General features: G+C 40.8%; 1 protein-coding gene across 3 annotated transcripts; it reads left to right on the plus strand.

The window, feature by feature from the left end:
* Positions 1-12,651: 12,651 nt before the first annotated feature.
* Positions 12,652-94,781, plus strand: LOC100337293 (ankyrin repeat domain-containing protein 26). Of its 3 annotated transcripts, XR_009496798.1 has the most exons (32): positions 12,652-13,071; positions 14,115-14,209; positions 20,229-20,457; positions 23,644-23,689; positions 24,828-27,780; positions 30,315-30,429; positions 30,592-30,765; positions 35,126-35,232; positions 36,769-36,906; positions 39,055-39,122; positions 40,533-40,574; positions 41,623-41,656; positions 42,663-42,732; positions 44,213-44,309; positions 47,160-47,188; positions 47,283-47,355; positions 53,692-53,940; positions 57,551-57,633; positions 60,820-60,968; positions 61,245-61,304; positions 62,415-62,576; positions 64,464-64,497; positions 64,776-64,911; positions 67,947-68,157; positions 68,863-69,046; positions 72,438-73,394; positions 75,001-75,168; positions 78,224-78,393; positions 79,635-79,863; positions 83,342-83,387; positions 83,484-83,610; positions 84,544-84,630. XR_009496798.1 is itself a non-coding variant. In XM_059892801.1 (31 exons), exons 5-31 carry the CDS (start codon positions 27,551-27,553, stop codon positions 94,247-94,249), a joined length of 4,020 nt encoding a protein of 1,339 aa, XP_059748784.1. In that variant the 5' UTR covers positions 12,652-13,071; positions 14,115-14,209; positions 20,229-20,457; positions 23,644-23,689; positions 24,828-27,550; the 3' UTR covers positions 94,250-94,781. The 3 variants fall into 3 exon arrangements, 2 of the variants coding, with proteins under 2 accessions (XP_059748784.1, XP_059748783.1); XM_059892801.1 differs by lacking the exons at positions 83,484-83,610; positions 84,544-84,630 and adding an exon at positions 94,245-94,781; XM_059892800.1 differs by lacking the exon at positions 83,484-83,610 and having other exon boundaries at positions 12,653-13,071; positions 84,544-84,785.
* Positions 94,782-110,156: the final 15,375 nt, after the last annotated feature.

A 110,156-nucleotide genomic window follows, 5' to 3' on the forward strand; every position in this document is an offset into this window, starting at 1 on the left:
CACTAAAGAAAGAGTAAGCCAAACCCTTCCTTTCCAATCAGCCTCTGAAGGGGTTGTGTTAATTCCCTTCCAGCAGTCATTGACAGCTGGGCTTGGTCAGGATGTTTCCTTGGAGCTAAATACAGGTATTTTATCTTAATGCTCATTATGTGGAAGCAGGGCTCCCAGTGCTGAGCCACTATGTATAATTTAAGCTTACGGACAACATCCTTTTAGTGCTGCACTGTAATGAATACAAAAGGGTCTTCCTATTACGGTTGTTCACTTCAGCAGAAGTCAGAGATAGATTTCATAGTGCCATTCGTTGAATAAAATGATGGAGTCAGTAATTCTCCCTAATTTGAGCAAACTCCATGAGATAGTGATGGACAGGAAAGCCTGGTGTGCTACAGTCCATGGGGTTACAAAGAGGTGGACATGACTTAGTGACTGAATGACAACAATGCTCCCTAAAGAGCTCTCTGAAACAGAGCTGGGAGGCCATTAAGGAGTGTGGCATATGCACGTTTCAGCCTAGAGGCAATCTGAGCTTCAGATCATTTCTTTTCCATTTTGGAAGTCCTCCAGAACATCTGCCAGAATTCAAGCTACTTCTTGGACCACGCCTGCCCTGTATACCTTGTGCTTCTGGGAGGCCAAATATTTCCTGACTCACATGAGGGTCAGTCACAGTTCTCATCAGGCAGTTTTTGACAACCTGTGGCTTTTGTCTTCATAAGCCCCCTCGCTCTTTTCTCAGAAGACTTTCAGTTTAACCTGAATCACTCGTTCTTGAATTGTACTTATTTCCCTTTCAGTTACAGATTTAAATATCATATCTGAAATATATCTTCACAAAAACATCTAAACTGATATTTGACCAAACAGCTGGGATCATAAGCTAACCAAATCGACACATAAATGAACCCTCACACTAGACAGTTGTTTTAACTATCAGTTTTAAGGAGAATATTGAAATCGTCTAGTATTTCTCCAGTTCCTGGCTAGGTTTTATGGAGAACCTAGAACACAACCTATACGTTGCCTCCTGTCCTCCTGCAGGAGTTGGATAGATTTTGTTACCCAACCAAACCTGAGTCCATTTGCCCAATGCACAGTCAGACCAATCTGCTGACACCAGATGTGATGAAGGAAATTGTGGTGTTTATTCCAAGGTGCCCATTGCGAGGCCAGGCAAGAACAGAGGGCTCCTTCTCCAAAGACACAAACTCTCTGATGGCTTCCAGGGAAGGGTTTTATTGTTGCTGTTGATGTTGTTTTTAACGTCAGGAAGTTTATTGTTAAAGCAAAGCAAGCTTCAAAATGTTGCACAGCGTATTTCCGGTAGGGAGAAATAGCTAGATATAGACACACATAAACTCACACACAGGAGTAGGTATACAGATAGCAGTGTAGAAATATATGTCCCCACGTTTTATATTAAACCGTTAATGTTTTCTTTCCAAGGAGGGTAGGCTGGTTTATGAGAGAATTAACAAAATCTTAAACCTTTCCGATAGTTAGAATATTTTCAAAAAAATAAATGCACTTCTTGGTAAAGTAGAATGAAGAAAAATATGTGACTTAGGTTTGCTAAGGACAAAACCCATTTTTTCAAAAAACTTATTTTATATTGGAGCAGAGCCGATGAAGAAAAGGGTGATAGTTTCAGGGCACAGACAGTGACTCCACCATATATATACATGTATCTATTCTCCCCCAAATTCAGGGAAGGGTTCTGAAATGCAACGTTTGGGGTCTGGATGTGAGGTGCTGATGGCTGGTGTACCTCTTTCTGGATTGGTTGGTGGTAGCTAACTGGGTGGTTTCAGGAATCAGTATCATCAGCCATGACCAAGTTTCAACTGGTCTGGGGTAAGCATAGGTGTAGACAGCATGCAGTTAACTTCTTCCACCTGGGGCCAGTGTCAGTATCTGCAGAAGAACTCATGGATATGGCTCCGAAAGTTCTCTGCAACTCTTGAGGAAGAGTTAAAGGTCCTTGAGTTTGTTTTGAAGGTTTAACTATTGTTATTTGTCTTGCTCAACTGTTTCATTTGTCTCAGCATCTTCTCACTTCTCTAATTACGTTTGCTCTTTGGGACTCTGGCAAAGCCTTGGAGGCTAAAGCTTTTCTACAAACTAGTGGGAGGGTATATGGGGAGGTCCCCACAGGGTCCAACTCCATTCTCATTAGTTCTTCTTTTTAGTGTGTCCCCCTTTATTTTTAATAGATTCAAGAGGCGGAGGGAAGATTCCTAGTTAGGAGCTTTTCTTTTGTAACTCGCCTAGGCTGAGAAGTCTACAAAAATCTCTCTTCTAAAGGGGGAGGGACAAATTAGGAGTATGGCATTAACAGATTCAAACTACTAGGTATAAAATGATAAGCAATGAGGCTATACTGTATAGTACAGGGAGTTATAGCCATATCTTGTAATAAACTGTATTGGAGTAAAATCTGCAAAAATACTGAATCACTATGCTGGAGAACTGACACTAACACAATATTTTAAACCAACTATAGTTCAATTTTAAAACTTAAGAAAAACATAATTTACATATTGAAAAAAATGTCTTTCTTGAAATAATCTGTGTGTCATATTCCCCCATCTCAGATGTTCAATGCGTATCATGTCCTTCAAAAGTCGCACAACCAAAACCAACCAATTTCAGAGTCTAGTCTCTGTGCTGGATGTTAGAGATGCAAAAACAAACAAAATGTGGCTTCTCCTTTCTTGTTGGTTGTTACTGCTTGTCACTGGGCCATGATCTTAGTTTTTGAATGTTGAAACTTTAAGTCAACTTTTTCACTCTCCTCTTTCATCAAGAGGCTCGTTAGTTCTTCACTTTCTGCCATAAGGGTGCTGTCATCTGCGTATCTGAGGTTACTGATATTTCTCACTGCAATCCGGATTCCAACGTGTGCTTCCTCCAGTCTGGCATTTTGCATGACGTACTCTGCATATAAGTTCAATAAGTAGGGTGACAATATACAGCCTTGATGGACTCCTTTCCCAATTTGGAACATTGAGGTGCTTGCATCTTTTTCAAGTCTGGTTTTCTCTGGATATATGCCTAGGAATGGGATTGCTGAATCATATGGCAAGTCTATATTTAGTTTTTAAAGAAATTTCCATAGAGTTCTCCACAGTGGGTGTACCCTAGTTACATTCCATAAGCTGTGTAGGAGGGTTCCCTTTTCTCCACACTCTCTCCAGCATTTATTATTTGTAGGTTTTTTGATGGTGGCTATTCTGATTGGTGTGAAATGATACCTCATTGTAGTATTTCTGCATTTCTCTAATTATTAGTGATGTGGAGCATCCTTTATGAGCATCCTTTCATGTGCTTTTTGATCATCTGTCAGTATTCTATAGAGAAAAGTCTACCTAGATCTTACATTCATTTATTGATTGGGTTGTTTGTATTTTGATATTTAGCTCCTTGAGCTGTTTGAATATTTTGGAGATTAATCCTTTGTCATTTGCATCATTTCAGAGTATTGTCCCCCCTTCTGTGGGTTTTCTTCTGTCTTGTTTATGATTACCTGTACTGTGCAGAAGCAAAGTTTAATTAGATCCCATTGGTTTATTTTTGTTTTTATTTTCATTATTGTAAGAGGTGGGTGAAAAAACATACTGCTGTGATTTATGTCAGAGAGTACTCTGCCTATGTTCTCCTCTAAGAGTTTTGTGGGGTCTGTTCTTATATTTCAGTTCAGTTCAGTTCTGTTCAGTCACTCAGTCGTGTCTGACTCTTTGCGACCCGATGAATCCCAGCACGCCAGGCCTCCCTGTCCATCCCCAACTCCCGGAGTTCACTCAAACTCATGTCCATCGAGTCCATGATGCCATCCAGCCATCTCATCCTCTGTCGTCCCCTTCTCCTCCTGCCCCCAATCTGTCTCAGCATCAGAGTCTTATCCAATGAGTCAACACTTCGCATGAGGTGGCCAAAGTACTGGAGTTTCAGCTTCAGCATCATTCCTTCCAAAGAAATCCCAGGGCTGATCTCCTTTAGAATGGACTGGTTGAATCTCCTTGCAGTCCAAGGGACTCTCAAGAGTCTTCTCTAACACCACAGTTCAAAAGCATCAATTCTTCAGCACTCAGCTTTCTTCACAGTCCAACTCTCACATCCATACATGACCACTGGGAAAACCATAGCCTTGACTATATGGACCTTTGTTGGCAAAGTAGTGTCTCTGCTTTTGAATATGCTATCTAGGTTGGTCATAACTTTTCTTCCAAGAAGTAAGCATCTTTTAATTTCATGGCTGCAGTCACCATCTGCAGTGATTTTGGAGCCCAAAAAAATAAAGTCTGGCACTGTTTCCACTGTTTCCCCATCTATTTGCCATGAAGTGATGGGACCAGATGCCATGATCTTCATTTTCTGAATGTTGAGCTTTAAGCCAACTTTTTCACTCTCCTCTTTCACTTTCATCAAGAGGCTTTTTAGTTCTTCTTCACTTTCTGCCATAAGGGTGGTGTCATCTGCATATCTGAAGTTATTGATATTTCTCTTGGCAATCTTGATTCCAGCTTGTGTTTCTTCCAGTCCAGCGTTTCTCATGATGTACTCTGCATATAAGGCAAATAAGCAGGGTGACAATATACAGCCTTGACGTACTCCATTTCCTATTTGGAACCAGTCTGTTGTTCCATGTCCAGTTCTAACTGTTGTTTCCTGACCTGCATATAGGTTTTTCTCAAGAGGCAGGTCAGGTGGTCTGGTATTCCCATCTCTTTCAGAATTTTCCACAGTTTATTGTGATCCACACAGTCAAAGGCTTTGGCATAGTCAATAAAGCAGAAATAGATGTTTTTCTGGAACTCTCTTGCTTTTTCGATGATCCACTGGATGTTGGCAATTTGATCTCTGGTTCCTCCGCCTTTTCTAAGGTCTTTAATTTCTTTTGAGATTATTTTTGTGTATGTTAGGGAGTATGGTAATTTCATTCTTATGCTTGTAGCTGTTCATTTTTATCAGCACTACTTATTCAAGAGGCTGTCTTTTCTCCATTGTATAGTCTTGCCTCCTTTGTCGTAGATCACTTGACCGTAGGTGCATTGGTTTCTCTCTGGACTTTGTATTTTGTTCCATTGCTCTATTCAATATATCTCTGTTTCTGTGCCAGAACCAGTGTCTTGATTACTTTAGCTTGTAACTAACACAGCCTTGTCTAACTCAATGAAACTAAGCCATGCCATGTGGGGTCGACAGAGGATGAGATGGCTGGATGGCATTACCGACTCGACGGACACGAGTTTGGGTAAACTCCAGAAGTTGGTGATGGCCAGGGAGGCCTGGCGTGCTGTGACTCATGGGATCGCAAAGAGTTGGACACGACTGAGTGACTGAACTGAATTGACTGGTAGTCTGAAGTCAGGGAACCTGATTCTGTCAGCTCTTGCTTTTCTTTCTCAAGATTGCTTGGCTATTTGGGGTCTTTTTTTCCCCATTCACACTGTAAAATTTTTTGTTCTAGTTCTGTGAAAAACACCATTGGAAAGGTGAGGCATTCAATCTGCAGATTGCTTTGGGTAGTATAGTTATTTTGACAGCAAATTTGTTCAAGGTGGTTCTAGGAAAGGCCAGCATCTTAAAGCATTCAGATGGTCTGCCTGCGACCCTTCCTTTTGCTACATTTTTGTGTGATGTGGGTCAACATGAGAAGCAGACAGGAAAATAGTTGCCTCTCCTGGCATGTGGTAACATTGTGGAATATGAAAATGTGAGTCAAACACAGAGACAGCCCAGTCAAACAGCACCTAAACACAGAGCTGATGTGGGCACTTGTGGGTGTGTACTTGTGCTTCTGAGAAACATTATACAAGTAAGGAATGGAAGTAATGAAACATAGTTCAGAAAAAAATTTAAAGTGAAAATATTGTAGACAAACCTATAAAAGAATAAAAATTTGGAGACAAAAGAGAAAGGAGAGCTCAAGGGAGCAAGAGACCAGGGAACATGGATTAAAGTACTGACAGGGAACTCCAGGAGATAAGATCCTATTCGTCTATTTCTTGTAGTTCTAATAATACTAATTGAATTTCAGATGAATATCATACAAGTAGAGGACAAGAAAAAATACACCAAGTCATCTGGAATCAATTCAATGGAATTCTTTATTGCATGGGACTCTATTTACGTTATATATATTTTACATATCACTTACCTACCATATTTTATATATGTTTATTTTTAATATGTATATATAAATGACAATGTCAAGTGCTAAGTTTTGAATTTTCAGTGATACCAAAGAGAGAGTTGCAGGAATTTAGGAGAAGTTGCATAAATGTGAGCTAGTGTGGTTGGGAGAGAAGGACAGCTCTGGGAGGGGCTGGGACATGGCCTGGGCCCTGACTGATGGGGAGTGAACAGGATATTTGAGGTGAACAGAATTTGCTTCCTATGATAGTTGTTAAGCAAGGAAATTATGAACATCCATAAACCTACAGTAAAGATGCAGAGTGGCAAAGCATGGCCGGCAATTAAAAGAATAATCTTGTTGATAACCTTCAGAGGAGTTATAAAGGATGAGAAGCCTGAAGTTCCAGACTCAGCAATGTCATCTTGTTTTTTCAGTGTTCTGATGCCAATTGTGCCATTTTTTAAAAAGAAAATTAACAAGTTGGTAATTGGTAGGAAAGCTTGACATGACATATTTATTATGTATATAACCTGTTCTCCACAGATCCATATTTATTTCGTCCAGCTGCTTTTAAAAGTTAAAATTGTCTACACATGAAGGGCGTAGAGAGTTATCTTCAGAAGAGGATCAGGTCAATTTGAAACCAAAGGAGGAAGATTAGTCTAATTAAAAGTTAGATTAATAAAGAGAGTTGTATTCCGCAAGTCTAATGCTTTCAGTTCAGTTCAGTCACTCAGTAGTGTCTGACTCTTTGCGACCCCATGAATCATAGCACGCCAGGCCTCCCTGCCCATCACCAACTCCCGAAGTTCACTCAGACTCACGTCCATAGAGTCAGTGATGCCATCCAGCCATCTCATCCTGTAGTCCCCTTCTCCTTCTGCCCCCAATCCCTCCCAGCATCAGAGTCTTTTCCAATGAGTCAACTCTGCGCATGAGCTGGCCAAAGTACTGGGGTTTCAGCTTTAGCATCATTCCTTCCAAAGAAATCCCAGGGCTGATCTGCTTCATAATGGACTGGTTGGATCTCCTTGCACTCCAAGGGACTCTCAAGACTCTTCTCTAACACCACAGTTCAAAAGCATCAATTCTTCAGCACTCAGCTTTCTTCACAGTCCAACTCTCACATCCATACATGACCACTGGGAAAACCATAGCCTTGACTATATGGACCTTTGTTGGCAAAGTAATGTCTCTGCTTTTGAATATGCTATCTAGCTTGGTCATAACTTTCCTTCCAAGGAGTAAGTGTCTTTTAATTTCATGGGTTTAGTCACCATCTGCAGTGTTTGGAGTCCCCCAAAATAAAGTCTGACACTGTTTCCACTGTTTCTGCATCTATTTCCCATGAAGTGGGGACCAGATGCCATGATCTTCGTTTTCTGAATGTTGAGCTTTAAGCCAACTTTTTCACTCTCCTCTTTCTCTTTCATCAAGATGCTTTTTAGTTCCTCTTCACTTTCTGCCATAAGGGTGGTATCATCTGCATATCTGAGGTTATTGATATTTCTCCTGGCAATGTTGATTCTAGCTTGTGCTTCTTCCAGCCCAGCGTTTCTCATGATGTACTCTGCATATGAGGTAAATAAGCAGGGTGACAATATACAGCCTTGATGTACTCCTTTTCCTATTTGGAACCAGTCTGTTGTTCCAAGTCCAGTTCTAACTGTTGCTTCCTGACTTTCATATAGATTTCTCAAGAGGCAGGTCAGGTGGTCTGGTATTCCCATCTCTTTCAGAATTTTCCACAGTTTATTGTGATCCACACAGTCAAAGGCTTTGGCATAGTCAATAAAGCAGAAATAGATGCTTTTCTGGAACTCTCTTGCTTTTTCCATGATCCAGCAGATGTTGGCAACTTGATCTCTGGTTCCTCTGCCTTTTCTAAAACCAGCTTGAACATCTGGAAGTTCATGGTTCACATATTGCTGAAGCCTGGCTTGGAGAATTTTGAGCATTACTTTATTAGCGTGTGAGATGAGTGCAATTGTGTGGTAGTTTGAGCATTTTTTGACATTGCCTTTCTTTGGGATTGGAATGAAAACGGACCTTTTCCAGTCCTGTGGCCACTGCTGAGTTCTCCAAATTTGCTGGCATATTGAGTGCAGCACTTTCACAGCATCATGTTTCAGGATCTGAAAGAGCTCAACTGGAATTCTATCACCTCCACTAGCTTTGTTCGTAGTGATGCTTTCTAAGGCCCACTTGAGTTCATATTCCAGGATGTCTGACTCTAGGTCAGTGATCACATCATCGTGATTATCTGGGTCGTGGGCAGCTGCGACTGGCGCACTTAAGCGCGGGCGGCTGCGACTGGCGCACTTAAGCACGGCCGAGAGGAGCTACCCCACGTCCGAGGTCAGGGGAAGAAGCCGGGAGGACCCCATGCCCAAAGGGCGGCAGCCAAGAGGAGTTACCCCACATCTGAGGTCAGGGGCAGCGGCCGAGAGTGCCAGGCTCTGATGGTGCAGGAACGCCCGAGAAGAGCTACCCAAATCCGAGGTCAGGGGCAGCAGCCAAGAGGAGCTACCCTGCGTCCGAGGTCAGGAGCGGCGGCCGAGAGGAGCTACCCCACGCCCCCACGCCCGAGTCAGGGGCGGCAGCCGAGAGGAACTACCCTACACCCCCACACCCGAGGCCAGAGGTGGCAGCCAGGAGGAGCTATCCCACACCTGAGGCCAGGGGCTGCTGCCAGGAGGAGCAACCCCATGCCCGAGGCCAGGGGTGGCAGCCAGGAGGACCAACCCCACGTCCAAGGAGTGGTGGCTGCACGTGCAGGAGGGCCTAGAGGAGCTATCCCACGTTGAAGGTCAGGAAGGGCAGCAGTGAGGAGATACCCCTCTCCAAGTTAAGGAGCAGCGGCTGCACTTTGCTGGAACAGCTGTGAAGAGATACCCCATGCCCAAGGTAAGAGAAACCCAAGTAAGACGGTAGGTGTTGCAAGAGGGCATCAGAGGGCAGACACACTGAAACCATACTCACAGGAAAGTAGTCAATCTAATCACACTAGGACCACAGCCTTGTCTAATTCAATGAAACTAAGCCATGCCCATGGGGCAACCCAAGATGGGCGGGTCATGGTGGAGAGATCTGACAGAATGTGGTCCACTGGAGAAGGGAATGGCAAACCACTTCAGTATTCTTGCCTTGAGAACTCCATGAACAGTTTGAAAAGTCAAAATGATACGATACTGAAAGAGGAACTCCCCAGGTCAGTAGGTGCCCAATATGCTACTGGAGATCGGTGGAGAAATAACTCCAGAAAGAATGAAGGGATGGAGCCAAAGCAAAAACAATATCCAGCTGTGGATGTGACTGGTGATAGAAGCAAGGTCCAATGCTACAAAGAGCAATATTGCATAGGAACCTGGAATGTCAGGTCCATGAATCAAGGCAAATTGGGAGTGGTTAAACAAGAGATGGCAAGAGTGAATGTCTACATTCTAGGAATCAGTGAACTAAAATGGACTGGAATATGTGAATTTAATTCAGATGACCATTCTATCTACTACAGCGCACAGGAATCCCTCAGAAGAAATGGAGTAGCCATCATGGTCAACAAAAGAGTCTGTAATGCAGTACTTGGATGCAATCTCAAAACGACAGAATGATCTCTGTTCATTTCCAAGGCAAACCATTCAATATCACAGTAATCCAAGTCTATGCCCCAACCAGTAAAGCTAAAGAAGCTGAAGCTGAACAGTTCTATGAAGACCTACAAGACCTTTTAGAACTAACACCCAAAAAAGATGTCCTTTTCATTATAGGGGACTGGAATGCAAAAGAAGGAAGTCAAGAAACACCTGGAGTAACAGGCAAATTTGGCCTTGGAATACGGAATGAAGCAGGGCAAAGACTAATAGAATTTTGCCAAGAAAATGCACTGGTCATAGCAAACACCCTCTTCCAACAACACAAGAGAAGACTCTACACATGGACATCACCAGATGGTCAACACCGAAATCAGATTGATTATTTCTTTGCAGCCAAAAATGGAGATGCTCCATATAGTCAACAAAAACAAGACCAGGAGCTGACTGTGGCTCAGATCATGAACTTCTTATTACCAAATTCAGACTTAAATTGAAGAAAGTAGGGAAAACCTCTAGACCATTCAGGTATGACCTAAATCAAATCCCTTTTCTCATGAGGTGGCCAAAATACTGGAGTTTCAGCTTTAACATTATTCCTTCCAAAGAAATCCCAGGGCAGATCTCCTTCAGAGTGGACTGGTTGGATCTCCTTGCAGTCCAAGGGACTCTCAAGAGTCTTCTCCAACACAATTCAAAAGCAACCATTTTTCGGTGCTCAGCCTTCTTCACAGTCCAACTCTCACATCTATACATGACCACAGGAAAAACCATAGCCTTGACTAGACGAACCTTTGTTGGCAAAGTAATTTCTCTGCTTTTGAATATGCTAAGTTGGTCATAACTTTCCTTCCAAGGAGTAAGCGTCTTTTAATTTCATGGCTGCAGTCACCATCTGTAGTGATTTTGGAGACCAGAAAAATAAAGTCTGACACTGTTTCCACTGTTTCCCCATCTATTTCCCATGAAGTGATGGGACCGGATGCCATGATCTTCGTTTTCTGAATGTTGAGCTTTAAGCCAACTTTTTCACTCTCCTCTTTCACTTTCATCAAGAGGCTTTTGAGTTTGTCTTCACTTTCTGCCATAAGGGTGGTGTCATCTGCACATCTGAGGTTATTGATATTTCTCTTGATTCCAGCTTGTGTTTCTTCCAGTCCAGCGTTTCTCATGATGTACTCTGCATATAAGTTACATAAACAGGGTGACAATATACAGCCTTGACGAACTCCTTTTCCTATTTGGAACCAGTCTGTTGTTCCATGTCCAGTTCTAACTGTTGCTTCCTGACCTGCATATAGATTTCTCAAGAGGCAGATCAGGTGGTCTGTTATTCCCATCTCTTACAGAATTTTCCACAGTTTATTGTGATCCACGCAGTCAAAGGGTTTGGCATAGTCAATAAAGCAGAAATAGATGCTTTTCTGGAACTCTCTTGCTTTTTACATGATCCAGCTGCTGCTGCTGCTGCTGCTAAGTCACTTCAGTCGTGTCCAACTCTGTGTGACCCCATAGACGGAATCCCCGTCCTTGGGATTCTCCAGGCAAGAGCACTTAAGTGGGTTGCCATTTCCTTCTCCAATGCATAAAAGTGAAAAGTGAAAGGGAAAGTCGTGTCCGACTCTTCGCGACCCCACGGACTGCAGCCTACCAGGCTCCTCTGTCCATGGGATTTGCCAGGCAAGAGTACTGGAGTGAGGTGCCATCCAGTGGATGTTGGCAATTTGATCTCTGGTTCCTCTGCCTTTTCTAAAACCAGCTTGAACATCAGGAAGTTCATGGTTCACATATTGCTGAAGCCTGGCTTGGAGAATTTTGAGCATTACTTTACTAACTTGTGAGAATAGTGCAATCGCTAAGGCGCAGGCGGCTGCGACTGGCGCGCTAAAGTGCGGCCTAGAGGAGCCACCCCACGTCCGAGGTCAGGGGCAGTGGCCGAGAGTATCAGACTGCGAAGGCGCAGGAACGGCCAAGAAAAGCTACCCCGCGTCCGAGGTCAGGGGCGGCGACGAGAGGAGTTACCCCGAGTCCGAGGTCAGGGGCGGCGACCAGAGGAGTTACCCCGTGTCCAAATGCTCTAACAGCTATCTAAACACAGAGTAATCCCATGGCTCCTCTGAAATGCCTTGGGAGTGAAGAGCGAACCTCCCGCCCCAGAGCCCCCTTGCCGCCTGCCCTTCCCTGGTGGTGAGGTGAGGGTGTTTGCATGGCCGGCTCCCCGGTGGGGCTACACTCACCGCAGCCCTCAGGGCGCGGCTCTAATGCCCGGGCTACCCGGTCCCCACCTCCCTGGTGTAACTCGCACCTGAGCTCCAGCAGCCCGTCTCCCGGTCTCTCTGCGCGCCACCGGGGCGAGAGGCCCACCGCGCAGCCCGCGCACACAGAGGCTTCGAGGACGCGGGGCGGCGGGGGTCGCTGAGGAAGTGGCGGCGTCCCCGGCGCGCGGGAAGCCGCCGAAACCGACCTGCCCACAGCCACGGAGTGGAACCACAGGCACACCCGCCATCTTGCACGCGGTTGTGCAGCCCCAGAGCAGCGGCCCCGGGAGACGCCCGCCCGCCCCCGCCCTCACGGCGCCCCGCCTCAGGTAGCCTTCCCTCGGCCGCGCGGGGCAGCTCCCGGGCCGGCTCCACGGGCTTCTCGCAGAACACGGCGCGGGCGCCGGGCGGAGAGCTTAGGCCGGGCCTCTTCGAGGGTTGGCGGCGCACAGAGGGCGTGTGAGCAGCCAGCACCACGCCCGTGCCTGGGGGCGGGGTTGTGTGGGCGGCGAGCCGGGCGGGCGCCTGCGCGGGGGGCGTGAGGCCGGGGGGGGGGGGGCGCAGGCCGGCGTCGGGGGTTGTGAGAGCGGGAGCGCCGCACGCCGCACTGGGGTGAGGGCAGCGCGCGAGAGGCGAGCGGGGCCATTGGGGAGCGGGGAGAGGGGTCCGTGTGAGCGGGAAGCATGAACCGAGAGCGTACGAGCGGGGAGCCCGGCCGGCACCGCAGGGGGCGTGTGAGCCGGAAACCGGGCCTTGGTGGGAAAGGCGCGCCGGCGCCCGGGCCCTGTCAGTGGGAAACGCGCACCGGCGCCCCGGAGCCCTGTGACCCGGGAGGGCGGGTAGTCACCCTCTGGCCTGAGGGCCGAGCTGCTGGCGGTTGAAACCGGGCCCCCTCCGCGTGGGGCGGGCGAGGCGCCCGGAGAAAGCTGTGAGGCACCAGCAGTGGGCTTGGCCAGTGCCTGTGTCCGGCCGCCACCGGGCTCCTAATTGTTTTTAATTGGAGGATAATGACAATATCCTGATTTTTTACCCTACACTTTGGGTTTGAAGTGACGTTTATCTAAAAATTGCTGCATTATTCCAGGTCAGTCTATAGCCAAATGTTTGTGTCTCTTCCTTCCGTTCTCCCCTCGATTTTTATTGGAGTACAGTTGATTTACAATATTGTGTTAGTGTCAGGTGTGCAGCAGAGTGAATCAGTTACGTGTATATATCAGCTCTTTTTAAAAGCATTTTTTCCGTATGGGCTCTTACAGAGTGTTGAGTTCCCTGTGCTATACGGTTGGTCCTCATTAGTTATGTATTTCCTACACAATAGTGTGTAGTGTGTATGTGTCAGTCCCAGTCTCCCAACCAAACGTGTGTTTCTTTGGTACATGTGCACGTGTAAAACTGCTAGAGAGCGTCAGAGAGCAACAGGCTGAATTGTTTGTTTGTTTGTTTTTACCACTTTGGCCTTGAAAAGAGAGTTCTTGAAACTTGAAAGTATTACTGCGTTTGAATTGTCAACGTGATCTGCAAGGAACATTTCAAGAGACGCCAAAGTATGGGGGATAGTGATAAATCTGTGGGCTTATGACAACAGCAGTTTGCTTTAGTGATGTTTTAACAAGGGCTTCCCTGATCGCTCAGTTGGTAAAGCATCCGCCTGCAGTGCAGGAGACCCCAGTTCGATTCCTGGGTCGGGAAGATCTGGAGAAGGGAAAGGCTACCCACTCCAGTATTCTGGCCTGGAGAGTTCCATGGACTGTATAGGGAATGGGGTGGCAAAGAGTCAGAGACAACTGAGCGACTTTCACTTTTATGCTAATAATACAAAGCATTTTGGATGTGCAGAGTACCTTTATGGCAGCCATACTTGAAGTAACAGAAAGTAAGGGTGCCCTGTTTGAAGGTGGCACCAACGCAAGGAGCTAGGAAGGGCCTGCTGTCTTCGTTGCAGGCGGCTGCTGCCTGGTGATCCAGCACCGTGCCTGAAGTCAGCATCCTGGTTCTGACACTTAGCAGCTGTGGGATCTTGGCAAAACCTGTCTTACCTGGATTACACGTGGGCAGTTTGTAAAAGTAGGATATTTTCTTAGAAAGGGTTTAGGAAATCTTCATGCAACTCAGTGTTCATTTTAACAGAGTATCTCTGAGAGCCTTCCACAGAAGTATGTGGATCGTTTATCTGGAGCTGCTGGTCAAAGAGGAAAAGAAGACATTAAATGGACAAGTAGAAGGTAAGAACTAGATTTGATAGAAAGGTCATTTGACAGAACGTTGAATTAAAATGGGACTGCTGACGTATTCTAATAGCCAAAGCAAATCACCTGTCGGATGGGTAGTGAGGAAAAAGTCGAGGAGGGATATAGTGTATCTTATCAGGTGTCAGCCACAGATTAAATTGAGAATGCCATTTAAGGAGCTAAATTATGAGTTCCTGGACTTCCTTGGAGGTCTGGTCCAATGGTTAAGACCATGCAGTTAAGACTCTGATGCAGGGGGTGCAGTTTCGATCCCTGGTCAGTGTGATCCATGGCCGAAAGAAAAAAATTACTAGTTGTGTTTCAAGATATTCTACAACCTCAGGAAGGTTGAGAACTAAGAGGAAAGAGGGAATGAAGGATGAGAGAGGCATAGGGTTCAGGGAGGAAATGAAGGAAAAGAAAGCAAGGGTCTATGGGGGAAGGTGGCAAGAAATGTTAGGTCTTTAGAAAAAGGGAGAGTATTTGACATGGGCGATGAATTTGAAGTGAGCTTGTCCGAGAGGAACAGCAGAGTTTTCCTTGTCTTATTGTTTTTCTGGCTGTGAGAAGGCATTCAGGATTGAGGTCCCTGGGCACGCAGAGCTGTGTGTTAACCTCTGTGCAGGAACATGGGCATAGGCGCTCAGCTGTAAATGTGTGCAAATTGATGTCATATGAGATGATGCCTCTTCATAGGATGGTGTCAGCTAGGCCAAAACAAAAGAACTGGAAGGAAGGAGAGAGCAGGGGCCACGATGGGGAGATCAAGGAACCGACAGCCTGCTACAGTGTCCACTGGAAGTTTCCAGCTTCTAATGCAGTTTCAGTTTGGAGGGAAGTGTCTCCAAAGTGAGGGTAGAGTGAAGGTATGTTGCTGCTGCTGCTAAGTCGCATCAGTCATGTCCGACTCTGGGCGACCCCATCAACGGCAGCCCACCAGGCTTCTCCATCCATGGGGTTTCCCAGGCAAGAGTACTGGAGTGGGTTGCCATTGCCTTCTCCTGAGGGTAAGTTGAGGCTAAGATTTTAGAAGAATAAATTAAGTTGAGGTCATGTAGAAGCAGACTCAGTGTAGACCAGAGTTTCTCACATTTGAATTAGTTGCCTGGGGACCTTGTGGGAAGGGTACTTGCTGAGCAGGAGGTCTGAGATTCTGTGTTTCTAACAGGCTTTCTGAGTAGCAAGGGTGTAGCCTTGCCTTTAGAGAAATCTGGAAGAGGAGCATCGGATAGTGCAGGACAGAACAGGATCGAGAAAAAGCATTATTTTGTTTTTCTTTCTGAGCGTGTTTATAGCCAGAGGGAAGCAAAGAGTTGCAGTAGCAATTACAGGTGTAAGATACCATTGCTAAGCAGAGAGGGAAAAAGAAGTGGTGGAGATGATCCATAGAAGGAATGTAAAGGGGGAAGAATTCAGACCGCAGATCCAGAGATTACCCTTTGGAAAGGAGAGATTCTAGTGACAGGAGGAAGGGAGGAAAGTAAGTCCTTAGGGAGGTGAGTTTGGAGTTGATGAGGACACTTAAGAGAATTCCTTCTACATGGCTCCAGTGTATTTCCACTGAAAAGAGAAAAAGTCATTGTTGCTCCAGAGAATACTGGGGGTGGGGGAGAAGGGTGGTGGTGCTAGAACTAGGGGAAACCCCACCCCTCTAAGTAACTCTCAGGCATCAGAGGTATATGTTGTATTGGTATTTATTATTTGAAGTAGACTAATTTGAATATGGAAGGCATTGACTTTTTTTTTTTAAGATAGCTGATTTTTTGGCAGTTGTTTCACAGAAATCCTCTGAAGCATTAGCATGATGTCGCAAACCAAACTAAGTTTTGAAACAAAACAGATTAATAGGGTTCATCCCCTAAATGCTGGAAGTGTTATTTTCAATAAATACTACACTGATTTTGAAACATGCAAGATTTTTAATATCTAATAATTCTGTGGCAATTAAATTATTCACAAAGTTCTTATGGAATACAGAATAGGGAACAAACAGATTGAGTGAATCAATGTAAGTAATACTAGAAAAGTAAAAAGAAAAAATGAGACAAACTAGTTAGTATCTCTTCATAAAGAGACGCTTACAGTGAGTGACGTGTAAGATACAATAAGCTGTGAAGCAGTAGTGAGTTTGAGGGGAGAGGACAACGTGGAAGTGATTCTCTGAAATAAGAGTTTGTAGAAGGTCGTCAGAGTTGTATTCTTCCTCACGTTCTAATAAATGGAGACTTTGTTTTCATATTTTTCAGGTTGGGATTCTACTGGTTTGAGCCTCAGTAGTGAGACTTGTCAAAGAGCCAGGCATTTGCAAGTTGATGATCAGTGTCTGTTGATTTCACAATCAATGACCAAAAATCAGTCAGCATCCACAGAATTGGGACAGATGACCTTGTTAGGTGGTTAGAATAGGAAAAAGGAGTCCAGAATGTCAGTGGCTAAAAGACAAGGAAGGGTAGAGCCCGCAAAGATAGAACAAAGGAAGGTCCGAGGACCGGAGTGAGGACCTCAGGTAGAAAAAAACAGCACTCCTGGCTAGCCCAGTTTACATGGGGCAAGTCCAGGGGGAGGAAAAAAACATGTAAAAAGAGGGGCCAAAGGGCCGGGGGTTTCTCTCCCATGCATGTGCGCTCTGTCTCTCTCCCTCTCTCTCTTTCTCTCTTCTCTCTGCATCTTTTGGGTCAGCATGTCCTCACAACTCATGGATGTATTTTCCAAATAAAACTGAGCTGTAACATGGAGCTGTAACACTACCTGAGAGCTGTGACGCCGAGGGCTTTAACGTCCGTCGCTTCAAATGTTTGCTGTGACAAGACAGAACCGAGGAAATTACACACTCCCCTGACAACCTTAATAGATAAAGAAAAGGTGAATATTGGAGTGGTGTTTCTGGCAGGGACTTACACGCTCTATCAGCTGTGCAGGTCTGAGCTGCCAGAAAACAGAGAAAGCAAACAAGGTAGTGAAGAAGCCCAGAGCTTTCAGCCCTGGGCCACTTGGGCACTGACGTTTCCAAAATTAGATATTGTGGCAAAATCTACCGTGTGCTGACTCCTTTTATGCCACCTACAGGCAAACGGTATTTCTTAGAAAGGTGTTTGCATTCTTCCTCTTACCATAGTACGACCATCATACCTGACAAAGAGAGTTAGGAGAAAGTAAATTCATTTAGGCTAGTATGTAGCATACCTGATAGTGGTAGCAGGTTTATATTTAGAATTTTGCATCTAGTTGGGAGACCTAGGTAGACATCTAGAGATTGCCTTCTCAAAATGTGGCTTCCTAGCTATATTTTTACATAGCTCTGTATTCATAAGTATTTGTTATAAATTATATTCAGTATGACTGCAAGAGCACCTCTGAAGCCAATGCTAAAGTATTTCTTGTGTTTTCTATGACTTTATATATTTTAGAATTGGCTTTCCTAGTGATAATGGGAGTCATGGGAGAACGCACTGGTCATAGCAAACACCCTCTTCCAACAACACAAGAGAAGACTCTACACATGGACATCACCAGATGGTCAACACCAAAATCAGATTGATTATATTCTTTGCAGCCAAAGATGGAAAAGCTATATAGAGTCAGCAAAAACAAGACAGGGAGCTGACTTCGGCTCAGACCATGAACTCCTAATTGCCAAATTCAGACTTAAATTGAAGAAAGTAGGGAAAACCACTAGACCATTCAGGTATGACCTAAATCAAATCCCTTATGATTAAACAGTGGAAGTGAGAGATAGATTTAAGGGACTAGATCTGATAATACAGTGCCTGATGAACTATGGATGGAGGTTCATGACATTGTACAGGAGACAGGGATCCAGACCATCCCCATAGAAAAGAAATGCAAAAAACAAAATGGCCATCTGGGAAGGCCTTACAAATAGCTGTGAAAAGAAGAGAAGCGAAAAGCAAAGGAGAAAAGGAAAGATATAAGCCTCTGAATGCAGAGTTCCAAAGAATAGCAAGAAGAGATAAGAAAGCCTTCCTCAGCGATCAATGCAAAGAAATAGAGGAAAACAACAGAATGGGAAAGACTAGAGATCTCTTCAAGAAAATCCGAGATACCAAAGGAACATTTCATGCAAAGATGGGCTCGATAAAGGACAGAAATGGTATGCAACTAACAGAAGCAGAAGCTATTAAGAAGAGGCGGCAAGAATACACAGAAGAACTATACAAAAAATCTTCAGGACCAAGATAATCATGATGGTGTGATCACTCACCTAGAGCCAAACATCCTGGAATGTGAAGTCAAGTGGGCCTTAGAAAGCATCACTAAGAACAAAGGTAGTGGAGGTGATGGAATTCCAGTTGAGCTATTCCAAATCCTGAAAGATGATGCTGTGAAAGTGCTGCACTCAGTATGCTAGCAAATTTTGAAAACTCAGCAGTGGCCACAGGACTGGAAAAGGTCAGTTTTCATTCCAATCCCACAGAAAGGCAATGCCAAAGAATGCTCAAACTACTGCACAATTGCACTCATCTCACACGTTAATAAAGTAATGCTCAAAATTCTCCAAGCCAGGCTTCAGCAATATGTGAACCGTGAACTTCCTGATGTTCAAGCTGGTTTTAGAAAAGGCAGAGGAACCAGAGATCAAATTGCCAACATCTGCTGGATCATGGAAAAAGCGGAGAGAGTTCCAGAAAAGCATCTATTTCTGCTTTATTGACTATGCCAAAGCCTTTGACTGTGTGGATTACAATAAACTGTGGAAAATTCTGAAAGAGATGGGAATACCAGACCACCTGATCTGCCTCTTGAGATTTGTATGCAGGTCAGGAAGCAGCAGTTAGAACTGGACATGGAACAATAGACTGGTTCCAAATAGGAAAAGGAGTATGTCAAGGCTGTATATTGTCACCCTGCTTATTTAACTTATATGCAGAGTACATCATGAGAAACGCTGGACTGGAAGAAACACAAGCTGGAATCAAGATTGCCGGGAGAAATATCTATAACCTCAGATATGCAGATGACACCACCCTTATGGCAGAGAGTGAAGAAGAACTAAAAAGCCTCTTGATGAAAGTGAAAGTGGAGAGTGAAAAAGTTGGCTTAAAGCTCAACATTCAGAAAATGAAGATCATGGCATCCGGTCCCATCACTTCATGGGATGTAGATGGGGAAACAGTGGAAACAGTGTCAGACTTTATTTTTCTGGGCTCCCAAATCACTACAGATGATGACTGCAGCCATGAAATTAAAAGACGCTTACTCCTTGGAAGGAAAGTTATGACCAACCTAGATAGCATATTCCAAAGCAGAGACATTACTTTGCCAACAAAGGTTCGTCTAGTTAAGGCTATGGTTTTTCCTGTGGTCATGTATGGATCTGAGAGTTGGACTGTGAAGAAGGCTGAGTGCCGAAGAATTGAAGCTTTTGAACTGTGGTGTTGGAGAAGACTCTTGAGAGTCCCTTGGACTGCAAGGAGATCCAACCAGTCCATTCTGAAGCAGATCCGCCCTGGGATTTCTTTGGAAGGAATGATACTAAAGCTGAAACTCCAGTACTTTGGCCACCTCATGCGAAGAGTTGACTCACTGGAAACGACTGATGCTGGGAGGGATTGAGGGCAAGAGGAGATGGGGACGACAGAGGATGAGATGGCTGGATGGCATCACTGACTCGATGGACGTGAGTCTGAGTGAACTCCGGGAGTTGGTGATGAACAGGGAGGCCTGGCGTACTGCGATTCATGGGGTCGCAAAGAGTGGGACACGACTGAGTGACTGATCTGATCTGAACTGTTTCCCGGTGGCAGGTGTGTCCCATAGGCAGCTGGTGTCACTGTGAGACCACCTCCCTTTCTCTCTGATGCCCTTTCTCTCCTCTCCCAATTGTGACTTGTTACTTGAGGAGCCCTAGACACATGTGTACTTCTTTAGAGCAAGGTTTACAGGAGGTCTGCTCCGTGTTTTCAGTGTTCAAGCAGTTTATTGGGAATTCCATATACTATATGGCAACTTTAAAAATGCAAATCATTAAGTTGGTGTTTTCCATCTTCCGCAGGACTCATGAGAGGCTGGCAGTGATCAGCACCAAACTTGAGGTAGAGAAGCAGCAGAACAGATCTTTATTCAACACTGTAAGCACGAGGCCAGTCCTGGAGCCCCCTTGTGTTGGAAATTTCAATAATCCTTTAGTGCTCAATGGAAATCTTACTCCAAGAGCAAACGTACGTTTTTCTACCTCAATTCCACGCCCTTCGAATAACAGCATGGAGACTTACTTGACCAAGGTTAGTTCTATTATCTTTTCTCCACTGGGTTTCAGATTTCTGATATGAATGATCCTTGTTTTTAATTTGGTGAACTTCTGAGTTGTTTGTGTGACTGAATGCACACTAAGTAAAAGTCATAATTAGCTGTGCTAATAAAGGAGACAGAAATTTTATGATTTTTTTTGTCCCAGAGTTCTTGATTTTAAGAGATATGTACTAAATTATTAAATTTCTTGAAAAGCTGCATTTAAATTCTACTTTAGAAATGACATCTTATTGCCTAGTATCCAAAAGTATTCTTTCAGATGTTTCACTTCCTTTCTAATTGATTTCAGTTGGCAATGGTTCATAATCATTTCCACGCTCTGCTGTACCCAATGAAGTTTTTCTGCCTCTAAGCATAAGTGAATCACTGGCATCTAAACACTAACATAGATGCAAAAATCCTTAACAAAATTCTAGCAATCAGAATCCAACAACACATTAAAAAGATCATACCCCATGATCAAGTGGGCTTTATCCCAGGGATGCAAGGATTTTTCAATATCCGCAAATGAATCAATGTAATACACCACATTAACAAATTGATAAATAAAAACCATATGATTATCTCAATAGATGCAGAGAAAGCCTTTGACAAAATTCAACACCCATTTATGATAAAAACTCTCCAGAAAGCAAGAATAGAAGGAACATACCTCAACATAATAAAAGCTATATATGACAAACCCACAGCAAACATTATCCTCAATGGTGAAAAATTGAAAGCCTTTCCTCTAAAGTCAGGAACAAGACAAGGGTGCCCACTTTCACCATTACTATTCAACATAGTTTTGGAAGTTTTGGCCACAGCAATCAGAGCAGAAAAAGAAATAAAAGGAATCCAAATTGGAAAAGAAGAAGTAAAACTCTCACTATTTGCAGATGACATGATCCTCTACATAGAAAACCCTCAAGACTCCACCAGAAAATTACTAGAACTAATCAATGACTATAGTAAAGTTGCAGGATATAAAATCAACACACAGAAATCCCTTGCATTCCTATATACTAATAATGAGAAAACAGAAAGAGAAATTAAGGAAACAATTCCATTCACCATTGCAATGGAAAGAATAAAATACTTAGGAATATATCTACCTAAAGAAACTAAAAAAAAAATAAAAAAAAATAAACACTAACCACATATGGATGCTTTTTGTTTAAAGGAATCCCAGATAAATCCTTTTTATGAATTAAATAAACTTACAATACTAAACCAAAACACTAATTTCTAGTTTTAGCTTAACCTTTTTTGTTATTTTCTTACATAAATTTTGTCATTTCTTACAAAAATGACATTTTTGTTATTTTCTTTAATTGCTATTTTACCTATAGCATTTTTATTTAAAATTAAAAAAAAAACAATCTTGCTGAGCATTTGTAGAATATTTCTAGATTTGTAGTTATTTCAAACATTTAAACATTATAAATGAAGCTCACTTTATCTGTATCTTGACATCACCTGGATGAATGGTATCTAAGATAGCAATGATGGAGAGTCTTTAAATTGCAACCAGTTTTCATTGTTCAATCATTGTAATTAAAATATCCATTTCAGTCCGTGCACACAGGTTTATAGGTTTAATGGTGTTTTCCTGATGTTTGTGATGCACGGAAAAGTAGCCCTTGTTAAATGCAGTCTCAACCTGTTTTCTCATTTGGCTTCTTGCCATTGTAGGAGAGCAATTAAGCTTTCTTTCACAGCACTGCATCTACGTTAGGTCTTAGTACTTCAGAGCTGTGAAACTGGAGGACATGCTTTAGCTGTGTGGTCATAGTGGGCCTCCGAACACTTCATCCCAAGTCAGACACTTCCCCACGCAGGCCTAAGAGGAGGAAGCAAATGCTTGACCCCCGTCCCAGACACAGGCTGCCTACTGCACACCCAAGTTCACAGTGCTGTGGGCACATACATCTTTTCAAAGTAGAGATTTGGAACCAAGCAAGCACTTTGGGAGAAGTTCCTTCTCCAAAACTCACCAGTTAGGTAAATCTCCTCACCTCTCGTAAGGAGGGTAGAAGTGTAACTCCTCACCTTGAAACTTTTCTCCTTCAAATTCCCTGTAGTGTTTTTTTTTTTTTTTTTTTTAAATTAATGCTTTATAAATTAACTATCAACTGCTACATATAGGAGTTTGACAATAATTTATTCTTGTTTAAAATATGATTTAGTTAGAAAGCTATGTCATGTCATGCCGCAAGGATTATTGAATTATATAAGAAAGTTTTACATATTCATTTTCTCTGCATTATAGTTAAAAATATATGTGTTTTTTCTTAATCTGAGGAAGTAGCTGGCATAGGACTCTGGACTCAGTAAGAAAGTCATTGGCTTTGTTACTTCTTTTGTAGAATTATGAACTTTGCCTAAATCATGACTCTCATACCTTAAAAAAAGTTTTTTTTTTTTTCAAAGAAAACAACCTTTCTTTAAAAAAAAAAAAGCAAACTTTTGTGTGGAACCATATTATATAAAACGGAGACAAGTATAAAGCCTTTTAACCAAAGGAGTGGCCAGAGGTCCTGCACTTGTGACTTCTCTGTTCCTCAACCCTGCAGTGACCCCTGTGGGACCTTCCCCTTCTCTGGGACATAGTTCGGAAACTAACAGTTATATGTTAATCCTTCTCACTAAACACCTTTAGAATAAAAACTTGCTGGTACATTGTTTTCTTGTGTATAATTTTCTCACCTTTCTGTGTTTTTGTTAAATGGAAAAGTTTAAAGAAAACTGCAGATGTGTTCTCCTTCATAACATTCAACTCAAACTACTTCCTCCATTTGAACAGGATCCTCACCTAGAAATCAAAGTAAAGGTCTCAGAAGTATGTATTTAAGGCAGGAGCTGTTAGGGAGAGAAGACAGTAATCTTATGGGTCATTCCTAGGATCATGGGTCATTCTCTAATTCTTTGAAATTATGTGTACTCGATAGACTGATATTTGTTGTACTTTTTATCAGATTAAATAACGTTCCATATAAGCAGAATAAGTAGGAATGCATTTTCTTTTATTTATGTGATTATTTTTCTACTTAAGTAATCTTCAAGTTGGGTCTAGTCTCTAAAAGTATTATTTAAATGTCACATTTAGTAAGCTGTATAACATTCCTATGATAATCTCTTGCTTAACTTAAAGATAAATAATATTTGACTTATTTCAGATGTGGCAGGAGTTGGACAGGAGTATAACTAGAGAACTAAGAGAAGGTATGTTGCCAAAATGTATGAATTAAATTTAGACATTGATTTCTGAAATACACTGTAAACAATAAATGGCATCTCTTTCCATTGTTTGTTTGGATAACAGATGCTATGTTAAATATTTTTGTCTTATACATAGCTAATGAGAAATGTGAAAGCATGAGCAGTCATAGTGAAAAATATTCTTCTTCCTCATTTATTCATCATGTTCCATAGTTTAAAAAAAACGTCAAAAGGTCTATGCATTTCTATTTATTTCTGGCTGTATCCTTTCTCTACTACTGCCATCGCTGTGGAACTGTCCATCTGCACCCTGACACCATTTTCAGAAAGCATGGAGTTCATCAGCGTCTCGAGTGTCTGGTAGTGGTCAAGGCTAGAACACCCAGACTCAAGCAGTCATGTTTGCGTAGCTGTCACTTGGTGGGCGACTTAGTAATTTCTGTGTCATTGACTTTGTCACTAGTTTCTCTCTTGCCCTCAGGAAAAGCTCCAAACACCTGCATCAATGTGGGTCCTTCCAAAGTAGTTGGCCTTATCTCTTTACCACCTTACTCTGGCCCTTAGCTGTGCATCTAACCAGCCAGACTGTGTAGGATCCCACAGATTCGTTTCCTCACCTCTGGTCTTTGTATGTGCTTCTCCCCTCTGTCTCTTGTACTTCTTCCTGTCCTTCAGGTAGCTACTTCCATAGCACCTCCACCAAAAAGCTGGCAGCATTGACACAAAGCCGGCTGTCCCTTCTGAATGTTCCTTGTGCCATCTTGTATACCTGTCTTAGTATTTATGACTCTGTATGGAAATTGTCTGTTCATCTATTTTTACAGTTTATGGCATTATCATTTCTCAGGTTGACTGGGTCACCTTCATCTTGTAATTCCAGTGTTTGTCACGGCACCTTAGCAGATAGTTATTGAGTGAATGAATGAAGAATGAGAAAGCCAGAAGCTCTGATACTCAGCCACATGTGGGACCGTAGGCTGATTATATAATTGTAATCTTGTATTTTGTTTTCTGTCATCTATAGATATGTTTCATTTTTCAGAGCACTTAGATATATCTCAGGTTTGTTTTTTTTTTTCCCACTAATACTGAGTTAACTCAAGTATTTTAGATAAAGAATGTAATCCTTTTTTTTTTCCAGCTGCTGCTGAATTTGAATCTGAGTCCTATGGATTGTCTCCTCTAGGAGCTACAGATGGGTCAACTCTGTCTGAGGACCTGCTTTTGAAAACGTCACAAGAATATGTACAGATTTGGAAGAAAAAAAAATATGATCTGAAAGATAAATAGTAAAAATTTCCCTTCTTGACTGTTTTCATGACATTTTAGTTGTTTCTCATTCAACATGATGAGATAATCTTTATTAAAGGGAAATCTTTTTTGTGTGTATGATGAAAATTTATATGGTATTTTAAAAATACTACTTTTAAGTAGTATTAGTACTACTTTTAAACAGTAGTATCCAAGTACTTTTGGTACTAAGTATTTTCTCTGCAGCTAACTTAAGCGATTTAAAAACCAGCACTGTTAAGTTTTCCATATTCAAAGTGAAAGTGTTAGTCACTCAGTCGTGTCTGACTCTGTGACCAATGGACTGCAGCCTGCCAGTCTCCTCTGTCCTCCACTATCTTGTGGGGTTAGCTCAAATTCATGCCTATTGAGTTGGTGATGCTATCCAACCCTCTCGTCCTCTGTCGCCCCCTTTCTCTTTCTGCCTTCCATCTTTCGCAGCATAAGGGTCTTTTCCGATGAGTCGGCTCTTCACATCAAGTGGCTGAAGTATTGGAGCTTCAGCCTCAACATCAGTCCTTCCAGTGAGTATTCAGGATTGATTTCCTTTAGGATTGACTGGTTTAATCTCCTTGCAGTGCGAGGACTCTCGAGAGTCTACTCCCAACACCACAGTTCAAAAGCATGAATTCTTTGGCAGTCAGCCTTCTTTATTGTACAACTCTCATATCCGCACATGACTACTAGAAAATAGTGTATATATGTTAATCCCAATCTCCTAATTTATCCTTCCCCTCATGTTTCCCCTTTCATAACCATAATTTGATTTTGAGATCTTTTTGACTTGGTTTGTATAAATAAGCTTATTTTTATTAAATTCCACATGTAAGTGATGTGATACTTGTTTTTCTCTGAGTTACTTCAGTTAGTATTGTAATTTCGAGATCCATCTGTGTTGCTGCAAATGGCATTATTATTTCTTTTTATGGCCAAGTAATATTCCATTTTTGTTGTGTGTGTGTGTGTGTGTGTGTGTGTACACCGCATCTTCTTTATCCATTCTTCTGTTGATGGACACTTGGGTTGCTTCAATGTCTTGGCTACTGTAAATATTTCTGCAGTGAACATTGGGGTGCATGTACCTTTTTGAATCATGGTTTTCTCCAGATATGTGCCCAAGACCGAGATTGCTGAATCATATGGCAACTCTGTATTTAGTTTTTAAAGAAGCCTTTATAGAGTTTTCTACAGTGGGTGTACCTAATTGCATTCCATAAGCAGTGTAGAAGGGTTCCCTTTTCTCCACACTCTCCAGCATTTGTTGTTTGTATATTTTTTGATGGTGGCTATTCTGACTGGTGTGAAATGATACCTTACTATAGTATTTCTGCATTTCTATAATAATTAGTGATGCAGAGCATCCCTTCTGAGCATCCCTCATGTGCTTTTTGGTCGTCTGTAGGTGTTCCTTACAGAAATGTGTATTTAGATCTTATACTCATTTTTTGATCAGGTTGTTTGTTTTTTGATATTGAGCTCTTTGAGCTGTTTGAATATGTTGGAGATTAATCCCTTGTCAATTGCATCATTTGCAAATATTGCGTCCCATTCTGTGGGTTGTCGTCTGTCTTGTTTACTATTTCCTGCACTGTGCAAAAGCTTCTACGTTTAATTATATACAACTTGCTTATTTCTGTTTTTATTTTCATTACTCTAAGAGGTGGATGAAAAAAGATCCTGCTGTAGTTTATGTCAGAGTGTGTTCTGCCTCTGTTCTCCTCTGAGTTTTACAGGACCTGTCTTCTATTTAGGTGTTTAGTCCATTTTGAGTTTATTTTTGTGTATGATGTTAGGGAGTGTTCTAATTTCCTTCTTATACATGTAGCTGTTGAGTTTTCTCAGCACCACTTATTGAAGGGGCTGTCTTTCCTCCTTTGTATAGTCTTGCCTCCTTTATCCTAGATTAATTGACCCCAGGTACGTAGGTTTCTCTCTGGACTTTCTGTTTTGTTCCATTGATGATTAAATGTATTTCTGTTTTTGTGCTAGTACTGTGTTTTGATTACTGAAGCTTGCAGAGTAGTCTGCAGTCAGGGTACCTGATTCTGTCGGCTCTTGCTTGACTTTCTCAAGATTGCTTTGTCTATTTGGGGTCTTTTGTTCCCATACACACTGTAAAATTTTTTGTTCTAATTGTGTGAAAAATGCCATTGGTAATTTGATAGAAATTGCACTGAATCTGTAGATTGCTTTGGATACTATAGTTATTTTGACAGTTACACAGTTATAATGTCACTTTCATTTCTGTATTTATTTCAGTTTCCTCTCTTTCCTTCTTAGTTTAGGTAAGGGTTTGTTGATATTGTTTGTTTCCTTCAGGACATGAACTTACAGTTCTTGCATATGAGCACTGGGCAGTCTGGCACAACAGGCCTCTGTGCGCACGGGCAATGTGTTTAGAGGTGTCGCTTAGCAACGATCATTCTGGGATGAAAGATTCCAAACCGTTGAGCTTCCCAACTGGGAGGTTGTGGCGGGACAGCTCTGGCTTACCTGTAGTGCTCGTGTTGGGTTTAGGGGACTGTGAAGAGCCGACGGAGCGGTGAGGTGTGTTCGGAGTCCATAGGCTCTGCAATGAAGAAGATTTTTGGCTTCAGGAGTAAGAAGGGCAAGTCGCCCTCAGGCTCCTCCATCAACCCGGTGAGAGACAGCAGTCATGGAATCAACCTCCAGCCCGGGTACTGCATCCGAGACAAAGACCTCAGAAAGATCCACAAAGCTGCCATTGTGGGCAACGTAGCCAAAGTGCAGCATGTTCTGTTGTTTGGAAAAAATGGCCCGAACGACAGGGACAAGACAAACAGGTAAGCGTGGTGGAAGGGCCTGGCAGAGATCCCGCCTGTGAGTTTCCCCTCCAAGGCTCCTGGATACCTTCCTGGGATCCAGCACCCTCGCAGACTTGATAGGCAGCAAAAAGCCTTAGCTGGTTTTGGACCCACTTATAATTCCCCTTATAGAGCTTTACTGATAGTTTTGAAGTCATTTAACTGAATGTTGGTCATCACAGACATGAAATGAAACATGAATAGCATCTGTTTTTCCTTTCTTCCTCCTACTTTTTATTTGCATGGGTTAGCATGATGTACTCATGAGTAAAAGCTCTCAAGTTATATAGCCTTCAAGAAGTCTTGTGAACCTCCTGGCTCTCACATTTTTTCTCATGTGATTTCTGAAAGCACTTCATGGATCGCCTATCGTGGATCATGGCAGTGGACAGATTTCTGATGTTGTCAATATCTTATTTTTTAATATACACAGTTTTTATACCGTAAGGTTATATATTACAGAAAACTGCATCGTGAGCAAAATAATTCCCCTGCCAAGTCAAATTCTGGATTAAAAATTCTTCAGATACAATTCAAGATCCACTTTATATCAGTGTACACTTAGGTATGTGTGTTCTTTGCTGAAGGACCTTAGAAGACAGCTTTGAAGTAGGAAGCTGGCTGTGTCCTTGAATAGGAAGACATGTTCTTAGGATGTATGGTCTTTTCTGTATTTAAACCAAATCAATATTTCATGGTTTTAAAGATTTTGGGTTACATATGCTGTCTTTAATTGTTGTGGTGAAATTAAAAGTTTTGTATAGTAGAGGAAGATTTGCCCTTCTAGATATCAAAATGTGCTATAAGTGCCCACAAAGTGTTCATTTACTGACAACTGAAAAGATGGATAAATGAATGGAACAGAATGCCCAAACACCCAAATGTATGTAAAACTTTAGAACTTGATAATGATGACCTTTTCTTTTAGAAATGATAAACTGTGTGTAGATGGTGGAGAAATAACCTGGTAAAAGAGAAAAGTAACTCAATTTTTATCTTACCAAAAAGTTTCAGATAGAGTATGGATCAAACATTTCAAACATGCACAGTGAGAAAAGTACCAGAATAAAACTCAGATTCCTATTTATACATTTTTAATCTGCTGACAGAGACCTTCTGTTTTTTCTATTTCTGTTTCTTAACCTTAATTTTTTTTTAATTGGAGAATAATTGCTTTACAATGTTGTGTTGTTTTCTACTGTATAACGTGATAAATCAATTGTAAGTATACATATATCCCCTTCCTTGTGAGCCTCCCACCCCAAAGACCTTTCTAAGAATGATTTCAAAGTAAGAATTCTGGAGTTTCATGGATTTCGGCACAAAGAAAAGAAAAGAAATCTGGATGTTGGTTTAACATTTTAACAACACACACAATTTAAAACTCTCAGTAGATCAAGCTGTCTCTGGGCAAGTCGGCTGAGCAGACAGGCTTGTCTTTTTGGCACTAGTAGAAATGTGGCACAGATAAAAATGATTTCTCACTTTCAATTTTTTTTAGAATTTTTTTTGAGGATTGATATTTTCTGACAACTTTCAGCCTTTTCAGAAGTCAAGGGAATCTAGGGAGTTCCTTGGTCGTCCAGTGGTTAAGACTCACTGCTGTGGGCCCAGGGTTCGATACCTGGTGGGGGAACTAAAATCCTGCCAGCTACCAGGATGTATTGTACAACATGGGGAATATAGCAAATATCGTAAAATAACTTTCAATGGAGTATGACCTATAAAAATTGTGAATCACTATGTTGTGTACTGTAATGTATAATAATATGTAATATGCATCATCTATACTTGAATTAAAAAGAAGCAACCTTAGACAAAAAGACCTTATGGTAATTAGATCAACAGGAAAAATAAGAAATGAACAAACAAAAATGCTACAAATTACAGTTGTACAGACATTGTGAATTATAAATTTCATTCCAATGTCAGAGACGTTAAAATGTGAGAAAATGAACGTATTAGAATCATTGAAGTACAGTGTTGTCTCTAATCCTCAAAATGTATCTGCAAAGGAGGTGTGATATCCTTTGACTTCGTTGCGATGTTGTCCTTGTCAAATAGTAGTAATAGTAATAAGTATGATTATATTATCTAACAGTTACTGAGCTGTTAACCTGTGCCAGGAACGGTTCTAAACTCTTTGCATGGATCTCATTTAAGCATCGCAGTGCTGTCCTGTGAGAGAACTACTTCTCTCTCTCCATTTTGTTGATGAGGAAATTGAGGCACAGAGAGGCTGAGCGACAGCTGACAGAGTGAAAGTCAAATTCAAACCCAAGTTGAGCTGAATCTCAAGGTCATGGTCATTCTATTCAAGTAAATTGTTCTTTCATTACTGTGTTAAGCAGAGCTAATGCTAATATATAATGTTCTTTCTCCAGAAGGAAACGAAATATTTGTTTTAGAGCAGTAAGAATATCATGCTATTGAATATCTTCAATCACAGGAACAATTGTTTGTTTTGAAACAGTAACACTACAGTTTCCTGAAAACTCCTCTTGCTTTCATAGGACTGCGCTCCACTTGGCCTGTGCCAATGGCCATTCAGCGGTGGTCACTCTGCTCCTGGAGAGAAAATGCCAGCTTAACCTCTGTGACAATGAAAACAGGACCGCGCTGATGAAGGTATGGGGCAGCGAACCGTGTCCACACGAGGTGGATGTGATCTAACTACTGAGACTCAAAGTGAATTCATCTCATTTAGATATAGCAAACCGGTGAAGCCTGTGGACTGTTTACTTTGAATTCCTAGAATTTACACTCTGTTTCTTGGCACAACACTGACAGGCCGTAGAATGCCAAGAAGAGGAGTGTGTGACTCTTCTGCTGGAGCATGGTGCCGACCCAAATGTCATGGACGTCTGTGGGAACACCGCTCTCCACTATGCTGTCTTTTGCCAGAATCTATCACTCGCAGCAAAGCTGCTTTCCTGTGACGCCAATATAGAAGCCAAGAACAAGGTATATCTCAACTATATTTACAAAATATTTGCGAAGCATTTTTTTAAACTAGAAGTATTTTATTTCTAACTATGTAAACAGGTAAACTGAAGAGTGTCCATCAAGCCCTGTTACCATGGAAACAACTCCAAAACCAATGCAGTGGGTGGGGGAAAATGTTGGAGCCCACAGAGAGGGCAAAGCTCTGTCTCCCAGCCAGCCGTCTACCCCAGAGGAAGATTTCCCATCAGGACGTGCCCGGGAGTGGGTGGTAGGCTCACACCCCACAAATGATGAAGGCCTGGGAAGAGTGAAGTGATGTGACGAGTGGCTGCTTCCAGGGGTTCAGGGAATGGGTGCCCCTGGGGGTGGGTGGGAGGAGGAAAGAGACCCAGTGCCCATGAGGGGAGCCAGGTGAGTGCAAGTGGGCCTGGAGGCAGCAGGCCTGGAGCCCTGAGCCCTCCAGGACCCTGGTTCTGAGATCCGGCCAAGAGGGTCAGGTCATGTTTGACTCCCAGCGAGGGCATTCACTTGTGCTGGTGACCGCTTGGTTTGCGATGTACACCTCGGGGTCTCCCGTGCTCGGCCCCGGGTTGCTGCTCGGTGGGGTTTCAGCTGTGCGTGTGGACCTGGTGATGGCGAAGCTGCCCCTCCTGCTCTTTCTTCAGGACACACGTGACGTCCTGCAGCTGCAGCCCCGCCAGGAACTCCCTCCACTCTCACAGATGAGCTCAGTTTTCCATCTTTGGAAGCTGCAGCCTTCCCTGAGTGAAAGTATTTTGAAAGAAGCAAATTGTCTAAGATTTCACTTTAAATTGTGATGTTTCTAAAGAAGCCTTAGAGAGTAGAGTGTTCTCTTATGTGTTTATGGCAGATACTTGTGGTAACACTGAACTTGTTAAAGGTAGAACTTTTTCCAAATATATTCGCCCACTCAAGTTTTTTTTTTTTTTTCCCTAATTAGTCTAAAATAACACAGTGAAACAAAATTTCCCTCTGAAGTAGACTTTGTCTTAAAATTAAAACATAACAAAAGCATTTTACAACATAATAGAAATCTTGCTGCTGTTCACAAATTCCCATTTTATGAAAAATGATTTATATAAACATGATTTCTCTCTCATAGCCCAAGTCTTAAGAGGGTAAAAAGAAAGGAAAAGGAGCAAGCAAATGAAAAATGCAAGTGAAGTTGGAATTTTGGCAATTGGGAAATACCAAGAAGGGGATTTATTTATTTTAATAATTATTTATTTGGCTGTGCTGGGCTTAGTTTCAGCATGCAGGATCTAGTTTCCTGACCAAAGCTCGAACCCAGGCCCCCTTTCCTGGGAGCACTGAGACCCAGCCACTGCACCACCACGGAATCCCGAGGTTTTAGTTTTTGGTTTTTATTCCCTTCAGTTTATATATTTCTGTAAGGTGCTTTTCACTTTTCAGGGATAATAGTTGTTATTTTAAGAAAGAGAATGAGTGAATTGTAAATTTGCCTAGATACCAGAGTCTTTAGGAAGACTCTGAGGAAATCAGACTGGCAGTGAACAGGTGGCGATTAAGTGGGAAATAAGAGAGAAGAACAAATAATTAACTGACATCTTATCCTATTCTGGCAGAAACAGCCACTTAGATAAGAGTCTAGACTCTGCTCTCCAATCTAGAATGTCTTGATGGAAAGTAAGGGGTTTATAACTAATGAGATCAGGTTGCCTTTTGAGTTTACCAGTCCCTGTTCTAACACTGTTTACTGAGAAAAATTAAAGAATTTGCAGTCTTGATGACTCTTGCCTCTTACACTTTTCTTTTTTTTCAAATCCTCAAGTAATAGAAGGAATTGGCCATGTGGGTAAGAGATGAGACTGGAGTGGTTGCTGCACTTATTCTTGCTAGATTGTGCTGGTGAACTGCAATCACTTGGGAAAACTTATTTAAAAAATTTATAAGCCTAGGCTGTTCTCTGAAGATTTTGGCTGAATAAATCAAGGAAGGCTTGGACGTGTGTATTTAGAATTATTTCCTTGAGATTGTGATACAGTCCTTGATGAAGAACTATGGAGTGAATAAATATAATTTCTAAATGCACCTGCTGCTGCTAAGTTGCTTCAGTCATGTCTGACTCTGTGCGACCCCATAGACGGCAGCCCACCAGGCTCCCCCGTCCCTGGGATTCTCCAGGCAAGAACACTGGAGTGGGTTGCCGTTTCCTTCTCCAATGCATGAAAGTGAAAAGTGAAAGTGAAGTCGCTCAGTCGTGTCTGACTCTTAGCGACCCCATGGACTACAGCCCACCAGGCCCTCCGTCCATGGGATTTTCCAGGCAAGAGTACTGGAGTGGGGTGCCATTGCCTTCTCCGAACTAAATGCACCTATCTGAAAGAAAAGTAATCTCTAGAAGAGTTGGAATTTGATAAATGCTAGGTCCTTCCATCAGCTCCCTCCTTTCCAACAATATTAGCCTTGACTTTTTCTCTGTCCCTGTGATTGAGAAGTTAAAACAATATTATTGCAAATATCTATTGGCTTGAACAATAACTCCTTTTCCTTCCAACCACTAATCATTCAGTGGCATTCCAGAAGTCTTTAGAGATTTGCTCATGGCGAAGTCACTTCATCTGTAGAATCTGACCCTTTAAGGATTTTGCACCTTCTCTTATGATCCAGGTCATTAGGTCAACAGATGTTTGTTAGCAACAGGGCTTTCCTGACTGCAGTAATAATAACTCATGAGCCTTTTTTTGGTGTCATCTGCAGGACAGACTCTTGCAGTGTGTCTGTTTGCTGATCCCTGGCATAAGCAGATGAGAGCTTTAAAACCCATGAAGTTCGTAACAGTACAGATGGGAATTGTTTTAATAATTTAGTTTCAGCAGTCTTAGGACCTCATTATCCATTTGATTAACAATCTAGAAGAATTCTGGAGACAGATTGTAGTTTCAACAGGCAGTGGAAACATTCTTGATGTGTGAGTTCTGAGTCTTTTTAAAAGAATTTATTTTTAATTGAGTTATGAGTCTTAATAGCTGTATTTATTACATATTGGGACCCGTGTTTTTTGTGAAACATATGATACTAAAGAAAGGAAAGGTTTCACATACAAGTATTTGCTTTATATCCACCTGTTTGGAAAAAGTAAACATAAAATCACAAGTGGGCCATAGACCAGACGTGGCCCTTGGATATGTTTCGTTTAGTCGACACACTGAGCCAACATTTAAAGTTTAGGAGACTCATGCAGAAGTCTGCAGGTCAGGCTTCTCCAGGAACCAAATCTGCTCCCCCTTGAGCCCATCCTACTCTTTGGTCAGCATACATAGGCCACCCCTTCGATACGGGGCATGTGTTCTTGGGTTTACTGGCCTTACCTGGCTTTTTCACTTACTCAGTTCACCAGCTTTTCCTCCATAAGCATTTGAGTTTCCAATTTTTGTTTTATAGTTTATTTTGATAAATATTTCAAGGTTTTAAAGACAATCTAAGTAATCATCAATGTCATATTTTGAAAGGATCTCTTAAGAATGGGATTGAATTTTTCGAATTAGAATTTTTAAGTTGATTGTGGTGGTTTCGCACTGAATAATTCTCAGAAACACACAAGATTATAAGAGAGAGCGCAGGGAGAGCTTGCAGAAGAGCAACTGCCCAAGAAAATGCTGAGCATGTTTTTATTGGTAACTTATCTTGTAATCTTTAACTAAGAGCAGTAAAACAAGACAAAGACCAGAACTGTGGGATTGTGGAAGTTTCCTCCTGGAGGTCTGGAGGTAATCATATGAGAGTCATCAAGAAAAGTCTTTGAAGATAAGGTGGGGGAGGGGTCATTTTGCATGCAAATACCATCTGGCTAATGCTGACCTGTCTTAAGGGGGAGTGAGTTGGGGAAGAACAAGCAAGGAGGAGTGAATGAGTAAGATTAAATTCCAGGAGACATTTCTGAGAAAGCAGTAAAACATGTGTTCCCACATTTGGTTTTTTGAAAAAAAAAAAAAAGTTTTCTGTCTGCATGTTCATATAGAGAATAATATTCCCACTGGACTGTCTGTAAACTTTATGAGTTTACTCATGGTCATCCTTGGATAGGTTATGCATGCTACAGATAATATATATTTCTGCCTCAGCATTGTTCCTAAAATAGGCAGTTGATTTAGTAGCTAAACGAAACCCAGACCCCCTGCACTGGGAGCTCAGGTCTTAGCCACTGGACCACCAGGGAAGGCCCAGAGGAGGAGCAGATTAAAGAGAAAGAAGGTGCACAGGGGGATGAGGAGGGGGCTCCCTTTTATTTACCTTCTGAGTTATGTGTTTCAGTTCAGAGAATCTATTGCACGATTTTAATTTCAGTTTAGAAATAGGTTAACTGTGTACATTAGAAATGGTTTTCCATTTACAGGATAACCTCACACCGCTGTTACTTGCTATAATTGAAAGGAGAGCGCAAATGGTGGAGTTTTTAGTAAAGAACGGAGCAAATATACATGCAGTTGATAAATTGAAAAGGTACAGTTGTTCTTTTTCTTTTTAAAAACCTTAGTGTTGTTCTAGGGTGGTAATACCAAGATTAAATGAATAAGAGGATTTGTTTGTGATCAACACATCATCACTTAGGTAGAAAATCAATTTTTCTGACTGGGAATTATGAACAACAATATATAGCAGGAATATACAGCAGGATTCATATTCCTTTATAATATTGACTGATGTCATATGCAACCTATCTTTTTTTGTTTTTTGGTCCATCTTATAGTAGCTGAGGGATTTCACATTAGTTTTATTAGCTTTATAAAATATTGATTCTGCTTTTTAGTTTACCTTATGACAGTATTGAATTTCTTAATTCTTTAAAATAATTCTTTAACCTCTACTTTGTATATACATATATTTTTAAAAGATGCATACTAAACATAAAGGACTTGATTTTCCCTTTTGGATAACTCTTTGCATTAAATTACTTTCTCTGAAGAATGCTGATGTTATTAGTTTGCAAATGAGTCAGATACAACTAAACAACAACAACAACAGCAACGAAAAAGTCATTATTACTCACTGTCACCAGATCCTGTGGGCTCATCAGTTTTTATTCTTTTTCATTTCTAGTACATTTTGATGTTTTCATTTTTAATGCAAGTAGGAGGAAGAAAGACAGCTTTAATTGGATAAACAGTTCCTTTAACAAAGACAAGTCAGAGGTGGATGGTACAGATGAAAATGATGGGCTTTTAGGTTCAGACTGGGTTCAATTCCTAGCTTTCCTGCCTGTTAGGGTTATGACCCTAACATTACTTATCATTGGGCACATTACTTATCATCAGCAAATAAGTTCCCTGATACAAAAGGCGAATAGTAATGCATCTTTCAAAGTTGGCTATGTGTAAGAAAGATTTTATATATAGTTTTTTCATTTAGTGCTTAGCACATGCTTGTCAACATCATTAACTGCCACCATGACTGTTTTTATTCCCATTATTGTTAATATTTTTGTTTTAAACCTGCAAGTAGCCTTTCCTTAACCCAACCTCCAGCTGACTTTGAAGCCTAATATATCAGACTAAGGAGGAAATGGGGAATTCATCCCTTAAATAGTCACCTGCCTCAGATAAGTGACCTAAACATTGTTTTTTGTCCATCAAGGACTTTATTTTTTTATAAACATTTATTTGTTTATTTGGCTGCGTGGGGTCCTAGTTGTGGGGACTCTTAGTTGCAGCATGTGGGATCAAGTTCCCTGACCAGAGATGGAACCTGGGCCCCCTGCATTGGGAACATGGAGTCTTAGCCACTGGACCACCAGGGAAGTCCCCATCAGGGACTTTTGAAATAGTAGCTGCTGCTGCATGCCATCCCAGTGGACAGGAGGCTTCTTTTCCATCCCTTCATTTTAACCTTGGAGGAAATTTACAAAGATGAACACGAGCCTGTAAATGGTCAGTTCTTCATGGAAAGGCAAGATGTTAACTTGATAAAGCATATCAAATTAGTTGTTTAAGTAAGTTAACTCAACTTCCTGAGGCTGAAGTCATCTCTCTATTGTTTTAGAACAGCCCTCATGCTTGCTGTCAATTATGGATCAACAAATGTAGTTGGTCTTCTTCTTCAGCAAGGTGTTGACATCTTTTCTCAAGATGTTTTTGGACAGACTGCAGAAGACTATGCTATTATTAGTGGCTTTAATATGTAAGTGTTCCCATTAAAACGCCAGTTATCACTAAACTGCAGCCAAAAATAATTTTAACTGTTACTGATACCTGACCAGTGAGAGCTCCAGTTTGGTGCAGGCAGTTTGGGAATGGTGGTGAGATGTTCCCCCTCATCAGCTGAAAGCCAAGCAAAGGCCAATTAGTTACATGTGGTCGTGGGTTCGGGATTCTTTATCTCAGGACATGTAGACCTTGATCCTTAGAGAGCCTAACATTAGCCATTTCATTCCCATTGTAACCTCTCTGTATGAAGTACAAATAGTGTCACAGTTGTGATATTTCTAACTAGTTATTTGGGTCGTGAAATATTCAGTTCAGCAGCAAATCCTGTGTTTTCCCTTGAGGACTTGCCTCTCTCTATGCTGCTCCTGCTTGAATTTTCCAAGAACCCCGCGGATTCCCTAAGATCAACGAGACAGTCCTCTTCCACACGTCATTTGGAGGGAAAAAAATAATTCCTTCTCATCATTCTGTTGCTTGTATTGATTCTATTGCTGCAGCACTGCTACTACAACTAGTCTTGACAGGGTCTCCTTGGCAGCTGGATCTGGAGTCTGGATGTTGCTCTATAAAGACCTTTAATAAAATCATTTTAAAAGAAGAAAAAAAAAAAAAAGAAACTCGTCCTGCAGTCAGCTGACAATTGACCTTTACTCCCAGGCTGCCCCTGCGGGTCCAGGTTCCCCAGTCTTCATGGTGATGCACACGTCAACTTCAGAGTCACAGCTTCTTTGTTCTCATATGTATGCTTGTAGCTCAAGTCACTGTTGCAAAGCACCAGCTCTGGCAGCTGGGCCTCCTAGCTTCTCCCCCACACTCAGAAGCCTTACGTGGAGCCCACGTGTAAGCCTAGATCTTCACGATGAGGTGCGGTCGAGGGTCTTATTTATCTTTTCTGCTAGCAGATATCAGTGGGGACCATTTTAGGCTGTCAGAGAGGTTCAAGTCCTCCTGCAGGGATTGAACAGACTTCCTTTTCTCCTTGGTTTCTAGACCTGAACCTCAAGGCAGCTTTCTGTCCTGTGGGGGCACCTTTTCTTAGGTCATAGGTTCCCCGTCATCCTTCCTAGGGTAGTGGCTGCTGGCTCGCCTGAGATTCCAAAATTACGGTTGGCCCCTCATGGGATCTGTTTCCTGTAATAACAAAAATCTTCCAAAGGATTTGTATCTGCCTCCACCTTAAATGTTTTCAGAGTCTGCCTCATAAGGAACCCATTCACCAGATTTAGAAATCCCTAAATCTCAAGTAAGATCGTTGAATTCAGATAGGTAAGCCCTGTCTAGGACTTGCCAGTATCTACTGTAGGAGTAGGAATATGTCTTCCAAGTAAATTGGAGATGATCATGGAGATTAAGCATCATTGTCAGAAAGATCTGCTGGTTCAGAGTCTGAGCAGGTAGAGAAGGAAGAGTAGTGGTCCAGGCCGGGTCTTGATTGTGATTAGCTCTTGGTGTGATTAGCTGCAGTGATGGGGGCTAATTATGTTATCTAATGTGGTGAGTTCATATTTTATAAATAAATTAAGGTACACATTATATAAGAGCTGAGATTCCCTAAATTACAAACCACAAAGAATTAATAACAGTTCGTGCAACCCTTGAATGTTAAATGTATGAAAAAACACAAATTGGGTTTTACTTGGAATTCCAAAGTAGTTCCAGCAATAAAGTTTGAGAACAAATTATTCCAGTCTTTGTTTCTCCAAGCATTTGGGGGGCATATTAGCTCATTAAATTCTCCTTAATCCCCTTGTGAAATAAGGCAGTAAGATCACGGTTGTATAGAGGAAGACTTTGAAGTGAAAAGAAGCAACTTAACCAGGAACAAAAAGCAGCTGGTTACAGAGCTAAGATTTCCAAGTTCGAGAGCGTTTTCATATGCCAGGCTAAGTCTAGTTAATTAACGGAGCTATACTGCCCTCAGTTCATGACTACTTCATCTTCCTTTTCTTTCTCCTTTAAATACATGCTAAATAAAAGTTTATAGAACTTAGAAACTTGAAATGTATGGGACAATTGAAGTTTTGATATTATCTCTGACCTTGTCTGATGATATGATCTAAGAATTTGATGTTGTTTTTCATATTAGTGTTAAAATATTATTTATTACATTTTTAATGCATAGCATTCGCCAACTGATTTCTGCATATAAAGAAGAGAGACCTAAAACTCCTCCTGAAAATAGCAACCCAGGTATGTCATCTGCTAAAGAATTACTCTTGGTGATTCTACCATAGAAAAAGTAGGAGTGAGGAAGTTTCAATAATGAAAGAACTATGAAAAAGTTAGTGTAAATTGCATGTGTATTTTATTTTTTAAATTAATTTCTTAATAGTCTAGTATTCAGAATTGTTGAAGAAGTTAATTGTAGGTAATTTAAAATCAGAGACAGTATTGTCTGAAAAGAAATTCATGTATTTAATATGGCCCTACATTAGATCTTTGTGTAAATAAGAAAAAAAATTTAAGTTAGTATGATATATATTTCATCTATCATCATATTATAGCAGATTGGACTTCTTATGAAAGTGAACTTTAACTTCTACAAATGGTTTACATTTAATGAATGAATAGTTATTAGTTACTGTGTAGTGATTACTCTCACTAAAAAAGTTACCATCATTAAAACTGGGAACCTCAATAATCCCTTCCTGGTAGGCTAAGAAATGATAAACAATAAGAACTGCAAAGCTGAGCCAGTGTGCAGCATACCAGTGAGAGATTATTTTTGAAAGATACTTACCAATAGTACAGAAGGCAGAAAAGCAATGCCTGGTTGAGAACCAGTTATTTTGCCTATTGTACCAACAAGGTCTCTATTACCAACTTCATTCCTTACAGATCCAAAAAGAGTGAGATAGGTTGACTTCATTAGGACCAAATGTTTACTTCTGTATTGGATAATTGTCATGACAGTATAGTTTTGAAAGAACAAGATGTTCTCTTGCCATCAGTTAAAAGATTATCATAATAGATATTCAAATAGATGAACTTGAGACTCTGCAGTTTCTAATAAAAGCACTAAAAATGCTTCACATTAACAAAAACAGTGTTAGGTCCCCTCATTGTGGCATTTAGCACATCGTACAAGCTGTCTGAGGACACCTTTAACTTAGTAAACCTCTGTCTAATCAAAGGGTGGCTCAGTAGTTAGTAAAGAATCTGCCTGCCAATGCAGGAGTTATGGATTCGATCCCTGGGTCGGGAATATCCCCCGGAAAAGGAAATGACAACCCACTGCAGTATTCTTGCCTGGGAAATCCCATGGACAGAAGAGCTTGGTGAGCTGTAGTCCATGGTGGTCACAAGAGTTGGGCACAACTTGGTGACTAAACATACAGTTCCATACAGAACTGTAGGTTGGTTTAATATGTCAGAGGAGATACAGAGATGACCTAGAATCTTGGTTTTCAGTATGCTCAGAATAGAATAGAGTTGTCCCTGGTTACTTTCTGTATTTTTCTAAACAAAATTTTCAAAGAAAACATGCTTATTGTTCATTTGTTCACTAAACAGATAACTGTCAAATGTCTTTTATGTACTAAGCATTGTTCTGATGTCACAGGGTGCAAACATTTAAAAATCACTGCCCCTGCCCTCCAGGCTCGAGCTACCAGGACTCCTCTCCCCCTGAATTCACTGCATGTGAGTCATCCCTCCAGCATCAAATCATGACGACACATGTGAAATGTTGTCCAAGAGCACCGGAGTCCATCACCCCCTCCTTCCTTCCATCCCTCCCCTTGTTCATCAGCTTCGGATCTGATGATGTATGCCTTCCAACCTGAAGAAGCATGATTTCTGTCAACATTTGCCATATAATGGGGAGGATTGATATAATGATATCACTCGCTAGTACACAGGACTGTTTGGACCATCCTGCTCTGTGTGATTCAGATACTCTTGAGCAGTGGAAGGACATAGTCTCAAGAGATTCTTTTTAAATACATTAGTGTATGTGTGTATATATATACACATATATATATTTAAAACTTTTTTTAAAGTTCAGCTTGTGTGTACCCTACTGCCTGCTCACCACAAGTCTAGTCCTCATCCCCACCACCCAGCTGACCCCCTTCACCCATTTGCCCTCCCCCACCTCCCTTTCAAGAGATTATTCTTTCTAAATCTGGAATCACTACATCTTTCATACTTCTCTTGCATCTGGAAAGAGGGCCAGGAAAACTTTGTTTCCTATGTTTTCCCACGCTCTGAAGTTCAGTGCCTGTAGACTAAGCTTCCCTGTGAGAGGGCATTTTCATCCTGAACTGAAGAGCCAGAGAATTTGTGTTGTGTCCCAGCAAGACACCTGTTCCTCTGTTCACTGCTGCAGGCAATGGAAGTCCAGGAACACTGTGCTGTTTAAGCGTGCTCTTGTCAGCTTATCGTACTGATTCTATTAATGGTATAATATAATTTTCTGTCAGTCTTCTACAGTTTGGTTGGGATTATTGTCATTGTAACAGCAGTTCTTTCTTCTTTTTTTTTTGTTTTGCATTTGATGACTATAAAGGAGAGGAGTGATTCTTAGGCATTAATGGCCTGCGAGTATAGTACAATCACTGTTCCCTCTAGTGTGGTCTCCAGGTATGGTCCCAAAGGAATACTTTTAAGCAGAGCATCAGTCTTGAGGTTTTAATATTCTATACTTTTCTTTTGTTGATTTTACATGTCTTGCTTTTTTCTTTAATAGTGGATGAGAGTTCTGAAGAAGACTGTGTATGCAGGTAGGATTTTATGGATGTTTTAAAATTGTATGTTTAAGGGAACACGGGGAAGAGAAACTAATGTTTGTTGAGTGTTCTACTCTGGGTCAGACACTGCTTTATGTGCTTAACATCTGTGACCTCCTAGAGTCATCACAGCAGCTTTGTAAAGTAGCTGTGTCCTACTTTTACTTAATTAGCCAACTGTGGTTCAGGAGGTTGATGAATTGACCCATGATTCCATGGTTAAAGTGAGTTGACCTGTGATTTGACAGCTGGCCTGCCTGTTTCCCATGCCCACTCTTGTGTCCCTCAGCAGAGATTGAGAAGTACCCGTGTAGCATATAATCTAAAGATATAATGTAGTTCTTTGACTTGTGTCCATTTTAAGTTTTAGACATTGCACTCCCTTTAGAGTAAAGGGGAGAAGTGGGACCTTCTCAATAAGTGTTTCCCCTGCTGAAGAACCAAGACTGCCATTTTTGATGGACACAGATTAGTCTCTGAACCAGGGGCAGACAATGGAGAAGGAGCAGCTTATCCTTCCACTTTGTTTTAAGTCATCAGGTTTATTCCAGCTTGGGGAAACAAAAGTTATGTCAGTCGATCAATTGGATTTTTAAGTTCACCTATTAGGACTTGGTGAAAACAAATTATTTTCAGGCTCTGCCAGTATATCGGCTGTCACTCTTTGTTATGGAAACTAAGAATGAGCCTTAACTAGATATTTCATAGATTGGGAAAGATAGAAGCAGAAACAGGTGTAACTAAAGACTGTTTTGGAGACTTCCCTGGGGGTTCAGTGGTTAAAATGCTTAGTAAGACTTCTCCTTCCAATGCAGGTGGTGTGGGTTCAATCCCTGGTTGGGGGAGCTAAGATCCCACATGCCTTGGGGCCAAAAAGCCAAAATATAAAACAGAAGCAACATGGCAACCAATTCAATAAAGACTTTAAAAATGGTCCACATCAAAATATGTTTAAAAAAAATGTTTTCACTCATTGTTGTTGTCTGTTTTTGCTGTAAAGGTTTTCCAGCAAACCTGGTGATGATTTATGGCTTACATCAAATGATGAAGTCTTAGATTTTGAAACCAAGGTAAAGCGTTCTGTTGTGAAATTAGTTTTTGTGCTCTGAATTTAGTTTCCTGTGGCATTTACTCTTAAAATTCAGCAGTGGTGTCCCTCTCACTGTTTTCTGTTTGCAGTGGAAAATTGGTCAGAGCAAACTATTTTATAAACATATGACTAGTTGGTTTTTTTTTTTTACTTTGATAAATATGGAAGGTGGGGGTGAAGGAAAAAATGGGCTGAAAAATACATAGTGACAGAAGAATCGTATCAGAAAAAGCTTTCCCACAGTGGAGGAAATACGAAATTTGGTCAAGGATAAAGAGTCTTTCTGTGAATTTTAAACCATAAGGACATGACTTATGTAATACTCATAATGATATCTTTAGTGGACGTAATTCCTTATTGTAATGATCATGGAATCTTCCTGGAGCCTTTCAGTTCCAAAACTACATAGCCTATATCATCTAGTTTCTGCCCCCAACCCCCCGGACACTTTATTTTGGTTTCTTAGAGTTGTTAAGAGGGTGGTTTTTTAAATTTTTTCTTTCTCTGTTTTGTTTTGGCTCTGCATTAAGACTAAAATAATTGTTGATATGATGGAGATTTAGAAATTAAAATTCTGTTTCTCAAAATCCATATTATAAAGGGATTCCGCTGTGTTTTCTAAAGCATTCTATTAAGAGGATATTCCCAACTCTTCATCTCATTGAAGAATACATGTTTTGCCTAAAATAATAACCAGCTGTAGGAGCAGAGACTTTTAATAACTGTAAGATAAAACGTACAACCTCAGATTTATTTTTCTATTGTAGTTTTTAAAAAACCTACTCAAAGTCCTTGTGTCACATTCTGAAACTTCAGAATTCAGAGATTTTGTATTATTTTCCTTTAAATATTCATCTTATAGACCCTGTATCAGTATAAATGAGTGAAGTTCAGGAAACAGTTGTGCATCTCCTGGAGTGTGTAGCATAGGTCGTGAATGTAAGAGCCATTTTAATAGTTTTTGAATGTGAATTAGTGAAGAGACAAATGGAATTGTATATAATGTTACAGGTAATATAATATACATAATATATCTCTGTTAAATCTGAATTCTTAAAAGATGACTTACTTTTATATTCCCTTTTTCATATTTAGGATGTAGAAGTTGACTTGAGTTATCTGAGGAATGAGGTCCTGCATAGCATGGAAATAAATAAGAAATATGTGATAAGAAAAAGATGACACTGTATTTTTCAGTGTCCTCCAATTGTGAGCTGAGAATTTTAGATTAAAAGTTGTTGACCTTCTTTTTAGCCCCATCTTGTGTTCCATTAAATATTTCTTTTCAAGCCATACATTCTCCTCAGAATTCTGAAGCCAGTTCTGTTACTTAGCAGCTACGGGATCTTGGCAAAACCTGTCTTAACTGGGTTCAAAGTAGGCAGTTTTTAAAAGTCGGGTATTTTCTTCCAAAGGGATTAGGAAATCTTCATGCAACTCATTATTAACATTAATTTTAGCAGAGTATCTCTGAGAGCCTTCCAGAGAAGTCTGTGGATTGTTTGTCTGGAGCTGCTGGTCCAAGAGGAAAAAAGATGTTAAATGGACAAGTAGAAGGTGAGAACTGTGTTTTATAGAAAAGTCATCTGACAAAACGTTGGATTAAAATGGGGTTGCTGATACGTTCTAATCGCCAAAGAAAATCACCGTCAGAGACATAGTGAGGAAAAAGATGAGAAGGGAAATTATGTATCTTATCAGGTTTCAGCCACAGATTACATTGAGAATCCAGTTTAAGGACCTCAGTTATTAGTTCCTAAACTTCCTTCACAGTGCAATGTTTAAGACTCTGTCCGATTAAGACTCTGCAATGCAGGGGGTGCAGGTTCGATCCCTGGTAAGGGAACTAAGATTCCATGTGACACATGACCCCCCAAAAAGTATTAGTTCTGTTTCAAGATACTGTACATCCTAAGGAAGGTCAAGAAATAAGAGGCAAGAGGGAATGAAGGATGAGAGAGGCAGAGGGTACAGGGAGGAAATGAAGGAAAGGAAGCACAGGTCTGTGGGGGAAGGGGGCAATTAGTAATGAAGGTCTTTAGATAAAGGGAGAGTATTTGATATGGACGATGCATTAGAAGTGAGCTTCCAGTACCAAAACTTGTCAGAGAAGAACAGCAAAAATGTCCCCCTCTTCCTGTTTTCCTCATTGTTAGGAAGGCATTCAGGATTGCGGTCCCTGGGCGTGCAGAGCTGTGTGTTATCCTCTGTGGAGGACACGGGCATAGGTGCTCAGCTGTAAATGTTTGCAAACTGGTGTCATAGAAATGTTGCTGCTTGATAGGATGGTGTCACATAGGCCGAAAAAGAGAACTAGAAAGAAGGAGCGAGCAGGGGGCGTGATAGGGAGATCAAGGAACCTACAGCCTGATAGTCCAATGAAAGTTTCCAACTTGTAATGCAGTTTCACTTTGAGGGGGAGTGTTAGAGTGAGGAAGTTGAGGCTAAGATTTCAGGAGAATAAATTAAGTTGATGTCCCTGTTAGCTCAGTTGGTAAAGAATCCGCCTGCAATGCAGGAGACCCCGGTTTGATTCCTAGGTCAGGAAGATCCCCTGGAAAAGGGATAGGCTACCCACTCCAGTATTCTCTGGCTTCCCTTGTGGCTCAGCTGGTAAAGAATCCGCCTGCAATGGAGGAGACCTGGGTTCAATCCCTGGGTTGGGAAGATCCCCTGGAAAAGGGAAAGGCTACCCACTCCAGTATTCTAGCCTAGAGAATTGGACATGACTGAGGGACTTTCACTTTCACTTTTAATGTAGAAGCAGACTCCGTATAGACCAGAGTTTCTCAAATTTTAATTAGTCGCCTTTGGACCTTGTGTGAAGTGCACATGCCGAGCAGGAGGTCTGAGAATCTGTGTTTCTGACAAGCTCTCCGAGAAGCAAGGGTGTAGCCTTGCATTTAGAGAAATCTGGAAGAACGTTGGATAGTGCAGGACATAACAGGATCAAGGAAAAGCATTATTATTTTTTTCTTTCTGAGTGTGTCTATAGCCAGAGGGAAGCAAAAAGTCGAAGTCGCAATTATAGTGTAAGATACCACTGCTAAGCAAAGAGGGAAAAAGAAGTGGTGGGGATGATCCATAGAAAGAATGTAAAGGGGGAAGAATTCAGACCACAGATCCAGAGATTACTACCCTTTGGATGGGAGAGAATCTAGTGAAAGGATGAAGGGAGGAAAGTGGGCCTTAGGGAGGTGAGTTTGGAGTTGAAGAGGAAACTTGACAGAACTCCTAAATGGCTTCAGAGTATTTACCCTGAAAAGAGATAAGATCATTGTTGCTCCAGAGAATACTGGAGGTGGCAGGGGGTGCTAGAAGTGGGGGAAACCACAGCCCCTCTAAGTAACTCTCAGGCATCAAAGACATGTGTAGTATTGGTATTTGTTATTCAAATTAGATTAATTTGAATATGGAGACACTGACTTTTTTCTTTTTAAGATAGCTGATTTTTTGAAAGTTGTTTTACAGAAATCCTTTGAAACATTAACTTGCTGTATCAAACCAAACTAAGTTTTGAAACAAAACAGGTTAATAGGGTTCATTCCCTAAATGCTAGAAATATTTTCAATAAATACTACACTGATTTTAAAACATGCAATATCTAATAATTCTGTGGCAATTAAATGCATTATTTCCTTTTTGATCATTGTATTTCAATATTGAGAATTTAGTATACATTATTTCCTAGATGTGTCTTAAATACCTTCTTCCGTGAGTGGATCGAGAAACTTTAAGATGGCCCAACTAGAGGAGCCAAGACATGTAGACATACCAGTAGCCCACATGGATATGGGAAAAGAATGAATATTTTTATGAGCCATTTTTCTACAAGTGTATATCCAGGCTAATCAGTTTACTACTCTTTCTCCGATGGGAAATGAGCTATACATTCTGGTGAACTGTCATCCCACTGTGCACTTCTTAAATGACTGGGCAGATTGAAGAACATGATAAATACTTGTAGTATAATGGTGGAAATGATAGCTGCTATATTGCATTCAAGATGTACTGGTGCATTTTGCCATCAGCTTTCATGTTTATCTTCTTGGGGTCATGCTTTGCTCCTCTGATTAAGATCACTTTTCTCCTCATCAGTCGACATGTTCACATTGATCTGTGTGCACTTTAATATTTTATAAAGTCATTGAAAACGTAATGTTACTTTTAAAATCTTAACTATGTTTTGTTAAACCTGTATTTCTGTTTTTTCTTCACTATCCATTGTGGATTCCTATGTCTGTTTTGCTGGTGTCCTAACGTACCCCTAAAATCAAGACACTAAAACCGAATGTATTCACTGCCAAGGCTGAGTGCCAGGATTCTGCTGAGTCCTAACTCTGCCTGGATGTACAGCTGGCTTTCATGTTTACATGAAATTACCTCTGTGTCCCTTTTGCCTTTTAGATTCTCCTGGGAAATATCCTAATGTGAAGGTAAAAACATTTATGTTTTTATCTTGAATTATGAACTGTGGATTGTATCATATGTACATTATTTACTAATGAACTTGTTTCCAAACCCATTCAGCCTGCAGTCTTAGTGAAAGACTCTGTTCCTAGTAAAACAGTCGGAATGAAGGATTTACAAACATCCAGTTCAGGTAAATTTTGCAATACACACTTAACTCTGGAAAGAAAGGGAAAGGGAAGTCGCTCAGTCGTGTCCGACTCTTAGCGACCCCATGGACTGCAGCCCACCAGGCTCCTCCATCCATGGGATTTGCCAGGCAAGAGTACTGGAGTGGGGTGCCATTGCCTTCTTCATAACTCTGGAAAGAGGGACACTGAAATATTTGAAATGCTAAGTCTTCATAGTCCTAACTTCTTTTGGCAAATGTAATTGAAGAATTTGACATACATAATCCAAATGTTATTGTTGGTATCCGTGTTTTGGAAAAACAGGTAGGTACAAGCATAAAAACAAGAAATTTTTAAAATGTAAGCTGGAACTCAATATGTTTCCGTGTATGTTTCGATACCCTGAAGTTCTCTGTTTGGAACCTCTGTGCTTCTCAGGAATTCTCAGAGATTAATTATTAGATCGAAGATTTTTCCAGTGCCCAAAAATGCTTACTTGATCTCTGACCTTTACCTAGAGTAAAGCTTCACTTGCTAAATTGTCAGTTGTATTTCGGTTTATAATTATTTCATTTTAGTGTTGTTACACAGATGAATGTAGCCCTATCAGATGTTTTGGTTAGCAGATGGTGTGTGTGTGTGTGTGTGTGTGTGTGTGTGTGAGTTTATGGTGTCTTTGATTATTAAAAGTAGGGGAAGTAATCATACTTCAATGACTATTTGATGACATAATATTTTAAAATAGTGATTCTGAAAGTTTTTGGCTTTAGGATCCTATTATACTTTTAATACTTAAAAATTATTGAGAATTCCAAGGAGCTTTTGTTTTTGTCTATTGATGTTCACTATATTGGAGTTCAGTTCAGTCGCTCAGTCATGTCCGACTCTTTGCGACTCTGTGGACTGCAGTACACCAGGCTTCCCCGTCCATCACCAACACCTGGAGCTTACATAAACTCATATCCGTCGAGTTGGTGATGCCATCCAACCATCTCATCCTCTGTCGTCCCCTTCTCCTCCATCCTTCAATCTTTACCAGCATCAGGGTCTTTTCAAATGAGTTGGTTCTTAACACCAGATGGCCAAAGTATTGGAGTTTCAGCTTTAGCATCAGCCTTTCCAATGAATATTCAGGACTAATTTCCTTTAGAATTGACTGGTTTGATCTTGCAGTCCAAGGGACTCTCAAGAGTCTTCTCCAACACCGTAGTTCAAAAGCATCAATTCTTTGGTGCTCAGCTTTCTTTATAGTCCAACTCTCACATCCATACATGACTACTGGAAAAACCAGAGCTTTAACTAGATGGACCGATATTGGCCAAAAAATGTCTCTGCTTTTTAATATGCTGTCTAGGTTGGTGTTAACTTTTCTTCCAAGGAGCAAGCATCTTTTAATTTCATGGCTGCAGTCACCATCTGCAGTGATTTTGGAGCCCAAGAAAATAAAGTCTGTCACTGTCTCCATTGTTTCCCCATCTTTTTGCCATGAAGTGATGGGATCAGATGCCATGATCTTAGTTTTCTGAATGTTGTGTTTGAAGCCAACTTTTTCACTCTCCTCTTTCACTTTCATCAAGAGGCCCTTTAGTTCTTCTTCACTTTCTACCATAAGGGTGGTGTCATCTGCATATCTGAGGTGATTGATATTTCTCCCGGCAATCTTAATTCCAGCCTGTGCTTCATCCAGCCCAGCATTTCTCATGATTTACTCTGCATACAAGTTAAATAAGCAGGGAGACAATGTACAGCCTTGACGTACTCCTTTCCCTATTTGGAATCATTCTGCTGTTCCATGTCCAGTTCTAATTGTGGCTTCTTGACCTGTATACAGATGTCTCAGGAGGCAGGTCAGGCAGTCTGGTGTTTCCATCTCTTTAAGAATTTTCCAGTTGGTTGTGATCCACACAGTCAAAACCTTTGGCATAGTCAATAAAGCAGAAGAAGATGTTTTTCTGGAACTCTCTTGCTTTTTTGATGATCCAATGCATGTTGGCAGTTTGATCTCTGGTTCCTCTGCCTTTTCTAAATCCAGTGTGAACATTTGGAAGTTCACGGTTCACGTATTGCTGAAGCCTGGCCTGGAGAATTTTGAGCATTACTTTGCCTAGCGCGTGAGATGAGTGCAATTGTACAGTAGTTTGAACATTCTTTGGTATTGCCTTTCTTTGGGATTGGAATGACAACTGATCTTTTCCAGTCCTGTGGCCACTGCTGAGTTTTCCGAATTTTCACAGCATCATCTTTCAGGATTTGAAATAGCTCAACAGGAATTCCATCGCCTCCACTAGCTTTTTTTGTAGTGATGCTTCCTAAGGCCCATTTGACTTCACATTCCATTATATCTTGCTCTAGGAGAGTGATCACACCATGGTGCTTATCTGGGTCATGAAGATCTTTTTTTGTACAGTTCTTCTGTGTATTCTTGCCACCTCTTCTTAATATCGTCTGCTTGTGTTAGGTCCATACCATTTCTATCCTTTATTGTGCTCATCTTTGCATGAAATGGTTCCTTAGTATCTCTAATTTTCTTGAAGAGATTTCTAGTCTTTCCCATTCTATTGTTTTCCTCTATTTCTTTGCATTGATCACCGAGGAAGCCTTTCGTTTCTCTCCTGATATTCTTTGGAACTCTGCATTCAAATGGGTATATCTTTCCTTTTCTCCTTTGCCTTTAGCTTATCTTCTTTTCTCAGCTATTTGTAATGACTCCTCAGGCAACCATTTTGCCTTTTTGCATTTCTTCTTGGGGATCATCTTAGTTACTGCCTCCTGTACAATGTCACGAACCTCCATCTATAGTTCTTCAGGCACTCTGTCTATCAGATCTAATCCCTTGGAGTCTATTTGTCACTTCTATTGTATAATCCTAAGGGATTTGATTTAGGTCATACCTGAATGGTCTAGTGGTTTTCTCTAGTTTCTTCAATTTAAGTCTGAATTTGGCAATAAGGAATTCATGATGTGAGCCACAATCAGCTCCTGTCTTCTTTTTGCTGACTATATAGAGCTTCTCCATCTTTGGCTGCAAAGAATATAATCAATCTGATTTAGATATTGACCATCTGGTGATGTCCATGTGTAGAGTCTTCTTTTGTGCTTGTTGGAAGAGGATCTTTGCTATGGCTAGTGGTTCCTCTTGGCAAAGCTCTGTTAGCCTTTGACCTGCTTCATTTTGTACTGCAAGGCCAAATTTGCCTGTTACTCCAGGTATCTCTTGACTTCCTACTTTTGAGTTCCAGTGCCCTACAATGAAAAGGACATCATTTTTAGGTGTTAGTTCTAGAAGGTTTTGTAGGTCTTCATAGAACTGTTCCACTTCAGCTTCTCCAGCATTAGTAGTCAGGGCATAGACTTGGATTACTGTGATATTGAATGGTTTGCCTTGGAAATGAACAGAGATCATCCTGTTGTTTTTGAGATTGTATCCAAGTACTGCATTTCAGACTCTTTTGTTGAGTGTGATGGCTACTCCATTTCTTTTGAGGGATTCTTGCCCACTGTAGTAGATATAATGGTCATCTGAGTTAAATTCACCCATTCTAGTCCATTTTATTCACTGATTCCTAAAATGTTGATGTTCACTCTTGCCATCTCCTGTTTGACCATTTCCCATTTGCCTTGATTCATGGACCTCTTTCCAGGTTCCTATGCATTATTGCTCTTTACAGCATCAGACTTTACTTCCATCACCAGTCCCATCCACAACTGGGTATTGTTTTTGCTTTGGCTCCGTCTCTTCATTCTTTCTGGAGTTATTTCTCCACCGATCTCCAGTAGCATATTGGGCACCTACTGACCTGGGGAGTTCATCTTTCAGTGTCCTGTCTTTGTGTCTTTTCATACTGTTCATGGGGCTCTCAAGGCAAGAATACTGAAGTGGCTTGCCATTCCCTTCTCCAGTGGACCACATTTTGTCAGAACGCTCCACCATGACCCGTCCATCTTGAGTGGCCATACATGGGTTGGCTCATGGTTTCATTGAGTTAGACAAGGCTGTGGTCGATGTGATCAGTTTGGTTAGTTTTCTGTGATTATGGTTTTCATTCTATCTGCCCTCTGATAGAGAAGGATAAGAGGCTTATGGATGCTCCCAGATGGGAAAGACTGACTGAGGGTCTTGTTCTGATGGGCGGGGCCATGCTCAGTAAATCTTTCACCCAATTTTCTGTTGGTGGGCGGGGCTGTGTTCCCTCCCTGTTTTTTGACCTAGAGGCCAACCTATGGTGGAGATAGTGAAGATAATGGTGACCTCCTTCAAAAGGCCCCATGCTTGCACTGTTGCTCTCAGTGTCCCCGTGAACACTGCAGCAGGCCACTGCCGACCCACGCCTTCATCAGACACTCCTGGAAGATAAAACTAAAACACATAAAGCACGACACACACAATCCTAATGGCTGATTCCATTAGTCATTAGAGTTTTGCTATCACATATGCTGTCTCTGAAGAACTCCACTGTGCACTCAGAACAGAATGAGAATGGAAGTGACGTTTAGTGTTATTGTGAAAATAGTTTTGACCTCTTAGACCCCCTGACCCAGTGGGTCTCTGGACTTCAGGATTCTCAGGGTACGCTTGGGAACCATCATTTGAAACCATTGACGTGGTTGGATGTGAAATGATAAAGGGGCCCTTGTGCTGACACAGGATTTAAAGTTTCACTTTTACACTTCTTGCTTGTTTCTTTGACTTCTCTTAAGAAATTAAGACCCGACAGTTCCTTTTTTTTAAAGCAAATATTTCTGTGTTGCAATCATTTTTGTCCCATGGTGCTCTGTGCTCTTTGGATCCAGTGTGGTCCTAGACTCATCCTATTTTCACGTGGAAACAATTAGTGACCCACAAAGCTATCATTTCCTATATAAGTTTATGATGTTTATTCAAGGCTTAAAAAATCAGTTCTGAAGATACTGATAATTTGAGGAAGACCGTCTCGTTGTAATTAAAGCAGTTGGTGGTGGTGTTCAGTCGCTAATCATGTCCAGCTCTTTGTGACCCCATTGACTGCAGCACACTAGGCCTACCTGTGCCTCACCATCTCCCAGAGTTTGCCCAAGTTCACGTCCATTGAATCAGCGATGCTATCCAACCATCTCATCCTCTGCTTCCCCCTTCTCCTCCTGCTGTCAATCTTTCCAGCATCAGGGTCTTTTCCAGTGAGTCAGCTCTTCACATCAGGTGCCCAAGACATTGGAGCTTCAGTTTCAGCATCGGTCCATCCAATGAGCATTCAGGGTTGATTTCTCTTAGAATTGACTGGTTTGATCTCTTTGCTGCCCAAGGAACTCTCAAGAGTCTTCGCCAGCACCACAATTTGAAAGAATCAGCTCTTGGGTGCTCAGCCTTCTTCATGGTCCCATTCTCACATCCGTACATGATACTAAAAAAAAATATGGCTTTGGCTGTATGGACCTTTGTCGACAAAGTGATGTCTTTGCATGTTGTCTAGGTTTGTACCATTAATTAAAGTAGTTCAGTTCAATTCAGTCGCTCAGTCATGTCTGACTCTTTGCGACCCCATGAATCGCAGCACGCCAGGCCTCCCTGTCCATCACCGACTCCCGGAGTTCACTCAGACTCACGTCCATGGAGTCAGTGATGCCATCCAGCCATCTCATCCTCTGTCGTCCCCTTCTCCTCCTGCTCCCAATCCCTCCCAGCATCAGAGTCTTTTCCAATGAGTCATCTCTTCGCATGAGGTGGCTAAAGTACTGGAGTTTCAGCTTCAGCATCATTCCCTCCAAAGAAATCCCAGGACTGATTTCCTTTAGGATGGACTGGTTGGATCTCCTTACAGTCCAAGGGACTCTCAAGAGTCTTCTCCAACACCACAGTTCAAACGCATCAACTCTTCGGCACTCAGCTTTCTTCACAGTCCGACTCTCACATCCATACATGACCACTGTAAAAACCATGGCCTTGACTAGACGGACCTTGTTGGCAAAATAGTACCATTCATTAAAAGTGTTTTTAAAAACCATGGTCTCTAGAGCATACAGCCTTGTAAGGCATAATTAAATGTAAAATAAATTAGATTTATATATTGTCAATAAAATATTTGTATGTTGAAAACAAATAATTATTAGTAAAGTTCTTATGGAATACAGACTATGTAATAGAAGTTGAGTGAATCAAAGTAAATCATACTAGAAAATTAAAAAACAGAAGAAATGAGATACACTAGTTAACGTCTTTTCATGACTGCGACACGTAAGATACAATAAGCTGGGAAGAACTAGTGAGTCTGAGGGGAGCGGGGGACTTGGAACCGATTCTCTGAAGAAAGACTTTGTACAGTTAGTCAGAGTTGTATTCTTACTCACATTCTAATAAATGGAGACTTTGTTTTCACGTTTTTCAGATTTGGCTTCTACTGCTTTGAGCCTCAGTCTCGAGACTTGTCAGAGAGCTGGGCGTTTGAAAGTTGGTGATCAGTGTCCATCGATGTCACAGTCAATGACCAAAAATCAGTCAGCATCCACAGAATTGGGACAGATGACCGTAACAGATGAAGTAAAGAGGAATATTGCAGTGATGTTTCTGGTAGGGAATTCCACGCTCCATGACCCGTGCCAGTCTCAGCTGCCAGAAAACAGAGAAAGCCAACAAGGTAATGCAGAAGCCCAGAGCACTCAGCCGTGCGCCACCTGGGCACGGCCTTACCATCATGCTGACGCTTTCAAATTAGAGGTTTTGTGGCAAAATCTACCTTGTGTTGACTCCTTTCACACAACCTGCAGCCAATACCAGTAAATACCTCTTAGCAAGATGTTGGCATTCTCCCTCTGACCATAGTAATACAATAAATAATAAAGAGAGTTAGGAGAACGAAAGTTCATTTTGGCTAATATTTAGCATACACCTGAGAGTGAGTAGCAGGATTATATTTAGAACTCTGGGACTAGTTGGGAGACCTAAGTAGACAGAGATTGCTTTCTCAAAACATGACTTTGTAGCAATATTTTTATATAGCTCTAAATTCGTAAGGATTCAGTATAATTGCAAAAGCAGCTCTGAAACCAAATATTAAAATATTTCTTGTGTTTTCTATGACTTCATATATTTTAGAATTGGCTTTCCTGGTGGTAATGGGAGTCATGGGAAATTTGCTACACAGTACCTCCTTCTCAGCTCTGTCCACATAATATCAACTTGTTTTGTTATTTGTAATGAATTAAGAGTTCACAAGGGATATTGGTTTGAAGGAGTGCTGTATCATTTAAAAGCAGTATACAGAAAATCAATTCTGATTCTACTAGGATGCCCAATCTATTGAGTAACCATGTCTAATAATGTGTTGTCCATAAATACTAATTAATTTAGTGCCTTTAATCAGTCATGTGGTCAAGGCTATAGTAAGAAATCATACACTGTTTCTTTTTACACTCCTGTAGTTATTTCGTTTCTATGCTCACCTTTGCATTTACAGAATATTCTCAGTTATCTCCTAGAATAGTGACTACAAGCTCTAAACTCAAAGTGTTTGTCCTTTTCTTTTTTTTTTAATCTATACAACTGAGTCATTTGCTCGTTTCTCCGTGAGCTTGGTAAGTCCAGGAAACACAGATTCAAATAAAACGGCTACACGAGTCCCTCCAACACTGGACGGTGTGAAATAGGAAAACTACAAAATAAATAGAAGCAGCTTCTGTCAGTTCATGTTGATTGTTTCTCTTCTCAGTCGATACCTTTTATAAAATATCAAGCAGAATCTCCTCCTTCAGAGTCCCAGGATTTGTACATCTATTGGTTTCTTAAAGATTGATTCTATACTAGACCCAGAAAGTTTTATATCCTAAATATTTCTGGAAACATCCCACAGTTCAGGTCTGCATCACCTTTTTTTCCCCACCGTTAATGCCTTCAGATTCATCTTCCTCGTTTTATTTGCGTGCTGTTCAGTTTCATCCCTCCGTCAGCGTTTAGTCACCAATCTCAAAAGCACACGTGACCATGAAGCACTCTAAAGCACATTAATGTCTAGACCTCTGAAAGCGCCACTGATGCTTTCATAACCTGACTTCTGCCTGACTCTCCATCTCTCTCTCTTTCTGTCCTTTGCCCTGGAATTCTGAACTGCTGTTGATGTCCCCCTCACCTGTTCCTGTTGTTGTTGTACAGTTGCTCAGTCATGTCTGACTCTCTGTGACCCCATGGACTGCAGCACACCAGGCTTCCTTGTCCTTCACCATCTCCCGGAGCTTGCTCAAACTCGTGTTTATGGAGTCGGTGATGCCATCCAACCATCTCATCCTCTGTCATCCCCTTCTCCTCCTGACTTCAGTCTTTCCCAGCATCAGGGTCTTTTCCAGTGAGTCAGCTCTTCACATCAGGTGGCCAAAGTAGTGGAGCTTTAGTGTCAGCGTCAGTCCTTCCAATGAATATTCAGAACTGATTTCCTTTAGGATTGACTGGTTGGATCTCCTTGCAGTCCAAGGGACTCTCAAGGTCTTCTCCAACACCACAGTTGAAAAGCATCAGTTCTTTGGCATTCAGTCTTCTTTATGGTCCAACTCTCACATTCATACATGACTACTGGAAAAACCGCAGCTTTGACTAGACAAACCTTTGTCAGCAAAGTAATGTGTCTGCTTTTTAATATGTTGTCAATGTTTGTCATATCTTTTCTTCCAAGGAGAAAGTGTCTTTTAATTTTATGGCTGCAGTCACCATCTGCATTGATTTACGAGCCCCCCAAAAATAAAGTCTGTCACCATTCCCATTGTTTCCCCATCTCTTTGCCATGAAGTGGTGGGGCCAGATGCCACGATCTCCGGTAGTCCCTGTCCCTGTACTTTGACAATATCTACCCTGTCGTGCGTGTGCTTCTGTCCCCGTCTTGCTGCACCCTTAAGTGCTCTCCCTTTCCTGCCCTCTGTTCCCTTGAAGTCTCTGCTCAGACGTTATCTCCAGAAGAGCCATCCCTGACACCTTTTATCTACATTTTTCTTTAAACTGTGGTATCTAGTACTGAGCAGAAACCTGAGAAATAATTATTGAATAAAAGAAATAAAGACTATTTATACCAAGGTGATTTTTAAAATTTTATTTCTTTTTTTTTAATTTTATTTTTTAACTTTAAAATATTGCATTGGTTTTGCCATATATCAACATGAATCCGCCACAGGTATACACGTGTTCCCCATCCTGACCCCTCTTCCCTCCTCCCTCCCCGTACCATCCTTCTGGGTCATCCCAGTGCACCAGCCCCAAGCATCCAGCATCGTGCATCGAACCTGGACTGGCGACTCGTTTCATATATGATATTATACATGTTGCAATGCCATTCTCCCAAATCATCCCACCCTCTCCCTCCTTATTGGAGGATAATTGCTTTACAGAATTTTGTTGTTTTCTGTCAAACATCATCATGAATCAGCCATAGGTATACATATATCCCCTCCATTTTGAACCTCCCTCCCATCTCCCTCCCCATCCCAGCCCTCTAGATTGGTAAGAGCCCCTGTTTGAGTTTCCTGAGCTGTACAGCAAATTCCCGTTGGCTGTATATACCAAGGTGATTTTTAAGAGCTTGTCCTCTGCAGTTTAGGAGCCAAGAGGATTGACATGTGAAGAAATAATTTACAGTTCAGATGTGTGTCTATCACTAGGAAAATCTAGAAAGATACACTAGAAAAATCTTTAAAGTACTAAGGTAGCTACAAGGAAAGAGATACCTTTTATCTGGGGAAAGATAGCTGTAATCAAAGACAATTTCACAAAGCAGGTTGAGTCTTAAAAGAGGAAAAGTAACTTGTCAAAAGAGTACAGGGAAGCATTTCAGATTAAGAAACTGACAAAAGCATAAAAAGTAAGAGGAATTTTGTAAACCATGAGTAATGTTGCAGTCGAAGCTTGGCATGTTGTTAAAAAGGTATTGTTATGAAGTAGAGAAGAGAATGTATTGTGACTTTATATGTCTGTCCTGTATTTTGAATTTTTGTTTGGTTTCTGATTGTTTTGTTCACTGATGTTTGGATGAATCTGTGACTGAATCTTTGAGCTGTATGTGTGCCTGTGACCTGGTGACATCTGGCATTTCCCAAAGGATTTGGTTAAAATTTTTAGATCGTTGGAAGTATTTCTTAAAGAAGTAGATATTCAATTGAAGATTAAGATTGACTTAATCTGTCATTTGATACAATGTTTTAGATCTACGTTTTAAATGAAGATTATGTCTTTTATCTAAACATTCTAAGTAATTTTAACTAAACATACAGATTTGTCAGCAGAACTAGACTTGGAAATGATATCAGAGGAAGCACAGGAAAAACCTGATGGAGATGAAAATAACCATTCGCAGGTATGTAAAACTGTAAATTTCAATTTCTGGTTTAATACTGTATGAGAAAATGTGTATCAAACAAGGCAAATTAGAATGGAAAGATAAGTTAAAACCCATCACAAATGAGTTAAAGCAGAAGTTTGGTGAAATACAAAATTACCATTTGTCCTGAGGAAGATTCACTACGTGATAACCCTAAAAAAGGAGTAAACAAAAAGGAAATATCTCCTAATATGACAAATAATATACTTGATTGTGAGGGAAAAGATGCATTTGGAGTATCTATGTCTCTAGTATTCCCAGCATTTCCTGAACAAAAAGAACCCAGTCTTGAAAACTTTTTGCATTGTCTGTAAACTCTGGGTCCCTGGGATATGCTTGTCGGTCATCTTCAAAGCTTTGTTTCACTGAAAATAAAATAGACGTTGAAAATGATCAACTAGACATTGAACACGTGTTTATCAAAATTGAGGAGAGTTTTTATAATGATACAGAAAATAAAAATGGAGCAGACCCAGTAGTTACATTTGAAGTGAAAGAAGAATAAGAGTTTGATATGCAAATGTCACAAAATATGAGACAAAATCCTACTAATTGGAAATTAGACATCCGACAGACACATCAGTCTAGTCTGTGGCTTGTCCGCTCCGGGAAGATGAAACACATTATTCAAATAAAAAGTCACAGTACTCCCGCTGTTGTTACAAATACTGATCAGAAAAGCAAACCAATACAGGACTGGTTCCAGAAGCCACTGCATGCGGATAATTGTAGTGCTAGTAAGGATAAAAGCATGGAACTCGACTTAGAAAATGGGAATTCTTCACCGAAAAGTCACAGAGCATCCAAAGTGTATGTAAATGAAGAATTCCAGAAGGATATGCAGAGATTTAAGAATGAAATAGACATGTTACAAGTAGAGTTGCTGGCTTTGGAAAAAGAAAATTCAACTTTCAAAAGAGGTAGAGGTTCCTTTGCTCTTGCTTTGGTTTTTCTCTTTCTCAATGATCTGGTCTGTTTGATTTTCCACTTATGAATAAAGTGGGGTCATCTAAATAGGTAATTGTGTAGAAATAGATTGTCTGCCATCACAATAATAGGAATGCAGGAAACAATTTTCATGGCTTTTGTCCTTCAATCAATCTAATATCTAATTCTGTCTCTGTCAGTCTTTCATGTGGACTGGGAAACTCATTTAGCTATGTACCACATGATCTTCTGAGCCTGAATAAGCACCAGGGAAATTGCTTAAGAAGTATTATCAGCTAGGGTTTTGCAGTTTTTTTTTTTTTTTCCTTTAACTCTGTCAGATTAAATATGTTGTATTTCCATAGAATGGGAAGAAAGCAGTGACTGAGAGAAGGGACATAAACACGTGTTCCCTCTAATCTCTTCATTGTGGTTGAATGTGTGTGATCTTCTCTGCTTTCCACAGTCACTGGGCTCTTAGATTCCCAGCATGGCTGCTTCAGGATCTTTTCAATAACAAATACATGTGCTCCCACATAGGCTTTAATCACCACTCTCAGATGTTTATTTTGGGACAGACCTTTCCATTAAGTTTTTTACTAAAATGTAGTAAGTTTTGACATGTGTGATTTTGTCACATAGGGGGTGTGTGTGTGTGTGTGAAAGTTGCTCAGTCGTGTCTGACTCTTGGCGAGCCCTTGGACTGTAGCCTGCCAGGTTCCTCTGTCCTTGGTATACCAGAGTGGGTAGCTGTTCCCTTCTCCAGGGGATCTTTCCAACCCACATCTCCCGCATTGAAGGTGGATTCTTTCATATTTGAGCCACCAGGGAAGACCATAGGTAGTATAAAACCACAGCAAAAAAGAAAAAATATTGTCTTTATCTCCAAAGGAGAAAACTGAGTTTTGAGACGCTGAGAGATTTTTCTTTCTTCAGTAATAGGTTTTTAAAATTGTTTGTTTGCTCTTTTGTGTAAGAGGTGCTTTAACTGAATTTGAACAATAGACAAGGGGAAAAAAAATAAAAACCTCTATGTATTTTCCGGTAAAAAAAAAAAAAAAGGAGATGAGCCCTATCCCCAACTGCTGCTGCATCACTTCAGTCGTGTCCGACTCTGTGTGACCCCATAGACGGCAGCCCACCAGGCTCTGCCGTCCCTGGGATTCTCCAGGCAAGAACACTGGAGTGGGTTGCCATTTCCTTCTCCAAAGCACAAAAGTGAAAAGTGAAAGTGAAGTTGCTCGGTCGTGTCTGACTCTTTGCGACCCCATGGACTGCAGCCTACCAGGCTCCTCCGCCCATGTGATTTTCCAGGCAAGAGTACTGGAGTGGGTTGCCATTGCCTTCTCCATATCCCCAACTAAGGCATTTAAAAATACTCTACCAAAGTCACACTTTTAACTTATCTGATTAATCTGATGAATTCATCTGGTAATTTATCACATTCAAGGTTACAGAATTGTATCATTTCTTTTGGTGCCATAAAATGCTAGGAAAAGCCACTTTAGGGGCTTCAAACAAAACCTTGAACTTTTTTGAATTTTATTGCTGTTTTTGGTAAATAGTGGGGCAACAGTATGCAATTATTTCTATACCCTCTAGCTGTAAGGTTTGACAGTTATTGCATGTGGAATTGGGAAGCATTACTTACATTCCAGAATTCCACACTAACAACTCCTCAGTTTCATTCTGCTCCTTGTGTTTTGGTAAACTTAGGTAAACTTTTTCTCATATATTTTAGTGAACACCATCACTTTTTTGCTATCTCCGGGATCCAGGTGAAAAAAAGAATTGTAAAAGGCAGAGGGAAAAGAATAGCTTTAGTGCAGAAAGAAGAATGTTTCCTTTCTGTCTCTGAGGCACTAAGGTGTCACATCCTCTACATCTGGCTGTTTAATGGAAAATCCAGGTGGTAAAGACTGAAGAGGACAGATTTTGTGTCTTTGTCTTTTTATTTCTCTGTCTCTGCCAGTCAGATGGGGAAGACTGAATGTGAATAATTGCATCTTATGAAGAAAGCCATTTTTGAAATTTGGGGAATTTTGTTTCTTTTCCTCAAACAGAAAGGAGCAGATTTTACAAAAATTTCAGTGACTTGTAAGTGGTAAAATAAGCACAAAAATGTTTTTATCACTTAAATTCAGGGCAAACGCTGAAGCAAATAATAAAATTGAAAACAAAGATCTTTATAATAAAGAAGTAGCAATTATTCTTAGTGTCAAACTTTCACTAAAGGTTCAAGAAAAGAAGCACAAAAGTAGTGAAGTGGAAGTATCAGACAACGAATGTGATGCTGCTGCTGAGAGTGGATTGATTCAGCAGAGAAAGAGTGGAAGAAACAGCAGCCAGGAGTTTCCTGCTGCGGAGAATGAAGATTTTGATAGGTAATCCTGTATCAATATTTCACATCAGATCATTTGTTATTTTCCTATAAAATAATTTCTAACTTGAACTAATGTTTGTGATTTACACATTTTATATTTCACTAGGGATATAGTTATTTTGAATACTCTTGTCCTTTAGCCTCAATACTAGAGTTCCTTTGTTAACATACCACCGTGTTACAGTATTAGAGTATTCTGGAGTTGACTGCATACTTGCCTTAACCAGTGTGTTGTAAAGTTAAATTTATGTCACTAATGAGCATCCTTTCATTTCAGTCTGAGGACTTCCTTCAGCGTTTCTCATGAGGCGGGACTAGTGGTGATGAACTCCCTCAGGTTTGCTTTGTCTGGGACAGTTTTTATTTCTCCTTCATTTCTGAAAGACACCTTTTCTGGATAGAGTACTCTTGGTTGGCAGTTTTGTTCTCCTAGCACTTTGAGTATGTCCATGGATGGAGCCAGATTGCTGTTAGTGGCGGGAGAGCCGATGAGGCACCTGTTTTTCAGCCATGATGCTCTTGTCACCCCATCATGTGGGTGGTTTAAAAGTAAACTCCCCCCACTCTGGCCAAATATTTCCTTGATTTCTTCTCTCATGGTACATGTACCTCATGTCATTTAAAATATTATCTAAATTAAGTATGGCTTTTTTCTGTGAATTCTCTTTTTAGTTTATTTTTGGCTGCGCTGGGTCTTTGCTGCTGCAGTGCTTGGGCTTCTCAGTGTGGTGGCTTCTCTTGATGCTGAGCGTGGGCTCTAGGGTGCTGGCTTCAGTAGTCGTGCAGCACGGGTTTCGTTGCCCCGTGGTGTGTGGGATCTCCCCTGACAAGGAATTGAACCGGTGCCCCCTGTATTGGCAGGTGGACTCTGAAGCACTAGACCACCAGGAAAATCCCTAAAGTCACCATGATTATATTTAGAAGCAACACAAAAAATATAGTGTAAATCTAATTATGACTCCCACATCTAAGATTCATTGTGTTTAGGCAGTGGACTCCAGGTTTTCAGTGTAGCCCTTGAGCTTCTTCCAGATGCATCTCTCTACTTTCTTCCATATATTTTGTACTTTTCCTTCCAGGTTCCTAGGAAACAACCTAGATGCCACGTGCTGATGTTTGTGCTCACATTCGAATCTCCAAGTAGAATGGTTTTCTCCCTTTTCTCTTTCTCATGACCTCCTGTCTTCACTTCTCCTATAAATCTTTCCTTATTACACTTATGACTTTCATATGTCAACTCTTACATATCATATTGTATCATAACTGTATATCTGTGTTTGAAGGAAGAATTTGTTTTCTTGCATATGTTTGGTACTTCATAACTGTTTTGAGAGTTAATCAATGACTTAAGATGGGCAAGAGTTGGAATTTTACAAGAATTTGTTTTTTATTCTTTATCAATTGAATTATTAGAAAACATTGGCTTTTTTTGTGAATTTTTTAAAAGTAGCTACCCTGGTGTGCACAGGAAGGAAGTAAAGAAAAAGAACAACGCCAAACGGACACCAGAAGGCTGTGTCATTGCACCGATATTTGAAAAGCCCGATTCACTGACTGGTGGTCTGCTGCACGTGAATGATGAAAACAAAGTGAATCAGGATGATGACAGGTACATTCTACAAATTCTTTGTTTGTAGGATAAGTAATATTAGCCCTGAGTACTTCTTCTGGAAATAGAGCAGCATAATACACTGCACAGGCCAAGACAAGGCATTCCTCAACTCTAGTGGATGAACTATAGTTGAAAGTTGCTGAAAGGTTAAAGTGAGGACCAGTGACTTTGGCTGGAAGTTGTTCCAGTGAAGAGTCCCCTTGGAAGCTGAACTGCAGTGAATACAGTAAACAGCTCCGTAGGGAATATTATTGGGACAGGCCATGAAGAACTGGATGGTAATTGAAGAGGAATGTGGAGTTCAAAGGTGTTTCTTGTTTTAGGTTAAGAAGGGAGCTTTTAGAGTGTGTATGCTGTTGGAAATGAGCCAGCGAAGGATGTGTTTATTTAATCTTGTTTGCATTTCCAGTATTGGAAAGCTTATTGATTGCATGACATTATCTTTAAACTATTGCTGCTAAGTCACTTCAGTCGTGTCCGACTCTGTGCGACCCCATAGACGGCAGCCCACCAGGCCCCTCCGTCCATGGGATTTTCCAGGCAAGAGTACTGGAATGGGGTGCCATTGCCTTCTCCGTTTAAGCTATTACAATAAACTAATGGCACATAATACTTCTGCTCATATATAGTTTTATGGTAAAGGCTTGTTCATTGGTTCTGAAGTGTAATATTCCTATATAATTGAATATGCAGATGACTACTTAAGTTAATTCGATCACACGTAGATTTTCAAAAATTCCATAATTGTGAATTTACAAACACTTAGGCTATCCTGAATAGGATTTGATAATTCCTTGATGATTCTAGTTGATAGTAGCTTTGTGAGTAGCTATGATTTTGTAAGGTACTCTGAAACTTCACATCATATTAACTTCATAGTTGTTTATAGATTGCAGAGAAAAGGGGAAGATTTTGTTTATATAAAATAGAAAAAAATATTAACAATCTTTCACAGATGATTCCTTTTGGATGATAAAGATCTAAATGACAAAAACCATGCTTCCTGTATTAAGAGTGTCATTAACACATACTGTGTGCTCGATAAGTGGATGTCAGATGCATGAAGAAACAGCAGAATGGTTGAATGGATGCCTATTGATGAATTCCTTTACGAAAAACAAATCTTTATTGAAAGTAGATTTCCAGACTTGCCTACATCTGGTTTTTTTATTTTTTGAGAAATACATTTTAAGATTCAGAAATTATTATTTGTAGTTATAGCTAGACATGGAATAATGCTATGGATTCATTCGCCATCATGTTACTTAAGAAGACTTTTCAATATTACTTTCTCAGCATATTTTGGAAGAGCAGTTTTGAAGCCAGATGTCCTGGGTTTGAATTCTGGGTCTGTGGTGATGTGCTGTGTGGGCTTGGGCGAGTTCCTCAGCCTTTCTGTGCTCCATTTCTTCTTATACCTATCTCCCAGAATGACTGTGAGGATGAAAATGCCTTTAAGACATGTCAAGTGCTTATAATAATGCATAGCAGTTGCCTAGGAAGTCCTCGCAAAGCTAATATCATGGTTATTCAAAATGGGTTTCTTTCTTAGAAGGACTTAAGGACTATCTCCCAGATAGGTTTTAGTGCCATAAAAATTAGTTCTTGTTGAAAATGACAGGTGCAAAAACCCTGGTATGCTGCTTTCTATCACATAACACAAGTAACGTTATGTTTTTCCTTTGCCTTGGATCTAAATTTAATGCTTTATTAATATTACTGATATATTTTCTTTGTCCTTTAATGCTCCTCTTACTGATTGTTGCATCCTTTTATAGAAAATTACTTACCAATGCAGAGTTTATCTAAAAAAGAAAAGTTTAGGTATTGTTTGTATTTTTGAGTATTTACTATTAGCCTGAAAAGAATCATTTGTTTTTTTAGGCCTGCGAGAAAAACACCATATGACAAGAAGAAGGTATAGTGAAAAAAAAAAAATGAACTTTAAAAAATATTATCCTAGTAAAAAGTACTTTGTAAAAGGAATAGTGGCAAAATAGAAAATCTTCCTTTGTTGTAGAGAACTTTACTTTGAACACATCATTTAGAAACTGATAAAGTTATCCTTTTGATAAAAATCTGTTCTTTTAAGAAGTGTCTGTTTTTGCTTTGATAAAGAGAGTTATCACCTCTGTACACTTAATATATTTTACACATATTTTAAGGACATTGTGAGACAATATTGTTTATGTGTAGGTCAGAGAACAAATTAATTATGTGAACCACTTGGATGACTTAACTCAGTCTTCTGAGACTGTTTCTGAGGATGACGACGTGCGTTACTCTACAAATTCCATGTTGCAAGTAGAACCACTTGGCTTGGGGCATAAAGGTAGGACCGCAGTGTAAATATTAACAGAAAGCCTCTTTGTGTACAGAGTAGTGATATATGCGCGTCTTATCCAGTACTGCTCTAGAGCCAGGGATGTGTTACAGTGCTGTGCATCTCAGAAGTAGGTTCTGTATTAAAAGAACATGAACGTGAGTGGATACTCTGCGCCACAGGCCTGTGATCATTCTCACTTACTGTACCTTCTGTTGACTCTTCTTTCCTGTGCCTTCACCCAAGGTCATGTTAGCATCGTTTTCCTCCTAGAATAACTGAAATAATCTCAGAACTTCTTTCCCTGCCACTCCACCTTGAGGAACCTTGGTCTGCAGAGCAACTTTAATTATTAACTATTTTTAAAAATTCAGATCTCATCATGTAACCCAAGTGTTGCTTCTCTTTGCTGCGTAGTTAAAGGCCACAACTGTCTAGTTTCATCTGGTTTTATTTTTATTTTTTATTTTTTTTTTAGTTTGAGCTAAGAGAGGTTTTAAAAGATGCCCACTGACACTATCAAGTAGCCTCAGGGTAGAAATGACTCTCAGGCTGCCAAGGCTGTAGAAAATGTGCAGGACAGACCGAGATTACATACAGCTTGTGTTTAAGATTAAGAGGGTAGAAGAGTTAACTGCTAACCCAGCACTACGACTGTACTTGTTTGGGAAAAAAAAAAACTGCTCTGTTTCAGCGATGGTTTCGTCTCTAGTTTCTCTCAGGCGGGTAGGGAGTCTGTTTCCTCGAGTTTCACCCGTTCTTGTTGATAGACCTTGTCTCGTACGTAAGCTGCCATCTGCTAGGATAGCTGTGGGAGTCCTCCGGGGGTCTCTGAAGTGTGTTGTGTACACGTGTGTCTGAGAGCTCACAGAGCTCCCTTCCTTCCAGCATGTGGTCCTTGTTTGCTCTCTGGTTGGATAAAAGTACTTGCGATGTCTCCTTTCCACATTCCCTGCCATCAAACCCAGTCAGGTCCAAAATCCTCAATCAACAGCAGGTTTTAAAACTTGGGAGATGGGAGTAAGGTGTGAGGGGGGGAAAGTTTGTGCACAAGCCTCCCGCTCCTGAGCGGAGACCTGTGCTCTTAGCTTTCCCCACAGGTGTCCACTTTCCTTCCGGTAGCTGACCGTTCAGCTCTGCCCCCGAGGGGAACACGCCACGGGGAGGAGGCACACGCTCCTCTTCCTGCAGTCCTCGCTCCCGGTGTCGGCTGTCCCGCCACAGCCCCTCAGTCTGCCGCGTGTCCTCTTCCATCTGGACTAAGCAGTGCCCTCCGGGAGCTGGCCGTGCTGCTCAGACCCGCCGTGTGCACACCGCTTGGACCCCCGAGCAGAGTGGGGGGCGGGTGGCCGGGGGTCTGGGTGGACGCTAAGGCACTTTCCTCTCCACACAGCGGCAGGCGGCCCCGCCGGCGCTCTCCCGAGCAGACGACCCCAGGCAGGCCGGCTCCCTGTTCAGGCAGCTGGTCGCTGACGAGGAAGACTCGGCCGCACCCTCGCTGTTCAGACTCGGGTGGCTCTCCAGCATGACCAAGTGACGAGGACGCTCCGTCTCTCTAAATAAATACTCTTGCGTTATTTCTCCTAGAAGTGACTCTGCCCCTTTTTTTCTGAGCCACACCAGTCTCTGCGGTGGCCGTGGTGGCACGTGGCCCCCTCGTTCCTGTTGGGGCGGGCATGACATTACACGTAGAGCCAGTGAAGTCCATGCCCCAGAGTTCACAGCAGTCGTGACTCCAGGCCTCAGTTCCTATAGCTTTTACTGCATCAGCCTTCACTGGTGCCTTCTCACACGGCAAGGTGGTGGTTTTATTTTTTACCCTTCTTTCTACATGAATTTTAGAATCAGCGTGTCAGTTTCCTAAAATGTCTGCTGGTCTTAATGTTTTCGTTTTCCTTCAGTTCAAAATACTTTGTAATTCTTCTTTTCATTACCTCTTTGATCCAAGGGTTATTTAGGTCCGTGTGATTTAGTTTCCAAATGTTGAAAGTTTTCCTTCTGTGCTCTTGCTTCTCATGGATGTGTTAGGTGCATCCAGAGGGGGCCTGAGGCTAGGGCTGATTATTTCCTGCCTTGGAGGCCAGACCTTGCTGACTACCCTGTTCATTCTGCTGGTACCTAGGAGTTTTTCCAGCCTGGCTCATGAGAATAGATAGAATTCCTGGGACTGAGTGAGCACCAGTCACAGGTTCCTATGGTCTTTTCAGATGGTTTCTCCCTGGTCTCAGGTGGTTCTCCCAGATGGGCGCTGTTTGTTTCTCTGCTGAATACCCGAGGGGCTCCTCCTCAGATCTCCAGGGTCCTTTTTCTCTCTGTCCCACTCTCTCCTCTCTGCGGTTCTGAGCTGTGATTTCTGCCCACTTTGGTTTCACCAGACTGTCAGCTTCATCACCTCCTGTCAGGGAGTCTGGCTGACTCAGCTTCTGTTCCTTCTCCCCATGTTGGGCCCTGGAAATTCTCTCCAGGCGGTGAGCTGGGGCGTTCCTTAGGCTAACCTGGTGTGTTTCCGGGATCATTGTCCTTCACTCCCTGAAGTCCTTTGTCATGAAATCATTGTTTAATGTATTTTGTCAGCGTTGTTTTTGCTCGCTCCACTCAGGAAGGTAAATCAGTAGCTGTTCACTCTGTCTTGGTTAAAAACATATGGCAGCTGGAGACTGTCTACAGGGTTGTTCTTCCTACTCTACTTACTACTTCCTGCTCATCCTTCATTTCTCAGTGTGACAGCTCTTCCCCAGGGAAATCTTTCCTGGACCCAATCTATCTCAAGTTCTGTTATGTGATCATAGAACTCTCTTTTCTTAGAGTATCTATCTGAGTTCATAATTATTTTATTTGTCTTTCTCTTCTACTAGACTTCAAGCTAAACAAGACCCAGGGACATCTGTTTTATCTGCAGAGCTTAGAATAATGTCTTCCAATTATAGACACTTAATACTTGTTCAGTGCGTGGATGAGTGAACGTGAAAGGCACAGTCCTTTATACTCAAAAATTACTCACATAATTTTTTTTTGTTTCTATCTTTGTTTTCTTCATCATGCAGATTCTGTTAGCTTGTTGAAAATTCAAGATACAATTCTTTCACGTGAAAGATTAGTAGGTTTTCAAAGAAGCCATTGTGAACTACTTAGAGAATTTTACAGAATGAAAAGTAAGGTTCGTGGGCTACAGAAAGAGCTGTCAGAAACCAAAGAAGTAAAGTCACAGTTAGAGCATCAGAAAGTGGAGTGGGAACGAGAGCTCGGCAGCTTGAGGTACTGTACATCTCGCTTTTAAAGAAATACGTGAACTGTTGTTTCCTTTAATACTGCAGAGACGTAGATGTGTTATAAGGACTAACTTATCCTCTAGGATTTTACAGGGGAGAAAGTGTCACTAGTATTGTGGAGTGTGAAATTCTTGGAAATAATATGGCAGGTTCTTAACAGTGAATGCTTCTAATAACTTAATGTATGTTTTTCCAAATCATCATTTTCATGACCATACAGAAGTCCACCATAAGGAAACCCCATTAAATATTTACCAAGTTAACTTTCAGTTGTTTTTCACTGTTCTGTATTCTATTTAATACTGCAAGGAACACCTTTTCTGTAAATTCATTTCTACCTTTCTAATTATTTTGAATACATTATCTTTAATAATATCATATTATTTGGTTAAAGTATGAGAACTTAAAAAAGGTCTGTGATCTATATTTATAAACTATTCTTGGCAAAGTTTATATTACTTTACATTCCCACCTGCAGATGTATAAAGTAGCCATTTTTCTCAAGAGAAAATGAAAACAGTTGTATGCAGTTTTATTCTTAACCCTCTGTCTGAAAACAGTGACCATTATTAAGTGCTTTTCATTGTATTCCCTCCACATTTACTATTTTAAACATTGTAAAGATGGAACAAAAGTTATTGCAGCAGTGAATAATCTCATGATTTTCTAAGAAGAGCTTTAAATTTGGCAGATTCACCTTAAAGCAAAAAGAAGAGAATAGAAGAAATGCCGATATGTTATGTGAAAAAATGAGGGAGCATTTAAGAAGAAAAGAAGACGAATATAGTAAAGAAGTTGAAGTGAAACAGCAACTAGAACTCACTTTCCGAGCAGTAGAAGTGAAACTGAAGGCTGAGAGAAATAATCTGAATCAGGTAGAGTAATCTTTGGTGAAAATTTCAAATTTCTAACACTATTTCATCAATAGTATTTATAATATCCCCTTTTAAAAAAAAAAAAAAATACCATTTAGTGTTGCACCATTTATTTAGTGTCATTTTGTTTAGTGTTATAGGAAATTTTAGGTTAATTGTTAAAAATAAAAGAAATTCAAAATTCCCAAAGTAATAAGGCCAGAAATAAGAATTGTATGATCCTGACATGCTGGGTGCACTTTTTCGAGCAGAGGGAGGAAAAGGTCACGTCAGTAGTTCACACAATAGATCCTGAGAAACCACAGGGTTGAGAATGGTGTAGAAACTGGAGGTTAAGCTCTCAGCCCACCTCGGGCAACAGATCCTTCTGCCTTGAGGGACCATTAGGGACGATCGTGCCTAATTTTACATCAAGTTGCCTCTGGCCTTCAATCTGGCAGGTGGCTGAGGGTCGTGGACCCCCTCCTTCTGTGCCCGTCAGCCCTCTAGGCCACCTGCCCCGTGAACAGCTTAGAGCTGGCTCCAGCTTTCCCAGCTGGGTTCTCCCTCACAGCAGAGTCCTCAAGGACAGGTGTTAACTGGCAGCCTCGAGAGGTGCAGGAATTTTTTTCCAGCAGTTGGTAGAAACCAGACACTCTTGAAGTTGGTTGTCCTTCATTCTGCAGAGTTCTCGAGTGGCATCTCAGAGCAGAGGAATTTGCTCCCACACCTGATATCCCTCTCAAACATGGACTGGGTCCCATCCCTGAGGTCCTAGCAGCAGATCTCCCACAACGAAAAGCTCTCGGGAAGAGCTCGGGAAAGTAGTATTTGTAATTCAAATCCATTTGTCTAGAGCAGTCAGGTAGTGACATAGGATGGCCTCATCCAAGGAGAGGCCTTTAATATTTTCCATAGGAATTGATCTCAAATCCTTTGTGACTATCTCGGAGGAGCCAGGACCCTGATTGTGGTTTAGGCAAGGAAGACTGTGTGTGTTCCCCCATCGACTGTGCTACCCAACCAAGTCCCTCTGCTCTGGAGTGAGCGTGTCGGTCACTCCACGCACGTCGTCACCTTCAGTGTCTGAATCAGAGTCCGTTCTTGGCTCCACTGTCATTTCTTTAATATCCTGTCAACGACCTTTTCACATCATGTACTGGTTTTCATTTTGTAAAAACTGTGACATCAGTTGTAAAAGCACTTTTGAACACTTTAAAAAAGTTGTTTCTTCAGAACAACTTATAAAAGTGCTCCCCTAACCCCCCACACACACCAAGGCGGGGGTGGGGGGGAAACTCTTGCTACTAATAATAGATATTCTGGGTTTTGGTAATGATTTCACTTCCTCGATTGATCATTAGGTTAGTTTCTCACTTCCCTGATGGTAAGGAGGAAACTATAGGCAGTTCAGAGACCACATTTTGTGTGTCATTCTTCTGCTTGTGAGAAAATGAGCACTCTGTTCTGTGAGTGTCCTGTTTCAGTACAAAGAACTTTTGAAAACAGTGATAGATATGCCATAATATATATTTAGCGATAGTTATTAAGTGTTTTTATTGTATTTTCCCCGTCTTACTATTTTAGACGTTATGGAAAGATAATGAAAGTTATTGCTGCAGCAAATAATCTCATAGTTTTCTAAGAGCTTTCTAAATTTTACCTTATTTACCATTAGTGTATGTACCATGAATGAAATAGGAAGCTTATTTTGTATTGATATGTTTGTACTAGAAACATGTGGTTTGATGTAAGAAGACTAGTAGAGTCCAAAGACCTGGTGAAAAGGCTGCAGCTTACTCGTATTTTTAACTTTTTCCTTTCCAGAATCATTATAGCTAATGAGTTAATTAATGTTTGTAGAAGTGCTTAATACAGTTGTCAATAGGTGTAATTCTTGTAATTCCCTATTAAAATGTTAGAAGGTAGCATATTCTCAAGGAAAAACTTTTTGTACAAAATGTAGTCTATTTATACAGAGTTAAGGCTCTTACTGTGAAGTAGATGTATAGGAGGTATCAGATGCAGTGTTTATAAACCTAGCAAGTGGTGCTGTTTATTGAATTATAGTTGATTAATAATATTCTGTTAGTTTCAGGTATACAGCAGAGTGATTCAGATATATATGTACATGTGTGCGTGTATATTATATAAATGGGGCTTCCCTGCTGGCTCAGATTGTAAAGAATCTGCCTACAATGCAGGAGACCTGGGTTCAATCCTTGGGTTGGGAAGATCCCCTGGAGAAGATGGAGAAGGCAATGGCACCCCACTCCAATACTCTTGCCTGGAAAATCCCATGGGTGGAGGAGCCTGGTAGGCTGCAGTCCACGGGGTCACTAAGAGTCGGACACGACTGAGCGACTTCACATTCACTTTTCACTTTCATGCATTGGAGAAGGAAATGGCAACCCACTCCAGTGTTCTTGCCTGGAGAATCCCAGGGACGGGGCAGGCTGGTGGGCTGACGTCTATGGGGTCGCACAGAGTGGGACACAACTGAAGCAACTTAGCAGCAGCAGCAGCAGCCTGGAGAAGGAATGGCTACCGACTCCAGTATTCTTGCCTGGGAAATTCCATGGACAGAGGAGCCTGGCAGGCTATATAGTCTATGGGGTTGCAAAGAGTCAGACATGACTCAGTGACTAATACACATACACACTCACTCACACACACGCTCACACGTACACACATATTCCGTTTCAGATTCTTCTTGCAGAATATTAAGTGTAGTTCCTTATGTTGTACAGTAGGTCTCTGTTGGTTATTTTATATCTACTAGTGTGTATATGCTAATCCCAACATCCTAATTTATCCCTTCCCCTACCCCACTTTCCCCTGTGGTCACCATACGTTTGGTTTCTGTGTCTATGAGTCTCTTTCTGTTGTGTGAATAAGTTCATTTTAGAGTCTACATATAAGCAGTGTGATATAATACTTGGCTTTGTCTGACTTACATCACTTAGGGTGATAAAGTCTAGGTCCATGCCTGTTGCTGCAAATAGCATTATTCCATTCTTTTTTATGGCGTACTAGTTTTCCATTATATAAATATTCCACGTCAGATGCAATTTTTAAGTGTAATCAGGTCTATGAATCTTTTATTTGAAGGCTTCTGGGTTTGTTATAGTTCAGAGAGAAGCCTTTCCAGTTCTGAGCTTGTTGAAAAGTCTCTTGGGATTTCTTTTTGACTTTCATGGATTCGTTGTCTTCCATTAAATTTTTGAACCTTTGGGAATTTATGCTGGTGTAAAGTCTGAGGATTGTGTTGAACCTTATTTGTTCCTGTTGGAGACACACTTGGTGCAGTCTTTTCATTGTATAAACATACAAGTTAGTCTTTCATTTCAGAGGAAATCATGGAATGTCACTTTACTGAGTACTAGCTAAACATCTCCTTTGTTTCACTTAGGTTTCTGATAGTTGTGAAAAAGCAAAAGACCTGTTGTGCAAAAACCACATGCTGCAGGAGGAAATTGCCATGCTAAGACTGGAGAGAGACGCGCTGAAAAATCAGCACCGGGAAAAGGAAGAGAACTATTTTGAGGACATTGAAATTCTCAAAGTAAAGAATGATGACCTTCAAAAGACAATAAAACTGGATGAGGAAATGTTAACAAAGACTATATCCCACTATACAGGCCAGCTTAATGCTCTGACAGCTGAGAATGCAATGCTAAACTCTAAGCTGGAGAAGGAAAAAGAAAGCAAACAAAGACTGGAAACGGAAGTGGAATCCTACCGTTCCAGACTGGCTGCTGCCTTACATGATCATGATCAAAGTCAGACATCAAAAAGAGACCTGGAACTTGCCTTTGGGAGAGCAAGAGACGAGTGGTTATGCTTGCAGGACAAAATGAAGTCCGATGTGGCTAATCTAAAAGATAACAACGAGATGCTTTCCCAGCAACTATCTACAGTGGAAAGTAAATTCAATAAGCTGAAAATCAAGCTGCATCACACGAGAGATGATCTTAGAGAAAAGACTTTGATGTTAGAACATGTCCAGAGAGACCTACACCAAGCAGAGGGTCAAAAGCAGGAAATTGAACACGTGTATCGGAACCAACAAGGCAAAGTGAATACATACCTTGGAAAGCAGGAATCCTTAGAGGAGAGATTATATCAACTCCAGAGTGAAAACATGTTGCTCCGACAGCAACTGAACGATGCGGGAAACAGAGCCGACAGTAGAGAGAAGATGATCATTAGCATCCAAGACCAGTTTCAGCAGATCGTGAGAAAACTTCAGGCCGAACGTGAGAAACAAGGTCTGATGCTGGAGGAACGAAACAAGGAGTTAGTCAAGGAATGTAATCATTTAAAAGAGAGAATGTGTCAGTACGAAAATGAGAAAGCAGAAGGAGAAGTGAGTATCCAGAAGGAGAAGTATCTCAGACTTCCTGAAAGAAAGTTCAAAGTGATTCTTGATTCTGGCTAAATGTTGAATCTAGTTGAATATAAAAAATACACAGGCTGTGAATCTATGGTCTCTAAACCAGCCTAAAAGCACACCTTGTATCCAGCAAATAAAAATTAGACCGAAGAAATCCTTTACTTTGAATAGGGACATTGTGTCATTTGTGAAATGCTAAGAGATTTAGTTCTAAATTGTTAACGTAGACAGGTACTAGTAATCTACTCTTTATTAAGGTAATAATTTTAATCTTTATGTTACCACATTTCAGTATCATGATGAAGCAGATAAATGAAATGCTCAAACCTGAAATGAATATTTTGAAATGAAGCTTCAGTTACCTGGATTATCTTGATAGTCAATTCCAGGTTTCCCAGAGGCTATATTTTGTATACCGTACTTTGGCTTCAGTAGCTTCTCATAGCTTTTTGTTATATTTGTTGGTACAATTTTATTTTTTATTCATGTCAGTTTGAGTTAATACGGGAAACATTTTAGCCTTGAATCATTTGTTCTTAAAGCCTCTCAACTCTTCAAATGCATCTGCTTATCATTAAATCATAATCTGGGACTCAGGTGGTGAACTTTAGCAAAACTATTCTTGATTTAATCTTCCCACTGCTGTTTATGATTTACTTAATATTTTTACAAACAATTTGCTCATAATTCTCATTTTAAGTATCAATTACTATCATTTGAATACAAGCTTGTCCTCTAAAAATGAAGGACGGCAGGATTCGTGAGCAGCAGGAATGGAGTGAGTCAGGGAGAGGGTTGTAGGAGCTGCGGTCTGGAGGCAGGTGGAGGCCAAGTTGTCGAGGCTCCTTGAAGGCCATGGGAGCAACCTCATTTTTTTAATTTCATTTTTCTTTTATATTGGAATATGGTTGATTTACAATTTTGTGTTAGTTTCAGATGTACAGGAAACTGATTCAGTTATACACGTATCCATTCTTTTTCAGTTCCTTTTCCCAGGTAGGTGACTACAGAATACTGAGTAGAGTTCCCTGTGCTCTCCAGTAGGTCCTTACGGTTAGCCAAGGGCAAAGGTGGGGAGGAGGGATAAATTAGGAGTTTGGGATTAACATAGACACCCTACTAGGTATAAAAGAGATAAGCAACAAGGGAATGGCCCCATTTTTCTGCTGAGGTGGGAATCTATTGGAAAGATCTGAGCACTGGTTGGAATCTGTGAAGATCTCTAAGTTAATCAAAGCTTCTAGTAAAAAAGGAAAATGTTTCCACAGTGTGGAATTTTCCACCACTTGTCCCACCTACACGCTCATTTCTTTCTGGACGTGAGGTAGTGACGCTCTGCAGATTTATTGGGAGGGGCAGGGCGTGGACAGTGGGGCCGCATCCTTTGAGTAACTTAACGTCAGGAAGGCTGGAGGGTGGCCCCTTCTGTGTCTGTAACTAGATTCAGTGAGGAGGAAAAAGAAGGTGAGTTGCTGTCTGTGGCGATAGTTTTCAAAGTCCATATGTTGGAGTTATCTGTTATTAACATAACATAATAGTAAAGTGATTTGATAAACTCAGTGACACAGCATCTTATTAGGCAGTGGTGAGACAACTTCAACAAGAACTGGATGACGCTGTAAAAAAGCAGTCTGTGTCGGAGGCTTCACTGAGGCTCACGTCACGTTATTGTCCTAAGTTAGAAGCTGAGGCTCAGGATTTGAAGAACAATTGTAAACTACTACAACCACGTCAAGTCACAAGTCAGGTATGTTTGAAATTGAATGTGTTAACAGTTAATATGCAGGATAAAGTGTTTTAGGACACTCATTTTCATGGTCAGCTTTCTTCTGTAATTTTGTTACAAGTAACTTACTACAATTTTCTTATTATCTTTATAATGCACTCGTTTCTTAAACTCAGACGTTCATCCTGCCATTTGCATTATATTGTTTTTTTCTTGTATTATTTACCCTTAGGAAAGTTGAGAATTGTGCCTCATTATACACACAAGTTGAGAGCCTTTTTTTTCTTTGCAACAATACTTTTTTAAGTGATAACTGTATTACCATGATGAAGCAAGCCAGATTAAAATCAGAGGATAATATTAGCTTAATGGAACGTTCAGAATATTATCATTTCTCATCTTTCCTTTTGTGAATGGCTATAGAGTTCTGTATATATTTATTTCGTGGATTTCAGAATAACTTCTGCAGAAAAGGTATTATATAAGCCAGTTGAAGTTTAGGCATTGCCTTCTTTCCTTTTCATTTTAAGTATATTGTAAAAGCATGGAGGTATTCAGATGGTGTAGAATACGTACATCCAAACTAGAGAATTAAGAAGATTATCTGGGTCCTGCATTGGACTGGATTTTTTTAAAAGCTATTGAGATATAATTGACGTATCATAGAATTCACCCACTCAACATGTGTAGTTCAGTATCTCTTAGAGAGGTGTAACCGGTGACTACAGTCAATTTTAGAGCATTTCCATCACCCCCTAAAAGAAACCCTGCATCCCTTAGCCGCCACCCATGGCCTCCCATCTCCCTCAGCCCCAGGCAACCCCCAGTCTAATATCTGTCTCTCTAGACATGCCTGTCCTCGGTATTTTATATAAATGGAATCATGCAGTATGCTCCTTTGGGATTATCTTTGCTCATTTGATGTCATGTTTTCACAGTTCATCCATGTGATAACAAGTATCAGTTCTTCCGTTTCTGTTGGTTGTCACAGTAAGCTAAGCCATGTATCCATCATCACTAGATGGAGCTTTGGGTTGTTTCCGCTTTGGGGCTATGAATAATGCTGTTGTGGACACTGATTTCCATGATTCTGTGTGCACATGGTTTTATTTCCCTGTGGTTGGATCTTATCCTCAGAGTTAGCTGGCTGATTTCACCTTTTCTTGGCCCTTGCTCAGACTGTCCTTTCTGTCTTTACAGTTTCTTTTCCTCTTAGGTAGTCCTTCATTATTTCAGACCTGGCGCCCAGTCTCTCCTCCTTCATGGAGCTTTCCTGACTATCCAGCTCTTTGAGCCTTTTCACATCAGTGCTTGTTACCTAGGCTCTGAGGAACAGTTTAGCCCCTGATTTTACACTATTGACATTTCTTCCATGAGGGGGAATCTTGGCTAAGTATACATTGGTGTAACAGGGAATATTTATTGATGTGCACAGCACTTGTCTTGCATAAATGGACAGTAACAAAGGATTACAAGAATGAGGCATTTTTTGTTGTTGCTGTTCAGAAAAATGTGTGGATCATCTCTGTAAACTGTTAGGAAATGGGATTTCTTTAACTTTGCAAATAATTCTGTTTGGAATGCAATTCAAATTAGCAAAACGTCTTTGTACTTCAGAAAAAGGCTTATGGGATTAGAATCCATATTTACAAGATTTATTAATTAGAGTCTTATTCTCATAGTCTTCTTTTGGAAGGGATTTATTAACTTAGCCCTGCGAAGTCACTTCAGTCGTGTCCGACTCTGTGCGACCCCATAGACGGCAGCCCACCAGGCTCCACCGTCCCTGGGATTCTCCAGGCAAGAACACTGGAGTGGGTTGCCATTTCCTTCTCCAATGCATGACAGTACAGTATCCCTCAAACTTCTTTAAAATACTGGGACATTAAGATGGGGGGAGGGGTAAGAGACATTCTACTAAGAGGTGACTTGTAGTCATTTTATGGAGGAAAGATAGAAAAATATTATTGTAGAACAATAAAAGAGTGTAAAACCAAGTGCAATTGTTGTGTGACAAAGATGACAGTGAAGAACATATTTTGTGACTCTTGGTGGTGAGAACATCTTTCTTGATTCTCTGAGTAATCCCTGGTCCTACATTCTACAATACAGATACCATCGTATTTATTTCATCCTGGGTTTGAGTTAGGCTGTGCTCAGTCCACTTTCTTCACTAGCAAACACTATCTTTATATTCTTGAAGACTGATGATTTTCCAGCAGAGCTGGAAACTGCATCTTCAAAAGGTCTGTACCTGGATGCAAAAAATCAAGTTTTTCAACAGGAGTTATTATCTATGAAACTAGTGCAAAGAAATGTAAAAAACTAGAGAGGAGAGAAAGAAGTTGGAGCAAGAAGTAGTGACCCTCAGAAGTCATACAGAAGTGAATATGATAGAACACGGTCAAGTAGAGCAATATCAACAAGAGAGTGAAGAAAGAGCGAGACAGGATCTCGTAGAGAAATTAAGAGAAGTCACCATGCTTTGCAGATTACTTTGTTGGTCTGTCCTGTGCTTGAGTTCACTCTCCCTGCACAGTACATTTTGGATGTGTACCGCGCAGGTGTTTCCTCTGCCTCCCTTAGAGCAGTTAGTTTTGTAGATTTCTGGAAGGAAGGGGGGCGCTTGTTTTCCCTTTAAATATTTCCGTTTCCATCACAGTTATCACTAAATTGACCTTTCAGAATGATTCTCACTAGAGAATCCTTTTACTTATAAGACCAATTGGTAAAAAACAAGACCATTAGGAAGAAAAGAAAATATTGTGGTTTAGAACTGGTACCATCCTCTTGAATTATTATCTTGTTCAATTTTTAAAATTTTAAGTTGATCCTCTTATTCTTTGAATTATCAGATTATATAAGTACTACTGTAACAGTGATTCCACTTTAATTTTATAATTCAGATTTAATTCACTTCACATTAACAATAATTGTTTTAAACTTCCGCTCTCTCTCTTTTTTTTTCACCTTTGAAATCGCTCTCTGAATCACTGACTCAAAACTAAAGGGAATAAATGTAATTTTCCAGGTTAGTGGTTATTTTAAAAATGTTATCTTTTTCAATTTGCCTTAGACACAAGCTGGATTTCAACAGATGGAAGTCAGAATTAAAGACTTGGAATCTGAACTCTCCAAAATGAAAAGTTTGCAAGAAGATTCTAATAAAGCAGAGTTGGAAAAATATAAGCAACTCTACCTAGTAGAATGTGAACTTATAAAGTTATTGGAAGATAAACTAGACAAGTAAGTCAAAACACAGAATCACAGAAACGAAATTTAGTTCATTGATTTGTCTCTAAAGCCTAATTTTTATAGAGTGGGGCATGAGATTCGTAGGAAGGGAAAGCTAACTAGATGGCCACTGCTAAGGGGGCGCCCTAAGACCGACTGTTAGCACTGTGTCAAGGCTTCCCACACTATGCACAGGCGTGCTTATGAAACAGGGGAAATGAACACATGGGTTAGAGGCAGGGTAAGTCACAAAGTGGCTAAAAGTAATGTAGTGACCCGACTGAGGGGTGTGGAGGATGGAAAGGGCAGATCCCACCGGCAGTGCCCAGTCCAGGCTTCCCCACTATCTGAAAGCAGAGCGCTCCTAGGAAGCCTTTCAAAAGCCAAAGCAGCATAAAGCAAAGAAGCAGGGACCTGAGGACACATTCTGCTAGTCGATACATAACATGAATATGCACAAGTGAAGCACAGGTGCTCCCAGACGGGGCTTAGGGCTGTGGCGACTTGATGCTGAGATGTGGGGTGTGGCTTCCCGGGAAGGAGCTCAGTGGGGCCAGTCTCCCTGCTTGGGGAGCACGATGCCTCTCACTGTAAAACGTACACTGAACACTGTTTAGAGTTTTGGCTTTTTAAATGAGACCAGAAATTGTCTTCAGATTTTTTTATTTTTTTGATCATCAAAAACAGGTACTGACATAGGCCCTTCGGAGAAGTGAAGTAACATAAAGTGAACTTTGGAAAAGCAGGGGATACTTGTAATTGTTCCTGGGGCTGTTTTAGCTCTTTTCAGCCTTAGCCTTTGACTTTCTCGTCCTCCCTTGAGATTGTGGCTCTAGGTGATTCCTCAGAGCCAAAAGCTGAATTTCTCTGAGGTCATGAGTGAAACATGTATACAAGGGTGGTGAAAGGAAGCACTTGAACGTGGCTTTGTGGCATGGGGTGTTTCTTCATCCCTGAACTGTTTCCTGGAGGCAGGTTTGTCCCAGAGGCAGCAGGTGTCCGTGTGAGGCCACCTCCCTTTCTCTCGGATGCCCTTTCTCTCCTCTCCCAACTGTGCCTTGTTACTTGAGGAGCCCCAGACACATGTGTACTTCTTTAGAGCAAGATTACAACTGTTATTGTTTACAGGAGGTCTGCTCTGTGTTTTCAGTGTTCAAATAATTTAATGGGAATTCCATTTACTATATGGCAACTTAAATATGCAGATAATTTATGAAAACATGAATGAAATTGGTGTTTTCCATCTTACCCAGGACTCATCAGAGGCTGGCAGTGGTCAGCGCCAAACTTCAGGTGGAGAAGCAGCAGAACAGATCTTTCTTCAACACTGTTAGCACGAGGCCAGTCCTGGAGCCCCCTTGTGTTGGAAATTTCAATAATCCTTTAGTGCTCAACGGAAATCTTACTCCAAGAGCAAACTTAAGGTTTTCTACCTCAATTCCACGCCCTTCGAATAATAGCATGGAGACTTACTTGACCAAGGTTAGTTCTATTATCTTTTTTCCACTGGGTTTCAGATTTCTGATATTAATGATCCTTGTTTGTAATTTGGTGAACTTCTGAGTTATTTATTTGACTTATGCACACTAAGTAAAAGCCATCATTAACTGTGCTAATCAAGGAGACATTTAATGATTTTTTTGGTCCTAGATCTCTCGTTTTTAAGAGATACTTTTTAAATTTCTTGAAAAGCTGCATTGAAATTCTACTTTAGAAATGAAATCTTATTGCCTAGTAACTGAAAGTATACTTTAAAATGTTTGACTTTCTAATTGATTTCACTTTGGCAGTGGTTCATAATCATTTCTGAGCTTTGCTGCACCCACCGCAGTTTATCTACCCCTAAGCATAAGTGAAAAGGCAATGGCACCCCACTCCAGTACTCTTGCCTGGAAAATCCCATGGACAGAGGAGCCTGGTAGGCTCCATGGGGTCGCGAAGAGTCAGACATGACTGAGCGACTTCCCTTTCACTTTTCACTTTCATGCATTGGAGAAGGAAATGGCAACCCACACCAGTGTTCTTGCCTGGAGAATCCCAGGGACGGGGGAGCCTGGTGGGCTGCCATCTATGGGGTAGCACAGAGTCGGACACGACTGAAGCGACTTAGCAGCAGCAAACATAAGTGAATCACTGGCATCTAAACACTAACCACATATGGATGTTTTTTTATTTGAAAGAATCCTAGATAAATCCTTTTTATGAATTAAACAAACTTGTAATACTAAATCAAAAGATTAATTTCTGGTTTTAGGTTAACATCTTTTGTTATTTTCTTGTACAAGAGTATGTCTTTAATTGCTATTTTACTTATAGAATTTTGATTTAAATTTCTAAAAACTATCGTGCTGAGCAGTTGTAGAATGATTCTAAATTTGTAGTTAATGCAAACATTTAAAAATTATAAATGAAGCTCACTTTATCTCTATCTTGACATCATCTGGATGGATGGTATCTAGGATAGCAATGATGGGGAGTCTTTAAATTGCAACCAGTTTTCATTGTGTAATCATTGTGGTTAAAATATCCATTTCAGTCAGTGCACACGGGTTTATCGTTTTGATGGTGTTTTCGTGATGTTGGTGATGCAGAGAAAAGTAGCCCTTGTTAAATGCAATCTCAACCTCTTTTCTCATTTGGCTTCTTGCCATCATCGAAGAGCAACCTAAAGTTTCTTCGACAGCACTGCGGCTATGTTGGGTCTTAGTACTTGAGAGCCGTGAAATTGGAGGATGTGCTTTAGCTGTGCAGTCACAGCGGGCCTCTAAACACTTCATCCCAAGTCAGATACTTCCCCACGCAGGCCTAAGGGGAGGAAGCAAATGCTTGACCCCCGTCCCAGACATAGGCAGCCTACTGCACACCCAAGTTCACAGTACTGTGGGCACTGACATCTTTTCAAAGAAGAGATTTGGAACCAAGCAAGCACTTCTTAGTTCCTTGTCCCAAACTCACCTGTTAGATAAATCTCCTCTCTTCTCATATGGAGGGTAGGAGTATAAGTCTTCACCTTGAAACTTCAGGCTGAGGAAATGAAGTTCAACTGTAATTTCTGACCAGATTTAGATTATAATTGAGATTACACTCATGCTTTTTGTATAAACTAATGATGACAGCTTGGATAGAAGTATGCTAGACAGTAAAGACGGATAAGGCGATGGCACCCCACTCCAGTACTCTTGCCTGGAAAATCCCATGGACGGAGGAGCCTGGTAGGCTGCAGTCCATGGGGTCGAGAAGAGTCGGACATGACTGAGCAACTTCACTTTCACTTTTCACTTTCATGCATTGGAGAAGGAAATGGCAACCCACTCCAGTGTTCTTGCCTGGAGAATGCCAGGGAGTGGGGAGCCTGGTGGGCTGCCCTCTATGGAGTCGCATAGAGTTGGACATGACTGAAGTGACTTAGCAGCAGCAGCAGCAGACAGTAAAGAAAGATCTGTTGCGTGTTTTAAATTTTGTTCTAAATAACCCAAAATGTGGATAATTCATTGTTGACTGATTTTAGTTAACCAGGTTTTATCTGGAGAAAATGAACATCCTTTTAAGGACAAATCTCTTCAGTTTTGGCCTGCTGATTCAAATAAAGATTTTTTCCTTCAAGTTCTCTGTCCTGTTTTTAAAAAATATTTATCCTTTCTAAATTAACTATATCAACTGCTACAAATAGGAGTTTGATATTGATTTATTCTTATTTATGCATTTAAAGTGCATAATTTAGTTAGAAAGTCATGTCATGCCACAAGCACTGTTCAATTATATAGGAAGGATTTATATATTCATTTTGTCTATGTTATAGTTAAAAATCTATGTGTTTTTTCTTTACCTGAGAAAGTAGCTGGCCCAGGACTCAGTAAGAATGCCATTGGCTTTGTTACTTCTTTTGTAGAGTTAGGAACTTTGAGTAAATCAGTGAGTCTCATACCTTACAAAAGTTTTTTCTGCAAAGATGATTTGGGAGAATGGCATTGAAACATGAATAATATCATATATGAAACGAGTCGCCAGTCCAGGTTTGATGCGCGATACTGGATGCTTGGGGCTGGTGCACTGGGACGACCCAGAGGGATGGTACGTGGAAGGGGGAAGGAGGAGGGTTCAGGATAGGGAACACGTGTATACCTGTGGCGGATGCATGTTGATATATGGCAAAACCAATACAATATTGTAAAGTTAAAAATAAAATAAAATATATTAAAAAAAAAAAAAAAAAGAAAACAACCTTTCTTCTAAAAAAAACTTCTGCGTGGAACCGTGTTACATAAAGTGGAGACAAGTATAGAACCGTTTAGCTCAAGAGTGGGCAGAGCCCCTGCAGCTGTGACTTCTCTGTTCCTCAACCCTGCAGCGACCCCTGGGGGACCTTCCCCTTCTATGGGACGTAGTTCGGAAACTAACACTGATGAGAGAATCCTTCTCGCTAAACGTCTTCAGAATTAAGTCTTGCTGGCACGTTGTTTTCTTGTATATAATTTTCTCACCTTTCTTTGTTTTTGTAAAATGGAAAAGTTTAAAGAAAATCACAGATGTGTTCTCCTTATTAACATTCGACTCAAACTACTTCCTCTATTTGAACAGGATCCTCACCTAGAAATCAAAATAAAGTCTCGGAAGTACATATTTAGGCCAGGAGCTTTTAGGGGAGAAGATAGTAATCTTGTGGGTCATTCCGAGGATTATGGGTCATTCCCTAATTCTTTGAAATTATGTGTACTTGATAGACTGATATTTATTGTACTTTTTATCAGATTAATCTAAATAGCATTCCATATATATGTTCTGTGTTATCTATAAGCAGAATAAGTAGGAATTCATTTTCTTTTATTTGTGTGATTTTTTTCCTACTGAGGTAGTCTTCAGGTTAGGTCTAGTCTCTAAAAGTATTATTTAAAAGTAGCATTTAATAAGTTATCAACATATAACTTGTTTATCTTAAAGATAAATATTTGACTTATTTCAGATGCGGCGGGAGTTGGACAGGAGTATAGCTAGAGCACTAAGAGAAGGTATGTTGCCAAAATGTATGAATTAAATTTAGACATTGATTTCTGAAATACACTGTAAACAATAAATGGCGTCTCTTTCCATTGTTTGCATAACAGATGCTGTGTTAAATATTGTTTTATATACATAGCTAATGAAAAATGTGAAAGCATGAGCAGTCATAGTGAAAAATATCCTTCTTCATTTATTCATCATGTACCATAGCTTGAGAAACAGTCTCTGAAGGTCTGTGTATTTCTTTTTATTTCTAGCTGTATCCTTCTTCTACTTCCTCCATCCCTGTGGAGCTGTCTTCCTACACCCTGACACGATTCTCAGAAAACGTGCCGCTCATCAGCTTCTCAAGTGTCTGGTAGTGGTTAAGGCTAGGAAACCCAGACTCAAGCAGTCACGTTTGTGTAGCTGTCACTTGGTGGTGACTTTAAAATTTCTCTGTCACTAGATACGTCACCAGTTTATCTTTTACCCTCAGGAAATGCTCCAAACACCCACGTCAGTTTGGGTCCTGCCAAAGTAGTTGGCCTTATCTCTTTACCAGCTTACTCTGCCGCTTAGCTCTGCATCTAACCAGCCAGACTGTGTAGGATCCCACACATTTGCTTGCTCACCTCCGGTCTCTGTACGGGCTTCTCCCCTCCGTCTCTTGCACTTTTTCCCATCCTTCAGGTAGCTACATAAATATCACCTCCACCAGAAAGCTGGCAGTATTGACACAAAGCTGGCTTCCCCTCCTGAGTGTTCCTTGTGCCGTCTTTTATATCTTAGTATTTGTGACTCTGTATGGAAACTGCCTGTTTGTCTGTTTTTCCAGTTTAGGGCATATCATTTTTCGGGGTGGACTGGGTCACCTTCATCTTGTAATTCCAGCGCTTGTCACAGAACCTTTGCATGAATACATGAGTATTCATCATTTCACTCAATTGCATAAGTACATGAATGAAGAATGAGAAAACCAGGAGCTCTGATACTCAGCCCCACATGCGACCATAAGCAGATTAGAAAATTGTACTCTTGATTAGTATTTTGTGTTGTGTCATCTATAGATATATTTCATTTTTCAGAATACTAGGAAAGGTCTCAGGGTTTTTTGTTTGTTTACGAATCTTAGTTAACCCAGGTGTTTTAGGTAAAGAATATAATTCTTCCCTTTTCTTTCAGTTGATCCTCAGTTTGCATCTGATGCCTTTAGAGTGTCTTCTCGAGGATCTACAGATGGGTCAAATGTGTGTGATGACCTACTTTTGTAAACAGAAGAACAAGATATACAGATTTGGAAGGAAAAATACATGATTCAGAAAGATAAACAGTAAAAGTTTCTCTACTGGACCATTTCCATGCCATTTCGTTGTTTCCCATTAAACATGATGAGAAAATCTTTATTAAAGGAAGATATTTTTGTATTATGTGTGTATGATGAAAATTTATATAGCATTTTAAGTGATGTCTCTCTGCATCTAACTTAGTTTTTAGCAGATTTAAACATCAGCACTGTTGAGTTTTCCATATTCTAAGTGATAGTGTTAGTCACTCAATCGTGTCTGACTCTGTGCGACCCCAGGGACTGTAGCCCACCAGGTTCCTCTGTCCATGGAATTCTCCAGGCTAGAATACTGGAGTGGGGAGCCATTCCCTTCTCCAGGGGATCTTCCAGACCGTGGGATCAAACTTGGGTCACGTGCATTGCAGGTGGATTCTTTACCATTTGTGCCACCAGGGATGCCCTTTACAAACTCACACTGAGCCCTAATACCAGCTGTTTAAACAGCACCCAAAGAGCCAGACTTGTCTTTAATTTTTAGTGGTGTTGATTGATAGCTTTTTTGTATTTTCCAGTTTTTATCACTATATATAGACCTAAAGATTTAGATACTGCTGTATGGCTTCCGTCAATCTTTTGATGTATTACAGTTGTTAATAGTGGCATAAAACTTGCTATATATAACTTTAAACACAGATTCATAGGCGTTTTCTCATGGAGAAATAAGATTTGCCTGAGTTTTTGCCTTTTAAATGAATTAACTTTTTATAATTTTTGTTTTTAATTAGAGGATAATTACTTTACAATATTGTGATGGTTCCTGCCAAACATTGACCTGAATTGGCATAGGTATGCGTATGGCCCCTGCCTCTTGAACCTCCCTCCCACGTCCCTCCCCATTCCACCCCTCTAGGTTGTCACAAAGCACCAACTTTGGGTTCCCTGCATCATACAGCAAATTCCAAAAAGACACATGTACCCCAGTGTTCATTGCAGCACTACTTACAGTAGCTAGGACATGGAAGTAACCTAGATGTCCATCAACAGATGAATGGAGAAAGAAGCTGTGTATTATTCAACTATAGAAAGGAATGCTTTTGAGTCAGTTTTAATTGACTTGATTTACTTTTGGAGACAGTGTTAAAATTAGAGAAAGTTCCTCTCGATAAATAAGATTTGCCTAAGACTTTTCACCTTATCTTTACCTATCTACCAATCTATCTATTTTTGCTTTGCTTTTTGGAAAAAGTCTTAGAAGACTTTTTTTTGGAGAAAGCACCAGACAAACAGACATTATCACAAAACTCCCCTAACTCCCATATATCCTCCTAAGGTACCATTTATCCTTCCTAAATGTTATTTGTTCTCCCATAAGTGCCTCGCTCAAGTCACCTGTTATTCAGAAGATGCCTTTTTCTCCTACTCCCTATCATTTATGAAGTAGTATATCAACTCCCAGTAATTCCATTAATGCTGAAGAAGCTGACATTGAACGCTCTATGAAGACCTACAAGACCTTCTGGAGCTAACACCCAAAAGATATGTCCTTTTCATTGTAGGGGACTAGAATGAAAAAATAGGAAGTCACGAGATACCTGGAGTAATAAGCAAATTTGGCCTGGGAGTCCAAAATGAAGCCAGGCAAAGGCTAACAGAGTTTTGCCAAGGGAGCGCACTGGTCATAGCAAACACCCTCTTCCACCTACACAAGACAAGACTCTACACATGGACATCACCGGATGGTCAATACTGAAATCAGGTTGATTACATTCTTTGCAGCCATTCAGGTATGACCTAAATCAAATCCCTTATGATTATACAGTAGAAGTGACAAATAGATTTAAGTGATTAGATCCGATAGAGTGCCTGAAGAACTATGGACAGAGGTTCATGACATTGTACAGGAGGCAGTGATCAAGACCATCCCCAAGAGAAAGAAATGCCAAAAGGCAAAATGGTTGTCTGAGGAGGGCTTACAAATAGCTGAGAAAAGAAGAGAAGCTAAAGGCAAAGGAAAAAAGGAAAGATATACCCTCCTCAATACCAAGTTCCAAAGAATAGCAAGGAGAGATAGGAAAGTCTTCCTCAGTGATCAGTGCAAAGAAATAGAGGAAAACAATAGAATAGGAAAGACTAGAGATTTCTTCAAGAAAATTAGAGATACCAAAGAAACATTTCATGCAAAGATGGGTGCAATAAAGGACAGAAATGGTATGGACCTAACAGAAGCAGAAGGTATTAAGAAGAGGTGGCAAAAATGCACAGAAGAACTGTACAAAAAAAGATCTTCATGACCCAGATAACCACAAAGGTGTGATCACTCATCTAGAGCCGGACATCCTGGAATGTGAAGTCATGGCCTTAGGAAGCATCACTATGAACAAAGCTAGTGGAGGCGATGAAATTCCGGTTGAGCTATTTCAAATCCTAAAAGATGATGCTATTACAGTGCTGCACTCAATATGTCAGCAAATTTGGAAAACTCAGCAGTGGCCACAGGACTGGAAAAAGGTCCGTTTTCATTCCAGTCCTAAAGTTCAAACTACCGCACAATTGCACTCATCTCACGCGCTAGCAAAGTAATCCTCAAAATTCTCCAGGCCAGGTTTCAACAGTATGTGAACCTTGAACTTCCAGATGTTCAAGCTGGATTTAGAAAAAGCAGAGGAACTAGAGATCAAATTGCCAACATTCAGTGGATCATCAAAAAAACAAGAGAGTTCCAAAAAAACATCTACTTCTGCTTTATTGACTACACCAAAGCATTTGACTGTGTAGATCAAAAAAAAAACTCTGGAAAATTCTTAAAGAGATGGGAATACCCGATCACCTGACCTGCATCTAAGAAACCTGTATGCAGGTCAAGAAACAATAACTGGACATGGAACAACAGACTGGTTCCAAATCAGGAAAGGAGTACGTCAAGGCTGTTTATTGTCACCCTGCTTATTTAACTTATATGCAGAGTACATCATACTAAATGCTGGGCTGGATGAAGCACAAGCTGAAATCAAGATTGCTGGGAAAATATCAATAATCTCAGATATGCATATGACACTGCCCTTATGGCAGAAAGTGAAGAAAAACTAAAGAGCATCTTGATGAAAGTGAAAGAGAAGAGTGAAAAAGTTGGCTTAAAACTCAACATTCAGTTTGCATTCCCACCAGCAGTGTAAGAGGGTTCCCTTTTCTCCACACCCTCTCCAGCATTTATTGCTTGTAGACTTTTGGATAGCAGCCATTCTGACTGGCGTGAAATGGTACCTCATAGTGGTTTTGATTTGCATTTCTCTGATAATGAGTGATGTTGAGCATCTTTTCATGTGTTTGTTAGCCATCTGTATGTCTTCTTTGGAGAAATGTCTATTTAGTTCTTTGGCCCATTTTTTGATTGGGTCATTTATTTTTCTGGAGTTGACCTGTAGGAGTTGCTTGTATATTTTTGAGATTAGTTGTTCGTCAGTTGCTTCATTTGCTATTATTTTCTCCCATTCTTAAGGCTGTCTTTTCACCTTGCTTATAGTTTCCTTTGTTGTGCAAAAGCTTTTAAGTTTAATTAGGTCCCATACAGTGTGGAGATTCCTTAAAAAACTGGAAATAGAACTGCTGTATGATCCAGCAATCCCACTGCTGGGCATACACACTGCGGAAACCAGAGGGGAAAGAGACACGTGTACCTAGATGTCCATCAGCAGATGAATGGATAAGAAAGCTGTGGTACATATACACAATGGAGTATTACTCAGCCATTAAAAAGAATACATTTGAATCAGTTCTAATGAGGTGGATGAAACTGGAGCCTATTATACAGAGTGAAGTAAGCCAGAAAGAAAAACACCAATACAGTATACTAATGCATATATATGGAATTTAGAAAGATGGTAACAATAACCCTGTGTACGAGACAGCAAAAGAGACACTGATGTATAGAACAGTCTTATGCACTCTGTGGGAGAGGGAGAGGGTGGGAAAATTTGGGAGAATGGCATTGAAACATGTATAATATCATGTAGGAAACGAGTCGCCAGTCCAGGTTCGATGCACGATACGGGATGCTTGGGGCTGGTGCACTGGGACGACCCAGAGGGATGGTATGGGGAGGGAGGAGGGAGGAGGGTTCAGGATGGGGAACACATGTATACCTGTGGTGGATTCATTTCGATATTTGGCAAAACTAATACAATATTTTAAAGTTTAAAAATAAAATAATTATGAATAAAAAAATAAAAACTAAAAAACACAAAAAACTCAACATTCAGTAAACTAAGATAGCATTTGGTCCCGTCACTTCACTGCAAATAGATGGAGAAACAATGGAAACAGTAAAAGACTTTATCTTTTTGGGCTCCAAAATCTCTGCAGATGGTGACTGCAGCCATGAAATTAAAAGATGCTTGCTCCTTGGAAGAAAATATATGACCAACCTCGACAGCATATTAAAAAGCAGAGACATTACTTTGCCAACAAAGGTCTGTCTGGTCAAAGCTATGGTTTTTCCAGTGGTGATGTATGTATGTGAGAGTTGGACTGAAAAGAAAGCTGAGCACCAAAGTATTGATGTTTTGAACTGTGGTGTTGGAGAAGACTCTTGAGAGTTCCTTGGACTGCAAGGAGATCCAACAAATCAGTCCTAAAGGAAATCAGTCCTGAATATTCATTGGAAGGACTGATAGTGAAGCTGAAACTCCAATACTTTGGCCATCTGATTTGAGGAACTGACTAACTGGAAAAGACCCTGATGCTGGGAAAGATTGAAGGTGGGAGGAAAAGGGGATGAGAGATGAGATGGTTAGATGGCATCACTGACTCGATGCACATGAGTTTGAATAAGTTCCGGGAGTTGGTGATGGACAGCGAAGCCTGGCGTGCTGCAGTCCGTAGGGTCACAAAGAGTCAGACACGGCTGAGCTACTGAACTGAACTGACTGCTACCAACCCCCAGTTGTAGTCACCCCTTACAGTCACATTTCTTTGTGAACCTCTGCATGTTATTGTTTTGTTGCTCAGTCGTGTCCAATTCTTTATGACCCCATGGACTGCAACACGCCTTGCTTCCCTGTCCTTCACCATCTCCCAGAGTTTGCTTAAACTCACGTCCATCGAATCAAACATGCCATCTAATCATCTCATCTTCTGTCACCCCCTTCTCTCCAGCTCTCAGTCTTTCGCAGCATCAGGGTCTTTTACAATAAGTTGATTCTTCGCATCAAGTGGCCAAAGTATTGGAGCTTCAGCATCAGTCTTTCCAATGAATATTCAGGGTTGATTTCTTTTAAGATTGACTGGCTTGTTTTCCTTGTTGTCCAAGGGACTCTCAAGAGTCTTCTCCAGCACCACAGTTTGAAAGCATCAGTTCTTCAGCGCTCAGCCTTCTTTATGGTCCAACTCACACATGTGTACATGACTCCTGGAAAGCTTGAATCTTTTGGAGATTAAATCTCCTGTCAGTCGCATCATTTGCAAATATTGTCCCCCATTCTGTGGGTTTTCTTCTCTCTTGTTTACGATATCCTGTGCTGTACAAAAGCTTGTAAGTTTAATGAGGTCCCATGTGCTTATTTTTGTTTTTATTTTCATTACTCTTAGAGGTGGGTCAAAAAAGATATTGCTATAATTTGTGGCAGAGAGTGTTCTGCCTATGTTCTCGTTTAAGAGTTTTATAATGTCTATCCTTACATTTTGGTCTTTAATCCATTTTGAGTTTGTTTCTGTGGATGGTGTTAGGGAGTGTTCTGATTTCATTCTTATACGTGTAGCTGTCCAGTTTTCTCAGCACTGCTTATTGAGGAGGCTGTCTTTTCTCCACTGTATAGTCCTGCTCCCTTTGATTGCTATAGCTTGTAGTATACTCTGAAGTCAGGGAGCCTGATCCTGTCAGCTCCTGCTCTTCTTTCTCAAGATTGTTTTGGCTCTTCAGGGTGTTTTGTATTTCCACACACACTGTAAAATGTTTTGTTCTAGTTCTATGAGAAACACCATTGGTAATTTGATACAAATTGCATTGAGTCAGTAGATTGCTTTGGGTAGTATAGTTATTTCGACAGCAGGAAACGGTTTATTCAGAGTGGTTCTAGGTATGTGGTGGCCGCCTTGAATTAAATCAGATTAAATCAGATTCATTAAATCAGATCTGATTTTCCCAGCCTATGGCTCTTTGTGTCCTGCAGAAGGCACCAAATGACTGGCCAGAGCTCTGATGCTTTGGAAAACGTGAAATGTAATTTTAAAAGGCCAGCATCTTAAAGCATTCAGTGATCTGTCTGCGACCCTTCCCTTTGCTTCATTTTAGTGTGGCGTGGGTCAAAATGAGAAGCAGACAGGAAAAGGGTTGCCTCTCCTGGCATGTGGTAACATTGTGGAATATGGAAATGTGAGTCAAACACAGACACAGCCCCGTCAAACAGCACCTAAACACAGAGGACGGGAGTGTGTCCTTGGTCTTCTGAAAAGATTATACAGTAAAGAATGGAAGTGATGAAACATGCTTCAGAAACAAGGTAAAGAGAAAACATTTTAGAAAAAACCTATAAAAAGAATAAAAAGTTGTAGATGAAAGAGAGAGGAGAGCTCAAGGGAGCATGAGACCAGGGAAGGTGGATGAAAGTACTGACATGGGAGCTCCCGGAGGCAAGATCCTAGTCCTCTATTTCTTGCAGTTATAATCACAATAAGTGAATTTCAGATGACTATCATAGTAGTGGACAAGAGAAAATACGCCAGGTCATCTGAAACCAATGGAATTCTTTATTGCAAGGGACTCTATATAATTTTTATATATTTTACATATATCTTACAGACTGCATTGTGTGTGTGTGTGTGTGTGTGTATATCTGCTGCTGCTGCTGCTAAGTCGCTTCAGTCGTGTCCGACTCTGTGCGACCCCATAGACGGCAGCCCACCAGCCTCCCCCATCCCTGGGATTCTCCAGGCAGGAACACTGGACTGGGTTGCCATTTCCTTCCCCAAAGCATGAAAGTGAAGAGTGAAAGTGAAGTCGTTCAGTCGTGTCCAACTCTTCGCGACCCCATGGACTGCAGCCTACCAGGCTCTTCCATCCAAGGGATTTTCCAGGCAAAAGTACTGGAGTGGGGTGCCATCACCTTCTCCATATATCTATGTCTATATATATATATATGACAATGTCAGGTGCTAAGTTTCAAATTTTCAGTGATACCAAAGAGAGTGTTGCAGGAATTTAGGAGGAAGTTGCGTGGCTATGCACTTCTGTGGTCGGGAGAAAAGGACAGCAGCTCTGGGAGGGGCTGGGACATGGCCTGGGCCCTGACTGATGGGAAGTGAACAGGATATTTGAGATGAATGAACAGAATTCGCTTCCTATGCCAGTTGTTAAGCAAGGGCATTATGAACATCCATAAATCTAAAGAGTGGAAAAACATGGCCAGAGATTAAAAGAATAATCTTGCGAACTACCTTCAGAGGGGTTATAGTGGATGAGAAGCCACAAGTTCCTGGTTCAGCAACATCATCTCAGTGCTTTTTCAGTGTTCTGGTGCCAATAGCACCATTTTTAAAAAAAGTTTAATAAGTTAACAAATGATGGGAAAGCTTGGCATGACATTTATTATATATATAATATATGTATCATATTGTATATATATCCTGCTTGATGCTTTAAAAAGTTAAAATTATGATCATAAGATACATGAAGGGTATAGACAATTAGCATCTTAAGACCAGTATCAGGACTATTTGAAACCAGAGGAGGAAGATTAGCCTCATTAAAAGTTACTTCTTATTTAATAAAGAGAGCTATATTCCTCAAGACTTACACTTAGACATATTGATTATTTTTAGCTATGTTTTCGGAGAAGGCAATGGCACCCCACTCCAGTACTTCTGCCTGGAAAATCCCATGGACGGAGGGGCCTGGTAGGCTGCATTCCATGGAGTCACCAAGAGTCGGACACGACTGAGCGACTTCACTTTCACTTTTCACTTTCATGCATTGGAGAAGGAAATGGCAACCCACTCCAGTGTCCTTGCCTGGAGAATCCCAGGGATGGGGGAGGCTGGTGGGCTGCCGTCTATGGGGTTGCACAGAGTCGGACACGACTGAAGCGACTTAGCAGCAGCAGCAGCAGCAGCAGCAGCTATATTTTGCCTATCTCATTACATGAAAGAAATTTTAATCTAGATACTTTGTTTTCTTTACCCAGCTCTTCTTCCCCATCCCTCTTTCAAAGCATTAAAAGCAAAATACTTAAGCTGATTTTGTCCAGGAATTTTCACCATGCATGTAGAGTATCCTGCTCGTGGCCTCCCTGTGTGGTGTTTATTCCCTGGTACTTTACTGGCAGGTTTCTCTGAACCTTAACGTCTAGAACCCATGACCTGAAGTGCTGAGAGATCTCCCCCTTCAGTTCAGTTCCTCAGCTGTGTCCAGCTGTTTGCGACCCCATGGACTGCAGCACGCCAGGCCTCCCTGTCCATCACCAACTCCTGGAGTGTACTCAAACTCATGTCCGTTGAGTCGGTCATGCCATCCAACCATCTCATCCTCTGTCGTCCCCTTCTCCTTTCTCCTTCAGTCTTTCTCAGCATCAGGGTCTTTTCCAATGAGTCACTACCTCACATCAGGTGGCCAAAGTATTGGAGTTTCAGCTTCACTATCAGTCCTTCCAATGAATATTCAGGACTGATTTCCTTTAGGACAGACTGGTTTGATCTCCTTGCAGTCCAAGGGACTCTCAAGAGTCTTCTCCAACACCACAGTTCAAAAGCATCAATTCTTCAGTGCTCAGCTTTCTTTATAGTCCAACTCTCACATCCACACATGACTACTGGAAATACATAGCTTTGACTAGACGGACCTTTGTTGGCAAAGTAATGTCTCTGCTTTTTAATAGGCTCTCTAGGTTGGTCATAACTTTTCTTCCAAGGAGCAAGTGTCTTTTGATTTCATGGATGCAGTCACCATCTGCAGTGATTACGGGGCCCCAAAAAATAAAGTCAGCCACTGTTTCCATGTTTCCCCATCTATTTGCCATGAAGTGGTGGGACCGGATGCCATGATCTTAGTTTTCTGAATGTTGAGTTTAAGCCAACTTTTTTACTCTCCTCTTTTCAGTTTCCTCAAGAGGCTCTTTAGTTCTTCTTCTCTTTCTGCCATAAGGGTGGTGTCATCTGCGTAAATGAGGTTATTCATATTTCTCCCAGCAATCTTGATTCCCACTTGTGCTTCATCCAACCCAACATTTCTCCTGATGTACTCTTCATGTAAGTTAAATAATCAGGGTGACAGTATACAGCCTTAACGTACTCCTTTCCCTGTAGGCAAAACATTTGATTTCTGCTCCCCTTGTCTTCCTATAAAAGGGAGTTTTGGATGATAATTTCCCAGGAAATCTCTAGTGGTTTTAAGACCAAAGACTGGTTTTGATGCTTTGTCTCATTCCTTCCAGCTGTTTTGAGTTCTGTTCTCCTTGGTTAACAGAGGCTTATAAAAATGCATTGGTTATTTTGCAGCTTCACAGGTAAGACAGCAGAGGCTTCCCAAGGGCCAATCCAGTTCCATTTGAGGCTGGACCAGTCATCCATGTGGTTGGCCTCTGGTTCTCATCAGCTGTCTTGTTCTGTGCAGAGTGAAGATGGTGTGTAGAGTGAAGGTACAGGCAGAATGCTTCACAGTTCCTGTGTTCCAAGAACAGAGATGCTCCGCCAGCTCACTCTTCAACCTTGTTCCCAGCAGGTATGACGGATTTGTTTGAGTTCTGAGCTGCTGTCAGAGTGGAGAGTCTGATTGGATCTCCATGCTAACCAAAATGTTCAGCACTGGTGCATCGCATATTGACTGATTTCTAACTTGAAGTCCTGGGGTCTTCCTGGAGGAAAGGACAGCAGGGACTTGCTCTTGTGTATTGCCAGTGGTGGTGTCTTAGATCAAATGCCTGCGAAGTTCCAAAATGTGACCCAAGTCAGGTGACCCAGCCCTCCTTCCCATGTAGTGAACAGCGTCGGGGATGTCTCTCCCCAGCGGTGGTACTTGAACTGTGTATTCTCATCTTCATCATGATAGTGTAGCGAACTTTTTGTGCTTGGCAATGAAAGATGGACAATTCAAACCAGATGATTATAATCCACGTGGCTCTGGATGTAATAAAAAACAGTCATATGATGAGACACAGTCTATTTCTTACACACACATTCCACTCATATATGTTTGATTTTAATTGTACTCTGCATCTAATTATAGTCCTTTCTTGGCTAGTCCCACATCGTCATGGACCGTGGGGCCCAGAAAGACAGCTAGGCAGGCACCAAACTGACCCTCCACTGGGTGTTATTTGAGAGCTGATCATAAGGCTTCAAGTTCATGGCTGCAGTGGGTGCTGCCCCTACATCAGTAGCACAAAAACCTTCCTGTTGTACCAGAACGTCCATCTAAAAATGGGTAACATCAGTAGGAAGGCTGGGGCAGAGGGTAACACTGCCCTAGCAGGTTAACAGCCCTTGAAAACCAACCAATCTCAGGTCCCCTGGAAACTAGAGAGGCCTGTAGCTGTCATGAACAGGTCAGACCATGTATGAACTCACAGGAGACTCAGTCTGGCGTTCTGGGGATCAGAGCAGATGATTTAAAGTCTCTATATATCTGTGTGTTCTTTGAGAGAAAAGATTGGGGTGGAGAAGCAAACTGATCAAAAATTTTACGCTAAAGAAAATTAAACAGCTTTCTTTAGCCTTTAATATTCTGGTTTGATTGCAAATCTCTAAGAGGGGGAAATAAAAGGGAGCTTTTCCCAAATGTTTTTCTACTGTGATTCCATCTTCACTAGGAATCACTCAGATTTCAATATGCACAAATGCCCCCCCCCAACCCCCACCCCAACCCAGTTTGGAGAATGCCAGCTGGAGAGATCAGGGAATCTCCCGCTGTCCAGGGTTGCCAGTTCTGCTGAGACTCAGCTCCCAGGTCGGTGCTTTAGCAGTCCAAAGGGGTAGCCTTCACAATTGGACCCCCACATGCTTGGTGGTATGTGAATGCTTGCTAAAGTTACATCAATACGTGGATTTAAAAAAAATTGTCAATCCATAGCCTGCCTGTGCACCCTTTCCAAAGGTTACTCTGCCAAGAGCTGAGCAGCAGTGAGCGGTCCCAGGTGGGCAGAGGGGCTTGCTTCCTACAAAGATCTCTCCATAAAGGTGAGACCTGCCTCTCTCCCTCTGCTTACTATGATGAGTTTCTCCAGGACCCACAAATATTTTGAGTGCCAGACAAAGTAGTGTTTTTTGAGAAAGTGAAAGTCTGTCGATTTAGTATTAAATCTTTTTCCAACTCAGATGATTTCTAATACTTTGCTTTCATGAAATTTGAGAGAAGACCGAGTTGAGCTCTGTCAAAAGTTAGATCATTAAAAATCATTTTGATGATAGATCACCCTATCAGAGGGAGCTCTGTAATGGACATTACTATGATAAAGTTCCTTTCATTTTCATGAAAAATGTTGCATAGTTTGTACAATAACTGTAACAACAATAATTGTAAAGTGAGATTAATGTTGGTGAGGATTGCTATCTATTTTAGGGAATAGATGCATCTTAATTTAGCAAGTCTGATGCAAACTGGTTTTTCCAATAACATTGTACTTTTTATATGTAATAATTATTTATGAAATCCTGTTGTGATAAATCACATATTAATAGTACCTATCATGATAGTTCAGTCTAGAATTATTTCTTTAATATCTAGAGCTACTTGGCCACAGAATTTAAACATTACCTTCAAATTAAAATGTACAAAATTAAATTCAAGTTATATACACACTTTTGCTGTGGATAAGTATAAGTGATCAATGAAAGGATTTTAGGCATAAAATGTATCACATTAATATAAAATTATGTGAGAAAAGTAGAGTGGAAATACAACTAAGGAGTAAATGAAATAACTTTTGCCTACCAAAGATGAGCTTGTAGGTGTATATTAAAATGAATTAAGGTGGATCTCAAATTGCTGTGGCATTGGATTGTCCTGGAAACAGTAAAGAAGTCATATTAGGATTTTACTTTTAAATGTTTCCTATTTCTGTTTCACCGGAGATTATATCCTTTGCAACTATTTAGATTGATGAAGAAATGTTTTAGATGTTAACTTAAACAGGTATGAAATGTCATATAGTGGGGTTTTTTGTTGTTAAAAGATAGTATTAATATGCATTTTGAAATATGCACAAATGAATAATTAGAAAAGAGATATAGTTTAAAGAATTATTTTAAGGGGTAACCAAGCAGGAAATTGAAAGTCTCTATATCCAACAACACATAATAAAAATGAAAAAACAGGGGTCCAGAAATGGCTCCATTTGGTCTGGTTCAGGCTCTTTCCACACTTCCTCCCCCTGCCCTCCCTCTAGTGCAGGATCCAGGGCTAACAGGTCCTCAGCTCCCAGCTTAATGTCCCACGTTACCACTGCTCTCCTCCTCCCACGTGTGGCACTCATTTCTTTCACACTTAATGACAATCATGTTGACTTGGCCCCGGGACCACCTCATGGAACTATCCAGGGAGTCATCATCCCCTGGCCCATGCTCCCTGCCTCACTCTTGCCTCAAATCGCAGAAACCCTCAGACAATAGAAAGCCCAAGTTTAGGCCTAGGCCCTAAGCCCTTGTCCATCTATCATCATCTGAACGATTGCTATTAATTTGCGCATTTGCAGTTCTCAAAGTGCCTCCCTCTTTTCCTGTATACCACAACCTGCTGTGATAGATGAAGGTAGAAGATGGATGGATGGATAGGTAGGTAGGTAGAAAGAAGAAACTGGGGCTCAGAGGATTTAAATGGTTTGCCTGTGATGACACAGCAAGAAATGATAGAGTTAGTATTTGGAACCAGGTCACCTGTTTTCAGACTCTTCGCCTTATGCACAACATCACTGAACCCAAGTCCAAGGTCAAAGAAAACCAATTGGAATCTTTCGAGCCTGGGGTGGCCCACTCAAACCTTACTGATCATGTAACCCTGGAGATAGTGGTGGGTGTTAGCATGTGGTCCTTGTCCGATGGCTACTGTCTGGGGCCTTCACACTTCATCCAGGTTCTCTGCCAGACATTTGGAAAGGACTTACAGCCGGGGAAATGAACACATTTGTGTACTTCCACGTACCGTGGGACGAGATTACTTAGTACAGGACATGATGGTGTGGAGCTAAGAGAGCTGAGTACAAGCAAACATTCACATAAAAATGGGCAAGTTTTGCCATGAGTGGTGTTTTAGTCTGGATAGCTGTACCGGAAATAAAACTTGGGTAGATGTCAAAACACCAGTCATCTAACTTCAGCTTTATTTTTAATTAAAGACAGTGACTTTTAGAAACCAAGAGAATACTAACCCTGTTTCAGCTCACCTCAGAGCGCCCAGATTAATAGTTATTTCTGGCTAAGTTGACTTCACCTATGCTTTTGTGTCATTTTTTGGAAAACTTTTGAGGATACTTTTTTTTTTTAATGCATTCAGACATACAGTTTAAAAAATAATTACTCCCACTATGGAGCTTGATATTTTTATTCTTCATTGTGAGGTATTTCATCTGAGGCTGAGCCCTTAAAACATTTAGAAGTTAGTTGGGATTCAGGGTCACAAAAAATTCAGACACAACTTTAGCAACTAAACAGCAACTGAACGACAGAGTGATTGGTTCCCTAGAACTTAAAGGAGTCAATCTGTAAGTCAGATACACAGTGAATAATTTTAGTTCACTTAGCACGCACAGGGCATAGTTTACTAGAGAAAGGACCATGGCTTTATAACCAGCCGAAGGTTTCTCTCCAAGACCACCTGGAAGTTCAGGTGTGCAGATGGCCAGGAGTTCAGCAACCTGGACTTACCCTACCTGTCCTCGTGGATGGGCCCCAGCTGTTTCCTTCTGAGCACAACTCAACTTACTGAGTAGTCAGGCTCACTGTCAGTGACCGACATGCGTAGACTGTCCAGCAGGGAAGGGTGAAAGAGACCAGTGTAAGTGACCTCCCCTGGCATTTGGGGCAGGCAAATCTATTCCTGTGAAACTTTGCTGTACAGGAGAAACAGCATCCAGACCCCTGGTGTCTACACATCAATAATGCTTCTGCTACGATTAGGATGAATAAAAGTCACCTCTCCCAGAGTTTCAAATATCGAGGATCATTTTACTTTCAGCTGCCAGTGCTGCATGCAGAGAGGACACAGGGCTCCAGGGAGGTGGAGGGGCTTGCCTGAGATCATAATGCAAGTTATTAATGGTAAGTCAGAATTTTTTCTGATATCTCTTGACTCTAAACACCCGCCTACTACTATCCACCTGTGAATTTGGAATCAATTTACAGATTAATTTACTATTTGTGCCAGTGTTGTGAAGTGTTGTAATGTCCTATGCCAAAGATACTTGTGTGCATGCTCAGTTGCTAAGTTTGTCCCATTCTCTGCGACCCCATGGACACTGGCCTGCCAGGTTCCTCTGTCCATGGGATTTACCAGGCAATAATACTGGAGTGGGTTGCCATTCCCTCCTCCAGGGCATCTTCATGGGCTCTCCTGCATCTCCTGCATTGGCAGGCAGATTCTTTACCACTCTGCCACCTGAAAGGGCTTCAAAGATGCTAATGGTATTTTATTAGTATGATTTGATATCTGTTTATAGTCTAAGGCAGTAGCAACAGAATATAAGCTATAGAAGAAAAATTTAAGTTGGAATCCATTCTGAAAGTACTTGAAAAAAAAAGAAAAAAAAGATCAGGGATGGTTAGAACACAACTGTGCCCAGACTGACAGCTTTGGGAGGAGTGGGATATTCCAGTCTGGAGTAGTCTGGAATATTCTCCATGTGCCCCAGTGCCGAGCACCAAGCCTGGCTCAAAGCTGACAGCCAGCCAGCGTGTGTTCATCCAGACTGAAGCACGTGCATGTTTGCATTTGAGCTGCTCTCTTAGCTCATCAAAAGGAGTATCTTAGAGTTTTTCATTTCTGATTCCTCCAGGGGTTCCTATCAGGCTCCCCTGGATTATTGGGAGGAAACTGGACCCTGAAAGTAGCCCAGGTGAGTGGGAACTCAGAAGGCATGAGTTCTTGCCTTGAAGTTCAGAAGCTTGAAGCAGCCATGCAAGATGTGGCCAGGACGAGCTGCCAGTGCTGCTGGGCTGGTGTGTAGAAGAGGCCCCCTGGCCAGCTCATCAGTCGTCATGCCCAGGAGCTCTAGCATCCAGAGCAAGGTGCTGGCTCCCAGGTGCTCCGAGCTGCGGGAGCTTCATTCGTATTATTGTTTCTAACCTGCTGATGCAGGCTGCGTGTAAGTACAAGGAGAGGAGCGAGTTGGGTTCACATGCAAATCCACCTGAGCTCCCCAGCCTGCTGCTGCCTTCCAAGAAGAGATGCGGCAGCTCTGCAGCTGAACCTCAGCAAGTCCTCTACATGTGTTTGTGATAGGAGCTTCCTCTTCCAGAACACAGATACTGTTGGCTGTTTTGCTGAGGCAATCAACTTGTTCTTTCCCAGCAGAGCGCCTACACAGCCCTAGGCTTCTGTTTCTCTGGACTGTGGAAACACTGCTCTCCTTTTCAGCTCTCCTTGGAAAACTGTTAGGGACCTCCTAGAGAGGACAGCTATAGCTTGGGGTTCTAAGTGGATCCAGGAGAGGAGGAGGGTAGTGTGGGCACAGATGTTACATGCACCAGTTTCACCAAATGAGACAATGCAGAGTGTCCACAATATCAAACGATACGCCTCTGGAAATCATAGCTGGCCAGGGGGTGGTTCACAGTTTAAGAAATGGCTTTGAAACATGTTCAGAGTGTGGCAAGTCCTTCAGGACTCTGTGCCCAGTATTTTCTAGCTACTCAATGACATGGGAAAGGGGTTAGAAATGTTCTAATGTGAAAGAAATGTAAAAGAGACCTAAGTCACATAATAATAACCTTACATAGTGTTTCAAGCCTACGATACGAAAGAGTTTTTTAGGTATTTGAGGAACTTTTGGATATTTGAGGACAAATAATAATTTGTCCATATCTGCAATCAGATTTTTTGGTATATAATTGTTCATTGAAGTCTCTAATGATCCTCTGTTCTTGTATCTTATCATTTGTAATGTCTTCTCCTTCATTTACAATTTTATTTCAGTCCTTTCTTTTTCTTGATGAGTCTAGCTAAAGATTTGTTTATATTTTTAAAAAACAAAGCTTATTAGTTTCATTGATTTTGTTATTTTTTTAGTTTCTATTTCATTTATTTCCATTCTGTTCTTTGCCTTCCCTATATTAACTTTGGGCTTGGTATGTTCTTATTCTTCTGGTTCCTTATTAGGTTGCTTATCTGAGAGCATTCTTTTTTCTTAATGTACACATTTATTGTTATAAACTTTCCTCTGAGAACTTCTTTTGCTCCTCCGTTAAGTTTTGGTGGTGTTTGTTTTCTTTCTCTCTTTTTTTTTAAATTTAAATTTCTAAACAATATCTTGCTGAGCAGTTGTAGAATGTTTCTAAATTTGTAGATAAATCAAATATTTAAAAATTGTAAATGAAGCTCACTTTTGTCTCTGTCTTGACATCACCTGGATGAATGATGACTGAGATAGCAATGATGGGGAGTCTTTAAATTTTAACTAGATTTCATTGTGTAGTCATTGTGATTAAAATATCCATTTCTGTCAGTGCACACAGGTGTATCGTCTTGATAGTGTTTTCATGATGTTTATGGCGCAGATAAAAGTAGCCCTTGTTAAATGCAGTCTCAACCAGTTTTCTCATTTGACTTCTTGCCATCATAGAAGAGCAGTCTAAGGTTACTTCGATAACACTGTGGCTATGTTGGGTCTTAGTACTTGAGAGCCGTGAAACTGGAGGACGTGCTTTAGCTATGCGGTCACAGCGGGCCTCTGAACACTTCATCCCAAGTCAGACACTTCCCCACGCTGGCCTAAGGGGAGGAATGCTTGACCCCTGTCCCAGGGGCAGGCTGCCTACTGCAGACCCACGTTCATGGAGCTGGGGGCACATCCATCTTTTCAAAGAAGAGATTTGGAACCAAGCAAGCACTTCTTCGTTCCTTCTCCCAAACTCACCCGTTAGATAAATCTCCTCTCTTCTCATACAGGAGGGTAGGAGTATAAGTCCTCCCCTTGAAACTTCAGGCTGAGGAAATGAAGTTCAACTGTAATTTCTGACCAGATGTAGATTATAATTGAGCTTACACTCATGCTTTTTGTATATACCAGCTAATGATGAGAGCTTTGGATAGAAGTATGCTAGACAGTAAAGAGAGATCTGTTGTGTGTTTTCAATTTTGTCCTAAACAACCCAAAATGTAGATAATTCATTTGTTGACTCATTTTAATAAACCAGGCTTTATCTGGAGGAAGCAAACATTCTTTTAAGGGCGAATCTCTTCAGTTTTGGCCTGCTTGATTCAAATAAAGATTTTCTCCTTCAAGTTCCCTTTCCTGTATTTAAAAAAATTCATGCTTTATAAATTAAATATATCTTCTCCAAATAGGAGTTCGATATTAATTATTCTTATTCATGCCTTTAAAGCATATGATTTAGTTAGAAAGCTACTACATCATGTCATGCCACAAGCGTTATTGAACTACGAACAAGGTTTTGCATATCATTTTCTCTATGTTATAGTTAAAAATCTATGTATTTTTCTTAATCTGAGGAAGTAGCTGGCATAGGACTCAGTAAGAAGGCCATTGGCTTTGTTACTTCTTTTGTAGAATTAGGAAATTTGACTAAATCAATGAGTCTCATACCTTACAAAAAGTTTTTTTTTCCCCCAAAGAAAACAACCTTTCTTTCAAAAAAAAACAAAACACTTTTCCACAGAACCATATTATATAAAATAGGGACAAGTATAGAGCCCTTTAGCTAAAGGAGCGACCAGAGAGCCTGCAGCTGTGATTTCTCTGTTCAACTCTGCAGTGACCCCTGTGGGGCCTTCCACTTTTATGGGACATAGTTTGGAAACTAACAGTTACGAGAGAATCCTTCTCAGTAAACATCTTTAGAATTAAAACTTGCTGGTACCTTGTTTTCTTGTGTATAATTTTCTCACCTTTCTGTGTTTTCGTTAAATGGAAAAGTTTAAAGAAAATCACAGATGCGTTCTCCTTATTAACAGTTTGATTTCAAACCACTTCCTCCATTCGAACTCGATCCTCACCTAGAAATCAAAATAAAGGTCTCGGAAGTATGTATTTAGGGCAGGAGCTTTTACGGGAGAAGATAGTAATCTCGTGGGTCATTTCTAGGACTATGCATGATTCCCTAATTCTTTGAAATTGTGTGTTCTCGATAGACTGGTATTTATTGTACATTTTATCAGATTAAATAGCATTCCATATATATGTTCTCTGTTATCTAAAAGCAGAATAAGTGGGAATTCATTTTCTTTTATTTATGTGATTATTTTTCTACTTAAGTAATCTTCAAGTTAGGTCTAGTCTCTAAAAGTATTATTTAAATGTCACATTTAGTTAGTTCTGTGTCATTCCTATGACAATATCTCTTGCTTAACTTAAACATAAATAATATTTGACTTATTTCAGACGCAGCAGGAATTGGCCAGGAGTATAACTAGAGAACTAACAAAAGGTATGTTGCCAAAACTTATGAATTAAATTTATTCATTGATTTCTGAAATACACTGAAAACAGTAAATGGCATCTTTTGCCATTGTTTGGATAACAGATGCTATGTTAAATGATTTTTCTTATACATAGCTAATGAAAAATGTGAATGCATGAGCAGTCATAATGAAAAATATCCTTCTTCCTCATTTATTCATCATGTTGCATAGCTTTAAAAAAAATCTCAAAAGGTCAAAGTTATTGATTTAAATACTAATCACATCTAAAATATACCTTCACAGAAACATCTAAACTGAGGTTTGACCAAACGGCTGGGATCATATTCTAGCCAAGTCGACAGATTAATTAACCATCACACTGGGCAGATATTTAAGCTATCAATTTTAAGGAGAATATTGAAATTGTCTAGTATTTCTCCAATTCTAGGCTAGGTTTTATGGAGAACCTATACCACAATCTATTTATGCCTTCCTGTCCTCCTGCAGGAGTTGGTTATTGATTTTGTTACCCAGCCAGACTTGGGTCCACTTGCCCAATACACAGTCAAACCAATCTCCTGACACCAGGTCGTGATGAAGGAAACTGGTGTTTCTTGCAAGGTGCCCAATGTGGGGCCAGGCAAGGAGAACAGAGGGTTCCTTCTCAAAAGACCCAAAGTCTCTGATGGCTTCCAGGGAAGGGTTTTATTGTTCTTGGTGTTTTTTTGTTTTTGTTTTTTTTAATGTCAGTGACTTTTTGTTAAGCAAGGCAAGCTACAAAATACTACACAGCGTATTTCCAGTAGGGAGAAATAGCTAGATATAGACACACAAAAACACACACACAGGAGTAGATACAGAGATAGCGGTATAGAAATATATGTCTCCAAGTTTTGTATTAAACTGGAGGACATATATTTGTATTAAACAAGGAGGACAGGCTAGTTTATGAGAGAATTAACAAAATTTTAAACATTTCCCAATAGTTAGAATACTTGGGAAAAAATGAACGCACCTTTTGGTAAACTAGAATAAAGAAATATATGTGGCTTAGGTTTCCTAAGGATGAAAACAATTTTTAAAAAATACTTATTTTATATTGGAGTACAGCCAGCGAACAATGTGGTGATAGTTTCAGGAGCACAGCGAGTGATTCCGCCACACACAGGCTGCTGCTGCTGCTACTAAGTCGCTTCAGTCGTGTCCGACTCTGTGCAACCCCATAGACGGCAGCCCACCAGGCTCCCCCGTCCCTGGGATTCTCCAGGCAAGAACACTGGAGTGGGTTGCCATTTCCTTCTCCAATGAATGAAAGTGAAAAGTGAAAGTGAAGTTGTTCAGTCGTGCCCGACTCTTCGCGACCCCATGGACTGTGCAGCCCAGATACACACATGTATCCATTCTCCCCCAAATTCAGGGAAGGGCTTTTGATGGCAGAGTTAGGGGTGAGAGTGTGAGATGCATGATAGCTTGTGTACATCCTTTTGGGCTGATTGGTGGTGAGGTAACTGGGTGACTTTAGGAGTCAGTATCATCGACCATCAGGTTTCAACTGGTCTGGGGTGTACATAGGTTTAGTCAACATGCAGTTAACTTCTTCCAGCTGGTGGGGTGTTTCAGTATCTGCAGAAGAATTCAAGGATATGGCTCAGAATGTTATCTACAGCCCTTGAGGAGGAATTAAAGGTCCTTGACTTTGAAGTTTTAACTATAGTTATTTTGTCTTGCTCAAATGTTTTTGTTGCAACATTTTCTCACTTCTCTGATTTCATTTGCTCTTGGGTCAAAGCCTCAGAGGCTAAAGCTTTTCTACAAACAAAAGGCAGGGTCTGTGGGCAGATCCTCACAGGGTCCTATTCCATTTCCATCGGTTTTTCTTTTTAGTGTGTCCTCCTTTATTTTTAATAGATTTAAGAGGCGGAGAGAGGGTTCCGAGTTAGGAGTTTTGCATTCATAACCCACCTAGGCTGGAACATCTAGAAAAACCTCTCTTCTTAAAATAATCTGTGTGTCATATTCCTCCACCTCATATATTAAATACACATCATGCCCTTCAAAAGCTGCACACCCAAAACCAACCAATTCCAGAGTCCAGTCTCTGCGCTGGATGCTAGAGATGGAAAAAAAAACAAACAAAATGTGGCTTCTTCTCTCACGTTGGTTGTTACTGGTTGCCACTGGGCCCCTCAACACTCATGACTCTTTGGACTGAATAAAGGTACTTTATGAAACTGCAAAGAAAATGGAAGGAAGTCATTGGAAAGACCCCTTAGCTTCTGAGATATTTATTGGGAGTTGGAGAGATTTGTTCTGAAGGGATATGAAGCCTTGTCCCAGCAGGAAATAATTGTTAAAAAATTTTTATTGGAGTATGTATGACTTATAGTGTTGTGCTAGTTTCAGGTATACAGCAAAGTGAATCATATATATATATATAACTGATTATATATGATTATATATAATCATATATATGTAACTGATATATGTGATCCACACATGTATATCCCTTCTTTTCAGATTCTTTTCCCATATGGGTTATTGAGTAAATTCCCTGTAATATATTGGTGGTCCTCATTAGTTATCTATTTCTATTTTATGCATAGTAGTATATATATATTAATTCCAATCTCCTAATTTATCCCTCCCCCATGTTTCCCCTTTGGTAACTGTAAGTTTGATTTTGAGATCTGGGAGTTGGTTCCTATTTTGTAAATAAGCTTATTTTTATTAGATTCCACCATTAAGTGATATCTTATGGTGTTTGTTTTTCTCTCTCTGAGTTACCTCATTTAGTATGAAAATTTCTAGGTGCATCCATGTTGCTGCAAATGGCATTATTTCGTTCTTTTTATCACGGAGTAATACTCCATCGTGTGTATGTGTGTGTGTACCACATCTTCTTTATCCATTCATCTGTTGATGGATATTTCGGTTGCTTCCATGTATTGGCTATTGTAAATATTGCTGCAGTGAACATTGGGGTGCATACATCTTTTTAAATTATGGTTTCCTCTGGATAATTGACCAGGAGTGGGATTGCTGACTCATATGGCAACTCTATATTTAGTTTTTCAAGAAACCTCCATACTGTTTTCCACAGTGGGTGTACCTAGTTACATTCCTGTGAACACTGTAGGAGAGCTCCCTTTTCTCCACACCCTCTGCAGCATGTATTGTTTGTAGATTTTTTTATGCCGCCTATTCTGACCGGTGTGAAATGATACCCCATTGTAGTATTTCTGCACTTCTCTAATAATTAGGGATGTTGAGCATCCTTTCTGAGCATCGTTTCATGTGTTTTTAGTCATCTGTAAGTGTTCTTTAGAGAAATGTCTATTTAGATCTTACACTAATTTTTTGATTGGGTTGTTTGTTTTTTGATATTGAGCTCTTTGAGCTGTTTGAATGTTTTGGAGATTAATCTGTCAGTTGCCTCCTTTGCAAATATTGTCCCCCATTCTGTGGGTTTTCTTCTGTCTTGTTTATGATCTCTTGTGCTGTGCAAAGGCTTTTAAGTTTAATTAGGTCCCATTTGCTTACTTTTGATTTTAGTTTCATTACTCTAAGGGGTGGGTCAAAAAAGATACATTAATGTGATTTGTGGCAGAGTGTTGTGCCTGTGTTCTCCTCTAAGAGTTGTATAATGCCTGTCCTTATGTTTAGGTCTTTAATCCATTTTGAGTTTATTTTTGTGGATGGTGTTAGGGAGTGTTCTGATTTCATTCTTATACATGTAGCTGTCCAGTTTTCTCAGCACTGCTTATTGAGGAGGCTGTCTTTTCTCCATTGCATAGTCTTGCCTCCTTTGTCCTAGATTAATTGACCACAGGTGCGTGGGTTTCTCTGGACTTCCTATCCTGTCCCGTTGATCTGTGCAGTATATTTCTCTTTTTGTGCCAGCACCAGGGTTTTGATTACTGTAGCTTGTGGTGTAGTCTGAAGTCAGGGAGCCTGATACTGTCAGCTCGTGCTCTTCTTTCTTAAGATTGCTTTGACTATTCCGTGTCTTTTCTATTTCCATGCACACTGTAAAAATTTTTGTTCTAGTTCTGTGAAAAACATCATTGGTAATTTGATACAAATTGCACTGGATCAGTAGATTGCTTTGGTTAGTACAGTTATTTTGACAGCAGGAAATGGTTTATTCAGAGTGGTTCTAGGTATGTGGTGGCCGCCTTGAATTAAATCAGATTCAATCAGATTCATTAGATCAGATCTGATTTTCCCAGCCTATGGCTCTTTGTGTCCTGCAGAAGGCGCCAAATGACTGGCCAGAGCTCTGATGCTTTGGAAAACGTGAAATGTAATTCTAAAAGGCCAGCATCTTAAAGCATTCAGTGATCTGTCTGGGACCCTTGCTTTTGCTTCATTTTAGTGTGACGTGGATCAAAATGAGAAGCAGACAGGAAAAGGGTTGCCTCTCCTGGCATGTGGTAACATTGTGGAATACGGAAATGTGAGTCAAACACAGAGACAGCCCCGTCAAACAGCACCTGAACACAGAGCTTGTATGGGAACTTGTGTGTGTGTCTGTGTGTGTGTGTACTTGTGCTTCTGAGAAAGATTAAACAGTAAAGAATGGAAGTGATGAAAGATACTTCAAAAAAAAAAAGGTGAAGAGAAAATATTGGAGAAAAACCTATAAAAAGAATAAAAAAGTGCGTCATGAAAGAGAGAGAAAGAGAGAAAGGAGAGCTCAAGGGGGCATGAGACCAGGGAAGGTGGATGAAAGTACTGACACGGGAGCTCCAGGAGGCAAGATCCTAGTCCTCTCTTTCCTGCAGTTCTAATAATAGTTGAATTTCAGATGACTGTCATACAAGTAGAGGACAAGAAAAAACACACCAAGTCATCTGGAACCAATTCAGTGGAATTCTTTATTTCAAGGACTCTTTATAATTTCTCTATATTTTACATATATCTTACATACTATATTTTACATATTATATGTTTATATTAATATATAAAATATATATTTATATATGAATGACAATGTCAGGTGGTAAGTTTTGAATTTTCAGTGATACCAAAGAGAGTGTGGCAGGAATTTAGGAGCAAGTTGTGTGGAAGTAAGCTAGTGTGGTCAGGAGAGAAGACTAGCTCGGGAGGGCTGGGACATGGCCTAGGCCCTGATTGATGGGGAACGAACAGGATATTTGAGATGAATGAACAGAATTCGCTTCCTAGAATAGTTGTTAAGCAAGGATGTTATGAACATCCATAAACCTACAGTAAAGATGGCAGAATGGCAAAGGGATTAAAAGAATAATCTTGTTAACAACCTTCAGAGGAGTTATAAAGGATGAGAAGCCAGAAGTTCCTAATTCAGCAACATCATCTCCTTGTTTTTTCAGTGTTCTTGCATCAATTGTACCATATTTTTTTTTAATTTAATAAGTTGGTAAATGGTAGGAAAGCTTGACATGACATATTTATTGTATGCTTTTCACAGATCCATATTTATATCATCCAGCTGCTTTAAAGAGTTAAAATTATGATCATAAGATACGTGAAGGGCATAGACAATGATCATCTTAAGAAGAGGATCATAACAATTTGAAACCAAAGGAGGAAGATTAGTGTAATTAAAAGTTACTTCTTGTTTAATAAAGAAAGCTGTATTCCTTAAGACTTATGCTTAGACATATTATTATTTGAGGTTGTATTTTGCCTATCTCATTACATGGAAGAAATTTTAATCTCGTTACTTTGTTTTCCTCACCCAGCTCTTCTTACCAGCCTTCGTACAAAGCATTAAAATGAAAATATTTAAGCCGAATTTGTCCAGGAGGTTTCACTGAGTATGTAGAGTATCCTGCTCACAGACTTGCTGTGTGGTGTTTATTCCCTGGCACTTCTCTGGCAGGTTTCTCTGAACCTTAACATCTAGAACCCATGACCTGAAGTGCTGAGAGCTCTCCCCCTTCACCTGTAGGTAAACCGTTTGATTTCTGCTCCCATTGTCTTCCCATAAAAGGGAGTTTGGGAGGGTGATTTCCCAGGAAATTTCTAGTGGTTTTAAGATCAAAAACTAGTTTTGATGCCGTATCTCGTTTCTTCCAGCTGTTTTGAGTTCTGTTTTTGGATTGCTGCTGCTGCTGCTAAGTCACTTCAGTCATGTCCGACTCTGTGCAACCCCATAGACGTCAGCCCACCAGGCTCCCCCATCCTTGGGATTCTCCAGGCAAGAACACTGGAGTGGCTTACCATTTCCTTCTCCAATGCATGAAAGTGAAAAGTGAAAGTGAAGTCTCTCAGTCGTGTCCAACTCTGTGTGACCCCATAGATGGCAGCCCACCAGGCTCCTCTGTCCTTGGGATTCTCTAGGCAAGAGTACTGGAGTGGGGTGCCATTTCCTTCTCCAATGAGAGGCTTATAAAAATGCATTGGTTATTTTGCAGCTTCACAGGTGAGAGCAGAGGCTTCCCAAGGGCCAATCCAGTTCCATTTGAGGCTGGACCAGTCATCCATGTGGTTGGCCTCTGGTTCTCATCAGCTGTCTTGTTCTGTGCAGAGTGAAGACGGTGTGCAGAGTGAAGGTACAGGCAGAAACGCTTCACAGTTCGTGTATTCCAAGAACAGAGATGCTCCGCCAGCTCACTCTTCAACCTTGTTCCCAGCAGGTATGACGGATTTGTTTGAGTTCTGAGCTGCTGTCAGAGTGGAGAGTCTGATTGGATCTCCATGCTAACCAAATTGTTCAGCACTGGTGCATTGCATATTGACTGATTTCTAACTTGAAGTCCTGGGGTCTTCCTGGAGGAAAGGACAGCAGGGACTTGCTCTTGTGTATTGCCAGTGGTGGTGTCTTAGATCGAATGCCTGCGAAGTTCCAAAATGTGACCCAAGTCAGGTGACCCAGCCCTCCTTCCCATGTAGTGAACAGCGTCAGGGATGTCTCTCCCCAGCGGTGGTACTTGAGCTGTGTATTCTCATCTTCATCATGATAGTGTAGCA

Source organism: Bos taurus, chromosome 13, assembly GCF_002263795.3.
Source record: "Bos taurus isolate L1 Dominette 01449 registration number 42190680 breed Hereford chromosome 13, ARS-UCD2.0, whole genome shotgun sequence".
NCBI classification, from domain to species: Eukaryota; Metazoa; Chordata; class Mammalia; order Artiodactyla; family Bovidae; genus Bos; species Bos taurus.

What these genes read in the sequence shown, in the direction of transcription:
- LOC100337293 (XM_059892800.1), top strand. Translation starts at nt 27,551, where the DNA reads ATGAAGAAGATTTTTGGCTTCAGGAGTAAGAAGGGCAAGTCGCCCTCA. An exon ending in GTGGTGATGAACTCCCTCAG is followed by an intron (nt 61,305 to 62,414) that starts GTTTGCTTTGTC and finishes ATTTTTTAAAAG; the next exon opens with TAGCTACCCTGGTGTGCACA. An exon ending in TGGAGACTTACTTGACCAAG is followed by an intron (nt 79,864 to 83,341) that starts GTTAGTTCTATT and finishes GACTTATTTCAG; the next exon opens with ATGCGGCGGGAGTTGGACAG.